A 144,179-nucleotide genomic window follows, 5' to 3' on the forward strand; every position below is an offset into this window, starting at 1 on the left:
TAAGAAATTTGAGAGTTTGGCATACCATTGTCTACCTGCTTGTTTTAGACCATAGAGTGACTTCCTTAGGCGGCAAACCAGGTTGGGGGAAGAAGTGTGAAAGCCTTGAGGCAATTGCATGTAAACTTCTTCATCTAAGTCCCCATGTAGGAAAGCATTGTTCACATCAAGCTGTTTGAGTGCCCAATTCTAGGCTGCAGCTAGAGCTAGAAGTAGACGTAGTGTAGTCAACTTTGCTACAAGAGCAAAGGTGTCTAAGAAGTCCAGTCCTTCAATTTGGTTGTAACCTTTTGCTACCAATCGGGCTTTATAACGCTAAATGGAACCATCTGCGTGATGCTTGATCTTGTAAACCCATATACACCCAATTGCTGATTTACCAATTGGGAGAGTAGTCAGGGACCATGTCCCATTATCTTGAAGTGCTTTTAGTTCTTCCTTCATAGCACGGATCCAAAGTGGATGTTGGACAACTTCCTCATAGTTGTGAGGTTCCTTAGCAAAAGATATTGACAGTATTGTATTTTTGGAGAACTTTGATAGAGAATTATAATTTAAAAAGGAATGGATTGAGTGTTTGGTACTTACAACACTGTTGTTGATGTTTGGTACATCAAAGTCTTGAAGATAAATGGGGGGTCTTCTACTGCGGGTAGATCTTCTAGGAGGTGCTGTTGCTGTCTCATTTTGCTCTATTTGCTCACTTTGCTCAAAATTAGTGTCAGTCTCAAAAACATCATCAGTAGTATTATCAATAACATTTTCAGTTTGCATATGAATATCATCATGAGTCTGGGCATAGTGTCGAGGAATTGGTAAAGAAAGACTATTTAAGTCATTATTTTGAATATGATTTGAATGATAAGGGAAAGAGTTCTCATAAAAAATAACATTTCTTGACAAATCTATCTTGTTATTTTTAAGGTTTAGAAACAAAAAACCTTTTGTGTTTGGTTTGAAACCAAGGAAAACGCCCGGAGCAGCGCGACTGTCCAGTTTTTTTTCTGTGAGCAATAATAGTTGAAGAATAACACAGACATCCAAAAACACGAAGGGAAGAAATATCACAAAGCTTTTTATGCAATCTCTCATAAGGCGTAGCATTATTAAGTAGCGGAGTAGGCATACAATTAATAAGAAAAGTAGCATGTTGTACAACAAAACACCAAAAAACAGCAGGAAGATTAGATTGAAAAAGCAAGGCACGTGTGACGTTTAAGAGGTGTTGATGTTTTCTTTCAACAATACCATTTTGCTCAGGTGTTTCAATACAAGTGGTTTGATGTATAATACCTTTTAATGCAAAAAAATCATGCATAGAGAATTCAACACCATTATCAGTTCGAATGATTTTGACCTTAGTAGAAAAATGATTTTCAGCTTAAGCAATAAAATTAACAACACTAGCCCTGACTTCAGATTTGTTGTGCATGGGAAAAACCCAAGTGTATCTAGTAAAATCATCAACTATGGTAAGAAAGAACTTATAACCAAGGATGGAAACAACAGAACAGGGTCCCCAGATATCAATATGCAGTAATTCAAAAGGTTGAATAGTTTTAGTATTGCTAGGAAAGAAAGAAAGTTTCTTTTGTTTGGCTTGGTGACAAGTATCACAAACATAGTTCTTATCAATATGCATATTAGGATAGTATGTTTGTAGAATTTTTAACCTTTCATCCGAGGGGTGACCCATTCTGAGGTGCCAAATGTTGCTTGGTTCTGTAGTGCAACTCATAATCCTGCCATCAATTTTATTGAAGACGTATAGTCCAGCTACAAGATCAACTGTACCAATCTTGTCTTTGGTTCTGAAATTCTGTATCAGACACTCAGTGGAAGAAAAAATAAGTTCACATTTAAGTGATGCAGTCAATTGACAAATGGATATTAAGTTGAAAGAGAAATCTAGTACATACAAAACATTTTCAAGAATAAGATTTTTATTAAAGAAAACTGTGCCAGAACAGGAAGCAATAACAAAATTTCCATTGGGAAGCCTAATGGTAATGGGTTTGATACTTTTATATGATGTAAAATTTGATAAAGAACACAAACGTGATCAGTCGCACCAGAATCCATAATCCAAGTATATTCATTAAAATTGGAATTTTTGAGCTTCTGGATATTACCTGTGACAGCCGAATTCTGACCTTGATGATCAGCAGAGAGGGAACCAACCTGGTTGACTTAAACTTGATTGTTGGAACTGTTAACATTTTTCAGAAGTTCCGAAAGAATCTGATATTGATGCTGAGTGATGCGAAAATCTCCTCCATTATTTTGCTTGTTTTGGTCTTGATTTCCAAAATTTTCTTCTTGAATGGTAGTGGAGACGTTGTTGGATTGAGAAGACTTACCATACTGAGACCTATACCCGGGAGGGTATCCATGTTTCTTGTAATAGACATCAACGGTATGACCAATTTTGTTGCAGTAAGTATAGACCTTTTTATTACTACCAAACTTTGAGCCTCTGTTATCTTGGTTAGGAAAACCATTTTTCTTAAAACAAACACTCTCACTGTAACCCAACTTTCCACAAAAAGTACAAGTAATGGTATTGGTACTGGTGTGGTTAACAGAGGTAATAGGGGTAACATTTTTGACATTAGCTACAAGAACACTATTATTAAACTGGCGTTCTTGTTGGATAACAAGAGAAAAAAATTTGGTAATAGCAGGGACAGGTTCCATGAGTAGAATATGTGCTTTTATATTATTGTATTGGTCATTAAGGCCACGTAAAAATTGCATTGCCTGATCCTCTCTTTTTCTTTGGATAATAACAGAAGGCTCATTACAAGAATATATAGGATCAGGCCTAAAATTATCTAATTCATCCCAAATAATCCTGAGTTTAGTGAAGTAATCGGTAACAGAAAGGTCACCTGGATTGAGTGAAGAAGCTTCCATTTGAAGATCAGAGATACGGGATAAATCGCCTTGTGAGAAGCGAGCCTTGAGGTCATTCCATACGTCTAGTGCCTTGTCCATCCATATGATGCTTTGACGTATATGAACAGAGACTGAGTGTACAAGCCAAGACGCCACCATGTTGTTGCATCTTGTCCAGGATGAGAAAGAAGAATCGGTTTCAGAAGGTCGGGGAGCAGTGCCATTGACAAACTCGACTTTATTCTTTGCGCTCAAAGCCGTGAGAACCGAGCGACTCCAAGAGTGGTAATTTGTGGAATCAAGAACGGGTGACACAAGGGGTGTAGCAGGATTTTCACTGGGATGCAGGTATAAGAAGCCATGAATAGAATTCTCGCCTTGTAAGGGATTCTTGTTTTGATTAGAAATAGGGCTTTCGCTCCCGTCACTATTCTCGTCAGTCATTTGCGTGCAAAAAAATACGAATTGTAAAAATAAGACAATCAAACAATCGTTAGAAAGAATCAAGAAGATGCAAAGTAGGGTGAATGCACAAAACGTGAAAAAAGGAAAAGAAGAGAATCTTGAGAGAACGAAGACAGAGTGCGCGCAACAGAGCTCTTCTCAAAGAAGAGCTCTGATACCATAACAGAGACAAATCAAAAGAGTGCTTTGATGTAATTGCAACATTTACAGAGATCAAAGAGAAAGAAAACAATGAGGTATGAAGAAACAGAGAAGAGATGAAGCACGGTGTGAGAGGAGAGAAAAGAGTATTTTATTAATCTGAAAAATTGAGAATCCTAAAAACCCTGAAACAGAGTTTATATACATGAGGTGTAAAAAGGAAAGGGGCGCACTATATAAAACAGAAAAACAGAAAAGGGAAAGCCCAACTGGCCTAAAGCCCAAAAATAAAAAAAGGCTAGGGTTTCTAAAGTTTTAACATATATATATTATAAAAAAAAATTATGATTCCTATTATGTTTAATTTTAATTTTCATTCATAAATAAATTATGTATATATATTATATAATAAAGTTGGAGAGTTTGAGGTGGTGCAACCTCCCCCAGTGCCTACCTGTCTGGAAGAAGGAGAAGCCCTTAATGTAGGAAGGTGGCAGCACCTTTCTGCTACAAACTTTCTTTTTAATTCTGTAATTATACTAATTATTCAATACATTTCCCTTTAGGAGATCGTGAATTTTTCTTTACTCTGTCTTTTGCTAGTATAGAAGTTAAATATTCTTCTGACCTAATATCACCTCTATCGTTTATTTTCCTTTTAAGAAAAACGAAATATGTATTTTTCTTTATTCTCAAAATAATTTTTTATACAATTGTAAACCCGATCATTTCATTTTTTTTATCAAGTTGAATTGCTTCAAATTGTGAAAAAGAAATTGAAAATTTTTAACCAATTCAAACTGGTGGAATTAATTGGATAGAAGTTTATTTTTCTTTAAACTTGGTATTTAATATAAAATGATACAAAATTAATTGATCCAAGAATAAAAAATTATGGTGGAAAATTCTTCTCTAAAATTTTAATAATTATCTTCTATTTCAGATTTAAAAAATATAATTTGAAAATTAAAATCTCATTCTAAACAATTTAAAATGTAAAAAATACATTTAAAAATTATCGAAACATAAAATTTGAAAATATATTTGAAAAAAAATTCAGAAATGTATAAATGTGTTCTGAAAATCTAGAGTCAGAAATGTATTATAGAAGAGAGGTTTAAAATATAAGATTTTCATTTACTAAGATTTTATAATATTTTTAATTTGAAAATTTATTTTAGTTTTAATTTATATTTTTAATAATGATTTTATATCTAGTTATTTTACAAAATTATAGATACAGATGAGTATCAAATAATGAACAACTAATTTAAAAATGAGTATTTAGATCTAATACAGATTAACTATTTAATGAATCTGAGGTAGATATTTAAATATGTCTTAACATTTAATTATATTTTATTTCTAATACAATAACATCTTAATCCTTTTTTGAATATATTAATTTATTGTTCTATCGTATAAATTAAATTATTCATTTATTTTTCTATACATTTTATTCTCTGTCTCATGATCAAAAAAAAAAAAATACTTTTCAATTTTTTTTCTCTTTTCCCATTTTCTACTCTCTAACCAAACAACGCTTATCCATTCATCATTTTTGAATCCTGCAAGATTTGTCCTTGTTTTTTTTATTCGATAGTGAAAAAAAGTGAAAAATAAAAAATAAAATAGAAAATGGAATAAAAGGTAAAATATTGTTTGATTAAAAAAGAAAATAAAATATCAATAAAAACAGGTGAAAATTTTATGAATGAGTTGAAGTGAATGCTAAGGTTTATAAAATAATTAAATTATCCTTATATTAAAGATAATAATACGTTTATTTTTCAAATGATATTAGGTCAAGCACATGAAAGAGGAAAAGATTCATATCAAATATTATATTAGTAAAATGTATATATTACATACTGCATAAGGGTATTTATAAGAATACTCAGGTATATATTACATACTGCATAAGGGTATCTATAAGAATACCCATGTAGTTACACAATTAGAGTTCATTATGTTATACGCTTAACACCCTCCTCCCGTAAACTCATGATTAAAGCAGGGGCAACCTTGAGTTTATTGCGAACTCGAAGAAAGGTGGCTCTTGACACAGGCTTGGTGAGCAGATCCGCAACTTGGCAGCGGGCTGGAATGTGGAAAAGCTGAACCTGCTGAGTTTGAACGTTGTCCCTAACAAAGTGGAGACCTAACCCAAAGTGTTTAGATTTACAATGCATTACAGGATTAACACTAAGAAGAACAACACCCAGATTGTCAGAATAAATTCTAGGAATGGATGTGGGTATGTGAAGTTCGTGAAGAAGCGACCGGAGCCAGAGAAGTTCAACCATGACAACAACGACGACACGATATTCAGCTTCAGTGCTGCTGCGGGAAACGCATTTCTGCTTGTGGGTGGACCAAGCGATAAGGTTGGAACCAAGATAAACACAGAACCCTGTGGTGGACTTGCGATCATCAAGGTCTGCAGCCCAGTCTGCATCAGCAAAAGCGAGGATGAACAGTGCCTGCAAGATAGCGTAGGATACGCTTAACAACTTGCCAGTGATGATTTTGGGGAGCATGCATGAACTGAGCAACTTTGTTGACCGAGTAGGAGAGTTCAGAACGAGTGACAAGAAGATACTGGAGAGTACCAACGACCGACTGATAGAGAGTGGGATCATGAAAGGCAATGGACGAGTTTTGTTGGAGACGAACAATGGAGATCATTGGTGTAGGTTGCAGGTTGGAGGAGATCATGGTGGTTTTATGAAGAAGCTCACGAATATACTGTGACTGAGACAGATGCATGTCTCCCGTTGTAGTACGTGTAACTTGGATCCCTAGAAAATGATGTAGATCACCAAGGTCTTTCAAGGCAAAGCAAGAATTGAGGCTGGAAATGAGCGTAGTGATGGCAAAGAGAGACGACCCAGTAATGAGAATGTCATCTACATAAACAAGAACAAGAAGAGTGTGTGAAGGAGTAAAACGAACAAATAAGGAGGTATCACTCTTAGTAGGTGAGAAGCCAAGGGTATGTAATGTATGACTTAGCTTGAGAAACCAGGAGCGAGGGGCTTGTTTCAACCTGTAGATAGCTTTGTGAAGCTGACATACAAGATGTGGATTTGCATAAATGAATCCAGGTGGTTGTTGCATGTAAACACATTCACTTAGATCACGGTTAAGGAATGCATTGTTAACATCAACTTGACGGACAAGCCATCTTGAAGTAACAACATGGGCGAGCACAAGGCGTACGGTAGTGTGACGAACCACAGGGCTAAAGGTCTCAGCATAGTCAAGTTCGTGCGTTTGATGAAAACCTTTGGCCGTTAGAGAAATGAGTCGTATGCATTTAGCTTAGTTTTAAAGACCCATTTGCACCCAACCAGCGATGCATTGGGAGTGATGAGAATAAAAAAGATGTTGTTAATAGGAAGAATGGACAAGGGCAAAATCATTTAAAGTTCTTCTTATTAGTCTTTTCAAAAGATGAGGTCCAAGCCCAAAGCCCAAGCCCAAGAAGGCCAAAGCCCAAGAAGCCCAAGTCCAAACCATGAGGGGCAAGGCCAAACATTAAATAAAAGAGCATCATTTGAATTAATTTTGTATAGTTGAAGGAGGTGTCAATATTAAATAAGAAGTGTGAATAGTTAGGGGGGGGGGGTGTAGACGCATTTTAGGAGGTGCTGAAAATAGGAAGTGGATCACACTTACTTCATGACTAGGTGGCACCAATTTGCATTTGAATTTGGAGGGAACTTTGAGTTTCATTTGTGTTTCATTTCAGCCCTCTTCTATTATAAATAGAGAGGTTGGGCTCTTGTAAATTGAGATTTGGATAATTGATATAGAGAAACTCTACTCATTTTGAGAGAGCCTTTTGTGAGATTTTGATCTCCTTAGCATAGTCTCATCTTGTGAGCTTTTGGAGAGCTTCAAGTGGCGGCTTCCTTCACTCATCTTGGGACTCCATCACCAAGTGGCGTGATCATTCTCTTAATCCATTCCAGCCGGTTCTTCAACCATCTAAGTTCCATTTCTTTCATCTCCTTGCTGTTTTCATTCGTAATCTAGAGTTCTTTAAGTGTTCTTCATCTTTTTCACCGATTATTTTGTGTCCTATGTGTTGCCTTAAGATTATGTTCGGTTCATCTTATTCATTTGTTATTTTCAATCGGTGCAACTTGTTCTAGATTCAATTCTGTCCAGTTTGATATATTACATGTAGCATTTGTGTTTCTATTTGTGTTCTTGATTAGTTCTTGCTTTCCTTTCAATTTCGCCAAGTGTTTGTGATAAGGACATGGCACTCATTGTTCAATGAGTTTGGCCTCTCTCTTGGATGGCATTATCCTCCATTGAGATGACCTTAAGCCTCCTTAATTGTTGTGTATCTTGTTAGTGTCAATCCAACTCATATCAGGGAGGGAGAGTAGTTAAGGTCCAAGTGTTATTAGAAAGCAAAGCATTGTATTCATCTTGCATAGCAGTGGACCAAAGCGGGGAAACAAGAGCAGTTTTAACAGAAGAAGGAATATGAGGAACGTCAGGGAGAGAAGTGAGATACACCTTTGGTTTGTGAGTACCAACTTTTGCACGAGTGACCATCAGAAGGACGTTGGTCGTGGTGGAGGCAGGGATCGGTGCAGTGGCAGCAGGAGGAGTAGCAGGAGGAGCATGAAACGACAAAACGGTGAGAGAAGGAATAGAAGGAACAGTAGGCAAGGTATCACCTGAAGAAACAACAAAGGGACGCGTTTGTGCATTATAGGGGAATTGGGTTTCATTGAAGATAACATTGCAAGAAATAATAGTTTTGTCATCTGCAGTTAGGAAAATATAACCAACATGGTGAAGACTATAGCCAAGGAACAAACAACACTGAGAACGAAAAGCAAATTTACGTGTGTTATAGGGGCGAAGGTTAGGATAACAAGCGCGACCAAAAACCTTAAAGTGAGCGTAATTAGGTGTGGTGTGAAAGAGTTTATGATAAGGCGTGTCCCCTTGTATAATAGGAGAGGGAAGAACATTAATGATATGAACAAAAGAAATAAAAGCCTCAACCCAAAATTTTAAGGGAAGGTTAGCGTGGGCAAGCAAAGCTAAACCCATATCCACAGTATATGTTGCTTTCTTTCCACAAAACCATTTTGTTGGTGCGTGTAAGGTCACGTTAGACGATGATGTATACCATGTTGTTAAAGAAAAGGAGTTAAGGAAAGAAATTCACGTGCATTATCAGTTTGCAAATTACAGATTTTATGGCCAGTTTGATTTTCAACCAGAACTTTAAACTTTTTGAAAGCATGCGAAACTTGAGACTTGGTATGCAGAACATAAATCCATGTAAATTTGGTAAAAGCATCAAGAAAAGACACATAATATCTGTCTCCATTAGAAGCAGGCACAAAAGCTGGTCCCCAAATACCAGTATATACAAGCTGTAAGGGAGCAGCATAAACAATTAAAGTAGTGGGATATGGAAACTGATGACACTTAGCACGCGCACAGGCAGCACAAAAATGAAGATCAGGTTTTACAGAGATATTACAAGACGAAAGAATTTGCTTTAAGGATTTAAAATGACAATGACCAAAGCGTTGATGCCAAAGGTTGATAGTAGCACTATTTCCAGTGAAAGAAAGAGAATTAGCAGAGTAGTGTGAGGAAGACTTTAAGCCAGGAAAAGTGTACAGGCCATCTTTAAGAGTTCCTTGAAGAAGGACTTGCTTCGTATCCTGATGTACCTTAAGGTATTTAAAGTATATTTGTTCACTCAATTTAATGTGTTTCACTCATTCATTTAATACATTTATTTTCGCATGCAGTCCAACATGCAATCGTAAAATTATGAGTGCGGTTATTATGTTATACAGTGGATGTTGACTATTTTGCAAACTGCAATTACTAAAGGTTGGGATCAGGTAATACCTCAATACAATAAACACTTTAAAATTTGGGGTTTATTATTCATGCACTAATTCAAAAAATTTCAAATGTCACAGTTGTTCAATGACCAACACCCGCTAGATTCGAAAGCATTGGAGTATGTGAGAACAACATGATCAAAGTATTTTGTAACCATAAATCATTAGAATGACATACTTTTTCATATATTAACAAATTTTTTTGTATAATGTTATAATTTGTTGTATGTATTTTTTTATATTTAAATTGTGATTTTAAATGTTTTGATTTTCTGGAATTGGTATGCAGATTTGAGATTTATTAAAAAACAATTATTTTTTAAAACCAACATATAACGACAGTTCCAAGGGAACTGTCTTTAAAACTACCTACATACAACGACGGTTCCCAGGAGAACTGTCTTTAAAAGACTCTTTTTTTTTAAATAGTAAGAGCCACTTATCACGACGGTTGACACAACCGTCGTTATAAACCTGACTTATAACGACGGTTGAAGAATGCATAATCGGGCGTTCGGCCGTTTAATTGCGATTGTGAAATCGAGCAAGTATAATTTGGGCGTTCGGCCGTTTAATTGCGATTGTGAAATCGAGCAAGTATAATTGGGCGTTCGGCTATTACTTGCGATGTTAATCGAGCAAGTGTGCTTGGCGGTCGGCCATTACTTGCGATGTTAATCGAGCAAGTGTGCTTGGCGGTCGGCCATTACTTGCGATGTTAATCGAGCAAGTGTGCTTGGCGGTCGGCCATTACTTGCGATGTTAATCGAGCAAGTGTGCTTGGCGTTCCGCCATTACTTGCGATGGTAATAGAGCAAGTGTGTTCGGCAGTCGGCCATTACTTGCGATGTTAATCGAGCAAGTGTGCTTGGCGGTCGGCCATTACTTGCGATGGTAATCGAGCAAGTGTGTTTGGCGGTCGGCAATTACTTCCGATGTTAATCGAGCAAGTGTGCTTGGCGGTCGGCCATTACTTGCGATGTTAATCGAGCAAGTGTGCTTGGCGTTCGACCATTACTTGCGATGGTAATCGAGCAAGTGTGTTCGGCAGTCGACCATTACTTGCGATGTTAATCGAGCAAGTGTGCTTGGCGGTCGGCCATTACTTGCGATGGTAATCGAGCAAGTGTGTTTGGCGGTCGGCCATTACTTGCGATGTTAATCGAGCAAGTGTGCTTGGCGGTCGGCCATTACTTGCGATGTTAATTGAGTAAGTTTGGGTAGTCGGTTTCGGCAGGATATGCCGAGGCGAGTGGTTGCAGAAGAACTTTGCCAGTATTTTGATGAAAACGCCTCGTTAAAACCTCCCTGGTTGGGTGAGGAAAGAGTGCGTGACTTTATTGATTTTAGCTGTAATAGAACTTGAGGTGCGTGGCATTCCACGTCCTCGGTACAATTTTGCCTGAAAGCCATTCTAAATGATATGCTGCCCCTTGTGCGACTTCTCGGACTCGGAAAGGCCCCTCCCAGTTGGATGAGAATTTCCCTTCATTTTTTCTCGCATCGCTACGCATTCTCTAGACGAGGTCGCCCTTCTAAAAACTCCTCGGTCGGACCTTTGTGTTGTACCGCTTGGACGCCCAGATTTTGCAAGCGGCCTCCCGAATCCTGCTTTTGTCACGAAACTCACTTACCAAGTCGAGGTTGACTGCTAGGATTTCCTCGTTTAGGGTGAGGTCGAACATTTGTCATCGTATGGTGGGCTGGGCCACCTCAACCGGGATCATGGCCTCGGTTCCGTATGTCAGGCTGTAGGGTGTTTCCTGTGTGGTAGTCTGGGGGGTGCATCTGTATGCCCAGAGTACTTCGATCAGCTCCTCGGTCCATCGGCCTTTGGCCTTGCCCAGCCTCTTTTTCACCTCGTTGAGTACGACTTTGTTGGCGGCCTTGGCCTGCCCATTAGTTTGCGGGTGTTCTACCGAGGCTGTTATAGACTTGATGCACAGGTCGTCATAGAAGGACTGTAGGCCTCGGTCAATGAACCGTCGGCCATTGTCAGTTATTATCGTGTGCGGGACGCCGAACCGGCAGACAATGCTCCTCCATACGAAGTTTTGCACATTCTTTGCCGAGATGGAGGCAAGGGGCTCGACCTCGATCCACTTGGTGAAGTAGTCGACTCCCACCAGGAGGAACTTGGTCTGCCCTTTCCCCGGGGAGAAAGGGCCGATGATGTCCATCCCCCAAATGGCGAACGGTCATGAGGAGATGATGTTGTGCAGCTCTTCCCGCCTGGTGTGGTGAAGGGGACCGAACTCTTGGCATTTGGCGCATTTCTTCACGTATTTGGCACAGTCGCCCTGTATGGTCGGCCAATAGTAGCCGGCCCTCAGAACCTTGGTGGCCATCGTCCTCGCCCCGGCGTGGTTTTCGCAGATCCTTTCATGGATCTCGGCCAGAATGTACTCGGCCCGTTTGTTGGTGATGCATTTCACAGGGGGGGGCGAGTAACCTCTCTGGTATAGATCTTCGTTGATCATGGTGTACCGGGCGCATTGTTGTTTCATCACCTTTTCTTGATCGGCCTTGCATGTGCCGTCCGTGAGGTACTGGATGATGGGTGTCATCCAGTTCTCTGTCTCGGCCTCGGCCTCTTCTATAGCCAGGCATTCGGCCTCGGCCTCAGTCACACTGAGGTGTCTCAACCATATTTGTATGACTGACCTCTGGTGGCTCTTCTTCTTGGTGACCGACAACTTGGACAGGATGTTGGCCCTTTTGTTGTCCTCCCTCGGTATGTGCTCTAAGGGTGCTTTGTTGAAGCGGGCGATGCTGTTTTTGGCCGCATGGTAGTATCGCTGCAGCAGGGGCTCTTTAACCTCGAACTCTCCATTGACCTGGCCGACCATCACCTGGGAGTCGCTTCTACATGTAACTTCGCGCGCTCCCATGTCGTAGGCTAGGTTCAGCCCAACGAGCAAGGCCTCGTACTCGGCCTGGTTGTTGGTCGCTCGGAATCCGAATTGGAGAACTTGCTCCAATAAGAGGTCGCCCTGCCCCTCCAGGACGACTCCCGCTCCACAAGCTGTCTTATTTGAGGAGCCATCCACAGAGAGCGTCCACCCGCCCGAGAGGGTGGGTAGTGGTGTCAGCTCGGCCGAGAAGTCGGCCAGGCATTAGGACTTGATGGCGCCTCTCGGTTCGTAGTGTATGTCGAACTCAGAGAGCTCGACTGACCATCCTATCATCCTCCCTGCAAGATCCGGCTTAGACAAAATTTTGAAAATAGGGTAGTCGGTTCTTACAATTATGGAATGATTTTGGAAGTAGGGGTGCATCTGTCTTGCTGTGAGGACCAGGGCGAGAGCCACCTTCTCTATCATCTGGTACCGGGTCTCGGCCGAGTGGAGGGTTCGGCTGACGAAGTACATCGGTCGCTCCTCGCCCTCGGTCTCCTGTACTAGGGCAACGCTGACTGCTTCCTCCGAGACTGCTAGATATACAAGGATTGGGTGGTCGGGTCTCGGCTTCTGGATGACGGTCGGGGATGTGAGGAATTCCTTGAATTGTTTGAAGATTTCCTCGCATTGGTCGTCCCAGGAAAATTTTTTGCCCTTTCGGAGCAGCTGGACCATCGGCCTCGTCCTCTCGGCCAGGTGGGGGACGAACCGGGAGAGGACGGTCAGCCGCCCTAGGAGCTGTTGTACCTCCTTCACGCTGTTCGGACTTCTCATGTTGAGTATGGCCTGACATTTGTCAGGGTAGGCCTCTATCCCCCGGTGGGTGAGCATGAAGCCTAGGAACATCCCTCCCTCAACCCCAAAGGTACATTTTTCGGGGTTGAGCTTTATGTTGACTCCCCTTAAGGCCCTGAAGACCTCGTCCAAGTCCTTCAGATGTTGATCGAATGAGTCGGACTTCACGACTATGTCGTCAACGTACACTTCTACCGCCGGCCGATTAGGCCTTTGAAGATTTTGTCCATGAGGCGCTGGTAGGTCGCCCCTGCGTTCTTGAGGCCGAATGGCATGACCTCGTAATAGTAGTTGGCGTCGGCCGTCATGAAGGCCGTTTTCTCCTTGTCCCTGGGGTGCATGCTTATCTGGTTATAACCAGAGTAAGTGTCCAAGAAGCTCATAATTTTGTGGCCGACCGTCCCGTCTACTAGTCGATCAATGTTTGGGAGAGGGTAGGTGTCCTTCGGACATGCGCTATTGATGTTTTTGTAGTCGACGCACATCCTCCAGTTACCGTTCGGTTTGGTGACCATGACGACGTTGGCCAGCCATGTCGTGTATCGGGCCTCCCTTATGAACCCGGCCGACAGGAGCTTGCCGGCCTCCTCCTTCGCCGCGAGTCGTTTTTCGTCGCCCAAGTCCCTCTTCTTTTGGGAGATCAGGCGGGCTTCCTTGAATATTGACAATTGATGGGTGATGACATCCGAGCTCACCCCCGGCATGTCGGCTGGCATCCATGCGAACATGTCGATATTCTTTTTCAACGTGGCCTGCATGATCTCGGCCTCGGCAGCTGCCAAGGCTGTTCCTACAGCCGTGCTGTGTTCTTCGTCGAGGAGGGGGACTCTCCTCAACTCTTCTCTCGCCTCCAGCCTGTCCTCGGTCGCTCGGGGATCGAGGTCCACCAACGCCACTGTTGGCTCGATCTTCCTCGGTCGGTCCTTCTTGGGGGAGCGGTCCTTTCGGGAGGACTTCCTCACTCTGAGGGGAGAGGTGTCAGCCCTTAAAGGTTCCACCCAGAGACTCTCGGCGTAGCACTCTCGTGCTTCTTTCTGGTCTACGTGGACCATGAGAATGTCCCCTGTCCTTGAAGGGAACTTCATTGCGAGGTGAGGGGTTGATACTATGGCCATCAGCCAGTTGATGGATGGTCGGCCAAGGAGGATGTTGTAGGAGGTGTTGGCGTTGATGACCAGGTATCGGATTTTGATGGTCCTGGTGTTTTTCCCCTCTCCGAAGGTGGTGTACAATTCGATGTAGCCCTTGGTACCCACCCTCTCGCCCGAGAATCCTACCACGTGGTCGTCGTATGGCATCATCTCCACCTCGGCTATCCTCATGACCTTGAAAGTTTTTCAGTAGAGGATATCTACCGAACTTCCCTGGTCCACGAGGGTCTTCCGTATGGTGAATCAGTCTTTGTCGACCGCTATCACCATCAGGTCGTCCTGCTGGCGATAGTCTACGCCTTTGAAGTCCTCGTCCGTGAAGATGATGGGTGGCATCCTCGGAATGCTACCGCGTTTACCTGATGTACCGCCCGGAGGTGCCTCTTCCGGGCGTTGTTCGTGCTTCGTCCCCTGGCGAAGGTGCCAGCTATAGTGTTGATAACCTCTCGGTTACCTCTCCTATCAGCCTCCCTGGAGGGGTCGTCCCTTCGGGGGGGGGGGGGGTCGTCCCTTGCGAGTTGTCGGTCGCCCCTGTTATCTTCGTCATTTCGGCCGCATTGGGGTGACCTCATTCGCCTGGGTGGATCAGCCCGGCGGGGTGGGTCTCGGCCATTCCTGACGAAACGGCGAAGATGCCCAGCCTGGATAAGTTCCTCGATCTTATCCTTTAGGGCCTGACACTCCTCGGTCGAGTGTCCAGCATTTTGGTGGTACTGGCACTGCTTTCTCCGGTCGACATTATTTGGGCTAGCTACCTTCCTTGGGGGAGGGATTAACTCGACGCTGAGTGCCTCGTCCAGAATCCTCCCTCTCTCGGTAGTCAGGGGTGTGTATCTTAAGAACCGGATTGGCCGGTCTCGGTTCTCCCGACGTCGGTCATTTCTTTGACTCGGCCGCCCCTGGCGGTCTTTTTCTTCCTTGTTTTTCTCTCCGCCGACCTCGGCGCGGGCTTGGTTACGGAATTCTCTTAGCTCTTCCAGCTGCATGTACTTAGCAGCTCTCTTTCTCAGCTCGTCCAGGCTGTCGGTCGGTTGCATGCACAGGTTGTCGGCAAAGGGCCCCGGACGAAGGGTCGTCAGCATGTGGTGCATGGCAACGTCCGGGATCAGATTCCGGATGCTCATTGCGACCTTACTGAACCTATCCACAAAGGTCCTCAACGACTCTCCATTCTCCTGGCGGATGCCTACCAGGGCGATGGAGGTCAGATGGTGCGGCCGGCTGGTCGCGAACTGAGTTTCAAACTTAGCGACGAGCGTGGCAAAGCTATCGATGGAGTTGGGTGGGAGTTTGGTGAACCAACTGAAGGTTGCACCCTTCAAGGAAGTGGGGAACACTCGGCACAATATGGCCTCGTCCGAGATGTAGAGACTCATATGGATGGTGTAGGCCTCCATATGCTCGTCTGGGTCGGTCGACCCGTCATACCGGTCTCGGTTGAAACCCTTCCACTTCTCAGGCAGTGGGACTTCAATGATGTTGTTGGTAAAGGGATGTCAGCGGTTCGGGTCGGCCGTCAGGGTCGTCCGGGTGGACCTCATTAGGCACGACTCGTCGCCCATCTCGGTTTCCCGGGGAGGGGGTCGGCCTCTCGTCCCCTCGGCCACATCCGGGTTGGGGGGAGAGGTGTAGGACTTGCCGACGATGTTCGTCGGTATGATAGAGGGTCCTCCCTCCCCCAGCTTCTTCTTCATTTCCTCGTTCTCCCTTCGGAGAACTTGCAGCTCTTGCTCGTTTTTCTGAGCAACCTCCTCGGCTTTTCTTCTCATCTCGGCCATCTCCCACTGTAGAGACAGCAACAACATTGTTTGGTCGACTTCAATCATTCTTTCCATGCTTCTTGTTGAGACCATCTACTTTTTTCCTTCAGCTAGTTTCCCTCGGCCCCACGGTGGGCGCCAATTGTTCCTGCTAGGGAGATGGGACCTAGAAAACTATTGAAGTCTTCTTCTTCTTCCTTCGGTCGGGCAGGTGACCGGGTGGTGAGCTGGGATTCTTCTCGTCCTTCTGCTTCTCCTTCGACGCTCGGTCTCGGGTGGACACCGGATGGTGGGGGTACCTGCGAAGGCACTCCAACGCTCAAGTCAGTAAAGCGGGTGGTCAGCTCTCAGGTAGGTGAACAGTAACAAATGACATACCTTACTCCTTGGGATGCGTGCTATTTATATTATTCTAATGGGCCTACCTTGTTGGGCCCGTTTATCGAGGTGGATACCGTTTAGGGTTGCATTACCTAATTCTTAATGATGAATTAGCTTTACTGATCTTGGTTTGAACGTTAACGGTGACAGGGGTCGGCCGTCGACCAAGTTAACCTGATGTCTGTCGGCCCTCAGCCAAGTTCTCATGGTCTTGGCCATCTCGGCTAGGCCTTCTAAGGTCTCGCTCGGGTAGGTTGTCGGCCTCGTCATCCCGGCCAAGTCTCTCAGGTCTCGGCCAACTTTCCTTTGATTTTGGTCAGGTTGATCTGGTCTCGGGCAGTCAGGAGGGTCTCGGGCAGGGAGACCAGGGACCGGCCTCGCCCATACCAATATAGTGTTAAAATATTTTCTTATTTTATATACTTTTTAAATTGTCAATGAAAGGTAGAATGTAAAAGTCTATCCAGTAAAAAGAAACTGTAAAAGTTTAAAATAATATTAATGAATAGATTATTTTTTTTTTCTTTTGGAAACTACGAAAGAATATAAAGCCACCTGGTTTTGGTCCAATTCCAACTTCCAAGAGACGACATATCATCATATCCAGAAACACCATCTACAAGAAGAAATTATTCATACTTATACGTCTTAATAAAATTCCCACAGATAAAAATATTTCCATCATCATAGATGAATTCAGTGATAAGTATATGGAAAAGCTCACAGAAACGAAAACAAACTTATCTAAGAAAATTAATAGTAACAAATTAGTAGGCAATATTTCTCTCTAATCCTAAGATAATTTCCCTTCTAAATACTTTAAGAAAAAAATATTAACACATAAAACTAGTAGCCATTTTCAATTTTATTTTACTAAAAATGTTCATTCTTGCTATCAACTTTGGGATGTCAAAAGTAAAAAGATTTTGATTAAAATTCTAAAACTAATAATACGAGTAGTAACAATTTGCAAATTTATCTGTTAAAATCTAAATTACAAGTATAACTAATTTATGTTATTTATTTTTTAAATTGAGACGGCGATCAAAACTTAAAATTTGATCGTAGAAATTTTTCAAGTTAGTAGCACAGTAAAATGTTGTTTTTAAGGGAAGATGGGGATCAAGAAACAAGTAATGGAAACATATTTACTTCAACAACTTTTTGTGGACAAAATAAAGTCGAAAGGGTTACATGACTTCCATCTTTAAAAGTAAACTGTATCTTTAAGTATTAAACTATAGTGACAAGTATGCCATAGCCATAGAACAAGCATAGCTACGAATTTGTGAGTATTATTATTTTTCCTTTGCCTGAAAGGATTATGTTTATTGTTGTACTACATAGACGCAGGCAACGTAGATCAGGGTTTGATTTTTGGCTTCTTCACGATCATCACAGTGCAATTAGCATGATGAGCACAAAAGTCACTTACACTACCTAAAACCACCCTGCAAAAGAAAAAGTTTTGAACTCAAGTTCACTTCTGGCAACAATTAATGCAAAACATTGAATAATCATACAAAGAGTCAGCTACCAGTACCAAATTTAGTATATTCAATAGCATACAGATAACAAAGAAAATTAATAGATAGTTTCAAACCATTACATGTCCATGATTTGAACCAATCTTGATATCATATATGATCAAGATTTTCAATTTACAAGAAAAAAGTTGACAGAACTAGTTAGAGTTACATTTGATTCGTTCTTGGCAAATAAACTTTTGTTGAAAACGCCAAAACTTGAGTCGTTTTATTCATTGCAGACCCTATTTTTTCAGAAAGAGTGTTCATTATACTACAATCACCCAAGGTTGTACCTTTTTAAAGCCCCACGACCATGACTACCGACAACCAATATTGCTGCATGGTATTTTTCCACAGCCATACAAAGAACATTTCTTGGATCACCTTCCACTACTTCCAGTGCGGCATCATGTACCTGAGAAATAATCCGATCATACCAATGATGGTAACTGATCAAGAACGAATTGAACAGAGTGATAGAAGAAGGTTAAAAATGAAATTACGGATTTTTCAATGCAAAGTTGTTTGGCGGAATCGATGACTTTTGTGGCAGTCTTTTGCAAATCTGAATCCAGAATAGAAAATATTTCACCGGCACCTACATTACATACAGTAAGGAACAGGTTCTGAATTCAATTAAGAAAGAAAGTGGGAGAAGCAAGAGAGAACCAACGTACTAGGCCCAGTGAAGCCCACAGCGGAGGAGGCGGCGGGCCTGGAATGGACGAGAACCAGCTTGAAGATTGGGCTCGGAAAGAAGTGATCAAGGGTCCACCTGATGGCGTACGTGCTCGCTTCTCTGTCGTCTATTCCTATCACCACCACTTTCTTCTCTGATTGCGACGCTGCCATTTCAAAAACCACCACAACTCAAACAAACACCACTCTCTTTCTTTCACTTCCTTTCGCTTCCTTTCACTTCCTTTCACAAACCCCATTATTTATATACCCGCTTGTCAATTATTGACTCGTTGCTTTGTCATGGAACCCCTGTCTGAAAACAACATCGCAGCCCCAACTTCTCACCCTTTGCGGATACTGCAGGATGAAAAAGTGGCCTTAACAAACTTTTATTTATTTATTTAGCTTTCATTTTTTTATAGATTTTTCATTTAAAATTTTGAATATAAATACATTTCGTAGCCATTAAACACTCCCTTCCTTGTTGTCAAAACTCAAATAATAACTATACTACATCCATTCATTGAATCTGAATCCTTCATGATATTCAGATTAAAATCGTTTGGATACGTAACATAGTTTTTCTTTTTTTCTATGTGGCGGAAAATATTAGCATTGTTTACTAATAACTAATTGTTTTTTCTTACAGGCTAATATCACTAATATCAAGAGATAGAGAGTGTATTATGAAGAAAATAAAATAAATAAAAAATGAAATGTTTGTATATGATGATGTCACGGGATGGTGGTGAGAGACCAAGAAAGGAAATCTGTGTGCAGCAACTTTTACATGGTTCTATATATAATTTTAACTTTTCATTTTTTTTATTAAATAACTACTTAAATTAAATATAGTTAGTTTTAATTTTAATTTTAATTTTTAATATTTTATGGTTTTATTTAGATTGATTTTTTATATTTTTATTACGAAATTGTCAAATATATATATATATATATTATAAAAAAATTATGATTCCTATTATGTTTATAATTTTAATTTTCATTCATAAATAAATTATGTATATATATTATATAATAAAGTTGGAGAGTTTGAGGTGGTGCAACCTCCCCCAGTGCCTACCTGTCTGGAAGAAGGAGAAGCCCTTAATGTAGGAAGTGGGCAGCACCTTTCTGCTACAAACTTTCTTTTTAATTCTGTAATTATACTAATTATTCAATACATTTCCCTTTAGGAGATCGTGAATTTTTCTTTACTCTGTCTTTTGCTAGTATAGAAGTTAAATATTCTTCTGACCTAATATCACCTCTATCGTTTATTTTCCTTTTAAGAAAAACGAAATATGTATTTTTCTTTATTCTCAAAATAATTTTTTATACAATTGTAAACCCGATCATTTCATTTTTTTATCAAGTTGAATTGCTTCAAATTGTGAAAAAGAAATTGAAAATTTTTAACCAATTCAAACTGGTGGAATTAATTGGATAGAAGTTTATTTTTCTTTAAACTTGGTATTTAATATAAAATGATACAAAATTAATTGATCCAAGAATAAAAAATTATGGTGGAAAATTCTTCTCTAAAATTTTCAAAATTATCTTCTATTTCAGATTTAAAAAATATAATTTGAAAATTAAAATCTCATTCTATAAACAATTTAAAATGTAAAAAATACATTTAAAAAAAAATCGAAATATAAAATTTGAAAATATATTTGAAAAAAAATTCAGAAATGTATAAATGTGTTCTGAAAATCTAGAGTCAGAAATGTATTATAGAAGAGAGGTTCAAAATATAAGATTTTCATTTACTAAGATTTTATAATATTTTTTAATTTGAAAATTTATTTTAGTTTTAATTTATATTTTTAATAATGATTTTTATATCTAGTTATTTTACAAAATTATAGATACAGATGAGTATCAAATAATGAACAACTAATTTAAAAATGAGTATTTAGATCTAATACAGATTAACTATTTAATGAATCTGAGGTAGATATTTAAATATGTCATAACATATAATTATATTTTATTTCTAATACAATAACATCTTAATCCTTTTTTGAATATATTAATTTATTGTTCTATCGTATAAATTAAATTATTCATTTATTTTTCTATACATTTTATTCTCTGTCTCATGATCCAAAAAAAAAAATACTTTTCAATTTTTTTTCTCTTTTCCCATTTTCTACTCTCTAACATCATTTGAGAATCCTGCAAGATTTTTCCTTGTTTTTTTTTATTCGTGAGTGAAAAATAGTGAAAATAAAAAATAAAATAGAAAATAGAATAAAAGGTAAAAAATTGTTTGATTAAAATAGAAAATAAAATATCAATAAAAACAGGAGAAAATTTTATGAATGAGTTGAAGTGATAAAAAAAATACATTAATGCTAAGGTTTACAAAATAATTAAATTATCCTTATATTAAAGATAATAATTCGTTTATTTTTCAAATGATATTAAGTCAAGCACATGAGAGAGGAAAAGATTCATATCAAATATTATATCAGTCAAATGTATATATTACATACTACATAATAGTATATATAAGAATACCCATGTAGTTACACAGTTAGAGTTCATTCTGTTATACGCTTAACACCCTCCGGTAAACTCATGGTTTAAAACAAGGGCAACCTTGAGTTTATTGCGAATCCGAAGAAAGGTGGCTCCTGACACAGGCTTGGTGAGCAGATCCACAACTTGGTAGCAGGCTGGAATGAGGAAAAGCTGAACTTGCTGAGTTTGATTGTTGTCCCTAACAAAGTGGAGATCTAACCCAAAGTGTTTAGATTTAGAATGCATTACAGGATTAGCACTAAGAAGAACAACACCCAGATTTTTAGAATAAATTCTAGGAATGGATGTGGGTATGTGAAGTTCGTGAAGAAGCAACCGGAGCCAAAGAAGTTCAGCTATGACAGCAACGACGACACGATATTCAGCTTCAGTGCTGCTGCGGGAAACACATTTCTACTTGTGGGTGGACCAAGCGATAAGGTTGGAACCAAGATAAACACAGAACCCTGTGGTGGACTTGCGATCATCAAAGTCTGCAGCCCAGTCTACATCAGCAAAAGCGAGGACTTCGAGATGGAGGTACGGTGAAGAAGAAGACCATGATGAACAGTGCCTGCAAGATTGCGTAGGATACGCTTAACAGCTTGCCAGTGATGATTTTGGGGAGCATGCATGAACTGAGCAACTTTGTTGACCGAGTAGGAGAGTTCAGGACGAGTGATAAGAAGATACTGGAGAGTACCAACGACTGACCGATAGAGAGTAGGATCATGAAAGGCAATGGACGAGTTTTGTTGGAGACGAACAGTGGAGATCATTGGTGTAGGTTGCAAATTGGAGGAGACCATGGTGGTTTTATGAAGAAGCTCACGAAAGTACGTGTAACTTGGATCCCCAGAAAATGATGTAGATCACCAAGGTCTTTCAAGGCAAAGCAGGAATTGAGGCTGGAAATGAGCGTAGTGTTGGCAGAGAGAGACAACCCAGTAATGAGAATGTCATTTACATAAACAAGAACAAGAAGAGTGTGTGAAGGAGTAAAACGAACAAATAAGGAGGTATCACTCTTAGTAGGTGTGAAGTATGTAATGTATGACTTAGCTTGAGAAACTAGGAGCGAGGGGCTTGTTTCAACTCAGAGATAGCTTTGTGAAGCTGACATACAAGATGTGGATTTGCATAAACGAATCCAGGTGGTTGTTACATGTAAACGCATTCACTTAGATCACCGTTAAGGAATGCATTGTTAACATCAACTTGACGAACAGGCCATCCTGAAGTAACAGCATGGGCGAGCACAAGGCGTATGGTAGTGTGACGAACCACAGGGCTAAAGGTCTCAGCATAGTCAAGTCCGTGCGTTTGATGAGAACCTTTGGCCACCAGACAAGCTTTACACCGATGAAACGAGCCGTCTGCATTTAGCTTAGTTTTAAAGACCCATTTGCACCCAACCAGCGATGCATTGGGAGGGAGAGTAGTTAAGGTCCAAGTGTTGTTAGAAAGCAAAGCATTATATTCATCTTGCATAGTAGTGGACCAAAGCGGGGAAACAAGAGCAGTTTTAACAGAAGAAGAAATATGAGGAACGTCAGGGAGAGAAGTGAGATACACCTTTGGTTTGTGAGTACCAACTTTTGCACGAGTGACCATCAGATGGACGTTGGCCGTGGTGGAGGCAGGGATCGGTGCAGTGGCAGCAGAAGGAGCATGAAACGGCACAACGGTGAGAGAAGGAGTAGAAGGAACAATAGGCAAGGTATCACCTGAAGAAACAGCAAAGGGATGCGTTTGTGCATTATAGGGAAAGTGGGTTATTGCGAGAAATAATAGTTTTGCCATCTGTAGTTAGGCAAATATAACCAGCATGGTGAATACTATAGCCAAGGAACAAACAACAATGAGAACGAAATGCAAATTTACGTGTGTTATAGGGGCGAAGGTTAGGATAACAAGTGCAACCAAAAACCTTAAAGTGAGCGAGGTGTGGTGTGAAAGAGTTTATGATGAGGTGTGTCCCCTTGTAAAATAGGAGAGGGAAGAACATTAATGATATGAACAGAAGAAATAAAAGCCTCAGCCCAAAATTTTAAGGGAAGGTTAGCGTGGGCAAGCAAAGCTAAACCCATATCCACAATATGACAGTACTTTCTTTCCACAAAACCATTTTGTTGGTGCGTGTAAGGGCACGTTAGACGGTGATGTATACCATGTTGTTGAAGAAAAGGAGTTAAGGCAAGAAATTCACGTGCATTATTAGTTTGCAAATTACAGATTTTATGGCCAGTTTGGTTTTCAACCAGAACTTTAAACTTTTTGAAAGCTTGCGAAACCTGAGACTTGGTATGCAGAACATAAATCCATGTAAATTTGGTAAAAGCATCAAGAAAAGACACATAATATCTTGCTCCATTAGAAGCATGCGCAGAAGCTGGTCCCCAAATATCAGTATATACAGGCTGTAAGGGACTAGTATAAGCAGTTAAAGTAGTGGGATATGGAAACTGATGACACTTAGCACGCGCACAGGCAGCACAAAAATGAAGATCTGGTTTTACAGAGATATTACAAGACGAAAGAATTTGCTTTAAGGATTTAAAATGACAAAGACCAAAGCGTTGATGCCAAAGGTTGATAGTAGCACTATTTCCAGTGAAAGAAAGAGAATTAGCAGAGTAGTGTGAGGAAGACTTTAAGCCAGGAAAAGTATACAGGCCATCTTTAAGAGTTCCTTGAAGAAGGACTTGCTTCGTAGTGAGGATAAAATATAAAGAAAACATTGTTATCACGAGAGAATTTTGAGACACTTAGAAGGTTTTTTGTGATGTCAGGCACGAGCAAAAGATCGTTCAAACAAAGAGATATACTATGAGTAGTAGAGGAAACAAAAGCATAACCAATATGAGAAATGCACAAACCTTTTCCATTACCCATCTTAACCGTTTCGGAACCTGCATAGTGTTGTTTATCTGAATAAACAAAAGAGGAGTTGGTGATGTGATGAGTAGCACCACTATCCGGATACCATAGAGGATCATCCATAGAGGAAGGGGCACCTAGTATGGACGCATCGTTGGGAACACAATCTTGAGAAGAGAAAGAGGAAAAATTGGCATTCATATTGGTAGACGAGGAAGGAGTATATCGTTGCCAGAAAACATCAGTAGAGTGACCATGCTTTTTGCAGATTTGACAGACGGGCCGAAGTGAGATCCAAGAGTCAGTATGCGGGGGTCTGTAGTTGGAATGGCGTCTTTGATTCAAAGAAGCATGCATGAAGCCACGAGAGACACCAGGCTTGCGTTGAGATTTGCCATTGATGGAATGCGTAGGGGTCCAAGTAGCAACATCAGCAGTGGGAGGAATAGTGAGATGATCAATCTGATGATGTTTAGCAAAACGTTCTTCTTGGGCTAATAACAGGGCTTCGATTTCATTGATAGTGTACGCCTATTTTCGGGACATTATGGATGCAATAAAAGGATCAAAATCAACAGAAAGACCATCTAATATTGTTTCAACATGATCTTCAACAGAAACCGGGACTCCTATGGCAACAAGTAGATCAACTGTGTTCTTGATATCCAAGAGATAGGTGGAAACAAAGCGCTCATTCTTGGGGTTTTTGAGACGCAATTTGAACTTCTTGATCTGTGCACGTGTGTTGCCAGCAGAATAGGTTTGAAGAACATCCCAAATCTCAGCAGAGGAGTGAAGACCCGCCATCTTGGTAGGAATGGTGTGGTCATGGAGGCTAACATCCAAGCCACGAGCAAACTATCTTGTTGTTTGTACCGAGTAAACTCAAGATTGACGCACGGGGAGGAACCCTCAGTGGCAGGTGGAAGAACAGAGGAAAGGACGCGAGATCCATCAAGAAAATGAGAAAGAAGTAACCCATCGGTGGTTGCAAGAACCTGTTGCTTCCACAACAGAAAATTTTCTTCAGACAATTTCAAAGAGATCGGTGTGGTAAAGAAGTGAGGGGAAGGGGAAGAAGAGAAAGAAGAAGAAGAAACTGTGGATGTAGCGGAAGACATGATGAAAAAGAAAAACAAAGAGCTCTTGATACCATATAAGGTCAAGCAAGCACATGAGAGAGAAAAAGATTCATATTAAATATTATATCAGTAAAATGTATATATTACATACTGCATATGGGTATATATAAGAATACTCATGTAGTTACCCAGTTAGAGTTCATTCTGTTATACACTTAACAAGTGATTTATATTAGAGCATTTCAAATTTTAAATTTAATTAAATATTTTTTTAAATACTTATCAGTCACGTAAGCTTAAAAAATCTATCCCGTTATCAATCACAAACCTCTTTCAAAAATAATTGTCCAGTACTTGTGAGTGTCTCTAATTATGTAAAACAAATTTCAAAATATAAATTAAAGTTGATTTTTGTTTTAAATAAAAAGTTTTTATAAAACTTTTGGAAAGTGGTACCTTTCAGAAATGAATAAAAAAAAAGAATCTAGCAAGTAATCTGCGTGCTTGAGCAAGAGACAAATTGTAAATCGTTTGATAATTATGTAAGCACGTGATGTGGTTGGACTCTGAGTACAAATACATAAAATTAAAAATTTAAGTTTTTTTTATCTTAAATTCTTAAGAGGTGAATATCGGCTTTATATTGGACTTAACTAATATTAATATCAAATGAATATGATATTTTGAACAAACTCTCATTAATATAAATTAATGTTATTTAATTTATTTAAAATTTTAAATTATTATCATTTTTATTAAAAAAAAAATTTTGCAAAGGAGTTTATTTACTGTGGTGGAGGTGTTTTGAGTGGAGGTGGTGATTGTATAGTCATTTGTTGTGGTGGTGATGTAGTGGCAATGGTGTAATGGTGTTTTTGGATATCGGTGTCAAAAAAGTGGCTTACGGATGTAGATATTTGGAAGCATTTAGTGTAGATTCCGGATATTCACATCCAGAAGATAAAATAAAGGTCTTCAAGTCTTGGCATCCAGAAGTCATTGTTGGGTGGCTCGATAAGACTATGGATGGTGATATTCAGAAGTCACGTATCAGTTCTGGACGAGCAGATCTATAAATGTATTATTTGTGTTACGGACATGGATATCCAGAATGTTAAGAACAAAATAGTTGTTCTTGCCAGTTGACTTGCTCACTGGTTGAGTCTGATGACAAGATCTAGCTCAATCTGTCTCTTCACGAATCTGTCCTATCTCTTGTTGCTCTTGAACGTAGCTTTGTTGAAACAGAGGGGGTCCTACCTGTTGATTGCACTCCGACGATCAAGTCAGTACATGGCTTATAAGAATTAAGAAGTAATAAGTTTCAATCTTAGAAACTGCGTACCTTTACCTAGGGTCTCAAGCCCTTTTTATAACTTACCTCTTGTAACAGTTTTCCATCACAAGAATCTAATCTCAACTGAAAGCATACTCAACAGGCAAATATTTTGTTTAGGGGCACACTCTCTCGGTGTTGTAGCAGAACATAATCTTTCCTCCAGGGAGTGCATAAAATAATAACAGAATAACCACTAGGACACCAACTCATGTACCAACATCAGGGGTCCATTATGCTTCCGTAGGCACCCTCTCCGTGGTGCTACGCTAATTTTCATTATACATGCAACCTAACCTCTACGTGTCCTAAAACATGGGCTTAGGTTTAAAAGAAAAGCACTTACTTGACCTAGACCCCATACACACTAAGCGCACCCCTAGGTCCACAATTACCCTTTATTAGTCACCTAGGTCTTACGTGCGAAGGGTTACCTTAATTATACAAAAATGGACTTACTCATACAACTGGGGCCCAATTACATGGCCTACTATTTTGGCCCAAGAGCCGAGCTGACCTGTCTGTGCCATGTGTCAAGGTCTGACCACCAAGTGCTGAGTTCTGAGCGCTTTGGTCTAGTACACAAGCCCCCCAGGCTCGAGCTCAGTTTGCTTAAGCAAAAAAACTACTCGCGTGCACCAGTGTCTTACGTGTCAATCTCACAATGGGAAAACATGGCACAACGCACGAAGCATTTCTGAGGTGACATTTCACCATACTTAACTGGGAGTGTACATGTGGTCTCTTCATCGACAATGGAAAGGCGCAGTCGCTTGCTTTTCCCTCATTTGCTTAAGTTACCGTTCGAAAACACTTGCCTCTTACTGTTTCATTTCTTTCACTTTCATGAAGCTTCCAACTCTCCCAAACTCTTTGCACCTCCTCCTCAATCTGGGAAACCTCCTCGCCTTCAATTGCTTTGTCAACCAAGGTATTTTCTTTTACCCGAACCATTACCCTGTTGTTCGTATGATAGCCTATTTGGAATATCTGTTGTGATCATACTGCCTGGACTGGGTCTGTTTGACTTGATCTTTTCTGCTTGTGCTCGTCTTGTTTTTGCTTTGAATCTGAAATGCAACTTTGCGTGTGGTTTTCTTTGCCTGAATGTGTGCTTGAATGTGTGTCTGCATTTGCTTGTTGTTTGCATTTGTAGATACTCTGTATGATGGATTACCAAGCTATGTACCCCTGGGCACCAGAGAACCTCTTAGAAGAAGTCTCGATATATACTTCACACGAACAAATGGTGACTTTTTGAAAAGCGAGCGCCCAAAAAAGTTTCTTTTTGGTAGGGAGCATGATAGAACCCTTAGGTTAGTTCCATGTAGATAGAACGAGCCAGTTTGTTGTGATGAGTCCTCGGACCCTAATGGTCCATTTTGTTGTTTTTATGCCACTATTTTTAAAAAGATTCTCCTTTTCTTACCCTTGTTTAACTTCGAAAAAGAGCTTCTCACCGAAATCAATGTCACCACAACCCAGCTACATCCAAATAGTTGGACATTCGTTTGGGGTTTCTCCATTCTTTCTTTACGCACAGTTTGGCCTTCTGCCATCTGTGGAAGTTTTCTTGTATTTCTTTGAGGCCAAGGGTTTAGGCCGCCAACTGTGGGTTTCATTCAACGGAGTGGCTGGGAGAGCATTGCTATCGCTCTTCCAGCAATCTTATAAAGGTTTCAAGGGTAAATTTATGAAGATACACTACAACAAGAGGGACCCAACTCTTCTAGATGGATTTCCCTTGTACTGGACCAAGAAACCGACCTTCCAGGGTGTTCGGTGCCTGGAAAGCATGTCGCATCGGGACCATGAAGTGTACCATTTTTTCTCCAGCTTAAAGGTAGTTTTTTACATGACCACCCTCATAAGCCAAGAGTTCTCCCAAGAGTACTAAAAGTGTACATTGGTATCTTTCGTTCTCTTGTTGTTGCTAGTTTTTTTTTCCATGTCTTTGTTACAGACAATATGTTGACCTGAATCAACAAGAAGGATCTGGCAGAAAGGGCCAAGAATATGAGAGCAGTTGCTCAAGCGCCCTCAGCTCAGGATCTCAAGCTCAAGGTCGTTGTCAACTCCACCCCAACCCCTACTGATGACGAGAAGACCTACTCTGGGCCGGTCTTCAAAAGGAGGCAAAAGACCACAACTGAACCTTCCGAGCAAACTGTCTCAAACGGGCATGCTCTTCTTAGCAGGCTCCTCTACCAAGCCCACCCGACCTTGTGACATGGTAGTGGTGCAAGAAGGTGAAGGCACAAGTGTCCAGGAAGAGGGGTTGTGGGACCCTAGCTTGGACGTTCTTTCCTTCCTCAAGAAGGTCCTTCTGCCTAACAAAGCCAAGGAAAAGTTGATCAACACCGAGGAGGATCGCTTGGTGGGGGAGGTCATGAGCCAGCTGGGGGCAAGCACATGCTACGAGTTGCTTAGCCCTTTCCAAACTAAGAGGGTGGAAGGGGTCGGCTGAGAAGAAGTCCCTCGAGGTTACTGAGCTCCTTCAAGAAGTTGGAAACTTCCAGCAAAAGACGACGAAGCTTCAAGAGGAACTCCAACAATCACAACAAGAAGCTAAGGTTCTCCTTACTGAAAAGTACAAGGAGGCCTTAGACTTATTTGATAAGAATGTGACGCTTCTGGATGAGGTGGATAAGCTTAAGAAGGAACTGGCTCAGAAGGACGAAGAGTTGGTTAAGGAAAGAGAAGCCCTCACCAACGATGCTGCCAACTCATACTTGGCGAACTTTGAAGACGCTGTCGCCGAGGCCTCAGAAATCTATCCTGGGATGGACTTTTCCCAACTTGGCCTAGTCAAGACAGTGGTGGATCGGCAACTCGTGGAAGAGTAGCGTCCCTTATGTAACATGCTGCGCTTTGTGGAACTCTAAACAATCTTAAACTTTTTTAAGGACACATATGTATTATGCTAGCATTTTTATTTGCTTATTTAACTCTTTTAGCTTTGAAAAACTTCGACTAGTATGTTAACAATGCATATCTCATTACTTGTCTTGATGAAACTTGACTAGTATAAACTTACCACCTAGCAATAATATAACCAACTGTCAGAATAACAATAAACGCAATGCACCAACTTAGTATGGGAAATCACGATGCTCTGGTAGAGCTAACCTATGGATGACTCATACCCCCTGGCCACAAAGAACGTTTTAGCTTGCTTAAGCGTTAACTGATCACTTGAGCAAGGATCAGGTCTCTTGATCTTGTTAAACAAAACCTGCATGCTTAGAAGGACCACCCTCTTTTTTGATAGCATGTGAATCATTTACATCTATATCAATCAAATCATTTTTATGCAGAACAGTTCTTAAATCATCACATTCCAAGTCATCTGAAACAGGTTTTGGCATGTAATTATCAGATTCATCAAACATTACATGCATAGACTCTTCCACAATTAGAAACCGTTTATTGAAAATCTGATAAGCATGTCCATTCAAAGCATAGCCAATATGAATTCTTTCATCAGATTTTCCATCAAACTTACCTAAATTATATTTTCCATTATTCAGAATAAAACACTTACATTCAAACACTCTAAGATGACCTACACAAGGTTTTCTTCCCTTATACATCTCATATGGTGTTTTCTTAAGGATAGGCCTAATTAATGTTCTATTTAGCACATAACCAGCAGTATAAACTGCATTTGTCCATAAATATTTAGGTAGCTTAGATTCATTCAACATAGTCCTAACAAGTTCTTCTAGTGATCTATTTTTCCTCTCAACAACACCATTCTGTTGGGGAGTCATAGGGGCTAAAAAAGTATGTGATATCCCATGTTTTTCACAAAACCTTTCAAACATGGCATTTTGAAACTCTCCCCCATGATCACTACGAATAGATTTTACACAACATCCATTTTCATTTTGTAGAACTTTTGCCAATTTCTTAAAAGCCTTATATGCATCATTTTTGTAAGCAAGAAAGGGAGTCCATGAATATCTAGAATAATCATCAACAATAACCAATGCATAGAAATTTCCTGCCAAACTAGCAATTCTAGACGGTCCAAACAGATCCATATGAAGCACATCCAAGGGTTTCTTAGTAGAAATCATGTCCTTTGATTTAAAAGATGTTCTTGTTTGTTTACCTTTTACACATGCATCACATAGTCTATTATCCTAAAATTTTATATTAGGCAAACCTGAAACAAGATCCTTGGATTTCAATTTATTCAAATGATTTGTATGAATGTGAGCTAACCTTCTATGCCACAACAAGACTCATCACTTTTTGACAAAAGGAATTCATTTTCATAATCATTTTCCAAGATATCCAAGAGATATATATTGTTTACTCTTTTACCTATGAATAGTACCTTACCAGAAGAGTCATGTGAGATTGTGCACCCATTTGCTTTGAAATTTACCTTGTACCCTTTGTCACATAATTGGCTGATACTTAGGATACTATGTCTTAGTCCTTCCACATACAAAACATTTTCAATTGTGGTTGAACTTCTAGTTCCAACATTTCCTCTCCCTAAGATTCTTCCACGGTTATTATCTCCATAAGTGACATGCCCCTCTGTCTTGAGTTTTAGACAAGTAAACCGAGTTAGGTCACTAGTCATATGCTTTGAGCATCCACTATCCAAATACCATTGGTTTTTCTTGTTTTTCTGCAAAACAAAACAAAATAATACTCATGGTACCCTTCTTAGTCTAGGGTCCAACAGTGATTAGTACCTTTCCTTTAGAAGCCATTTGGCCTATACCATTCTTTCAACCTTCTTGTTGGTTGGTTTTTCTTTTGTTTGACTGTTTGGACAATCAATCTTTATGTGACCTATTTTACCACAACCAAAACAAGTGTAGTTAGAGGAATTAGACTAATTTGGTTTAGGATACCTCTTCTTTTGTTGAGTCTCATCTCTGCCTTTCTTCTTTAGAAATCTGTTGAACTTTCTTGTGAGTAGACTCAATGTTTCATCATGTTCAGCATTCTCTGCTTCTTCACCGCTATCATTCTGTACACTTGTTTTTAAAACAAGTCCTTTAGTTTTCCTTTCCACTGTCTCTTGCTCTTTTTACCTTTTAAGCTCTAGCTCGTGCTCCATTAATTTTCCAAACAATGCAGTAGTGGATAGCTTAGACAAATCTTTACTTTCTGAAATTGCAGTAATTTTAGGTTGCCAGCTCCTATCAAGGCACTTCAGCATTTTTATATTGAGTTCTTCTTTGTCAAACACCTTTCCAAGTGCAGTAAGATGGTTTACAATGTGGGTAAACCGCTTATGTACATCAACAATGTTTTCTTCAGGTTGCATCCTGAAAAGCTCATATTCTTGGATGAGTGGGTGTTTAGGGTTTAGGGCGCTGAATTGAGCTTATAAAATTTTCAAACAGATTTGAGTTTTAACAATACAGGGCAAAAGAATTGATTTATCTTGAAAAGAACAGATTCAATTTTCTGCTTAGTTTATCAAGACAATGTTTCAATTATATGATTTCCATATATTAAGATAATTAAGCAGCAAACAATGTATCATATTAATATGCACAGATGAAAACAAAAAGTTGACAAACCCAGAAAGAACATATTCAATTTTAATTGAACAGGTTTATTTTCTGTCAAATCAACACAAGAAACTATAAATGAGTGCAGAGATTAAGAGAGATTGAACACCACACGTTTATACTGGTTCACTCAAATGAGCTACATCCAGTCTCACATTTCCCAAGGTGAAATCCACTAAAAACAGTACAAATCATATACATAACCTAAAGTTCTTGAACCCTACAAGAACAAGGCATACCTAGCTGAAAAAACATTATTTCAGCAGAACCAACACTTCAAGAAACACTATCAAGAAGTGTCTTACAACCACTATTACAAGGATAAGAATGATGGAATTGAAAACACCTGAAAAGAGAATGCAGGAAACTGAAAAGACCAATAGAACGGATTGCAGAACACTAGTGATAACACCTCCACCAAGCTTAGGACACACAAGAACAAGCACACCTTTATTTCTTTTGAAAACTCTTTCAAGAACATGTGCAAATCCTTTTCAAGTCACTGAAAACTTTTAATCTCTGTTTAAAACTTGATTGCTCAACATTCTTTTCAAGAAAGATATGTATCTCTTTATATAAGAAACAATTTATAACAAACTTTCAAAAAACAATTAAAGAGATGTTATAAAAAGAACAAAGTTTGTTTTCACAAAAGGCAAAGAGAGATTTTCAACTGTTGCAGCTCAATATTTTGATACCATAAGAGACTGAGTCAAGCTTCTTGGTGCAAAAACAAAGCTATGAAAAACCTTTTAAAAACAAGGCACCAGTTTAAAAAAAAAAATCTATTCTTTTAAGGAATAACAAATTCATTTTTTTTGCAGTAAAGCATATTTTGAGAAAAAGACATGAGAAAAACATTAAGATAACATTGTGCTTGATCTTATCACCTTGATTAGGGTTATAAGGTGGGTCACAATGAAAAAAGCTACCTTAAACGCACTCTAACCTATATACAAGACCATCCAAATACAATTTTACAAGCTTCAAAGCAAGACACACACTTTGCTACGTCAAACACATATATTGTCTTCAATGAGCATCATCCATTTTCAACAATCAAGTCTACTCTTTATTGAGTTTCTTTTTCTTAGAGTATCTGACTTAGGCGTTGGCTTACACACCAAATCAACTCTTAAACAATTGCCTTCGCGGTGCGTTACTACCCCATATGGTTAATCTCATCTTTCATTTGCAGAGCGCTCGAGCTCGGGTTGTTTCACCAACGCTGAGGTGGGTTGTATTACCTACCCATAGATGAACAATTCTCCCAGAGCGCCTACTCAGGTATTCTGACTGGGTGAGGTCGTTTTATCTGTCTTTAGCCAAACAGTCTTAGTTACAGCTAAACGTGGTTCAGGACACCTAAACTCAGAATCTTACAGAGAAAGAGTCGTCCCTTCTGAATCACCGTGAACTTCAGAACACCTAGACTTGGAATCTTACCAAGAAAAGGTCGTCATATCTGAAAACAATCTGCACATAACGCCTGCTTGAGTATTCCACCAAGACAGGTCACTTTACCTAGCCTTAAAAATCACAACTTCGGAGTGCCTGAACTCATAACCTTACCAAGTAAACTCTTTCACTTAGAGTATCTGAGTTGGGTGTTGGCTTACACACCAAGTCAACTCTTCGATGCTGAGGTAGGTCGACTTACCTGCCCTCAGCCGCCAAACAGTCTCAAGTCAATTCTGGGTGCTTAGACTCATAATCTTACCGAGAAGAGGTTGTCCCATCTAAATTATACAGGCTTCGAGACGCATAAACTTGGAATCTTACCAAGGAAGTAATTTCTTTCGCCTTAGAGTATCTGACTTGGGTATTGGCTTACACACCAAGTCAATTCTTCGATACCGAGGTAGGTCAGCTTATCTACCCTCAACCAAACAATCTTAAACCAATTCAGGGTACCCGAACTCAGAATCTTACTGAGAAGAGGTTGCCCCATCTGAATTGTACGAGCTTCGAGACACCTAAGCTTGGAATCTTACCAGGGAGATAAGTCACCTCATTTAATAATTTCCTAACCAATTTGATCCTGCCTGTTGACCGGAACGCTGGAAACTGCCTCGTCAAAGGATCGACGTGTGCACCGCTTCTCACCTCCGTTCCTCTTCGGGATCCACCTCAAGAACCTGCAAAGAAACAGAACGGCGCCGCTGCGGCCGATCGCACTCCAACGCTCAAGTCAGTGACGGTATCACCAAATACTAAGAGAACAAGAACCGTGCAAATCCTCTCTCACAGTCAGCTCTATCACTCGCAAGCGTAAAGAGTATGAACTGAACGTGCGTACCTCAGAAAGTTTGTTGAGAACTCTTATATACCTGGCTGTTTTCTCTCTCCTGGCAGTTACAGACCTGGACACGTGGCTCGCATCCAGTCGTACACGTGCCATCATCTGGAGCCTCCTTGACTTGGCGCTGCTTCTACTCTCATTTTGGCTAAGTTACTTATGCATGGTACTGCCCAGTGCATAGCTAACTTGGGAGTGCGATCTCTACTGGAACTGGCGAGTTAGGGTGTTCTCATGCACCTTCCCTGTGGTCTCGCCGGCCGCCTTCATAATCTGCTTCTCCTTCATCTTTGGCGATGCGCTTGCTCTGGCGATCTCCGACTGCTTGGTCGCCTGGGTCTACATCTGGCGACTTCATCTTTAACCTGGTGACCGCCGACTCTGGTAAGCTGGAAATCGGAACACGCCAATTTAACAACTGGCGACTACACGAGCCCCCCGACTTCCTTCCCTCTTGCCAACCTGGCGCCTTGCTAACACGCCCATACTGTAGCAGGATGCCACGTCATCACTCCCGACCACCAGGGCGGTACACAAGCCCCCCCAGTCTTAAGCGAAGACTTGTCTAGCGAAAAGACTGAAAGAGTCACATCAACACCGGTCTACGTGGCACTAACGCAGAATTCCAAGCGGTTGTACCTTCTGCTGCTCTGACGTTCCACCAAACCCCTCACTCATCGCTTGACGCGTGGCTTCATCAACGGCTCTCTTCAGTTACCGTTTGCGCTTCCTAAACCCATTTCGAAAAAACCCTTAAACCCATTTCCACTCAACACTGTTCCATCACTTTCCCTCGCATTCACGAACGCTCTAACTTCCTTCTGCGAAAAACTCTCAGCGCTCTCCAGCATTCTGAATCACCATCAACCTTCATCGTCTTTCTGATCATCAAAAGGTACCTACTTTCCTTCCTCTGCTGGTTTTCCTTGCATTTTAACCGATTCGCATCATCCTGTAACTGCTTGGTGCATACGCTGTGGGTTGTTTTTCCATTTATCCTTCTGCGTAACTTAGGGCTTCGTCAATCGTCGCAACGAACCTACATTCGTTCGTTTTTCACCTTCCTTCTATGATCGAGTCAGCCTCTGTAACCCCCTGATCATTTTTCCTTTCTTCTTCCTTTGCAGCTGCTACCATGACTCGCACAAAGATTACCCCGAACCCTCCTCCTTCAGCACGAAACCTTCCTTCACAAGCACACGACCCAACACAAGTTCGTGGCGCTTCATCTTCGCAGGCTGAGAGGCCTGCGTCTTCCCAACCTGTCCTGGCCCAGGCGACTCCACCTAACGCTGGAGGAGCCCCCGTTCCCCTGCCTGACTTCAAAACTTTGTATCCCTGGGCCAACTCGACCCTCCTGAGGGAGACATCCTCTGTGAACACTGCGGGAGCAGTTTTGCGGCTGACCAAGGGGGACGAGATCTATCAATCGTTTCACAAGGAGCACGACGAGAAGATGATGGTGCTGCCTTGCCCCCCCGATCTGCCTGTTTGTGCTGATGACAAAGTAAGCGCCGACGGGCCCTTCTGCTTTGTCTATACGACTTTATTCAAGAAGGTCAAGCTCAGGTTCCCTTTCACCCGATTCGAGAGGGAACTTCTTACCGAGCTCAACATTGCTGCCGTCCAGCTCCACCCCAACAGCTGGGCGTTTGTTCGAGCTTTTCAAGTGATGTGCGACCACCTGGGGTTGCCCGCGTCGGTGGACATGTTCTTATTCCTCTTCGAAGCCAAGCACCCAGGAGACCGCCTATGGGTCAGCTTGAACGCGATTGCTGGGAGGTTCATCTTTGCCATCTTCCAGCAATCCTACAAGGACTGGAAGGGGAAGTTCGTCCAAGTGCGTGCGAACGACAAGGACACCTCCCTTCTCGATGGCTTCCCCTTGTACTGGGTGGACAAGGGGAAGAAGGAGTTCAAGAGCTGCTTCAGGAGGCCCAGAAGTCCTGATAGCATGGGAGCATTGGACAGAGACCTCTGTCTCTTCTGGAAAAAGGTGGCGGACGCCAATATAACTTTCCTTACCACCACCTTGATATGCTTCGAATTCTATGAAGATCAGCTAGAAATTCGAATAGGTTAGGACATTAAACTATTGCTTTGATACTGCTTCTGTTTAGCTGTTTCTGGGTGTCTTGTGCGTTATGCGCAAGACTTTGGTTTTACCTTTCCTGCAAATACCATCTGCTTTGCTGTTTATTACCTTATGCACTTATTTGTTTTCCTTGATTTAACCCATGCATTTTCGTTCCATGCAGACAACATGTTGCCCAGAAACATGCTCGCTGAACTAAAGGCGCTCGCCCGAAACCATGGGTTGGCGACGGGTTCGCAAACGGTGCCCAACTCGGTGGTGGAGACAGCCATCGTCCAAGGGCGATCACCTCCCAAGGAACTCGCCCAACGCAAGAAACTGGTCCTCAGACCTAAAAGGAAAGCTCCTCAGGTGATCCATGAGGAAGAGGAAGAAGACGACGAGGCCACCGAGGACGGTTTGGTCTCAAAGAGGAAGAGGGTGGCACCTTCCTCACCGCCTGCACCACCCCCTCTTCCAACCTCAACACCTCCGTCGACGCCTGCTCCTCCTCCAGCATCGCCACCCCCACAGGCTCCTGCCTCTCCAGTCCAAGCGGTCCCACTGGCCACTGCGCCACCTGCGGCTGAGGCCCAAGAGCCAAACTTCCTGGAGGACCCCCCAAGCGCTTCAACACCATATGTGTCAGCTGGTGGGGGTCCCCCTTCAAACGCTTCAGCTGCAGAAAATGCTCCAATCGGGGATGAGGTTGCTCATACCTCTCCGATTCTGATCACCGAATCCCCGATTCCGTCGCCACGCCAAGAAGCAACTACTGAAGAACCTGCTAAGGAAGGTGGCGACGAGAACCCACAACAAGCCCACCTGGCGCCTCTCCAAGCAGCAAACCTCCCCTTGGAGGTCACAGGGATGTGGGAGCCTCTAACCGCCAAGCTGAAGACCATAGCAGAGGATATTCCGGCGATCATAACGAGGGCTGTGGAGGGCTCGACCAGGAGGCTCAAGACGACCTCTTCAACCTCAAAACCGAAAACAGCACCATGAGGGTCGAGGTGGAGAAGTTGTCTTTCAGCCTGACGCTCGCAGAAATCGAACACTCCCGAGTGGAGGATGCAATGAACACCGAGCTCAGGCTGGCGCGCAAGGAGGCCACTGACCTTCGCCACAAGGTTCACCAACTTGCCCAAGAGAAGGTCGAATTGGAGAGCAAGATCGTGCCTCTTCGCGCCAGGGCGGCTGACCTGGAGGCTCTCATGAAAGTTGACGCCGCTAAGGTGCAAAAGTTGGAGCAGAGGTCGATCGACCGAGAGAAACTACTTGGGCAAGTGGAAAAGGCGAGGGACGACGCCATGGCTGATCTCGTCGAGGCCAACAAAGAGAAGGGAAAGGTGGCTGCTGAGTTGGCCCAAGCACAATCGGAATCCAAGAAGGTTACTGAAGACCTTCTCCAGGCTCAAGAGACCAACGAACAACTTAAAAAACAGGTCGAAGAGCTGGAGCAACAGAATAAAGAGCTGAAAGAGCAAACTGAAGACCTCAAGAGGCGGATTGAGGAACTTCAGGGGCAAATTGAAGAACTCAAGCTAAACTCTGCTCAGATTCTGGCCGCTGGATTCGAAGCTGCTCGGGAACAATTCGCTTGCCTATTCCCCGACCTAGATCTCAGCATGGTGTCGCTGAACAATGAAGTGGTGGATGGAAAAGTCGTTCCTGTTGAAGACTAATCAATTCTTCTTCATCCGCCACCTCTTGTGCTTTCCCTTTTATATACCTTGTAATAAACTTTTATGTTCCCTCGTATATATGCTTTAAACTGTTTATTCACTGCTATCTGTTAATGACAAAGGTTTACGCTTTTCCCTTTATAACTTCTTCACTTGCTTCAACTTTCCTTGCTTGTTTAATTTCAAAGAAATGACTTAGGAAAACGGTAGGTACAACCTTTGACTTAACCGCTTCGGATCACTTCAGCCCTAAGCAACAAACATTTAACAATTCGTAACCCTAAGGCAATCAACCTTGTCGTAAAAATATCCTTCAAGCAACGAACTGTAACTCAGTTGCTGGCTTAAACACGCTCCGCTCGACCTGCTTCATCAAACAGGTCTTTTAACCTTCTCGCCGCTGTTTGAACTCTTCCCGATCGCCAAGGACTCTTAGTGACATCAGCTTCTTTCTAGCCTCATGCTTTGGCCATTGTTTCTTTGCATGGGGGCAGAGACGCCTCTTGGGATCTTTCTTTACCTTCCTGGACTTCAGAACAAAGACCGGTTGACTAGGCGTTCTCTTCGAACCTACCTTAGTCACCTTCCAAACTTCTTCCACCCTCTGCACCATACCTGAACTCGTTTGAGACGAGAAGGATTTTATCTTGCCTAAGCTCGCATGTAGGCGAGAAGGTCTTTAACTCGCCTGAACTCGCTCATCGGCGAGAAGGACTTTTTACTCGCCTGAACTCGCTCATCGGCGAGAAGGACTTTTTACTCGCCTGAACTCGCTCATCGGCGAGAAGGACTTTTTACTGGTGCCTCTACATTGCCCCAGGGGTTACATCTTCTCGCCCCCAGAAACACGGAGGACTTTTTACTGGTGCCTCTACATTGCCCCAGGGGTTACATCTTCTCGCCCCCAGAAACACGGAGGACTTTTTACTGGTGCCTCTACATTGCCCCAGGGGTTACATCTTCTCGCCCCCAAAAACACGGAGGACTTTTTCTCTTTCTCGCCTGCTCTCGCTCGACAGCGAGGAGGTCTTTAACTTGCCTCTACATTGCCCCAGGGGTTACATCTTCTCGCCCCCAGAAACACAGAGGACTTTTTCTCTTTCTCACCTGCACTCGCTCGACGGCGAGGAGGTCTTTATCTTGCCTCTACATTGCCCCAAGGGTTACATCTTCTCGCCCCCAGAAACACAGAGGACTTTTTCTCTTTCTCGCCTGCACTCGCTCGACGGCGAGGAGGTCTTTAACTTGCCTCTACATTGCCCCAGGGGTTACATCTTCTCGCCCCCAGAAACACGGAGGACTTTTTCTCTTTCTCGCCTGCACTCGCTCGACGGCGAGGAGGTCTTTAACTTGCCTCAGAACGCGCGAGGGCGTTGAGGTCTTTCATCTGGTGCCTCCGATCGCCGAAAGACGATGAGGACTTTAAATCTTTAACTGGTGCCTCCAATCGCCGAAAAACGATGAGGACTTAAAAACTTTAACTGGTGCCTCCAATCGCCGAAAAACGACGAGGACTTAAAAAACTTTAACTGGTGCCTCCAATCGCCGAAAAACGATGAGGACTTAAAAAACTTTTTAGAAAGCATGCGATATATCTTTTCTTGCCTTAAATCACGTACAAGCGACAAGGTCTTTCTTCAAAATTCTTGGAAAAAAGCAAACATGCAATCTGAAAACGCCTTATACTTCGAAAACTCTTCTTTTATTGGGTGGCCTCATTAAAAACCCTCCTTAGGGAAAAAAGAGTGCCCCCTTCAAACTGTTTCATCAGAGACATTGTAATATGACTTTGTGTTTGTCTTTACTTACAAAGCTTTTAACTATAGTACAACTTCAGGTGCGTGGCGTTCTAGGTGCGAGGAATCGCCCCTCCTTCCAGCGTCTCTAAGCGGTAGGCTCCGTTCCCGAGCGCCTCGGTTATTCTGAACGGTCCAGTCCACTTGGGTGACAGTTTATTCTCCATCTCGTACTGGTGGGCCTTCCTCATCACCAGATCGCCTTCTCTAAACTGCCTTGGCATCACCTTCGAGTTGTATCTTCGTTCGACCCTTCTCTTCACGGCCTCAGCCTTCAACCTCGCCTCTTCCCTGACTTCATCCAGTAGATCCAGGTTCAGCCTTCTCTCTTCATTCGAGTCTTCTTCTACGAAGTTCTGGAATCTCGGCGAGCTCTCCTGGATTTCCACCGGAATCATGGCATCACACCCATAGACCAAGCTGAACGGGGTCTCATGGGTTCCTGACTGCTCGGTGGTGTGGTACGCCCAGACTATACGGGGCACCTCCTCAGCCCAACTTCCCTTGGCTTTCTCAAGCCTTCTCTTCAAACCTCTCAACAACACCCGATTAGCTGACTCCACCTGGCCATTTGTCTGAGGGTGCTCAACGGATGCAAACACTTGTTGAATTCCCACCCCTTCGCAAAGCTTCTTCAACAGGTGACTTGCAAACTGCGTCCCATTATCCGACACCAGGCGTTTAGGCACTCCAAACCGGCACACGATGTTCTTCCACACAAAACCTTCGATCCTGTGTGCGGTGATCTGGGCCACTGGTTCTGCTTCAATCCACTTGGTGAAATATTCAATCGCCACCACCAAGTACTTCTTCTGCCTGATCGCCAGCGGGAAAGGTCCCAGGATGTCGATTCCCCAAGTGTGAAATGGCCAAGGGCTATAGATCGACTTCAACTCCTCGGGAGGTGCCTTGTGCCAATCGGCGTGCTGTTGGCATTGTTTGCAACACTGGGCATATTTCCTGCAATCTTCTCTCATCGATGGCCAGTAGTAGCCTGCCCGGAGAGTCCTCGCGGCCAGAGCTCGACCCCCAACGTGGCTTTCGCATATACCCTCGTGGAGCTCTGCCATGATCCTCGTGCACTTCTCGCCGTGTACGCATTCCAGGAGTGGGTGAGTGAACCCAAACCTGTACAGATCGCCATCAATCAATGTGTACTTGCTGGAATTTTTCTTTACCTTCCTAGCTTCTGTCGGATCCAGCGGGAGGAGGCCATCTGCCAGGCACCGCTTGTACTGTGTTATCCAAGTGTCTGGCTCATGGGTGGCGCAGACCTGCATCACATCCACCTTCTCTCCTCGACATGCTCTAATTCTCGGCGATCTCAGAGTTTCTTGCGTCAAGGACTTATGGCTTCTCGCTGCTTTCTCCGTCGACTTGCTTATCTGAAGGACCAGGTGATCTGCTACAAATGCCCTTGGCGTCTTCAGAGTTTCTTGAATCACCGTCCTCTGCCTACCCCCCTTGCCTGAGCTGGCGAGCTTAGCAAGCAAGTCAGCTCGGGCATTCTGCTCTCTGGGCACATGTACTACTTCAAAGGAGGCAAAGGAACTCTTCAATTCCTGCACGTACGCCAAGTAAGCCGCCATTTGTGGATCTTTAGCCTGGAACTCGCCTGTTACTTGCCCCGTGACTAGCAGCGAGTCACTCTTAGCCATCAGCACCCTAGCTCCCATCTCCTTGGCCAGCAGAATCCCGGCGATCAGCGCCTCATACTCTGCTTGATTGTTGCTGGCTTTGAAGGCGAACCTCAGAGATTGTTCGATCAGCACGCCGTTGGGTCCTTCCAATATGACTCCAGCACCGCTGCCCTGCTGGTTCGACGATCCATCCACCGAAAGTACCCAACGGAAATCGTCCCCTTCAACCCGCGTCGCCTCTGATGAGAGCTCAACCACGAAGTCTGCAAAGATTTGCCCCTTGATCGGGCCTCGAGGCTCATATTTAATATCAAACTCTGACAACTCTACTGCCCACTTCACCATCCTGCCCGCAACGTCGGGTTTCTTCAAGACCTTCTGGATGGGCAGGTCAGTCATCACCAGTACGGTGAAACTATGGAAGTAGTGGCGCAACCTCCTCGCCGAAAACACCACAGCCAGCACAGCCTTCTCCAGGGCCTGATATCTCGTTTCTAGGCCCTGCAACACCTTGCTCACAAAATAAATAGGCTTCTGAGCCTGATCTTGATCCTGGGCGAGCACCGCACTCACCGCTCTCTCAGTTACAGCATAATACAACCTGAGAGGGATTCCCACCAGCGGTTTGCACAGAACCGGCGGGCTCGCCAGATACTCCTTCAGTTTGACGAAAGCTTCCTCGCACTCTTTCGTCCAAACAAATTTATTATTGCGCCGCAGACATTGAAAATAGGGATGCCCCTTTTCTCCGCTAGCTGACACGAAGCGAGATAGGGCTGCCATCTGACCTGTTAGCTACTGGACTTCTTTCACCGTAGCTGGGCTCCTCATCGCCAAGATGGCGGCACACTTGTCTGGGTTGGCTTCTATTCCTCTTTCAGTCAAGAGGAACCCCAAAAACTTTCCAGCCTCCACGCCGAAAATGCATTTCTCCGGATTGAGCTTTAACTTGAACTTGGCGATCGTCGTGAACAATTCTTCCAAGTATGCAACGTGCTTGCTCTTTTCCTGCGAGGTCACGACCATGTCATCGACGTAAGCTTGCACGTTCCTTCCCAGCATTGGTGCAAGTACTCGATCCATCAGCCTCTGGTACGTGGCCCCCGCGTTCTTCAGCCCAAACGGCATCACCTTATAGCAATAGCACGATCTCTCCGTCATGAAGGCTGTCTTCTCTTCATCCATGGGATGCATCTTGATCTGATTATATCCTGAGAAGGCATCCAGGAAACTCAGCAACTTGCACCCTGCAGCACTATCGACCAGGGCATCAATGCTTGGTAAAGGATACGAATCCTTTGGGCAAGCTTTGTTCAGGTCGGTGAAATCGACGCACATGCGCCATTTCCCGTTACTCTTCTTCACCAGCACGACATTTGCCAACCATTCAGGGTACTGGACTTCCCTGATGTGGCCTGCAGCGAGGAGTTTCTGTGTTTCGTCCCTGATCGCCTGCCTCCTCTCCTCGTTGAACTTTCTTCTCCTTTGTCGCACCGGTCTCACCAAATTGTCCATCGCCAGATGATGGCACAAGAAGTCGGGATCAATCCCGGGCATGTCCGAAGCGGACCATGCAAACGCGTCCAGATGCCGCTCAATCACCTTGGCGATCTGGTCCTGGAGCTCGACCTCCAGAGATCTTCCCAGCTTGAAGATTTTTCCTCCGATCTCCATTTCGAGCCACTGATCGACAGGTTTAGGCCTGGATTCTCTGGCGATCACCGCCCTGGCGATTCCCTACTCCCTTGCTTCCTCGGGGCGATTCCGCGCCTCTTCCTCCTCCAGGCCAGCATTTCTCTCCCCTAGCTCAGCGTCTACCATCTCCACATCTCTCCCGGCGGCCTCCTCTGTTACCGTCGATCTGGGCTTCACACCGGGAGGTGGGGTGGTTGTTACATAACTCACTGATCTTTTGTTTTTCAGGCTGTTCTCATAGCACCTTTTCGCTTCTTTCTGATCAGACTTGATCGTGATCACCACCCCTTCCATGGACGGCAACTTTACCTTCATGTGCCGAGTCGACGGAATGGCGCCTATCCTGTTAAGCGTGGGCCTTCCCAACAGGATGTTATATGCTGAAGGGGCGTTTACGATGAGGTACTTGATTTTCTCCGTCCTCGACCCAGCCTCATCTGTAAACGTGGTTCTCAGCTCAATGTACCCCCTGACCTCCACCTGGTCACCAGCGAACCCATATAAGCACCCTCCATAGGGCCTTAGCTGGTCAAGGGGCAACTCCAGCTGCGTGAAAGTCGGCCAGAACATCACGTCTGCCGAGCTTCCTTGGTCCACCAGAACTCTGTGGACCTTCCTTCCCGCTGTAACCAACGAAATAACTATGGGATCGTTGTCATGAGGCACAACGTCCCGAAGATCCTGCTTGGTGAACGTAATGTCCACTTCCGGCGAGTGATCTTCAAACATATCCACTGTCATCACCGATCGCGCGTACTTCTTCCTCTGCGATGCGGTGCATCCACCACCTGAGAAGCCCCCTGCAATGGTGTGGATCTCCCCGTGGATAGGCATCTCGTGTTGCTGGGCTTCTCCACCTGCTGGCTGGGAAGTCGACGCTCCCCCCGTCCTTCTGTCCAGCAGATAGTCATTTAGGAAACCGCTCTTAACCAGATCGTCGAGCTGATATCCCAAGGACAGAGTCCAAAGTGTGGCCAAAACATTGGTGGAACTCACACCAGGCGTCCAGCTTTGACCCCAGCACCTTGTCGCCCACCTTCTCAGGCGCCTTCAACCTAGCAGATATGTTAGGAATTGCGATTAGATCCGCTAATCCCATGACAAACTTGTGCTTAGGCGGGCGATTGTATTCCCGGCGTGCTGGTTGCTGGCGCCCCTAGCTCCTTCCCTTGTTCCTCCTGTCGTAAGGATGGCGAGTCCTCTGGTCCTTTCTGGCCGCCGCCGCTGTTTCCAACACCCTCTGCGGTTGGATCCTGGTCTGGGCGCATGGCCTGGCGGGAGCCACGCTGCCTCTCTTCTCGGCGACTTCACTCTCGTCGGCGATGTGAGCCACCGCAAGTCGCCTGACCTCAGCAAACGTCGCTGGGTGAGCCCTGATCAAGGCCTCGCAGAATGGTCCTGGCTACACGCCCTTCTTGAAGGCATAGACCAGCATTTCTTCATCCTTGGCCGGCGATCTGACCATCTGCGCTCCAAAGCGATTGAGGTAGTCTCTGAGGGACTCCCCATGGTACTGCCTTATATCAAACAGATCATAAGACACCCTGGGCGGTGCCTTATTTACGATGTACTGCTCGACAAAGATCTTCGAGAACTGTTGAAAATTGGTTATGTGGCCGTTAGGCAGGCTCACAAACCACTCCATCGCCGTTCCCTGGAGCGTACTCACGAACATCTTGCAGTAGACGGCGTCTGACCCTCCCGACAGCATCATCTGCGTATGGAACGTGGTCAGGTGAGCCTCTGGATCTTCCACGCCGGTAAAGACAGCCTTAACCGGAACCACGCTCGTGGGAATAGGCGTGTCGGTAATCGCCTGAACAAAAGGCATTGGGAAAACACGAGGTGGCGTCGACGGCGCCACCTCTTCAGCAGAAGAACGTCCTTGCTGCTCCCGAAGAGCTTGACGCAGCTCCTCAGTCACCTTGCTAAGCTCCTCGTTCCTGGCGCGAGAGGCGACCAGGTCCTCATGTATCCTCGCCTGCTCTACGCGTGAGGCTTCCACAGTTGCCTGCAACGAGCGCATCATCTCTGCCATCTGCGCCATGGTCATGGCGGCGTCGCCTTCAGCAGCGACAGGCGCCACGGGGCTTGAACGATTGCTTCTCATTTTTCTCATGAACTTCAGCGAATCACAGGAATGCAGCGAACAACACTTCAACCACGATCGAATCAGCGATCAACCGGAGAAAACAGTGCGAAACTGCGCAAGAAAACTCAAGAACACCGTAAGCCTTCAAAGAAAACCACAACTTCACCAGAAACCACCGCTTCCCCGCGAACAACCAAACAAGCGAAAGAACTCGAACTTCCACCCAACAGATTACGTGCAAACAGCAGGAAACCTCACTCCACCGATCGAAAAGCCAAACGAACGGTACAAAACGCAAATTTACCGAACGAAACTCAAACAAACAGCGAACGATGGTTGCACCAGCACACAACCACGCAGAAAACTTTGAAAACTTCCAAGAACTCACGCCGTGGATGGGAGCAAGTTTTACACGGCCCCACGGTGGGCGCCTGATGATCCTGCCTGTTGACCAGAACGCTGGAAACTGCCTCGTCAAAGGATCGACGTGCGCACCGCTTCTCACCTCCGTTCCTCTTCGGGATCCACCTCAAGAACCTGCAAAGAAACAGAACGGCGCCGCTGCGGCCGATCGCACTCCAACGCTCAAGTCAGTGACGGTATCACCAAATACTAAGAGAACAAGAACCGTGCAAATCCTCTCTCACAGTCAGCTCTATCACTCGCAAGCGTAAAGAGTATGAACTGAACGTGCGTACCTCAGAAAGTTTGTTGAGAACTCTTATATACCTGGCTGTTTTCTCTCTCCTGGCAGTTACAGACCTGGACACGTGGCTCGCATCCAGTCGTACACGTGCCATCATCTGAAGCCTCCTTGACTTGGCGCTGCTTCTACTCTCATTTTGGCTAAGTTACTTATGCATGGTACTGCCCAGTGCATAGCTAACTTGGGAGTGCGATCTCTACTGGAACTGGCGAGTTAGGGTGTCCTCATGCACCTTCCCTGTGGTCTCGCCGGCCGCCTTCATAATCTGCTTCTCCTTCATCTTTGGCGATGCGCTTGCTCTGGCGATCTCCGACTGCTTGGTCGCCTGGGTCTACATCTGGCGACTTCATCTTTAACCTGGTGACCGCCGACTCTGGTAAGCTGGAAATCGGAACACGCCAATTTAACAACTGGCGACTACACGAGCCCCCCGACTTCCTTCCCTCTTGCCAACCTGGCGCCTTGCTAACACGCCCATACTGTAGCAGGATGCCACGTCATCACTCCCGACCACCAGGGCGGTACACAATTATACACACATGGCACTTACTCGGATAATTCACCAGCTAAGTTGCCTTATCGTGTGCCAACAAATAATTCTGATGACTCATCTTTCAAGAACAGTTTTTCATTGGGTGACCTCATTAAAAAATCCTCGCAAGGGAAAAAGGGTGTCCCCATAATTATTCGAATTGTTCATAAAACACTAACAAAATATTTCAACTAAAATAAAACTTAAGGTTCGCCCCATTTCACGTCCGAGGTATAGCTCTACCCTCCAAAGTTTCAAGCTTGTAGGCTCCGTTTTCGAGCACATCCACCACGCGAAATGGGCCAGTCCATTTGGGAGACAACTTATTCTCCAGCTGGTAAGGATGAGCCTTTCACATTACTAAGTCGGCAACCCGGAACTGCCAGGGTCCGAACTTGGACTTCTGCTTCAGTTCCACCATTCTCTTTACAACTTCGACCTTGGCATGAGCTTGTTCACGCACCTCGTCTAATAGGTCTAGGTTTACCTTCCTCCATTTGTTAGATTCTTCTACCACGAAGTTCTGGAACTGAGGTGAGTTTTCTTGGATCTCTACGGGTATCATGGCGTCTGACCCATATATCAAACTAAAGGGCGTTTCCATTGTGGTGGACAGAGGAGTGGTGTGGCAGCCCACAAGATTCGAGGCACCTCTTCTGACCAGGTCCCCTTAGCTTTCTCCAACCTCCTTTTCAAACCTCTAAGGAAGACTTTATTGACAGACTCGACCTGACCATTCGTTTGAGGATGGTCCACAAAGGCAAACACCTGTTTGATCCCGAGCTCCGTGCACAACTTGCAAAATTGTTGGCTTGCAAACTGGGTACCATTATCGGACACCAAATGCCTTAGGATCTCAAAACGTTAGACAATGTTTCTCCACACAAAGTGCTTAACCTTGTGGGCAGTTATCTGCACAACAGGTTCGGCTTCTATCCACTTGGTGAAGTACTCAGTAGCCACCACGAGATACTTCATCTAACGAATTGCCAAGGGGAAAAGACCTAAGATTTCTATTCCCCAAGTATGGAAAGGCCAGGGGCTATGTATTGATCGCAACTCCTCGGGGGGTGCGTGATGCCAATCAGCAATCAGCATTCTTTTGACACTACTTGATCCGTTGTGCATACCTCATGCAGTCATCTCTCATAGTTGGCCAATAATACCCAGCTCGAACGGCCTTCAAGAGAGAGCTCTCCCTCTGACGTGGCTTCCACAAATGCCTTCATGAAACTCTTTCATGATATGGGTACACTGATCCCCACTAACACTGGTGAGGATAGGATGGGGGTAGCCATGACGGAACAACTTTCTGTCCGCCAAGGTATACCTTCCTGCATTCCTCTTGACCGCCTTTGCCTCTGCGGGCTCTACCAGGAGCATACCATCACCAAGGTAGCGCTGATATGGCGTCATCCAGGTCTCCACTACGTCGACCTATAAGATCTCTAACGACTCCTCTCCAGATGGATATCAAATAGGGGAGGCTTTTATTAATGAAGGAAAAGGTCATTCACCCACACATTTAAAGTTCATCCTTCTAGTCTTCTCAAAATTAAAAGAAGACATAAAATAAAGAGAGGATCAAGCCTAAAGCCAAAGAAGTCTATAAGCTTTCAAGAATGGGCTTCAATTAAATATCTCTCTTTATAGTTTCTTTTGTATAAAATTGTAAATAATATAGAATAGTGTTTAGGAAAGGTGTTTAGAGGGAAACCTTAAGATACCTCTTTTGTAAAGCATCTTTAGGAATTAGTTTAGAATTTTCTAGAAGTTGACTCTTCATGTCTTCACTATAGGTGCTAGAGTAGGTAATAGGGAAGGTTCCTTTGGTTAGCTTCTTGTGTAAGCTTTGTGTACTCTTGGACCGGTCCTTCTCCTATATAAGGAGGGCTTGGGTTCTTCTAAAAACAGAATTGATATTTGAAGTAACAAAACTCTCCCAAATTGGTGATTGAGTGTAGTGAGAACTTGCCTTCTCATCTTCCTAGTCTCATCTTGAGAGCCTTGGTTCCCTCAAGTGGCGGCAATTCACACTAATCTTGGAGCTTTCACACTTCAAGTGGCGTGTTCATCAACCAAGAACTACAACCACATAAGTCTTCCTTCTTCTCCATCTATTTCTTCCATTTTCATGTCCATTAGAACTCCTTAAACATGTCTTAGGCCTTTTCTTGCAACTCTATTCAGTGCTTTGCCTTTATTTAACATTTTGTTTGGTTCATCTTCTTCCTTGCTGAGTTTGAACAGTTCATCTTCATTCTAGCTTACTTTGTTCGGTGCATTTCAATTGTCAAGCATTTTAATCGATTTATTTGCATTCTTGCATCCTTTAATCGATTCAATTGACAATAAATGGGACTTCCATGTGAGTTTTGGTGTTTGGCACAAGTTTTGGTGAGTTCTTGAAACATAGAACATTGATCCATTTCTATAAAAGTGCCTATTCAATCTCCAACTCAAGTTGATTCCATAAAATGTCAAAGAATCATCTATATCTTGCTATTGGAATCATATCATCTCCTGACAAGCCATAAATGCTTATCTTGGGCACCTTCAACTTTTCTTGTGTCAATGATCGGTACCTCCTTCCTTTTACCAAGTTGACCTCCAAGGTTTCTACATGACTGACCTTTGTTGTTCCATCCGCAGCGGTCCTGGGTGACTTTAGGGTCTCTTGAATAACTGACCTCTGTTGACCCCCTTTTCCTGACCTCGCCAGCTTGGACATCAGGTTTGCTCTGGCATTCTGCTCCCTTGGGACATGCACCAGCTTGAACGTGGGGAAAGTTTCCCTCAAAAGTGTAACATACCTCAAGTACGAGACCATTTGTGGATTTTTGGCCTGGTACTCACCTGTGACTTGCCCGGTCACCAGCAACGAGTCACTTTTTACCAACAAGCTTCGAACGCCCAGTTCTTTGGGCAACAACATTCCTGCTACTAAGGCTTTATACTCAGCCTGGTTATTGTTGGCCTTGAAGGCAAATCTCAGGGCATTCTCGATCAACAGTCTGTTGGATCCCTCTAGAATGATCCCAGCACCGCTACCTTGTTGATTAGAAGATTCGTCCACTGAGAGGACCCACTGAAAATCACCACCATCTACCTCGGTGGCTTTTGAGGATAGCTCTACCACGAAATCAGCATATACCTGACCCTTGATAAACCCCCTGGGTTCATATTGCACGTCAAACTCAGGCAGCTCGACTGCCCAGTGCACCATCCGACCTGCTATATCGGGCTTTTAGAAGACCTTACGGTTTGGGAGATCAGTCATTACTATCACACTGAAACTCTGAAAATAGTGGCGGAGCTGTCAAGCTATAAATACCACTGCCAAGGCTGCCTTTTCGATGGCTTGATATCGTACCTCTGACCCTTGTAGCACCTTGCTCACGCAGTAAACAGACATTTAAGCCTAATCCTGCTCTTACACGATGACCGAGCTGATTGCCCGATCTGTAACTGCGAAATATAGACGAAGGGGACTACCTGGTAGTATTTTACAAAGGACAGGTGGGTTGGTCAGGTACTCCTCAACTTGAGGAACGCATCTTCACACTCATGAGTCCATATGACTTGGTTGTTCTTCTTCAAGCACTAGAAGTAAGGGTACCCCTTATCTCCTCCTGCTGATAAGAACCTCGACAAGGCGGCCATAAGCCCAGTCAGTTGTTTTACATCCTTCACAGTGGCAGGGCTCCTCATCCCTATGATTGTTGCACACTTGTCTGGGTTCGCTTCTATCTCCCATTCAGTGAGCAGGAACCCCGGAACTTCACTGCTTCTCTGGGTTCAGTTTCAAATTATACTTAGCTATTGTGGTGAATAGCTCTTCCAAATTAGCAACGTGCTGATCTTTTTCTTCTGAGGTGACGACCATGTCGTCTACGTATGCTTGTACATTTTGCCCAATCATGGGGTCGAGAATCCTATCCATCAACCTCTAATAGGTGGTGCCGACATTCTTCAACCCAAAAGGCATGACCTTGTAACAGTAGCTTGAGAGCTTTATCATGAAGGCGATCTTGCACTCATCACGGGGGTGCATGCGGATCTGATTGTACCCCGAGAACGCGTCTAGAAAACTCAGTAGTCGGTAACCCGAAGTGTTGTTAACCAAGGAATCTATGTTGGGCAGTGGATATGAATCTTTAGGATGGGCCTTATTCAGGTTTGTAAAGTCAACGCACAACCTCCACTTTCCGTTTTCCTTCTTCACCAATACCACGTTTGCTAGCCACTCAGGGTACTGAATTTCCCTTATGTGGCCAGCTTTCAAGAGCTTTTGTGTTTCCTCTTTGAAGACCAAACGCCTTTCTTCATTGAACTTCCTTCTTCTTTGTATCACCAGCCGAACCTTTTCATCCATAGTGAGTCTATAAAACAAGAAGTCAGGATCTATTCCATACATGTTTGTAGAAGACCAGGAAAAAGCACTCATGTGCCTCGCTATTACGTCGGTGATCTTGTCCTGCAACTCTTGGCCTAGTGATTTGTCGAGCTTGAACTTCTTCCCCTCGATCAATTTCTCCTGAACCTCACCAGCAAGCTTAGGTCGCCTCTCGTTGGTGACCTCAGCTCAAGTGATCACCCCTGGCTCTCGCGCCTGGACGGTGACCGTACACACTCCCCTTTTGCTCTTTAGGTTATTCTCATAACACTTCCTCGCCGCCTTCTGGTCATACTTGATGATGATCACCCCTCCCTCGAGTGAGGGCAACTTTATCTTCATGTGTCTCGTCGAGGCCACCGTGCCTAACCTGTTCAAGGAGGGCCTTCCTAAAAGTAAGTTGTAGGCTGAAACAGCATTAACTACTAAATACCTGATACTGATCGTGCGAGATGAGGCGCCATTTGAGAAATTCATCCTCAACTCCACATGTCCCCATACCTCCACCTGATCTCCAGCAAAGCCAAACAAGCAACCATCATATGGTCTCAACTAGTCAGGTGACAACTGCAAGTTATTAAACGTTACCCAAAACATTACATCAGTTGAGCTCCCCTAGTCAATGAGAAATCGGTGTACTCTTCTTCTCACGGTGATGACGGAGATCACTACTGGATCATCCTCGTGTTGGACCACGTTCCCCAAATTTGCACTGGTTCAACTGGCTGGTCAGAACCCCGCGCCCCTACTATCATCACCTCTCTCGTGTACTTCTTACGCTTGGAGGCGGAACACCCCCCTCCTGAAAATCCTCCCGAGATGGTGTTCAGCTCACCGTGGACGGGTACCTCATGTCCTTGGTCTACTGAAATAATCTCCTCCTTCGACCCCTCCTGGCTCCCTTCCAAATACTCCTTCAAGAATCCATCCTTTATTAAGCCTGCTAACTGGTAGCCCAAGGCTATACAGAGTTCCACGTCATGCCCAAACCCCTTGTGGAACTCACTCCAAGCCTTCTTGCGCAGCCCCAAGTTCATGTCAGATTTTGGGGGGAACCTTAATTTTTCCGCCATTCCTATAATACCCTACAGCTCCTTGTACGTCAACCAAAACTTAGGCCAAAAAGGCAGGTCGTCTCTCGCCTTCGTCCTGGGTTGGTTCTTTCTGGTTGCGTAGGGTGCTCGTCGTGCGTCTGACCTCTTCTCGGTCACGGCTTCATGGACCCTAGAGGTTGAGCTCGGCTGCCTCTTTGGGATTGGCTTGCCCTGGGTGCGTCTTGTCGCGCTTCACATATACCCCCTCTTCTGCAGCAATGTGCGTGACACCTCGTCGCCGTATCTCCACAAATGTCCTTGCTGGATTTCTAATTAGTGAATCACTGAACGGTCTTGACGTGACCCCCATGTCCAAAGGCGTAAACCATCAAGGCCTCGTCCTAGGTTTGGAGCCTCACTGTAAATGTCCCAAACCTGTTCAGGAAGTCCTTCAAATGTTCTCCTTGACTTTCCTTTACACCGAAAAGGTCGAAAGGGACTGGCGGTCGAGCTTGCTTAATGATGAATTGTTCCCTGAACAATTCAAAGAACTGGTCAAAGGAGGTTATGTGGCCATCAGAAAGGCCAACAAATAATTGTAATGTCGTGCATGTGAGTGTACCTATGAACATCTTGCAATGTATGGTGTCGGTTCCTCCCGAGATGATCATTTGGGCGTTAAACGTTGTTAGGTGGCTCTCGGGATCTTCTATACCTGTGAAAGTAATCTTAGGCGTTATGTAGTTGGCTAGTATGACAACATCCATAATCGCCTGCCAGAATTGTTTGCGGCGAGCCCTTAGTTGGACAATCGGGCCACGCTCCCCTGAGGAGTGTTCGTCAAACTGTTGTAGACTCTTATGCAATTCCTCATTGGCCTTGCGTAGCTCGTCATTTCTTGCTCGAGACGCGTATATTTCCGCCATCAACTGGTCTTATCTGAGCAGCTGCTCAGCTCGGGCTTTCGCCATGAGTCTCTCCTGTTCAGCCCTAGATGTTGTCATTGCCTCCTAGAAAGCACTCACAGTTTCCATAAGCTTTTGTATGGTGGGGTTGTCATTCCCTTCAGATCCCAATGGATCTTGCCTTGTATTCCTCATCACGTCTAGGAACTCGAGCACAATAGTGGGTGGGATTTGGTTTTATCAAGCCCTAGGGTGGCCGTCAAATATTCTTGTCAGTTGACCTGCTTGCAAGTTGACTCTGATGACAAACTCTAGCTCCATCTGTCTCTTCACGAATCTGTCTTTTACTCTTGCTGATCTGGAACGTAAATCCATTGAAACAGAGGGGACCCTACCTGTTGATTTCACTCTGACGATCAAGTCAGTATAGGGCTTATAAGAATTTAAGAAGTAATAAGTTTCAGTCTTAGAAATTGTGTACCTTTACCTGGGGTCTCAAGCCCCTTCTATAGCTTACCTCTTGTAACGGTTTTCCATCACGAGAATCTAATCTCAACTGAAAGCATACTCAACAGGAAAATATTTTGTTCAAGGGCACACTCTCTCGGTGTTTTAGCAGAACGGAATCTTTCCTCTAGGGAGTGCATAAAATAATAACAAAATAACCACTAGGGCACCAACTCCTGTACCAACATCAGGGGTCCATTCTGCTTACGTAGGCACCCTCTCTGTGGTGTTGCGCTACTTTTCATTATACATGCAACCTAACCTTTACGTGCCCTAAAACACATGCGCTTAGGTTTAAAAGAAAAATACTTACTTGATCTAGACCCCATACGCATTAAGCGCACCCCTAGGCCCACAAATACCCTTCGCTAGCGGTTTAGGTCTAACGTGCGAAGGGTTACCTTAATTATACAAAAATGGACTTACTCATACAATTGGGGCCCAATTACATGGCCCGCTATTCTGGCCTAAGAGTCGAGTTGACCTGTATGTGCCATGTGTGGAGGTCCGACCACCGAGTGTTGTGTTCTGAGCGTTCTGGTCCAGTACAATAATCTTGGGCGTTAAGTAATTAGTTGGTATGACAACGTCCATAATCGCCTGCGAGAATGGTTTAGGGCAAGCCCTTAGTTGGAAAATTGGACTTCTCGCCCTTGTGGAGCATTCGTCAAACTACTGTAGAGTCCTACGCAATTCCTCATTGGCCTTGCGTAGCTCGTCATTGCTTGCTCGAGACGCGTCTATTTCCGCCACAAATTGGTTTTGTCTGAGCAGCTGCTCAGCTCAGGCTTCTGCCATGAGTCTCTCTTATTCAGTCCTAGATGTTGTCATTGCCTCCTAGAGAGCAGTCACAGTTTCCATAAGATGTTGTATGGTGGGGTTTTCATTCCCTTCAAATCCCAATGGACCTTGCCTTTTATTCCTCATCACGTCTAGGAACTCAAGCACAATTGTGGGTGGAATCCAGTTTTACCGGGCCCCACGGTAGGCGCCAAATGTTCTTGCCGGTTGACTTGCTCGCCGGTTGACTCTGATGACAAGCTCCAGCTTCGTCTATCTCTTCACGAATTCGTCTTATCTCTTGCTCCTCTTGAACGTAGCTCTGTTGAAACAGAGGGGACCCTACCTGTTGATTGCACTCTGACGATCAAGTTAGTACAGGGCTTATAAGAATTAAGAAGTAATAAGTTTCAGTTTTAGAAACTGCGTACCTTTATCTGGGGTCTTAAGCCCCTTCTATAGTTTACCTCTTGTAACAACTTTCCATCACGAAAATCTAATCTCAACTGAAGGCATACTTAACACGAAAATATTTTGTTCAGGGGTACACTTTCTCGGTGTTGTAACATAACAAAATCTTTCTTCCAAGAAGTGCATAAAATAATAACAAAATAACCACCAGGGCACCAAATCATGTACCAACATCAGGGGTCCATTATGCTTACGTAGGCACTCTCTCCGTGGTAGTACGCTAATTTTCATTATACATGGCTCGCCATTCTGACCCAAGAGCCGAGCTAACCTGTCTGCGCCATGTGTCGAGGTCCAACCACCGAATGCTGAGTTCTGAGCGCTCTGGTCCAGTACAATAGTCAATTTCTTGGCAGGTGGTGGGTGCAGTCAGAAGTGATACAGTGTCGGGAGCGTTAGACATACTATTTTAAAGAGTGAATTTGAAGTCTTACTTAACCTTATAAAACTGAGGACGATTTTTCATGTACCTCCATATCTTCATATTTGATACAAACCAAGTAGTTATGAAGATGACTAAGGAAGTAAAAGACAAAGCACATGGCGAGCAGTCATCTCAACAAACAATTCAAGACCCCACCAAGGATCTCATGGACCCGACCAGAGAAGATGGGCATAAAATATGTTGTAAATAATTTTGGGCTCACTTTAGGCGTCCAAATAGCAAAGATAGGCTAGAATAAGGTGCATTTAGCATAATAGAGGGTGTAGTTATCATTTTAGCTTGTTCCAAGCCCTTTAGGAATGAGTTTTGACCTAGTTTCTAGAAGGATAAGCCTAGGGTGCGGGTTTGACTTGACTTAGTCAAACCCTAAGGCTGCTCCTTTTTTCCCTTTTTCCATCCTACCCCTCTTGCTTGTTTTCCAAGGCTCCTTCACCTATAAATAGGAGGCCTACCCATTGTATTTTACAAGTTGAATTTGAATGAAGTAAAAAAAATCTACACAAATTATGTGAGCTCTTAGTGAGGCTTATGTCCTCTTAGGTTTGAGGTTTTGTCTTGAGTGATTGGGGAAGCTCTCAAGTGGCGGCCAACACACTCATCTTGGAGCACATCACCCTCCAAGTGGCGTGACATTCCTCACCCACCATCATAAGTTTTCTCATTCCATTTCTCCATTCCATTTTATGTGTTTGTCTCTTAGTTCTCTTCTTTGTTGCTCTTGGGTTTTACTCACAATCATGAGTATGGTGCATCATTTGGGAGGCCATGACCACCATTGATGTTACCTTGTGCCCATTTTCAATTCCGCAATTGCATCTTATTCTCACCTTATCTTGTTTTTTCATATTTGCCTCTGTGAAGTGCACCTTCACACTTACTTAACCACTTATCATGTCCAGTGAGAATCTTCCTTAGGTCCTCACCATTAATTGTTAAAAATCCCAATCTTAAGTAAAAGTGTCACGATAAGTGAAAACATATAAAAATCAACTCACATCTTGTGGTTATCAAAGCTTAGGTTCTTGAGCTTATTTTGTTTGGAGTTGATTGGCACTTTACTTTCTTGCACTTTTAATTCCTTGTCTTTACATTGAAGCACCTTTAAATTCTTGTCTTTACTTTCTAGCACTTATAATTTCAGCCCTTTACTTTCTTGCTTTTAATTTCGGCATTTACCTTTATTCAATAACATTGTTTCGCTTTTTGAATGTTCCTTTATGTCTTTTATTGTTCTTTCCTTTTTGCCTTGAGTCATATGTTCTTTAGTGTTCTAGGAGTCCTTAAAATTTTGCCTCTACTTGCTTTTAATTGTGAAAGTTTATAAGTAATTAGAAACTTGTTTTAGTAGAAGTAGATTTAAGTTCCAAACAAAAAGATTTCAAGTGATCAATTATTTTGAATCCCAAACTTTTTTTGAAAATTGAAGTTATATGAAAATATGCATGATTAAAACTATGTCATTTCATTCCCATAATCCAAGAACAAGTATAAAAAAAGGGAATTTGCGCAAACTATTTTATGTTCCAATATTTCAAAGAGCAACATTTTCAAAATTTTGGGTTCATCTTGATTGGCAAATTGATTTAAACCTTGTGGAATTTTTATCCTTTTGCATTGACAAATTTCTAAAGAAAGTTTTATTGTTAAAAGTTTAGTAGGTATCTTAGAGTCTTTTTGTGTGCCTTTTTCTTGTTTGTCTTCCTTTTCAAGTTTTGTCATAATCTCTTTTCCCAAAAATTCATTTGCCTTTCTTGTTTTGAGCTTTTCTTGTTTGTCTTTTCAAATTCCTTAAGTTTTGTTGTGGTTTTTTGAGATCAAGTGTGTTTGGCTTTGTCCTCTTTCACTTGAGAAATTTTTCAACACCAAGAAAGACCTTTTTGAAAGGATAAAATTCTTTTTGAGTGCTTTGAGTGTTCTCCTCTTGATTTCTTTTCACCAAAAGTGACGCAAACTTGAGAGAGTGTATTCTAACTTCTTTTTCACTAATTGTTTGATTCCTTTGTGCAAACATTATGGGTCATTTGTCTTTAGGTGAATCTTCAAAACCGCAATCACAACACAAAGCCCATCTTTTGGGAAAACTTGTGGAGGTCAAGAAGCGAATGGTCCACAAAGATGAGGAAATAAGTCAACTAGCGAAAAGATTGCAAAGACTAGAAAAAGCTTTAGCAAGGCAAACTCAAGAAAGGATATGGGAGCCGCCAAGAGCAACTAGACATTCCATGCACTATGGGAGTCAAGAACATGATTGGAAAGTACACAATTTTGCAAACTAGCATCTTCAACACCAACAACAACCATAACATTCTTTCAATTTTGTAAAGTTACCTAGTTTTAGTAGTTACAATGACTCTACTCTGTATTTAGAATGGGATGCTAAATTTGAAAAACTCTTTAAAGTGCATAAGGTCACCGAGGACCAAAAGGTTAGGTTAGTTTCCTAGTTTTTTAAGACTATGCCACACAATGGTGACAACAAACTGTATTGGGCATTGGACTAAACAAGAGGCCAGTCGTGGTCTCTTGGTATGATTTGAAAGAATGTATGTACGCCCGATTTGTTCCTCCTCATAGGAAGGAACACTTGTTGAAGCTCCAACGGCTTCATCAAAGGCCTAGGGCGGTAAAGGAATATTTTGAAGAGTTAGAAACAACTTTGACTAAATTTAATATGCCTAATAGTGATGAGTCAAAGATAATTCAGTTTGTGAGTGATTTGAGGAGAGAAATTTGAGATGTTGTAGAAATATATGAGTATTCTTCCTTAAAGAAGTTGGTTCACCTAGCCATCAAGGTGGAATCACAAATTTCATAGAAAACAATTTTCAAAAATACTTCTAATTATGGTTTCTACAAATCTTCTGAGAAGGGTGCAAACAACATTTCTACAAAAACTTCTCCTTCCCATTTTTCAAAAGGCATCACTTCTCACCAAAAGGTTTCTCAACACAACCCTTCTACCTTTATCCCTAAGTCACCCACTAAAACTTCAAGTACAAAATGTTTTAAATGTTTAGGTTTTGGGCACACAGCTGCCAATTGTCCAAGTAAAAGAACCATCATGTTACAAGAGATAAATCAAGCCCAAATTCAAATAAAAACAAAAAGAGAAAATGAAAAAGGTCGAGAAAAGTAAAAAGGGTAGACCTCACAAAAATAATTGCGTCTTCATGGTATACTTCTTCCTTCTCTTTTTCATTACCAAAGGTTTCTATCTACTTACCATTTTCTTAAAGAATTTTAGGGATGATTTTCAAACACCTCCCAAAGGTTTCCACCTTTTAAGAGGACTTTCATAAAAAATATTTGTCATTCCCAAACATTCTTTTCCAACTTGGTATGTATATAGAAACCCATCTTATGCACTCCCCACACTTCAGGAACATAAGTTGAGTTCACATCCCAATCCTTGCACTATCTTATATGTGAACAAACTAACTATGTTATCTACAGGAGTTCTAAATTCGAGGTCGAATTCTCTCGAACTTGGGGGGCATGATACAAACCAAGTAGCTATGAAGATGACCAAGGAAGCAAAAGACAAAGCACATGGCGATCAGTCATCTCAGCAAACAATTCAAGACCCCGCCAAGGATCTCATGGACCCGACCAGAGGAGATGGGCATAAACCAGAGCACCAACTATTCTTCCTTTTGGTCTTCTTAAGAGATAAAATATATTGTAAATAATTTTGGGCTTACTTTAGGGGTCCAAATAGCAAAGATAGACTAGAATAAGGTGTCTTTAGCATAATAGGGGGCGTAGTTATCATTTTAGTTGGTTCCTAGCCCTTTAGGAAGAAGTTTTGACCTAGTTTCTAGAAGGATAAGCCTAGGGTGCGGGTTTGACTTAGTCAAACCCTGAGGCTGCCCCCTTTTTTTCCTTTTCCCATCCTACCCCTCTTGCTTGTTTTCCAAGGCTCCTTCACCTATAAATAAGATGCCTACCCATTGTATTTTACAATTTGTATTTGAATGAAGTAAAGAAACTTTACACAAACTGTGTGAGCATTTAGTGAGGCTTATGTCCTCTTAGGTTTGAGGTCTTATCTTGAGTGATTGGGGAAGCTCTCAAGTGGCGGCCAACACACTCATCTTGGAGCACATCACCCTCCAAGTGGCATGACATTCCTCACCCACCATCATAAGTTTTCTCATTCCATTTCTCCATTCCATTTTAATTCCATTTTATGTGTTTGTCTCTTAGCTCTCTTCTTTCTTGCTCTTGGGTTTCACTCACAATCATGAGTATGGTGCATCATTTGGGAGGCCATGACCACCATTGATGTTACTTAACCACTTGGTTAAGTTCGTGTCCAGTGGGAATCTTTCTTAGGTCCTCACCATTAATTATTAAAAATCTCACTTTTAAGTAAAAGTGTAACCATAAATGAAAACATCTAAAAATCAACTTACATCAATATTGCACCTCCACATAAGAAGCAAAATGAAAAGTTTATCCTTATTTTTATCTTCTCCATTAAGCACCCCTTTTTTCCTTGATCGACATGGTCTCAGGTCGACTTGGATCGACATGGGCTTGGCCGACTTTAGTCAACATTGGTCGAGGTCGACCTGAATCGACATGGGTCCTAGCTGACTCAACCTGACATGGATATGACTGGACTCAGATCGACATGTCCTGAGCTAACTCGGTTCGACATGGACGCAGGTCTACTCGGATAGACATGGGTTTGGGTCGACTCAGCTCGACATGGACCCGAGTCGACTTGGCTCGACATGGGCTCGATGCGAACTCGACTTGGGCTTTGGACCACTCTGCTCGACTTTGGCCCAAATAGACTCAGCTCGACTTTAGCCTGGACCGACTCAGCTTGACTTTGGCTTGGACCGACTCAACTTGACGTGTATCTTGACCCACTCAGCTCGACATGGACTCGGACCGACTTTTCTCGACCTGGGCCTAGATTGACTCGGCTTAACCTGGGCCCGAACCAAGTCAAAATTCATCCAAAAATCTATTTTAGATAATCCAAAAATGTTCCAATTAAATAGATTGAACTTGAAATCCAAAAATATGATTTGGATTTGAGATAAATCCATTCAAATGGATTAAAAGTAATATAAATATGAATAATTATAAATTGGATTTCACAATTTGGATTTTTTTCCTACCTGGATAGTTTAATTGATATCATTCTATGTTTTTTCAATGTTAACATCATTTTTTTACTTTTATCTTTATAAGATGTTACCTTTATTATTTCTCTAAATATGTTATTTTTATTTTAAATTTTATAAATATTTTTTTTAATTGCCATAAAAGTATCACTGTTTATTTGAGTCCTTATAAATATATTATTTGAGTTTACATTTTTTATCATGTGTATGTAGTCACCATTACACTTAACCCAAAAAAAAAAAAACTAACACCATGGTTCAACACACAAAAACGACAAGAACCATAATAAAGAAAAGAGACCAAAATTAAAATATTCCTACTTTATGGAACAAAAGGTTATTTAAGAAAAATAAAATAAAGTTATAGGTTGTTTAGTGCAATCAATTTATGACACAATAAATTGATAAAATTAAAGATTGTATGAAGTATATGGAGGCGTAGGAGGTCCTCACCAAGAAATACTCCCTTTTCATCCCTCCCTTTCCCCTTAATAGGACCCTTTGAATTACCACCATATACTATTGGATACATCTTGAAAGCGTTCTACTGCAAAATATGTCAAAATCATTCAGACCAGTTACTATAACATTATTTCATTCCACATTCATTGTGACTCATCTCCAGTAAGCTTTTAGGGTCTCAAGGCCAACTTCTGAAGAGCAGCATTGATTCTATCATCAGAGAACATTCTATGGCTTTCATAAAAATCAAGTATCTCCATTGATATGTTTTTGACCTGCCAAACATAAACAATCACTTAAAAGATATATTTTTCTTTATCATTCAACTGACTAGAATTCTATTCTACTTCATGTTCAGAACACTTGCATGAAAGTGATTTTAAACTGGTAGGGCCACACAAATGGCTAATGCACTTTGGACCTCTGCCAAACACACGGCATCTTAAGAAGTTGCACTGATTTGGAAACACAATGAAATCTAACAATAATGCATATTTGTGAAATAAGCACTGCTGACAGTTATAACAGTATATCTTCAACAAGCATTCTGAGAAAGTGGACCTCTTGGGTCAGAGAGGTTTGAGCCATGTTACTAACAATTCCCTCCACAGTGGAAGCACCTTTTACTAATGGTGATAGGCAGAACAAATATCATCCCAATTTTCCTAGGTGGTGTCTTCAGGGGCAAGATCCAAGCCATTGAACAAGGACCAAGTAGTGCTTGTTGAGCTTGGAGGCTGATAAAGCTAAATTATTCAAGGCAGCAGCTGGCAGAGAAATAGATGAAAAGAGATGGGACCTTGATGTGGCTTAAGTAAGGAACAAGGGAAAACAGGATGTATCTTAAATGAGACACCTAGCTGTAGGCTATATGCCATGGTGCGAATGAGTCAGAATCTGAAAAGGTCCGAAGAAATGCCTGGAAAGCTTATGGTGTGACTGAGAGTTGGCAGTATAGACAGGAAGGAGTCAACAGCCTCCAATTGAGAGAACCCAGAATATAAAAAGGAAGCAGTTTGCCATATATAACCTCAATTGGGGAAAAAACAGTGTCAAAGTGGGCAGAGGTATTATAGGACCATTTAGCCAAAGGAATGAACTTGCCATCAGATTCAACATGGTAGGCTGTGCTCATTCGAAGATTGGTGCCACAGATACAAAACAATTCAACAAAGAGGGGGTCATGATCAGAAACACGGCTACATGGAAGGTCATGTAACTAGCAAGCCATATAAAAAATAAGGAGGCAACCTTGAAGGCAGTGTACTGGGAAACAGAAACCCGAGATGATCAACAACCAGAAAGTAGTAAATCTAAGAGATGGAGGCAAACCAAAACAAACTCAGGAGAAAGATCTTCCCACACAGATTAGAGTTGGAAGAGGTTTTCAATGAATAGCTAGGCGCTTGGTTTCATACTTCATTTGCTGGCAGGTGAGGCATTGAGTGATGTAAGTTTTGACATTATTAGGAAGTGGGTCTAAGTCTAACTCAATCTCACAAAACTGGTTTGTAAGGTGAGGTTTGTGCCCACTTATATACCGTAATTTGATCTTATCTCTAGTCGGTGGGGATCTCCATCAGACATTAAGACACATAATGGTCCAATAAAAAATGGCCTAGAGATGATGCAACATCTTAGTAATTTCCATTTGGTCATCCAAAGGTGTTTTGTGGAATTCTTCAAGTAACAACAGAAGGGGTTGTTGGCATTGAGCCATATTTTACCATTGTAGAAAATGAGATCATGATGAATTTGATAATCCAATTTGGAATTAGGATCCTGTTGCAGCTAAGTGAGCAAGGAACAAAGTTCTGAACTAGTAGCAAAGGATTGTCGCAATTGCTCCAGGGATGTGAAATTAGGCACGGAAAGGATGACACATGATCCAAAAGAAACCTAAAAAACGTAAGAGAGAGCATTTGCAATGGTATTAAATGCACCGAACTTATACTAGATGGTGTAATTGTATCCTAAAAACTTCAAGAGTTACATCTATTACTTTGGGGCCTAAATAACTTATGATATCAAATCATAAAGACTCTTGTGGTGAATAAGAATAATAAAAGGGTGGCCTGAGAGATATTGGCACCATTTCTAGATAGCAATGGTGATGGCATGCAATTTGCGAACATAAGTAAAAGCATGCTACAAATGCAAGCAAGATGGTTTTCTAAAGAAAGAAATAGATTGACATCTTAGATGAGAACGACATCCGTAGCTAAGCTGAAAGCTTTTTGTTTTCAAAGTGAAGAGCAAAGAGAAATTGGATAAGGTCAATAGAAATTGGGCGGAGACCATAAAAAGAGTGCTTTTAGGGAAGGGAAGTAAGCCCTTCATGAACATTTGATAAAAATCAATGAACCCTACGAAGCCTTGAAGTGAGGCAGTGGAAGAGGGAATGGGCCAATCAACCATGGTTTGAATCTTAGAAGCTTCAGGAGCGACACCATGGGAAGAGACAATGTGTCCTAGATACTCCAGTTGTCATTGCACAAACAAGCATTTTGAATGGTGCAAGAACTGTCCCTACAACAAAGTGGAGAATATTGGATCTAAGAAAGATAGGAATCAAAAGTGTCACTGTGTACCAAACTATCATGGTAAGACAGTCAAAAATCGATGCAAGAACAACTTATGAAGTTCATTCATTCATGGTGGCATGAAATGTGGAGGGTGAATTACAAAGCCTAAAGGCACCAAATAAGGACACGCGAAGAAAAATGGCTATAGCTTAGATGAAGCATACTAGTGTTAAGCATTTGATTGACCGGTTTCACCAGTTCAATTTTCTAAAATTGTGGATATATGTGAAGGGGTTACCCAATCTTCTAAAAATGATGGGTTTGGAGTTAGGTGCCAAGCCAAGTGAAAGTGGTGGATAATGGTAAAGTTAGGTGGGATATGGGTAGGGTTTGGGAAGATAGGTGCATATTGGGGTAAGATAGTGACGATCTCGGGAATAGGGTGAGAGGTCGGTTGAACAATAAGAGGTAGGGAAGAAGAGGAAGGAGAGAGTGATAATGTTAAGTGAAGAAGAGCAATAGCAACATGGGTTTGAATGTTGGGCCATGGCCACGTCACACCCAAAAGGAATGTATACGCATAGTAATATGAGTTGGCCCAAAAGAGAAAAAACACACTAAAAGACCTGTAATCAGTGGTAAATTGATTGAAACCCATAAGCCACTATACTTCGAGCACAATGTCAGCACAACTAATAGGAAGAATAAGAAGGTTGACAAGAGATGTGTAACCCGAAATGGCAAGTGATGCTTGTGAACAAATGTGGTGACAATGCAAAATGGAACCATTTCCAACCAGCCCTTGCAGGGGAGGAGTGGAAATCATAGGGAGCATGAGGAACTAGGCAACCTACGACTAGATGATGTTAGATATTATTAGATATTATGAGATATTATAGATATTGTTAGATATCTCATATTTATGTAATGGGCTTAGCCCATATGTTTCTTTTTCCTATATAAACATAACCCTATGTGTTCAATATACACAAGGGATTTACCCTATTCTTTCTTTTCCTTTAATATGGTATCTAGAGCATAAGGTTAGGGTTTAGGGTTTAGGGTTCAATTTTTATTGGTGAACCCACTATTCACTGGAATTTTCCAGCCACCACCCCACTGTCTCGCCGGACCCGCGCTCCGGACCTTCGTCGGACCTTCGCCGGAGCCACCGCCGGAATCGCTGTCGGAGCCTTCATCTTTGTTGCTCCCGCCAATTAACCGGTGACTGGATTTGTCCTTATCTTTTATGGCTTCTTCCGCTTCCGCTGCCACTATGGCTTCTTCTGCAGTCATTATGCCGGATTCATCTATTTATACTAATTACGTCAATGTTCATCTTTCCATTGACAAATTGGATGGAACCAATTATGACACTTGGGCATCAGATATTAAATTATGGCTTAAGAGTCAAGGTTATGTTGATCATCTTACTCATCCTACTCTTGCTGAAAATGAGGTTGTTCGTTGGTCGAAAATTGATGCTCAATTATGCATTGTTATCAAATCGACCATTCACTCATCTTTAAAACAAATTTTTCGTACCTATGAAACATGTTCAGAAGTTTGGGAACAATCAAAATTATTATACACCAATGATACTCAACGTCTTTATGGTGTGTGTCAAAATCTTCTCACAATTGTTGCTCCCAAACGTCTTGATGGTACAATGGCAGAATATCTAGGTAAACTTCATGCTCTTCTTCATGATTTTAATGAGTTATTACCTCCTGCCTCTACTCCTTCTCAAGAACTAGAACAAAGATCCAAGTTCTTCATGTTATTGGGTTTACATGGTCTTCCTGATGATTATTCTCACGTTCGTGATCAAATTTTGGGATCTCCTATTGTGCCCAATTTTACTTCCACTTGTTCTACCCTTTTGCGTGTGCCAGGTAAACACACCGGTGATATAACGTCTCATGTTGATGACTCTTCTGCTTTAGTCTCTCAGCATAATGATCGTACTCGCCCTCACAAGCCGGGCAAAGGGCGTCACAAGTGTGACCATTGTGGCAAACTTGGCCACAAAATTGACAGATGTTATGCCTTACATGGTCGTCCTCCTAGATCTGTTACGGTTGCTCAAATTGCCCCTGTGCAACCTTCTACCATGGACCATACTTCAATTGATACCCCAAGCCAGCATGCTATTTTCAATGAATTTCTTAAATGGTATGAGGATCGTCAGAACCCTAGTTCCACGGCTTCTGTTGCACATTCAGGTACATCTTTTGTTGGCCTCACTCACTCCACTTCCCATGGCCCTTCGGTTCTAGATTCAGGTGCCACTGATCACATTACTGGTAATAAATCTTTTTTCTCTTCCCTATCAACTGCGGGTTATTTACCTTCAGTTACCATGGCCAATGGATATAGGGTACCATCACATGGTGTTGGTACTATTAATCTTTTTTCATCTTTATCTATTGATAATGTTCTTTATGTCCTTGGGTCTCCATTTAACTTATTATCCATTAGTCGTCTCACTCGTTCCCTTGACTGTGTTATTTCTTTTACCAAAGATTCTGTTACTTTACAGGACCGGAGTTCGGGACGAATGATTGGCACCAGATGTGAGTCTCATGGACTTTATCAACTACAGATCTCTGCACATGTTGGCGCAATTATGGATTCTCCATCTCTCATTCATGCTCGGTTGGGTCATCCTAGTCTTGCCAAGATGCAACAGCTTGTTCCAAGTTTGTCTAATGTGTCTACTTTATCGTGTGAGTCGTGTCAGTTAGGGAAACACATTCGTAGTTCTTTTCCTCGTAGTGTCTCACAACGTGCTTCATCTCCTTTTGCCTTAGTTCACTCTGACATTTGGGGACCAAGTCGTATTAAGTCTAATTTAGGATTTCAGTATTTTGTTACTTTTATTGATGATTATTCAAGATGTACTTGGGTATTTTTAATGAAAAACCGTTCTGAGTTGTTTTCTATATTTCAAATATTTTACAATGAAATTAAAAATCAATTTAGAATTTCCATCCGAATTTTGCGCAGTGATAATGGACGTGAGTATCTTTCTCATTCTTTTAAAAATTTTATGGCTTCTCATGGTATTCTTCATCAAACTTCATGTGCTTATACACCTCAACAAAACGGGGTAGCTGAGCGCAAGAATAGACATCTTGTTGAAACAACTCGTACTATTTTAATCCATGGTGATGTTCCTCAGCGTTTTTGGGGTGATGATGTTCTTAGTGCATGTTATCTCATTAATCGCATGCCATCTTCAGTTTTAGATAACAAAATTCCTCATTCTATTTTATTTCCACATGACCCTCTCCACTCTTTACCTCCCAAAGTTTTTGGGTCCACATGTTTTGTTCATAATTTTAGTCCTGGTCTTCATAAATTATCTCCTAAGTCACACAAATGTGTCTTTTTAGGGTTCACTAGATCACAAAAAGGATATAAATGTTTCTCACCGTCTTTAAACCGTTATTTTATTTCAGCAGATGTCACCTTCAGTGAATCTTCCCTTTACTTTTAAGTCTTGTCCTTCTCCTTCAATTTCTTCATCTAATCAAGTTAATATTCCTCTTGTTGTGCCTAGTGCACCTAACAATTCACCACCGCCGCCAACTCTTCAGGTGTATAGTCGTCGTCAACCGTCTCATCGTCCATCAGCAGACTCTATTCTGGTGCCAACACCTCATCCCCCTCCGGCTCCTATAGTTGAACCTCCGACTGTTGAACCTGATCTTCCTATTGCTATCCGTAAAGGTATACGTTCTACTCGTAATCCCTCTCCACATTATACTACTTTGAGTTACCATAGACTATCTCAACCCTTTTATACCTGCCTTTCGTCTATTTCTTCTGTATCCATTCCAAAATCTGTAGGTGATGCCTTAGCTCATCCTGGTTGGCGTCAGGCCATGCTTGATGAAATGAATGCGCTTCAGAATAATGGAACTTGGGAACTTGTTCCTTTACCATCTAGGAAATCTGTTGTTGGTTGCAGGTGGATTTTTGCTATCAAAGTTGGTCCTGATGGTACTATTGATCGTCTCAAAGCTCGTCTTGTGGCTAAGGGTTATACCCAAATTTTTGGTTTAGACTATGGTGATACTTTTTCTCCAGTAGCAAGGATGGCCTCTGTTCGCTTATTCATAGCTATGGCTGTTCTTCAACAATGGCCTCTTTATCAACTGGATGTTAAAAATGCTTTTCTTAATGGGGATTTGCAGGAAGAAATTTATATGGAGCAACCTCCCGGTTTTGTTGCTCAGGGGGAGTCTTCTAGATTGGTATGTCGTCTTCGCAAATCCTTATATGGCCTCAAGCAGTCTCCTAGGGCTTGGTTTGGAAAATTTAGCAATGTTGTTCAACAATTTGGTATGACTCGAAGTGAAGGCGATCATTCAGTTTTTTATCGTCACTCGAGTGTTGGGTGTATCTATCTTGTAGTATATGTTGATGACATTGTTCTTACAGGCAGTGATCATCATGGCATCTCACAAGTAAAACAACACCTTAGTCAACACTTTCAGACCAAAGATCTTGGCAAACTCAGATATTTCTTGGGGATTGAGGTAGCATAATCCAATACTGGTATTGTTATCTCTCAAAGAAAATACGCATTAGATATTTTGGAGGAAATTGGGTTGATGAATTCAAAATCTGTTGATACTCCCATGGATCCCAACGTCAAGCTTCTACCCAATCAGGGGGAGCCTCTTTCAGATCCTGAGAAGTACAGGAGATTAGTTGGAAGATTGAACTATCTCACTGTTACTCGTCCTGATATTTCCTTTGCAGTCAGTGTGGTGAGTCAATTTCTTAATTCTCCATGTGAAGATCATTGGAATGCAGTCATTCGTATAGTGAAGTACATTAAAGGCTCTCCTGGAAAAGGTTTGTTATATGGTCATAATAACCATACTAAAGTCGTTTGTTATTCAGATGTTGATTGGGCAGGATCTCCATCTGATAGAAGGTCAACTTCTGGTTATTGTGTCTCCATTGGTGATAACTTGATCTCTTGGAAGAGCAAGAAACAAAGTGTTGTGGCAAGATCTAGTGCAGAAGCAGAATATAGAGCTATGGCCTCGGCTACTTGTGAGCTTATTTGGCTTAAACAGTTACTTAAAGAATTGCAATTTGGAGAGGTTACTCAAATGACACTGATATGTGATAATCAGGCTGCTCTTCATATTAGCTAAAATCCAGTTTTTCATGAAAGGACAAAACATATTGAGATTGATTGTCATTTCATTCGAGAAAAGATTATATCAGGAGATATCAAGACTGAGTTTGTTAATTCAAATAATCAATTAGCAGATATTTTTACTAAACCCTTACGATGACCTAGGATTGATTACATTTGTAACAAGCTGGGTACATATGATCTATATGCACCAGCTTGAGGGGGAGTGTTAGATATTATTAGATATAATTAGATATTATTTGATATTATGAGATATTATAGATATTGTTAGATATCTCATATTTATGTAATGGGCTTAGCCCATATGTTTCTTTTTCCTATATAAACATAACCCTATGTGTTCAATATACACAAGGGATTTACCCTATTCTTTCTTTTCCTTTAATAGATGATATTGAATATTATCATTGTCCACCAGGATAGTGACCTGAGTCCCCAAAATTTGTTCGTATAAAAAAAAGTCTATGATGCCAACATGTTTGTTTTAAGCTTATCTAGGGATAAGTCCATGCCACTAAGTGGAGGCAATACAATATCTAATATGTCAAATTCATCGTCTTCGTTAGCAAGAAGTAGGAGAATTTGTCCTTTGTGATGATGGCCTCTAACCCATTTTTCGACGTAGTGGTAACACAATCCTTGCTCTCAATGAGAGGATAACTCCTCAAGAGATAAATGCTTAAAAAGAACATTAGGAGTAGAAGGAAGAGGGAGGGTAGATGGGGTAGGTGAAGGAAAGGTTAATATGTGTGTGGTATTGTGAAAGGGAAAATGATGATCATTAATCTTATCCTCCTAGAGTTTGGCCAAAAAAGCCATCGCCTACAAAAGGGATATTGACACGAGGGCCTGGACTTCACAGCAAATTTCTAGTGAGAATCCAAAATTGAAAAAACTAGGGAGAAATATCAAAGCCAACCAGACAATATGATTTGCTAAATGCTCAAGGTCAATGAGATAGTCATTATCAGAGCTGCATTGTGTTAGTTTGAATAGGACTCCTTTTGGGTCATCATAAAAGGGAGCAAAATGGGATTCAAGTGTTTGCAACATCCACTAAAACCAACTCAACACCGGATCATCCATGTTGAATCATTGCCTGACACTGGTACAATCCTACTTTCCTAATATTGCATGATACAGCAATAACTTGCTCTTTTATGTGGATGAGATTTTATGTAGAAATGCCAGAATTACAATGTGTTTTGTACTGTTGAATAGGCAGCCAAATTATTCGCTGCATGAAAGGTCAGGTTTCAAAAGTTAATCTCTTCACTATTGTGTAAGACAAATAATACGAGACTATTTGGCTTTAAGACAAGCCAATGGTTTCAACAAGGGACAGTAAGCACAAAGGCTTTTCATGTAACTTTGCAAGACACCATCCAGGCATCAGGTCTCATTTAATGTTGGTCTTTAGAGAATGAGATGTATTACACACTAGAGCTTCTACCAGTGAGGTAGGTGCCGAAATTATCGAGATACCATACCACTATTATTATGTACAAGGTATTTTGGGCATATTTCACATTGTGGAATTAAGCAACTCCTTTCCTTTTTCCTTTTTGGATATAAAATGGAATTAAACCTCGTTTGTATTCTCTGTGTTGAATCAGCAAACACATTTGCCATATTCAACTAAAGCCAAACCATGTAAATTTGTAGCAACTATTTTTCTCATTTTAAGATTGTCCAATTTGTCCTATACAGGGTGCCAGCCTTCCACAGCAGTCATAGCAGGCCATCACCATTCAAATTTTAATTTGCAAGATTTATGAATATTATTATTGTCAAATTTAACAAGAATTTAGAAGAAAAAAAAAGTAAACAAAAAATAGAAAAGGAGAAAGAAAGAGATGGTTAAGACACTTCCGTAAGGATGCAACAAATAAGTGCTTAGAAGTTAGAAATACAGTGGAACACTCGCCACGTTCATGTCAACACGAAGTTCTTCAAACCAAGCAGTGGTGTCTTTGTCCCTGAGTACACTAGCAATGTATATGCAAGCTAAAGCAATCAAATGCGGAGGATGTACAAGAATTAAGTCCATCTTGTATGTGTCATTTACAAGCCCCCTGCCAGTATGAACTTTCATTACTTTTTTTCTTTAGAAATTTAATCCAACAAAAAAACTACCTATAAATAATAGATAGAAGTTGCAATTCCAACAGCATTAGCAAGGTAGCTGCTAGCTCAATAGAAAGCAGGCTTCATAGTGATATCAAAATAAATTATGTTTCTGGATAAACAGATTCAGTTATACAGCACTGAAACAACTTTCTTGAAGGATGTACTTAACATTCAAAAACAAATGAGAGAAGACTCTAACAACGCTACAACAGTAAAGTTGGAACAATTCCCACAAAACAATTTATGACTATGATATTGAACTGTCTTGAAATGAAAAACAGTTGTCTTACATAATTAGACATGTCAGAAACAATGAACCGTCCTCTATTATCATTATTATAGTGACCATGAGCATTAAATGGAAAACAAGTAATTAATCTAAGCTTTGAAGCTCTTGATAAAAAAAAGAGAATAAATCTAGTGCCCATTGGCAAGGAATACTGAATCATCTTCCATTTCAAGTAGCATAAATAAAAGGTTGTTTTAGCAAAATAATGTGCAGTGGTTTCTGTTGTTTGCATATGATTTTGCATTGCAAACTAAAATTCATTTATACTATACAGAGCCAATGCACTTAGTGGTACCATGAAAAATAACTAACAAAAATAAAGAATAACATATACACTCCACAACAACCGTTTCATCTCCAGACATTGGTATCTCAAGGACAAATCTTTATCCTAAAACATACAGAACTGAGGTTGATATTTAATAATCCAAAAGCCTCTCAATGCTCTCGCTAATATCTTAACATATATAAGATATATATTTATCAGAGTCGCTCCAATTAAATTTCATTAGAATGTACAGGATTTGAGAATATTTTGGCAAAAAGGAATGATGCTGGCGAGAAGTTTTCAGCCTTATTTAAGAAAATGTCATGATTATATGCAAAGATATGACAATTCTTATAATATGATAGATAAATCAACATGAAGCACTTAGTTAAGTAACATGTCAGTGAATAGGGTAATGCTTGAGTATAAAGGAGATGTGCATCCGGGATAATCAGATGTTCTAAAACGTACGAGTTTCACCTCCCTCTGCTTACAAACTTACAAAGCCAAACAACACAATAATCTATGCTGTTTTTGCCCTCTTTTTCCTTTAAAGAAAACAAATCGTTGAGAGATGAAATGAAGAGATGGTGTTAGTTCCTGGTCCTCCAACTAAGCCAATTTCATCATTTTTTTTTCCTTCAAATGAGGGAAATTCTAATGCAAGGGTCCAATTTTTTTTCATTTAAAATTATGTTATAGGTCAAACAGTAAAACAGAGCCAATAAAGGGGGGACAGGGGGATAAAATGGGAAATGTAAAAAAAGAACAGAAGAAAGGGAAACTTATAAAGAAACTGATCTCAGCTGTTCAACAGGAAGGACTCTTACCAAGTTAGCTGAGTCATGTTTAGATCATTCAAACCTGCATCCTGAAGCAACCTGGAGAATTATCAATATAATGACAATGAGAAATCATAAATGAATATAATCTAAATGACACAAATGTTGGACCAGTTCTTCTGTCACCAATTTTTAACTTGACAGGACTCAATTTGCCAAAATGTTCATCATTGGTATTTGTTTGACTTTCTTAGGGAAATGTGAAGACTGAGAACAGAAGGAACAATGAATGCACGTAAATTGATTTAAACAATTTTGTTTCCTAAACTAGGTGATTCAGTTTTTATACTGTCTTTAGTTTCTCTTTTCTGTGATTAGATTAGTGAAAGCTGTGTGGACAACACCCTTAAAATTGCAAGCTTTCTGGCCAGAAAAGTATGAACAAAATAATTGTTTTTCATAATTTCCACATTCCTGTGTACAAAAACTGAAAAAATTGAACAAAGAGATCATTATCAAACACTCACGGAGATAGTGAACGGTATGGGTGGTATACAACCAGGTAATAATTAAGAGCTTCTAAAATCTTCATTTCCATTTCAAGTATGTCCTTGATTTCATATCTATACTTCTCATCAGCATCTGCATTAAAAATCTGTGGTTTCAGCATAGAAAGGAAATCTAGTATCAAGAGAACTTTGAAAACAAATTATCACTTTACATTCAGAAGTCAACATGAAGAAAAATAAAATTATAGGTTAACATCTTACATAATTTTTTTATGTAAAATACAAGAAGCCGAGCTTGCACTGTGCTTTCTTCTGCTTTTGATGCCAGGTACAAGCATGTTGGAGCTACCAAGCGTGGATCATATTCTGCCATACTCTTCCTTAAAATGACAAAAAGTGAAGATTGTCAACAGTTGACACTTAGTGAGGGCATTAAGCACATACTACTACTTTCAGGGTCAGAAGAAGATAGCGTTATGAATAAGAAAACAGTCTGGACATTAAAACAATGCAAGCACACAAATTCGAAATTTATTAAGAGAAAATAAAAAATATTAGAATCAGCAATGGCGACAAGTTAACTACTGCAAAAAACATAGTTTTTTCAGTACAATGCGTGCAATTCAAGTTAGCAGCAACCAAGAAACAAAACAAATTTGATCAAAATAAACAAAAAATGTGCAGAAGATGGGATCACTTACTCTTTTATTTTTCTCTTCTGTTTATTCCCCTTGTTGTATATAAATGAATTGGATATTAGAGATGAATTTTCTACTTCTTTATTAAAGGTCAACTTGTTACTTGTCCAATTTCAAAACTGACATACATAGCAGTCGTCTGATTATAGTTACATTTGGAAAAAAAATTAAGTGCACGGTTGCTATGTATGGAAAATCCAAAAGTTAGTTGCCTATCTTGGAAACTTCACCATAAATTTTACCATAAACTTCGAATTAGTGACTCCAAATACTACACAACGTACAAGCTATCCCCAATCTAAAAGAAAGACAGGAAGTTCCAACCATTTCAGGACAAACTTTTCCATACACTAATACTAGAAGTTTACAAGTTCACAACACATACTTGGTATAAACACGCCTCATGTATGTAACTGCTGTGGCCACAACCCTGAAAGATCGACCAACACATTAGAAATGGTCATGGAATTTAACACAAAATAAATGGCAAAAGATGTTAAAGTTTTGAACTTAACACAAAATAAACGACAAAATAAGTTGATTTGCGTTCCCATTGTGATTCTAAAGTGGTATCACTATTGGTTGAGTAGACTCCTAAATTCTAATAGAGCTCTTCTACAAGTTCATATACACTTATGAATGGCGAAAGGCAAGGAAGCATCATTACTTATGGGAATATGGGTGTTATACTTCCTTTTCAAATGTAAATGATCATCACTTAAAGTCTAGTCTGTTCCATCAAAAATTGATCAAACAAAGTCAAAGAGACTTATGAAACTACAAATGTATTCCATGGATCAATATCGTATATATACCAATTTTGCATAAAAAAGTAACTTTCAATAAACATAAATAAATGATACGAAACTAACACGTTAGAAAAGAAATCCACCAAGGACATAGTACATTAACTATAGATATGCATCATGGCATTGGAAGTGGTTACGGATTTCTATTTCCTAAGCCATGGTTCTGCAGAATCTATAGAAAGTGGATGTATAAAATACATGAATAAACCTACATCACAAACAAGCCAGACATCTATGGATATATCACCTTGATGAGAAAGAGACGTTGGGAGGTTTAGTAATGACATAATGGCTGACTTATCCTAATTTTCAGTTTATTTTAAAACTTCTTATGTTAATTGTGCATTCAAAACTGTTGTACATCCCATCACATACAATCTTGAAGGTCCTGTCTTGCTTATTGGAGAGTCAAAATGCAGGCAAACTAAACAAGGCTAGGAAAAGAATCAACACGATACATATACTTCATATTCTGCTTCTCCGTGGGGCTTTTAGCCTCAAGAAGTATAGCAATTCCTTTCTCTCCCCTTCATGCATTGCAGACTAAGCTCAGACGCTTAAGCCAGAAAGATCAAACCAATATACAAATCTTTCTCTGGTAATGCAATATACTTTTCACATACTTCTCATAAACATGAAAGAGATGACTTGTTCATATTCAAGAAATACAGTTCACACCTCTGCCTCACTTTTACTTGTTGTGCCAATTTCAAAATATCTGCTCAAGCAAGAAAGGAAAAAGAAGAAATTCAGCAAAGATAAATAACAAAAATCAAACACCTTTATAGCCAACGAAGGATATCAATAACAATAACCCTAATTTTTTACTTTTTACAAGCATCTTTCAGAATATTTTATATACAAGAACATGCCAAAAGATATCCATAAAAGCATCATAAGAAATTCCGTCTGAAACGAATCCCTGGCACACAAAACTAAAGATGACAGCAGCAACTACAAATTCTTCTGAACCGGATACTACATCAAGTAAAAGAATGATAATCATAAACAATAGCTAGAAGCAAAAAGGTTAGAGAACAAAACAGTGCTGTGGCATAAGGGGAATAAATACATGTATGATAGAGATTGAAGAAAAACATAAAAAAAGAAATCATACAATTGGTCAAGTGCATCTTAATGAGCTTAAAATCCTCCAGTGTGATACCCTTTTCCTTGTCTAGTGCATTCACCATATCCACATCCTCCTGGTCCAGAAGATGCTTGCTGCAAGGTTCATAACCCCAAGAATCCCAAATTACACACAGATGCACAGAGAAAGAAGGAATCTTGGGGAGGAGATGAAACATACTAATGAGATGATGTCCAGAAATTGGCAGCCATGTTTCTTCAGAGACGATATTCAGCCAAAGAGAAACCAGAAAAGGGTGGAGAATCACAGTGCAACTGCAGAGTGAAGCAAACCCATTTAGAAGAGGAACCCATTAAAAATTGATCCAAAATTAAATGTTCTACCTTTCAACCAAGGATGAAAGAATTGCACAAAACAAAAAGGGTGGAAATTAAATGTGCGAGCAGAAAAATACTAAAAGTGTGCAACTTCAGCTCGAAGGATTGAGTATCAAACTTCATAATAAAGAGTATAATTAAGAAAGAAGCTAAAAGAAACACTAAATTTGACAAGGGAACAAATTGGGTACAACAAATCCAAACTTAAATCTTTATTAACCATGAAAAGACTACCATATTTTTATTATATTAGTAAACATAAAAAGACAACAAGAGGGTTATGAAAAAAGCAGTGTGGGATTTCACTTCGATGTTGGGTGTGGAGATAGAGAGAGAGTAGCATTTACATTATGAACGAAACATAAGAACAGGTGTAACAAAAAAAAACACAAGAACAAGGTAAATGGAAAAACCGCGACTTTGTTTTCTTAATTGATTCTGCAACCCCGTGTTTTCAAATGCCCACTAACATAATGTGGTGAAATATCAAAATTGTCCCTAAAAATCATTCTAAATAGGGTATTGTACAAATGAATTTTTCATATGAGAAAATATCTTTTAGAATTGAGAATCCGAAATACATTTTCTGAATCTACTTTTAAAGTATATATTTGAAATATATTTTTATTTTATATTCTGAAAAATACATTTTAAAAGTATTCTGGGTAGTAATTTTTATGGAACCTTCAAGAAATAATTTATTTGGAGCGGAAAAAATATTGCAGTAGGACTAATAGTTCTGAAAAAATATCATTTAAATGCAAGAAATATTTTAGAAGTATATATTTTTTATAGTTATTTTAGAAAAAAAAAATATTTACTTTCCCAGTGTATTTTTAAGGATTTTTACACGCAAAAACAATGTCATATTTTCTTTTCTGATAAAATTTTCCAATTTCTTAATTCACTTTATTTAACGATAATTATGTATTTTATATTATTATTTCCACTCTAATAATAAATATATAATATATAAATTAATTAAAAGTTAAGAGAAAAAAATATATAAAAATCTGATTTAATGAATTAGAAAATAAAAAAAATCAATGAACTCAGTTATAAAAAAGTTGAAGTAATTATGTCACGATATATTAATAATAAATTATTTTTTATAGTACATACATAACAAATAATGTGAACAGATAAGAATGTGTCATTAACTAATCAATATTTAAACTTTTAAAAATGTTTAGAATCTGGAAGAAGATAGGCTGATTTTCTCTACAGCATATTAATTCACATTTGCACCCAAGATAGTAACAACATACAGTGAAATGTTTGTTTTATTCTTAATAATTTAAAAAAAAATTATCTTCAAAATATTCATATCCATGAGTCAAATTACAAAGTTCTGGATATACAAATTCGGAACTAATATGTCATTTTCGGAGTTTACCATCCAGAAACTTACCTGAAAAGCATAAATGATCTTCCGAATGTCAAGATCCTTAAGAAAACATAAATGAGTTTTGGATCTCAATCTTTAGCACCATTTACAGCACACCATTATGAATATGAAAATTCAAAACTCATAACTCACTTTTGGATGTAACCATCCATACAAAAATAACCTTCCAAATTTCGAAATCAGGAATGTATAAAACCCACTTCCAAATTTTTACATCCATAAACAAAAATAAAATTAAGAACAATATTAAGTTTTAAATTTCACATGTCATAATATATAAACATATAAATAAGATACGTTCGATTACAAAGATGTAATCCTTTTTTAAATTTGTAAAAAATTATATATATATATATGGATAAATAAACAGAATATGTTTTTGATTTATAGAGATGTATTTTATATTTAAACTTTTAAAGATTTAGAATATGTAGATATTATTATATTTTTTATTAAAAACAATTTTGAATGAAAAATAAGAAAATTTACAGCCATCTTTTAAAATCTTTTAAAAAGGATTTTGATTTTAATATGTATGATAAAATGTTTATTTTATATTAAAAATTAAATATATTACTTTAGGAAATGAAATGATCGTATTTTGATTAATTTTATTGTTATTTAAATAATACTCTTATACATTTCAATAATTATTTTCATATTTATATCCCTAATCAGTCCACAATCTTTATTAGATTAATTTTTTTATCTTTGTTTATATAGTTTTCAATAGATTGTTACTTTTAATTATATCTTATTGTGTTTTGTCATTTTTAAACTAAAATTTGATAACATTTATTATAAAACTATTTTACTAACTAAATATTTTTGAATCATAACAAAAAATATAATAAATAATAATAAAAGATAATACAGTTGTTCCTGCTAGGGAGATAGAACCTAGAGAACTATTGAGAAGCTCGTTTTCCTCCTTCCAACTGGGCAGTCGATCTACACTTCAGCTTCCTTTCTCAGACTTCTGCTACTCCTTTGAGCCTCGGTCACTCGGTCTTTTGGAGTATACCTAATGGGGGGTACCTGCAAAAGGCATTATGACGATCATTGACTTTAATTGAGCGTATTTGGACCGAGGGTATCGGTCGGCCCATACGGGCGTGTGTCGTTCATTCGCCCGGCTATGGGAGCCGAGCCATGGTATTGGGTGTTCGGCCTATACTAGTACACTTGCCCCCTAGGCTCAAGGATGAATTGATTCGAAAAGTCTTGAAAGAGGGTTGTGTCGGTCGAGTCTAGAGTTTTGGTGTGACGGTTAGGGTTATCGATGATTGATGTGACGTCGACGGCGGTTGACATGACCCGCATTGATGAGGAGTTTTTTAGGCGGGAGCTGACGAGGACCGTTGGATTGAAAAGATCTAACGGTTGAGATGGTTGCGACACTTCGCCTTCCGAGACCCTTGGGGGCTATTAATAATGGTCTCCACAGGGTCGAGACACTTCACTATTACTCAGACATTTGCTCCGAGACCCGAACGGTTACCATCATCTTGGGCTGTTGTGCTCCTGCTTTTGTAAGGTTAGTCATGTCTTCTCTATCTTGGCCTACCTCTTATTCTTCTTCGGCTTCTCGTTCCCCTCGTCCTACGCGTCCTTCATCCTCTTCTTCTTTCTTGTCTACTTCTTCTTCCTCCGAGTCCTCCACGACCAAACCTCTATCGGTCGGGGGCGATCCAGGTGTTGCCTCTTGTGGAAGTGGTTAGGGATGACAACCTGGGCGGTGTTGTTGACCGTTTAGACGTCGTTGAACAAGTCGTCTCCCCACCGAAGATTGACTAGGTGGATCCTTGGGTAACTAGGATCACCTCCACCTATACGACCGAAACCTCTATCGTTGAGTTTTTGGACAAGTTTCCAGTTCTAAAGGCGGACGCCAACCGTGCTTTCTTTTAGGTTGAGCCATGCTCGTCGACCGAGACCATCTGTATTAGTCCATCTTCCTCTAAGCCGCCCTTCTTTTATATGTATGTTTGTCTTTTCTCGGACTTGCATGTGTCATTACCTTTTAACGACATCACGATGGGTATCCTTAAGATGCTCAACGTGGCGCCTACTCAGCTTCACCCCAATACTTGGGTGTCCATTCAAGCCTTTCGCCTTGATATGTGATGTTTTGCATTATCATCTCACTCTTTCTTGCTTTCTAAGTTATTACACGTCCCCCCGTCCGAGCATGTTTTGTGGCACTCACTGATCAGCCGGTCGAGTAATATACTCTTTAGCCCGGGAGCCATGTCGCACTTCTTTGATGCAACCGATCGGTCGAGGTTTTCGATGTCTTGGACTAGGAAGCCTTTAAAGTTTTTGGAGTGGCATCGACCGTCCGAGAGCACCGAGGAGCTAGAGATCCTTTCTCTCTTTGACGAGGTCTTGAGGAAGCTTCCTACGCAGAGGCTGATGATCGTGTATTCTAAACCGGCTCGTTGGGCGGCCTTTTATGGTAGGCTGATTTTTTGCTTATATCTTCGGTAGGTAATTATCTTATGGAAATAACTGTTTTCTTTCTTTTTTTCAAAAATCATGGTCCAAGACGCTCCTCGTTCGAAGGGATTGTTAGACTCCTTTAAGGAGAGGGTTGTTCAGCGCAAGGGGCGGCTGAGCATTGAGTCTCTTGTTGCCGATAAGGGATCAGCTGGTGCTGGCTTCTTGGGCAAAAGTAAGAAAAGGCAATAGCCAGGACGACCCCGGTCTCCTAGAGAGATGTCAGTGCCGCCACTTCCTCGTCAGTCGTCGATTAACATCGACTCGCCGTCGATTGACGACTTCAATCGACCCATCCCCCTCCCGCTCTCGAGCGTACTATGGAGGTCCGCATGTCACCCCTATCAGTATTGGGGGTGACTTGCAATTTTTAGGAGGAGTCAAGATATGTCTCCTGGACCCGATGAAGGACCTGCTGTAGGGTGGCATCGAGATTATGTGTTGGGCTCTTGCCTTGAACCACCTAGGTTATGAAGACCAGAGTCATCATGTTGAGGAGATCTCTCGGCTGGAGCACGAGTTGTCCGAGGCTTCGGGCAACCTTAAGAAATCTCTCGCGGCTAATACTGTGTACGCGGAGAGACTCGCTCGGGCAGAGGCTGAGCGGGAGATTGTTGAGGGTAGGATGGCCGAGGTCGAGAGGCAGGCCGCTAATATGGCATCTGGGGTGGCGCGCTTGAAGAAGGGGATGGAGGAGGCTGCTAACAAGAACTCGGTATTGGGTACTGAGATTTCTGAGTTGAAGGCCAAGAAGGGAGCGATCGAGGCGGAGTTGGATAGGAACTTCGAAGAGACTTTGGAGCTGCTCAACCAGAGTATCTTCTAGTTCGTCCGACAAGCCCACGTCCTTTACAATGGTCCACGTCGTCTAGTGAATTTGACCCTGAATGTGAAGTGTTCAAGGGTCGAATTCTTCTGAGGGGCCGAGGTGAGGGTTTTGGAGAGTGTGATGCAGCCTGCGACGACCGAAGGTGCTGAAGGTGAAGATCTGTAGGTCTTTATTTTTACTTTTTGTTTCCTTCGGCCGGGATGTGGCCTTTTACTGTTTTTCCTTTGAGGTTGGGATGTGGTCTCCTCCTTGCTCTTTTATGAATAAAACAGTTGTTACTTTTCATATTATGGCTTTAAACAAGTAAAGGACGTGATCGACAACTTAATTGGACATTGCAACTGAACAACTAAGGCGAGCGGTCGATCACTTAATTGAACAATGAAAATTGAACAACTAATATGAGCGGTCGATCGTTTAATTGAACAATGAAAATTGAACAAGTAAGACATCGTCTAGACCAAGCTAAGTAGTTTGTGGTGTCAGTCGGGTATGCCTCTTAGGACTTTATCTAGACCGAATCAAGCATGTGAGGTGTCGACAGGGTATGCCTGTTAAGGCTCCATCCATACTGAACCTAGTTGTTTGTGGTTTCGGCAGGGTATGGTTGTTAAGACTCCATCCAGACTGAACCAAGGGTGTGAGGTGCCAGCAGGGTATGCCTGTTAAGGCTTCATCCAGACCAAACCAAGTAGTGCGGTATCGGCAGGGTATGCCGATTAAGGCTTCATCCAGACCGAACCGAGTAGTGCGATATCAGCGTGGTATGACGATTAAGGCTTCATCCAGACCGAATCGAGCGTGTAAGGTATTGACAAGGTATGCCGATTAAGGCTTCATCCAAACCGAATCGAGCGTGTAAGGTATTGGCAGGGTATGCCGATTAAGGCTTTGTCCAAACCGAACTGGTGCTTGAGATGGGCAATCAGATTATCATTGGAGAAAACTGCCTCATTAAAACCTTCCCGACCAAAAACTCTCCTTAGGGAAAAAATGGTCGGGTGAGGAAAGAGTGCGTAAATTTTATTTCTTTAGTTGTATTAAAACTTGAGGTGCGTGGCATTCCACGTCCTCGATACAATTTTTCCCGAAAGCCGCTCTAAGTTGTATGCCCCCCTAGCTGCAACTTCTTGGATTCGAAAGGGTCATTCCCAGTTGGATGAGAACTTGCCTTCATTTCTTCTCGTGTCGCTTCTCATTCTCCAGACGATGTCTCCTTTCTGGAAGCTCCTCGATCGTCTTGTTGTTCGAAACTTGCATGCTGCCTCTCAGATCTTGCTCTTGTCGCGAAGTTCATTTACCAAATCGAGCTTGACCGAGAGGCTTTCCTCATTGAGGGTTAGGTCGAACATCTTTCTTCGAAAGGTAGGCTCACCTACCTCGACCGGGATCATTGCCTCAGTCCCATACATCAGGTTGTATGGTGTTTCTTGTGTGGTTGTTTGGGGGGTGCATCTATATGCCCATATGAAGAATGATATCTTTTTGAGATACAAGTATGAGAAAGTAGTATATGTTTATATGTTAATTAGATATTGCTTGTTTTTCTTTTATTTTATTATATATGGATATAATTACGGGTGTTACAGTTCACAACACAACCCTCCCAATTATTGTTTTCACTAGAACATGTCATTGGAATAGGGACATTGATTAACATTATGCTTTTAAACAATCATTAATTGATGTTGCAATCATTTTTTATTTTATAAAATGATATTAATTTAATTAGGTTTTCAATTATTTAGTACCATGTCCTTCACTCTTATCTGCATGATGATGGTGAAAATAGTTTGTTTTTGTTTGCATTATTTTCATTTTAGGATGTGATGATGTTGGGTTAATAACTTGAATATTTCATTGTGTAGGCATATGTTGACAAGAAAGCATGTTCAATTAATATTTCGGAGAAGACATTTGGTCCAACCACATGTGGAAGTGTTAGGAAAAGGGTTGTGGAGGAAGTCTGTTAGGATTAGATTTCTTTAGACTTGTGTTATGAATAAACTATTTTGTGCTTTTTGTAAATTTTAATACGATTTTATTTTGCAATGTCTTCTTGATATATTAGCTGGTAATGTTAAGTATTTATTATTTAAAAATTTAATAAATTTAATCCACGTTAGTATTGGAACTTTAAATGTAATTGTAGGAAGTAATTTAGAAATCACTGGAAGTAATGGGGATTTGGAAATCGTTGGAAGTAATAGGAGTTTGGATATCATTGAAAATATCATGGATTGAAAACTACTAGAAATATCAGGGGTTTGGAAATCACCGAAAATACCAGGAGTTTGAAAACCGCCAGAAATACCAGGGGTTTGGAAATTGACGTAAATACCAGGGGTTTGAAAACCGCCAAAAATACTAGAGGTTTGACAATTGCCGGATTACCAGGATTTGAAAATCGTTGGGAAATAACGGGGGTTCCAAGAACCGCCAAAAAAGTAACTGTCTTACCAAGAGTTAGTAAAAATTGTCGGTAATCCGTTAACTACGTTAGATATACTAGAGGAAAAATAAATCGCGGGTAATGCACTTAGTGGGGTTAAAACCTGGGGAATGCTAAATATAACCCCTCTTAAATTTTTATTTTTATTTTGTAGTGTAAGCTTTTAGGATAATAAATATTTTACATAATAATTATTAAATATTGTAATTAAAAATTTATAAATACAAAAATATTTTAAAAAATATTGTTATTCTTTTTATTAGAGCATACATATTATAAGATATTAGAATATAAGATAATGACTTGATCAAATTCTATTTTGTTGTTGTTACATGCATATAGTTTTTGAGTTTGAATGTAGAACCAAGAGAATGATTCGAGCTGCTTTTCGGTAGGTCTGCACCTCACTTCTTCTCGGCTGAACTCTCACACTCGCTCTCCCACTCCTCCTCGCTAGCTCCGGACTCAGATGGTACTTGTAAAGGCCACTCCGACGCTCAAGTCAGACTTCAGTACTCGACACTCAGTATTTAGGATTAGATGATTGCATATGATCTTTTGGAATCTGTGCTAATTTATATGATTAGTATGGGCCTATCGTCGTTAATGAGCCTAATAAAAGGAGATTAATAAATGTGGGGTTATCAATCAGCCTCATTGTTGATCATGTCGGTCGGTACAGACCGGAGTCTAAATCGGGTGCCGAGTCAATATCTCGGTCGTGTTGACCGATACGATACAATAAATAATTTAGTTAGTGTTGTATGTTAGTAGTTAGTTAGTTAGAGGATTATTAGCTAAGTGTTTATAATAATTAAAATTCATTGTATGTATTCCTTGTTTTTTTTCCTTTTTCTTGTAAGTGTGTTTAGTGTCTTCTAACAAAGTTAAAACTATAATAATATATTTGTTGTGAATTAGATCTCTAAAGAATAAATTATGACTTTGCTAATTTTTAAATTTTGGAGAAAATTCTTAAATAATGCAAAAATCAAGGTGAGAGGAGTAATAACGTAAATTACTTCTTTGACTAGATAAAATTCCAAGATATAGACACACAAACTATTTGTTGTTGAATTGATTTGATTGAATGATTATTTTGTACTATTATATAATTACGATGATTAAATGATAAATATTATCGATGGAGAATATATGTTAAGAAATTAATTGTTGTTGATGATTGTATGTGAATTATAATTTATTTAGTTTATGTAAGTTTTTTAGTTTAGTGACATCTATTAGTTTTAATTGAGTATTTTTTTATGGTTGTGTTTTGATGCTTTTATATGTGGGTGATAAGTATTCTTTATCTTTGAAGTATTAAGCATAATATTCACTTATTTAATTTTTTTTGAATATTTATTTAGATGATTTTCATAATTTTTTTAGTTTTTACAATTATTGGAAAAGAAAGCTTAAATATACTTTTTGATTGATAAGTCTAATATTTTAAAACACTTTTAGTATGGTTTAATGATGAAGAAAAGTTAGGACAAAAAAGGAACATGGAAGAAGTAAAATGAGTCATGCCAACATGATTCTTTACTGCTAAAATGACTCTCGCTTAGCCAACCTCTTCCTTTCTTAGCAAAAACATGGAGTAGAGAGTAACTTATTTTCATAATCAAGCTTCATACAACAAGAGTTAAGTCTTCCAACTAGCTTTATAGTGAGTATGAATACAATGCTCAGAGACTTTGCCCGACAAGCCTAAGTTTTGGCTTAACGAGTCACTTATACAATATTATCTCATTGCCTAAACAACTCATATGAAGTGAGGAAGTCACGAAGAAAGAGGGAAAAAAGTGGGTTAGGGCACCCATCCATTGAAGGCTCCCTCCATTTCATCTTCATCTTTTTGTTTAGATTCAACATCATGAGTAGTTAAATCCTCTTTTTTTTTGGATTAGATGTATTCACCAAAGGTTGAAAATTCTTTTTAATTTTGACCTAAGATAAGACATTCAATATTGTCTGGGAATATTGAATGACATATTGCTGATCTTAAATACTTGAACTAATGTAAGTTTATTTTATTGAGTTGACAAGAAAGTGTAATTCAATATGATATATTCTTAGAATTTGTTTAAAGAAAATGGAGTATAACTTCATGATAATAATTGATGACAATGAAGAGGAAACCAATTAAATTAATAAGCTTAACGGAACAAGATAATGAGGTAATACTATAATCTAATAATATCCATTTTATATATTTGTCTTCGGCTAGTTTTCTGATTTCAAAAATATTAAAAACAATGTAGTGTTTTTATTTTAATTTTTCTTTTCTTTTAAGTTCTTGTTATATCATTTCATGCTTTATCTTTTATTTTAAAATTAATAGTGTTAAAGTTAATGTAATTCTTAGTATTACCCCAAGTCCTAATGGATTCATCACTATTTCTAAAATGATGTGCTTGCTAGAAAGTTAATAGTGAAATAGTGAAATATCTGAAGTTGATATTTGAATGTTGTGTTTACTAGGTCAAGTACTTTTGAATCTGACTGAATTAAAATGTTTATAACTTTGAGTAGTACATGAAAGGTAGATGCCCAGAGTGATGATGTTAATTAAAAGAGAGAATTTGTTGAAAGTTTATTTTGCAGCTTAAAGGAGATAGATCAAATACCTGATTATTTTGTCCCAACTCATCTAAAATTGATTTCCCTAAATATAAATAACATGAAAATAAAAAAAGAAAAATTTCAGTATTAAGGATTCTGTCCCATTTGTAGGTGAAACATCTCCCAAAACCATTGGAGAGCCAAGCACCAACTTCTTGCCAACAACCATACTACCGATTCATTGGATAGGGAGACTCATTTTTCAAACTACGTAAACACTCATTTTCTTTTAAACACATTCTTACCTAACTATCAGAGAAAGCAAGAGATATTTCATATATTTTATTTTTGTTTCCATAAAGTATTTCTTTTGTCAATTCTTTTTATCTTTTCGAATTCAAATATTTTAAAGGTTGGTAATTACAGTCCATATAGACATATCAAAGGTGCAGTCAATTTTTTTTCTCTGCACAATTAGACTGTTATATTCAAACTCAATTTTAATTTTCAGTTTTTAAAAAGTAACCTTTTTTATAAAATGATAGTTACTCCTTATTTAATTCTATTCTTTTTCCATAAATCTCAATTGCCTCTTCATTCAAGGCCGTTTGGACCACCTTCTGACAGATACAAGGTGCCTAGAAAATTCATGAGTCCAATTCAAGACATGAGTTGGTCACATTTTTTATTGAAATGAAATCCTTGTTGCCTCGGTATTAGCAGGTGTCCTCTATACACCATGACCCTCTTTTGTGGCAGGTTTGGTCATGGCTTTGGTGATGACATGAGTAAGAATCCCAATGGGGCAAAAGAACAAGCAAAAAGAAACCGAATGCCGAGTTTCAATCTGATTCTTCAGTCCATCTTGAAAAACATGTCTGAATTCATAACCAGAAATAGCATTAGACAAATAAGTAAAGAATGAGAAACCAAGAGAAAGATAAAATGCACGACCTTGCAGCAAAAAGATCAACAACCAACAGGTGAATCCAGGCAGAGGCCAAAGTCATCTCACTGGAGAACATTCTTGCTATACCAGGCAGCTGCATCAAGTATTTACAGTTATCAGTTGGATAGAAGAACTCTTTTGGGAAGAAAAACTTCATTGCTGAATGCATTCACACACACCTCTGGTAGCAAGTATTTACTTGCAAAAATCAATCGACCTGTCTCAGGGGTCCAAGAAAGGTACAATAAATATGCATAAAGAATCCCAAGCACTACATATGGTAGACTACTCTCCATAGACTTCTTGGTCTGCATTTTTGCACTTAAGATGAATAAGGAAAGACATGAAGTATGAAATCAGAAACCCAATAAAAGTTTACCAGAAAGAAGAATATCCAAATTCCCCACAAAGATTATTTACTACTACAGAAAAAGGGTACAAGTTTTTTTTTGGTGGGGAGAGGGACATAATTATATATATGTATATATATGTAAATGATTTTTGCATGTTTAACTAAACAGACATGTAATAAAGCAAACATGTTGCCAATGAATCGGGTCATAAATTTTTTCTAATGCAGTTAGAAACATACTAGAACAGAATTTGGAGCTAGAACCATAAGTGTATAAAATGGGAGCACAGCTACAGTTCCAGCTGTAAATGCAGTGCTTGCAAGTTGAGATCCTATGAAGCCTGAAAAATAAAGGTAGAAAAGTGAGTATCAGGAAAAAAATATACTGACGAAAGAATTACTCATTGCGATTGCTTTTACAGTAAAATAGCAAAATATTAACCTTTAAAAGCAAAACTTTAAAACCAACCAGAATGAATGTAATGATCGTAGGAAATTTAGACTACATTTGTTAGTCAATTTCCCCCTTCCCGGGGTAACAAAGAGAAAAGTAAATAAAGCAACTCCTTTCTTGTGGAATCAAGGCACAAACTACACAAAAGAAACTTACAAGATTGGAGCAGGTATAGCTCAATAGCTTCAGTGAAACCTGATGCTTGCATACCTTTCCAAGAATTTGAAAATCTGCTTCAAGAGCAGGACTAATAGCAAGATTTAAATTTTAATCAAAGAGCATAATCAAGTGCCAAGCATGTTACAACAAGCTGTTCAGATTCGATATTAATGAGCTATCTGTCCAAACAAAATAACTTTCTTCAATGCTATCAAATTCAAAGTTAGATTATGCTACAAAATAACAAAAAACTTGGAACCACAACAGCACAATAGCTGAAATCGACAGCCACATGAATGTGTGGAAGACTAAAGCAAAAGGAACAACTTAAAATCAATAACTGGTTCCTAAAAATTTTCAAAAAATAAAGCCGAGCAACTTAGTTAAGGTTAAACTAAGAACAAAAACAACACAGGGTGAAGTCATGCAGACAATGTATAGATATTTATAGATCTCAGTAGTTTCAAAGTGCGTGTATATCATACAGTAATTTAAGTTATAGATATACTGACACAAGAGGTAAGCTAACCATGTAAATGCATTCTGTGAATCAAATCCTTAAGTTGTGCTCTTTTTTGAGATAAACAATATTAATTCAGAGGTAAGACAGATCCAACAGTTTTTTAATAAGAACCAAAATATATGAATGAAAAAACAGCTTGCACCAATGATATTTATATAAATCAGAATGCAGTGAAATTTTCCAGGGTCAAAATGAGCAACTTTAGAGCAAAGAGGCCTAATTACAAAACCTCCAATTTCACCTGTAAGTTGCTTAGAGACACGGAAAAGTGTCACCACGTGCAAATGCAAAACACCAGAGACTTCAATTGGTTCTTAAATGAATTTGGTCCAACACAAGACACACGTTATTTTCAAAATGAGTTTGAATAGAGAAGAAGTAGTGTGAGAGGATTACATGAAGCTTGCATTCGACTCCTTTTTGGATAAGGAAGCAATCCTGTAGCATTTGGTTTCACAACAATTTTGGATCCTCCTATGAAACTCCTATCTCCACTTAAGTTGACCCTTGGTAAATTTCCCTGCAATCTTCCACTCCCTACAATGTGTCTGTTACAAAGCTCAGACTCATTACTTCTGAAAGAGAAGCAAAAATTTTGCCCCTTCCCAACAGAACCACAAGGTTTGATAGCCTGCCGAAATGAAAGAATTAGAATACCAATTATAAGCATAGTTAATTATTAAGCCCAGAAAATACACCTTATGCTATCCATATATACGAATAAATTATATTGAACTTTTTTTAGAGTGGAAATAACCGGGTTGTGCAGATTATTTTTTGAATGACAGTTCAACACGCAAGCACTCTTTGAACAAACCCATAGAACTGAATGAATTTAGGGTTTTGAAGACAAAAAAAAAACAGTTTTTGAAAATCAAACTGTTTTTTTTTAACTCTACTATACCAACAAGCTCCTAGTATAGATCCATGCAAAGCAAAACAAACAAACCACCTTGTTATATCTATAAAAAAAATCACAAATGCCCGATTCGTTAGTAATGCTTAGGTGGTTCAAATACACGCAAAATGATCACTTTCAGTCTAATAACCATTCAAAGTTTAAAACTTTGGAGTTCAAACGTAGGGAATAAAACTCCAATCTAAAGGGTAGGGGCGAATGAGCAGAAGCCCAGAAAAAATAGCTGATAAACAAAAGGTATGGAATGAGCAAAAAGGTGACAGAGAAAGTGTATATAAAATTATAAAGCAATAACAACAATAGGAAATGAAAGAGAAAGTGTACCTTGAGTGTCAATGGGGAATGGGAAAGGCAAGAAGAGAAAGACATGATTGAAGGAAAAGCAAAAGAGGCAATAAGTGATTCTGTAACAGTGGCCACTTCTTCATATACAATAGTAGTGTGAATGAAGAGTGACCGGATTTGGTAGAAAGAAGAGAAAAAACTCAGTGGGGCATTGGAGAAAAGTGAGGAACTCAAATAGTTGGAATTGTATGGAAGAGAAGAAGTAAAACTGGAAGTTAACAAAAAATAGCACTGCAATGCTTTTTTTTTTTCTTATTTCTTTTACAAAGAAACAAATTTTATCTTAAACACTGTAACTCAAAAAGTATTTTCTTAAAATGGTCCACTGGCGAAATTATTTAGGAAATCAACAATAACATGCTTGATTGATAAAAATCAGTTTTTTTTTTTAAATTGAGGTATAATATATTTATTTTATCAGTTTAAGTTATTTATTACATTAAACCCATGATTAAATGTATATAAAGTAAAATCATTTATGGATGGACAAATTATAATTCATTAATATTATTATGTGTTTCATATTCTCCCTCTTCATTACAATTATTTACATTATCTTTAATACGAGTATGATGAACTTTAATTATGATATGATGTCGTATATGGAAAAATAATTACTTTAAACTAGTTTAGTGTAATATATAACTTTAATTGATATAATATGTTTTATTAGTAATAAAAAATAAATTAAGTATAGAAGTACAATCCTTATACATAAACATAATCTTTGTTTTCTTTCAAACATTCTCTCATATATACTTATACATTATATTTTTAACTTGATCCAGAAAAAAAAAACACTTTAAGTCACACTTTAATTGATATACATAACTCAATACTAAGTTAATATTTGCCTAAATTTTGAAATTTGTTTATCTAAAATCATACTAATTGATATTTTAACATAATTAAAAAAGAGTATAAAATGAATCAATAAAAGTGTTGTTTGTCTTTGCTTTGTTATGATAAGGAGTAATGTGGATTGAAAATTTGGAGTGACAGTGACGTTCTTCATTCTCACACACACAACAAACAGGGACTGATTTACTTTCAATCCAAACTTGATTCTCTTTTCTTCTAAATTTGAATAATTTATTAGGTTCTAAATATATATATATATATATATTAATGATTTTAAGACAGTTTTTAAATTTAAATAAATTAAGGCAATGTTCTCAGTAAGATAAGTTTATTTGTAATTACTAGTATATTTAAAAGATATTTTGAATTTCTTTTAATAGTTAATTTTTTCTTAGTTGTCAGATCATATTTTCAGTATCAACATAACTGTTAATTAATCGGAATTCAAATTTATAATAGCGATTGAATTGCTTAATAATGGTGAACATTGATGAATAATTAATTTGTAATCAATACTATTTATTCTCAACTTTCAATCATACCTAAAATTAAATTATTTTATAAACCAATAAAACGACTCTTAATAGTTTAAATAAATAAAACTAAACAAAAAAAATTCTATATCATAATAACGGTTGATTCATAATAACGTCGAAGTTTATTTTTTTATGATAGTATTTTTAACAAGTGTAATATATTTTAAATGTTTAATATATTTATTTAAAATATATATAGGTATAAAAGAATCAACTTTACTTTCGTATGTAAAAGAGACTTAATTATTTAAAATTTGAAAAAATGTTACAACTTTCTCAATAATTAATTATTATTATTAAAGATAACAGGTATAATAGGACATCATATGTGTTTTTAAACAAAATCATATCTATATACGAAGGAGATTTCAATAATTTGATTTATTTGATCAAAATTATTTTCAATAGAGTTAAATTAATCAATAATATTTATTGTAGCAATTTATAATTAATATATTACACCACAAAATGGAATATATATACATAATCATTCCTACTGATTTTTTAATCATAATAAACCACTAATAAAAAAACTTTTACAGTTTTAAAGTATAATTACTAAGTATATAAGTTAATTTCAAAGATTTAAAAAAAAATATTTCTTTGGAGAAAAAATATTTTATATATCTACAAGTAAAATGATAATAGTTTTAATTTTAATAGACATGATTTGGTTTAAAACCTTTAATATATTGATTCCAAATTTATTTTCAAAAAATAGACTGCATTATAATAATTTTTTATTTTATTAATATACTAATTATATAATATAGTTGTGAATATAATTTTTAAATAATTATTATATTGATTACAATAACGCATAAAATATAGATTTAAATTTCAACTTTAAAATAGTCGTTGGATCTATCTATCTAATATTTAACTTATCAATTAATTATTTAAATTTTTTAACAATAACAATTACACTATAATATTTTTAAATTAATGTTATTTTTAAATTTATTTTCTGTATTTTTTATTTTCTATTCCTATCATATAATGATATATTTCGTGAAATACCTCAAATTATATGATACAGCAAGAAAACACACGACTCATTTATCTTATATATTACAAATTTAAAAAAAAAACTAAAAACGGGAAATATTTCTAAACTCTAAGAAATTTCTTCTATATATTTAAAACAAATAATCATCATAACATAATAATATAGTTATATATATATCTGTAATACTTAGTTCTCCCTCACGTACAAAACTAAACTTAAAAGTAGTAAATATCATTTACCTGCAAATTTCTAAACTCTAAGAAATTTGTTCTATATATTTAAAACAAATAATCATCATAACATAATAATATAGTTATATATATATATAATACTTAATTCTCCCTCACGTACAAAACTAAACTTAAAAGTAGTAAATATCATTTACCTGCAAATTTCTTTTCACAAATATTATGTATATTGAGATACAGTTTCTCAATAATGAACAAAGTGACAGAGCACATGCTTCATCATTTTTATATCCTTCTGAGAAGGTCGGAATAAAAGTGATAGCACTTGCCTCGTTCCCAAATTCGTCATGCATTAACATATAAACAAAGTGAAGCAATATCTCATATATCACCGCACTTTCTTTCTTCTTTATGCAAAATCCCGGTGTGTCCACACCTTCTTCATAACATCACATTTTCTTTAGATAAAAATTGAAGTGGATTAGGTTTCAAGACTTATTACTTCGTTTTCTATCGATTTTACAAATAATATTTATACATTAACAACTCTCTACCAAAGGATGTTGTACTGGTATGGAATGAGACCAAGATGACCGAGACTCGGCCTCTCTGACCGAGGTGACTAAGACCCCACGGACGGCCTGGTCGACCGATACACTTAACCATTAACACTCAAACTAAGGTCACTGAAACTAAATTGTCAATAAGAATTACGTAATGCAACCATAAGTGTGATTCATTCCACTAATCAGGCCCAATAAGGTGAGCCCATTAAAATAATATAAATAGCTCACATTCCAAGAAGAAATGTACGTCATTATTACTATACACACCCGAGTGTCGAACATCCTCTTTAGTGACGTGAGCGTCAGAGTGCCTTCTGCAGGTACCTGCCCATTTGGCATTCACCCGAGACTGAGAGCTGAAGGAGTAGCGCGAAGACCAGAAGGATCATAGTAAAACCCTAGCAACCTGCCCGAAGGAAGGAAGAAGACGAAGATTTCAATAGTTCTCTAGGTCCCATCTCCCTAGAAGGAACAATTGGCACCCACCGTGGGGCCGAGAGAAACTAGCTGAAGAAAGAAAGTAGATAGTCTCAACCAGAAGTATGGAAAGGATGACCGAAGCTGACCAGACAATACTGTTGTTGTCTCTGCAGAGAGACATGACCGAGATGAAGAGGAGGACAAAAGAAGTTGTCCAAAAGAACGAACAAGAGATGCAGGCTTTCCGAAGGGAGAATGAAGAGATGAAGAAGAAGCTGATGGAGGGAGGATCGTCCATTGGACTGACCAATGTTGTCGGCAGGCCCTTCACCTCCCTTCCCAACCCGAGACCGACGGAGGACACCAGGGACAAGATTCCCACCCACGAGATGGATGGAGAATCCTTTCTTAACAAGTCGGCCAGGACGACCATCACAATGGACTCGCCCTGCCGACATCCTTTCACCAACACTATCGTTGAAGTTCCACTACCGGACAAGTGGAAGGGTTTCAATCGAGACCGATATATGGGTCTACCGACCCGGATGAGCATATGGATGCCTACACCACCCATATGAGTCTTTACACCTCAGACAATGCAATGTTGTGCTGAGTGTTTCCTACATCACTGAAGGGAGCGATCCTTAACTGGTTTACCAAGCTCCCACCCAATTCCATTGATAGCTTTGCCACACTCGTGGCGAAGTTCGAGACTCAGTTTGCCACCAGCAGACCGCATCACCTGACCTCCATCGCCCTGGTAGGTATCCGCCAGGAGAAGGGAGAGTCGCTGAGAACCTTTGTGGATAGGTTTAGCAAAGTGGAAATGAGCATCCAGAACCTCAGTCCGGACGTTGCCATGCACCATATGCTGACAGCCCTGTGCCCAGGGCCCTTTGCTGATAATTTGTGCATGCAACCAGCCGCCAGCCTGGACGAGCTGAGGAAAAGAGCTGCTAAGTATATGCAGCTGGAAGAGCTCAGGGAGTTCCACAACCAAGCCCGTGCCGAGACCAGTGGAGAGAAGAGCAAAGAAGAGAAGGATCGCCAAGGCCGATCAGGTCAGCGGGGTGACAGGCGCAGAGATAATAGGGATCGAGGAATTCGATTCTCGAGATACACACCCCTGACGGCCGAGACGTGGAGAATTCTGGAGGAGGCACTCAACGCCGAGGTTGTTCCCTCCTCTCAGAAAGATGGTCAGCTCAAACAATGCCGACTGAAGGAAGCAGTGTCGGTATCATCAGAACAATGGGCACTCCACTAAGGAATGTCAGGCTTTGAAAGACAAGATTGAGGAACTCATTCAGGCCGGGCACCTATACCGGTTCGTCAAAAACGACCGAGACGCTAGGCGCTTACCTTGTAGAGAGGAGCCCTCTAAGAGAAGAAGATCACCTCCACGAGGTCGAGACGATCGAGACCGCAAAGATGACCGCTAGTCTTAGAGAGACGACCCTCCTCGCAGGGATAACCCTCCTCGGGAGGCTGAAGGAAGAGGGAACCGAGATATCAATACAATAGCCGGTGGAGGCAGTACAAACAGCGCCCGAAAGAAACACCTTCGGGCAGTACACCAGGTGAACGCGGTAGTATTGCGACCGAGGTTGCCACCCATCACCTTCACAGATGATGACTTCAAGGGGGTAGACTATCGATAGGACGACCCCATAGTCATATCGGTCGATATAGACCGATTTACCATCAGGAAGACCCTTGTGGACCAAAGAAGTTCAGTAGACATCCTCTACTGGAAAACGTTTAGAGCTGTGAGGATACTCGAGGCCAAGATGGTGCCTTACGACCATGTAGTCAGTTTCTCGGGCGAGAATGTGGGTACTAAGGGCTACATTGAGCTCTACACCACCTTTAGGCAAGAGAAAAACATCATTGACCGGATCATCCCCCCTAACTACCTCTACCTGAAGTGGCACCTCGGCCACCCTGACTGACAAGGAATCGGTGGTAGAAGAAGAAGAAGAGGAGGAGGAGGAAGAGAGATGGGTGAGAGGAGGAGAAGGGTGATCAGAAGAAGATGTGGGGCGAGACAAGGTTGACATAACTAACCTTATGCAAAGCTGAATACGAGAATAAAGCAGGAGGACGAGAGATCACTCGGTTATCAGAACTAGAGCGAGAGATTGCTCGGTTATCAGATCACTCACAAAGAAAAAACACAGTACCTCGGTACTGTTGAGACCACTATTTATAGGGCCCAAGGACCTCGAAATATGAAATGTCAAAATGATCTCAAATCCAACGGTCCATAACGCCCTGCGCCCAAAAAACCCCTCATTAATGCGGGTCATGTCACGCTGTCTAAGGTCACATCACACCTAGGGAAGCTCAACAGTCACACATCCAAGGGAACCGACTGACACCCATCACCGAACACTCAGCGAATACATCTATCCTCGAGCCTGGGGGCAAATGTACTGGTATGGGATGAGATCGAGATGGATGAGACTCGTCCTCCCTCACTGAGACCCCCACGAACGGCCCGACCGACCGACATAGTTAACCATTAACGCTCAAACCAAGGTCAATGAAGCTAAATTACCATTAAAAATTAGGTAATGCAACCATAAGTGTTATCCATTCCTCTAATCAAACCCAATAAGGTAAGCCCATTAAAATAATATAAATAACGCACATTTCAAGAAGAAAGGTATGTCATTATTACTATGCACACCCGAGTGTTGAACACCCTCTTTACTGACTTGAGTGTCGGAGTGCCTTCTGTAGGTACCTCCCCCATTTGGCATTCACCCGAGACTGAGAGCTGAAGGAGTAGCGCGAAGACCAAAAGGATCACAGTGAAACCCTAGCAACCTGCCCGAAGGAAGGAAGAAGAAGAAGACTTCAATAGTTCTCTAGGTCTCATCTTGATGTGAGTTGATTTTAGATTCATTAATTTTGTGACACTTCTTAAGAATTAAGATCAAGATTCTTAGCAATTTTAGGTGAGTCACCTAAGGAAAATCCCCACTAAACATTAACTTAACAAGTGTTAAGTATATCTGAAGGTTCATTTCCAAAGGTCCAAGGTAAAAACACAATTAGAGGTGAAGAATGATGACAATTAGGAGCTGCAAACAAAGACAAACAATTCAGTACAAGTGGAGGAACTTAAGGAAATATCAATGGAGTTCAATGCCTTCCAAAAGATGAACCAAACTCAAGATTGAGTGTCATTCTACAAAGAACCGATTCACAAACTTATTACAAATTGGAACCGAAATAAACACAAAGAATGAAACACAATTACCGAATAGAATCAAGCTACAAGTGCAAAATTTAAAAGGAAAACACTAGATGAACAAGAACAATTGATTGAAATGAAAGAACAAGACATAGGAACAAAAACTACCGATTGGAATTACTAAACATGCTTTGAAAATGGAAAATGGAAATGGAATAAAAAAGACTTATGTGGTTGTAGCCATGGAAGGGAAGAACACGCCATTTGGATTGTGATTGATCCAAGAGAAGTGCAAGATGCCGCCACTTGAGAGCTTCCCAAACACTCACAAGATGAGACTAGTTAGGAGAAAACAATTCTCACAACTCACACAAAATTGTGCATAGTAGCTTTACTCTAATTCATTCATCCTTTTTCAAGAGCCAAGCACCTCTATTTATAGTGTTTAAAGGGATGCAGAAGAAGAGGAAAATCTGAAATACAAAGCATTCAAATCCGGCACCTAAACAAGTCACATGGGAGGTGTGACTTGTTTTCTTACTTTAGGACTTCCTAAAACTATATATACACCTACTCTTTATGTCACATGGAAGGTGTGACTTTTTTTTGTACATTAGCACCCCTTATTTAATCTCTACACCTTCTTTTAATGTTCTCCTAAAAACTACACAAAGTAATTACAAAAAAGAGACATCCAATGATGCTCCTCTCCTAAAGCCTTGGCCTTGCTCCTAGTAATCCTTTGAGGCATGAAGAATCTTGAGCTCATGGGTTGGGTTTGGGCCCTCACTTGGGCTTGGGCCTCAGGCGCCTCCTCTACTTGATCTTCATCATACTCCCTGGGTTGGAGAGAATTTGACCACGAATTTTGAAGACCTGCAGAAAAAGGAGTTAGATCACTAATATATTAAAAGAATTACTACCAAGATAGGTATCAGATATATATAACTCATAGGAATTATCATTAATCCTCTTGATGATCTGAAAAGGACCATCACCGTGAGGCATAAGTTTGGACTTCCTTTGAGTAGGAAATCTATCCTTTCTCGAGTGAAGCCAAACCCAATCGTCGGGTGCAAAGAGTAATGCCTTGCACCTCTTGTTGGCAATTTCAACATACTTTCCAACCTTCTTCTCAATTTGCAACTTAATGTGGATATGCAAGTCTTTAATAAAAGAAGCATTTTCAAAATCATCCTTGCATAAAACCTCATCAAGTACAGGAATTGGAAGAAGATCTAGAGGTGTAAGGGGATTAAACCCATAAACAACCTCAAAAGGAGAATGGCTAGTGGTAGAATTTACTACTCTATTATATGCAAACTCAATATGAGGTAGTAAATTCTCCCAAACCCTTGGGTTCTTGGAAATAACGCATCTTAACATTTGACCCAAAGTTCTATTAACCACCTCATTTTGACCATTAGTTTGAGGGTGACAAGTAGTAGAAAACAAAAGTTTTGTGCCAAGTTTGCCCCATAAGGTCCTCCAAAAGAGGCTTAAGAACTTGGAATCCCTGTCGAATACTATACTTCTAGGAAGCTCATGCAAAAGAACAACTTCCTTAAAGAAGAGATTTGCAATATAACAAGCATCATCAACTTTGTGGCATGGAATAAAATGAGCCATTTTAGAAAAACAGTCCACTACTACAAAGATGGAATCCTTACCCTTCGATGTCTTGGGTAGTCCTAAGATAAAATCCATAGAAATATCAACCCAAGGCATTGTTGGGATAGGAAGAGGGGTATATAAACCATGGGGATGGACTTTAGATTTAGCCTTCCTACATGTTATACATTTATCACAGAAGCTATGTACGGGTTTGTGCATGTGAGGCCAAAAGAAATGTTCGTGCAATGTTTCTAAAGTCTTAGATATCCCAAAATGTCCCATAAGCCCGCCCTCATGAGCCTCTCTAACAAGAGATTGTCTTATAGATCCTTGGGGAACAAAAAGTCTTTTTCCTTTAAAAATAAAACCATTATGTAAGAAAAAGTCTTTATGTCCTCCTTTTGAACACTCTTGATAGATTAGAGAGAAATCAAGGTCATCACTATAGAGTTCCTTTATGTGATCAATACCCAAGTATTGAACATCCAAAACATTTAACAAGGTATATCTTCATGAAAGAGCATCAACAACCACATTAATTTTACCTTGTTTATGTTTGATCACATAAGGAAACTGCTCAATAAATTCCACCCACTTAGCATGTCTCTTATTAAGCTTGCTTTGGCTTTTCAAATATTTAAGGGACTCATGATCACTATGGATCACAAAGTCCTTTGGAAAAACATAATGTTGCCAATTTTGCAAAGCTTGAACAAGAGCATAAAATTCTTTATAATAAGTGGAGTAATTGATATGACTCCCTTTGAGTTTCTCACTAAAATAAGCTATGGGGTGGCCCTCTTGAAGGAGGACAACCCCAATGCCTATATTGGAGGCATCACACTCTATCTCAAATGTCTTAGCAAAATTAGGAAGGGCTAAAATGGGGGCTTTAGTCAATTTGTCTTTTAAAGTCATAAAAGCATTTTCTTGCTCTTGTCCCCATTTAAAAACCACATCCTTCTTTACTATGGCATTTAAAGGTGCGACAATTGTACTAAAGTCTTTCACAAACCGCCTATAAAAACTAGCAAGTCCATGAAAGCTTCGTACCTCATAAACATTGGTGGTGGCCAATGTTGAATTGCTGCAACTTTTGTTTGATCAACATGCACCCCTTTATAACTTATAACAAACCCTAGGAAGTCTGTATGATCTAATGCAAAGAAACATTTAGCATGGTTAGCATACAACTTCTCCTTCCTAAGGGTTTCTAAAACTTCCCTAACATGCTGCTCATGTTGTTCTAAAGACAAGCTATATATGAGAATATCATCAAAGTAAACTACAATAAACTTGCTAATGAATGCTCTTAAGACATGATGCATGAGTCGTATGAAGGTACTAGGAGCATTAGTCAAGCCAAAAGGCATGACTAACCACTCATATAAACCAAATTTGGTGTTAAAAGAAGTTTTCCATTCATCCCCTTGTTTAATACGAATTTGATTGTAACCACTCTTAAGATCAATTTTGGAAAATATTTTAGACCCATGTAATTCATTTAACAAGTCATCTAACCTTGGAATGCGATGTCTATGCTTGATGGTAATGTTATTTATAGCACGACAATTCGTACACATCCTCCATGTCCCATCCTTTTTAGGGACAAGTATGACAAACATAGCACATGGGCTCATGTTATCTTGTACCCACCCCTTAGCTATTAAGTCCTCAACTTGTTGTTGAATTTCTTTGGCCTCCATGGGATTGGTCCTATATGCTGGGCGATTTGGTAAAGAAACCCCGGACATGAAGTCTACTTGGTGTTCAATCCCTCTTAGAGGTGGTAAACCTTTAGGAGGATCTTGAAACACATCTTCATATTCCTTTACCAAATTGTCCAAGCATGTGGGACTATCTTTAGCCGACTCACTATCAAGAATCCTAGGAATAGCTAAAAATATAGGCTTTTGAGCAACTATTACCTTTTTGACTTGTTGTGTGGACATAAAAAGGCTTATCTTGGAACTTTTTTTTATCAATTTCTTTCTCTCTCTTTTCCTTCATTTTAATTTGGTCCTCAAGGACTTCCTTTGGAGAGAGAGACTTAAGTATGACCTTGTGCCCATGGAAGTTAAAAAAAAATTTGTTGGTAAAGCCATCATGAAATTTTTTTCTATCAAATTGACATGGTCTACCCAAAAGAACAGGAGATGCTTCCATTGGGAAAACATCACATAAGACCTCATCTTTATATTTACCAATAAAAAAAGCAATGAGGACTTGTTTGTTAAATATGATTTCCCCAACCTCACTTAACAATTGAAGTTTGTAGGGCTTTGCATGAGAGATAGTAGACAATCCAAGCTTATCTACCACTTTTGTGCTAGCCACATTAGCGCAACTTCCCCTATCCACTATTAAAGAACATAACCTATCATTAATGAGACATCTTGTATGAAAAATATTTTCTCTTTGACTTTCATCAAAGGGTTTCAAAACTTGACCAAGCATTCATCTCACTACTAATAGGTCACCTTCATGTGGACTTTCACTCTCTTGCTCACTTGGAGATCTATGAGGTGTGGAAGATCTAGCGGAATCCGAACTATGCTCACTCACCACTACCCCATCTTGTATCATCATATTTCGCTTTGAAGAACAAGTAGCCGCTATATGGCCATAACCTAAGCATTTAAAACATTTCTTACTTGAAGATTTAGATGGTGATCTAGGATTAGAAGTGGAAGGCTTAGAATCTCTAGGTTTGAAAGTAGAGTCTTTAGAAGGAAACTTTGAAAAAGATTTATTTTTGTTTTTCCAAGAAGAGTGGTAGTGGCCATCATTATGAGAATTTTTGAAAGAATTTTTCTTTGTAATTTGAGATTCTACCTTGATGGAAAGGTGAACCAAAGTTTCTAAAGAAGAATACTCATAAAGTTCAACCACATCTTGGATATCCCTTCTAAGACCACTAACAAATCTAGCCATTTTAGCTTCATCACTTTCATGCATATCAACTTTGATTAAAAGTGTTTCAAGTTCTTTAAAATAACCATCCACACTAAGTGTGCCTTTTTGAAGCCTTTGGAGTTTCAACAAAAGATCTTTCCTAAAGTGTGGAAGGACAAATCTAGCGCGCATACATGCTTTTAAATCATCCCAATAGACCACAAACGACCTCTTGTTTAGCCCAATGCCCATAAGAGTTTTGTGCCACCATTGCATGGTATAGTCCATGAACTCTAAAGAAGCTAGCCTAACCCTTTTGTCTTCTAGGACCTCATGTACATGAAAGATTTGCTCAACTTTTGCCTTCCATCCCAAATACACATTAGGATCCCCTCACCACTAAAACTAGGTAATTTTACATAAGGCAAATAAGGCTTAGCCACATTTTTTGGCGCCTATCTTCATAATGTTGGTGCCTCCTCCATTCGGTTTCTTCATGATGTCCATAAGAACTTGTTGAACAAGATGCTTTGATGTCTCCAAATCCAAGAGGAAAGCATGAAGACCTTGTTGCTGGGTGTGTGTGTGTGTTGTCTAGTTGTTTGAAACTTGTTAATTCACTCCTTAAGATGATCCAAGTTCATTTGAATCTGTAACCTTTTGAAAATATGTGTTTTCTAAAAAGCTGTCAAAATTTCAACAGGTTCTTTTTCGAAACAACAGGTTGTTTTACCTTAGTAGTTTTTTTAAAAAGGTTGAAAGATGTTTGACTTGGTTGACTTTACTGTCAAACCAAAACAATCGATTGTTTCAACAAAACAATCGATTGTTTCAACAAAACAATCGATTGTTTCAACAAAACAATCGATTGTTTTCCTGAAAACCTTAACAAAATTCTATTAATTGGTTTTAATATGTTTTAAATGATCCTAACTAACTTGGCTCCTTTATTAAATGTTTTTTACCACTTGGTTGGTCTATATAAAGGTGGTTTTACGCTCATAATCTTGGAGTAAGAGAAAAAGTTTATCAAAATATTTTTTCCAAGATTTGAAAGAGCTTTGGATCATTCTTAAGTGTGTGGAATAGGATTGGGTTGTAATTCTGAACTTTTAGCTTTGTAATACCCATGTGTATTCTATTCCCTTCTTCCTTGATTACTGTATTTCTGTAGTTGTGTTGCGAAGGAATGTTGTGTGTTCTTGAGGTGTTCAAGATCAACATTCTCGGTGTGGTTTGCCAAAGATAGCGTGTTTCTTGAGGGGTTCAAGGTCACTACTTTGGTGTGTGATGTGTGTAATCTGGTTTTGATTGCATAGTGGATTACCCAATGGTTTCTGGGAACTGGATGTAGCTCTTGGTGTAAGAGTGAACCAGTATAAATCTGTTTGTGTGATTCTCTCTTTCCCTGATCTCACATATATCTGTTTTAAGTTGTTTTTATTAATTGCTGATAAAAACAACCGATTGTTTCGACAAAACAACCGATTGTTTTTCTGATAACATCTTAAAATAGTTTTGGGTATTTGTTTCCTTGATTCTTTTCTCTGTAATTCAGCATTGATTTTCATTATACCTTCAAAGTTTGCAAAAATCTCTCTTAAACAATTCACCCCCCTCTCGTTTAAGGCCATATATTCTAACAATTGGCATCAAGAGCTAAGTTCTTGAAAGTTATTCAAGTTTTCGATCCTAAATCTTTTTTCTATGGCTGAAAAACTACCTTTTGGGGAGGGTGCGTCATTTAACAGACCACCTCTGTTTTGTGGACTGAATTATCAATTATGGAAGGTTAGAATGAAATTCTTTGTTGAATCTATAGATAGAAAAATTTGGAATGTTATTACAAATAACTATCTCATGCCTATATATGGAAATGTTTCTTCTGAAATAGAACATCTTGATTGTGTAGCTATGAACATCATTGTATTTGCACTTGATTCTAATGAATTGCTCAAGGTTTCAAAATGTAGTTCTGCAAAAGAAATGTGGAATACCCTTGAAGAGTATCACAAGAATCCAAGGAGTGTCTTGATGGACAAAGAAGAATCTTCTATTGAATCTTTCTCTTCAGAATCCAGAAAGGAGGTTTGTCTTATGACAAAAGAAGAATCTGAATCAAGTCAAGCAAGAAGGAAAAGAAAGTAAAATAAAAAAGAAGCCAATATGTGTTTGATGGCCAAAGAAGAAGATGATGCAAGTAGTGTAAGTTCTTGTACTTCTTTAAATGCTGAAAATTATAGTCAACTTCTTCAAGCCTTTAATGAAACTAATAAGGAAGCTAATAGGTTGGCCCTTTTAAATAAACGGTTGAAAGGTTTAAACAACTCGTTGGAAAATAGAGTCAAGACTTTGGAAGAAGAGTTGAACCATTCAAAAACAGATTTTGAAAGTTTGGAAATGATTTAAAAAACTCTTCTTGCAAGTGTGATTCTAGCTTTTTTGAAAATTGTGAATCACTTGAAAAGAAAGTCCATTACCTTTTAAAAACCATGGACAAGTTTTCCAAAGGCCAATCCAATCTTGAAACTGTTCTTGCTTCTCAAAAATGTGTTTTTGGCAAGGCTGGGTTGGGGTTTAATCCAAACAGCAAGAACAAATCTATTTCAAAACCCTTTTCAAGTTTCTTTGAAAAACAACTTGTTGTTTTATCGAAACAACTGGTTGAAATCTGTCAGTACTGCATGAAATGGGGCCACACTATTAGATTCTACAGAGTAAGAAGGTTTTTTGTTCCCAAAGGTATTTTGAAATGGGTTCCTAAGGTTTCTAAGGTTCCTAAGGCTCCTACTAACATCATTGGACCCAAATTCATAAGGGGACCAAATCTTGCTTCTTAATCTTTTCTTGTAGGTATTTTTGGCAGCCAAGAATCATCTTTGGACTTGAAGAATGACTGTTAAAGGGAAAAGATTCTTTCTGGACTTCCAATTACTGTTGTGTACAAAGCCTAGTTTTCTTGAAGGCCAAGCGAAGTTACTTGATTATGGACAATGACTCATTGAAAGAACTACATTGTCAAAAGGATAAGACTTTCCTTTTTTTATTTTCTTCTCTTGAATTTTTCTTTAATTTTGTAGTATGAAAAATATTGATTAATGTCTTTATCTTTCATCTATGTGATGTGAATATGAAGCCTATCCTTCTGAATCATCTTTACCTGTCAATTCTGAATCTGTGAAATGCTTAAATTGCTGTCACAGAAAAATAACTGATTGTTTTCACGAAACAACCGATTGTTTCCTTCTGACAACACTACATTAAATTGAATTAATTTTCTTTTGCATTCGGTCTGTTGCAAATTCTTTCCCCAAGCAGTTATGGGTCAAAGTGCATTTATCATGGGTTTGATTTCGTTTAGAAGAGGGTTACTTTTGTCATAAATGGAATATATTCCATGATATCTTGGAAAATAAGAATCTTCATGACTAGTCAAAGTCTTCATGTGAAATCTACCACTGAGTGACGTGCCACTATGTAGTCTTGGACCAGACTCTCTTTCTTGAAGACTGAAAGCCATTAAATGCCAAGGATTGGAACTGTTTTCTGTGAATATATAAACTCATATGCAGTTGTTTCTCTTCAAAAAAACAACTCATTGCGACATGTCTTGGTTTTCAAATATGCCACAAGTCTCATTCTGTTTTCTGGTTTTTCTTTTTTCCTTCATGGATCCCACAACATCAAAGAGGATCAAAACAAGGACTTGAAGAATGTCTGCTAAAAGGAAGGACATCAAGAGCATAGTAAATCTTTGTATCTACACTTTTCATTTGCATATGTCTTGTAAAGGTCTTTGAAAGTCAAGAGTCATCCTAGGCACATGCACAATGGTTGCTGAAAAAGAGAATCTTCAATAATAAAGAGAGTGAATCTTTTGGGGTTCTCTTTGCTAAAGTATGAACAAATTGCATACTGCACTTTTCATCGCTTTAAAAGGTGATTACTTGGTTCTGGAAAATATTCTCTTTGCTGTCGCATAAAACAACCAGTTGAAAGTACAAAACAACTAGTTGTTTTCCTTTGACACCTCTGAATGAAGCTGCTATAATTGCTTATGAATGGTTAAATCTGTTTATGCTTTTGAAAGTCAGCTGTTAATCAAATATGCAATATGTATGCCTCAGAATCTGGTCATAAGGGTATATGTTTGTTGTTTTCTTGGAAGTTTAGTGCTTTGTATGAATGGCATCTTCATTGGCTATTCTTTAACTAGCCATGCATATAGAGTCTACAACAAGAGACTCATGACTGTGGAAGAGTCTGTTCATATGGTGTTCGATGAAATCAATCATACAGATCAAGGTTCTACAAAGAATTATGCAGAAGAAGATGAGTAGAACATCATTTTGTAAAAAGTTGGATTCTTATCCAGAAAAACAACCGATTGTTTCTACGAAACAACCGATTGAAATTCTGCAACAGGGTAGAATATTCATGGATTAATGATAAGCACTAAATTTGAATTCATAAACTCTGTGAGATGGTTTTACTACAGCTCAGAATGCTCAAGTTTTGGTCCTTACTGCTACTAATTGTCTTTCAAAACTTGGTGAAAGCAATACTTTGATGTCTCCCTCAAACATTTGAAATGTATGTTTCGGATCAAAGAGAAAGGGCTGAGATATTAAATGCTATCTTGAAGGGTGAAAGGATTGAAGAAAACATTGACTTTGAATGTATAGCTTTCTTATGTGAAAATTACACTAGTTCGGATCTCTTTGTCTTGTGCAAGAAAGTGACATTTTTCTTTCATTTGGAAAAATGTTGGGTGAAGAAAAGAAAGGGGGAGAAATTGTGGTTTCTTGGACTCTATGGTGCTTTAAATTTTGGTGTAAATTCAGTTGCTGTCATAAGCTCTGATACCCTTAGATTTCTGCTGCAATTTCTAATATGGTATCAAAGATTTGTTGCTGCAATGATGCTGCTACACACACTGGTTTTCTAGTTTATTATGTTGCTGCTATATGCTGGTTTTCAATGCTGGAAATTTTGTTGTTTGTATCCCTTCTTTCATTCTATTTGAGAAGACAAATAGGGGGAGAATGGTGTGGTTTTATGTGTTGTAATGTTGTTGCTACACTATGGTGTTATCTGGTTTTATCATGGTTTAAATTCTGTTGCTGCCATGCTCTTGCTCACCAAAAGTTCTGTTGCACATAAGTCTCATTTTGGCACTTGTTTTTATGGTTATTTGACTAGTTTTTCTGCTTAAAGGCTTATGCATAAAACTGGTTTTGTGTGCCTTGGTATCCTGCTGGTATACTTGCTTTGTATATACACAAATTCTGTTTTGCAGGACCTTTCAAGTTAAAAAACAACAACACAAAAAAACCAGGGATTTGTCTTCATCAAATAGGGGGAGATTGTTAAACAAGATGCTTTGATGTCTCCAAATCCAAGAGGAAAGCTTGAAGACCATGTTGCTGGGTGTGTGTGTGTTGTCTAGTTGTTTGAAACTTGTTAATTCACTCCTTAAGATAATCCAAGTTCATTTGAATCTTTAACCTTTTGAAAAGATGTGTTTTCTAAAAAGCTGTCAAAATTTCAATAGGTTGTTTTTCGAAACAACAGGTTGTTTTGCCTTAGTAGTTTTTTAAAAAGGTTGAAAGATGTTTGACTTGGTTGACTTTGCTGTCAAACCAAATCAATCGATTGTTTCAACAAAACAATCGATTGTTTTCCTGAAAACCTTAACAAAATTCTGTTAAGTGGTTTTAATATGTTTTAAATGATCCTAACTAACTTGGCTCCTTTATTAAATGCTTTTGACCACTTGGTTGGTCTATATAAAGGTGGTTTTACGCTCCTAATCTTGGAGTAAGAAAAAGAGTTTATCAAAATAGTTTTTTCAAGATTTGAAAGAGCTTTGGATCATTCTTAATTGTGTGGAATAGGATTGGATTGTAATTTTGAACTTTAAGCTTTGTAATACCCAGGTGTATTCTATTCCCTTCTTCCTTGATTACTGTATTTCTGTAGTTGTGTTGCAAAGGAATGTTGTGTGTTCTTGAGGTGTTCAAGATCAACATTCTTGGTGTGGTTTGCCAAAGGTAGTGTGTTTCTTGAGGGGTTCAAGGTCACTACTTTGGTGTGTGATGTGTGTAATCTGGTTTTGATTGCATAGTGGATTACCCAATGGTTTTTGGGCACTGGATGTAGTTTTTGGTGTAAGAGTGAACCAGTATAAATCTGTTTGTGTGATTCTCTCTTTCCCTAATCTCACATATATCTTTTTAAAGTTATTAACTGCTGATAAAAACAACCGATTGTTTTTATAATAACATCTTAAAACAGTTTTGGGTATTTGTTTCCTTGATTCTTTTCTCTGTAATTCAGCATTGATTTTCATTATACCTTCAAAGTTTGCGAAAATCCCTCTTAAACAATTCACCCCCCTCTCGTTTAAGACCATATATTCTAACAGAACTTTGAAAAGTCCGTGAAGAATGCCTATGATGATAATGAAGTCTTCTCTCTCGGTTTTGATGAATTTCTTCATGATCCATCTCCAATCTTTGGAGCGTTGCCTCCATTTGTCTTATCATCTCATCTTTTTGTGCAATTGATATTTGGCATCCTTTAATTCACCAATTAGGTATGCTTTTTGAGGTGAATGAGGCTTAGAGGATTCTCCACTAGAAAGATTAGCCATGATGTCAAAGAAACATAAAACACAAAGAGAAAACAATTAAAGAAAACTTGTTATTAAATAAAACAAAAGAAAGCTTGCGACAATAGGCAAAGAAATACACTCAAACCACTCCAAGAAAATATTTTTTTTTCCTTAACTAAGCCTATCTTGTGGATTGGATGATCCTCAAGTGAAATATACCAAAGCAAAATACACTTACTCAAAGAACTATACACCAGAAAACTTGAGGAAGAAGGAAAAGACAAGCAAGAAAAGGTATAAGAAAAAAGTTAAACCAAAGTGTGAAAAGAGATGTTGACAAAACTTTGAGAAAAGAAGACAAGCAAGTAAAAAGGCACAAAAGAGAACTCAAAGAAACCAATTATTAAAATAAAGAAATGAAATGCTTTAGAAGATGTCAAATTAAAAGGATCAAATTTCCATAATAGATAACAATTTGCCAATCAATATGAATCCAACCTTGAAATAAAATGGATGGGCAAATGTAATGTCTAGATGCAAATCCCAAACTGTTTTGAAGAATTCGGTACTGTTTTGGTACTGTTTTTTTTTTAAAACTACATGAACATTATGGAAGAAACACACCATAGTTTGCATCATAACAATTTTTAACATTCAATTTGCACACAAAAAATTGTAATGGATTCAAGATATTTGAACACTTGAAATCAAATATTTGGAACTCTAAATCAACTTCTACTAAACAAATATCTAAAGACAAAGCAAACTTTCAAAATAAAAAGCAAGTAAGTAGAAACAAAACAAGAACACCTAGAACACTATCGAACGTAAAACTCAAAGTAAAAAGCAAGATCAAAGAAAGGCATATACTAAAGACATATTCAAAACGAAATAAGCATTGAATATAGGGTGCTGGAAATTTTTTTTGGCAAGAAATAGGTGCTGGAAAATTAAAGAACAACCATTAAAGACAAGAAGTGAAAGGAACTTGAATGTAAAGGTGCTAGAATTTAAATTGCTTCAAAGTAAAATGTCACTTCAACTCAACAACACAAAAACATCACCATAGCTCTAAATTCCACATGATGTGAGTTGATTTTAGATTCATTAATTTTGTGACACTTCTTAAGAATTAGGATCAAGATTCTTAGCAATTTTAGGTGAGTCACCTAAGGAAAATCTCCACTGGACATTAACTTAACAAGTTTTAAGTAGATGTGAAGGTTCATTTCCGAAGGTCCAAGGTAAAAGTACAATTAAAGGTGAAGAATGATGATAATTAGTAGTTCCAAACAAAGACAAAAAATTTGGTACAAGTGGAGGAACTTAAGGAAACATCAATGGAGTTCAATGTCTTCCAAAAAGATGAACCAAACTCAAGATTGAGTGTCATTCTACAAAGAACCTATTCACAAACTTATTACAAATTGGAACCGAAAACAAACACAAAGAATGAAACACAATTACCGAATGGAATCAAGCTACAAGTGCATAATTGAAAAGGAAAACACAAGATGAACAAGAACAACCGATTGGAATGAAAGAACAAGACATAGGAACATAAACTACCGATTGGAATTACTAATCATGCTTCGGAAATGGAAAATGGAATAAGAAAGACTTATGTGGTTGTAGCCATGGAAGGGAAGAACATGCCACTTGGATGGTGATTGATCAAAGATAAGTGCAAGATGCCGCCACTTGAGAGCTTCCCAAACACTCATAAGATGAGACTAGTTAGGATAAAGCAATTCTCACAACTCACACAAAATTGTTCATAGTAACTTTACTCTAATTCATTCATCCTTTTTCAAGAGCCAAGCACCTCTATTTATAGTGTTTAGAGGGCTGCAGAAGAAGAGGAAAATCTGAAATACAAAGCATTCAAATCTGACACCTAAACAAGTCACATGGGAGGTGTGACTTGTTTTCTTACTTTAGCACTTCCTAAAACTATATCTACACCTACTCTTTATGTCACATGGAAGATGTGACTTGTTTTTGTACATTAGCACCCCTTATTTAATCTCTACACCTTCTTTTAATGTTCTCCTAAAAACTACACAAAGTAATTACAAAAAGAGACATTCAATGATGCTCCTCTCCCAAAGCCTTGGCCTTGCTCCTAGTAATCCTTTGAGGCATGAAGAATCTTGAGCTCATGGTTTGGGCTTGGGCCCCCACTTGGCCTTGGGCTTCTTGGGCTTGGGCCTCAGGCGCCTCCTCTACTTGATCTTCATCACATCTCCCTAGTAGGAACAAATCCAAAAACCTTTCTAGCAACATGTTGCATCTAAAATTTGGTTCATTTGTTGAACCAGAATGCACACAACAATATCAGCTAGTAAGGTTAACATGATTTAGAAAAATAAGGAAAGAACATGGTGCCAAATGGCAATGATCTGTTTACTTAAATTTGGTGCATTTTTTGTGGGGCTTAAAGCTCAATTTTTTATTTGGCCTACTCAGATTCTCAACCTGATTTGAGATAGAGTAGTGCTCATAACCAATTTATGGTTGTATAAAGGAAGTATGGTTGATCATCTCCCAAGCCTCTTTCTACAATAGCTATTCCTCCAAGGTCCATTAATCTTTTGTCTAGCTTCCTTCACAACAAATTGTACCAGTTCACAGGTAAGGTTTTATCCAAATCATCAAACTAAAGAAAATAAACATATCTGGTAAGACAATAAAAAATGTTTTGATCAAAATTGTAGTGTAACTAAGTCATTTTCAATATTTTCCAGTGCCTACTTTGCCTACATTCTCACAATGTTTCAGCATCAGGAGGTACATAGTCAATAATCAATTCAACATTATAAGTGTCACACTTAATCCAAAAAATAAACATAACACCAACATTGTACTTCTGATAAATAGAATCTCCCAAGTCGAAAACTGCATAAGGAACACCTTTAAGCCAATGTCGACCTAGGTTTCTCTGAAGAAGATATCTACAAAATACCTGCAAAGGAAAAAGAATAATAAAACAAAAAACACTTACAATAAGAGTTTAATTTTCATACACTGAAGTGTATAGACTTTTACATAATCAACTAATAGGAAGCCAATTTAGATAAAAGGCAACAATACAATTCTACCCTACACAACACTCTGATTGAATGATTATGCAAAAAAACCTTTAAATTATCAACATATTTGAATTGAATTATGAAAGCAGTTTCAAATCACATCAGGAAAAGTTTTAAAAAACAAAAGTAAGTAAATAGTAAATAAAGACCCTTTTAAGCTAGTCACCTTCATAGAATCAGGTGTATCACCCTGGCCTGTTGTGGAAACAAAAAAAAGACAGCCTGCTCCTGCGGTAACAAAACAAAAAAATAGATTTAGATGTAGTCATTTAACCAAGGGGACCTAGATACCCTTCTAATGGGTCTTTAGTTGTGAGTCCAGTATCACAAACCCAACAACATTGAATAAAAAAACTTCAATTTTGATCTCAAAACAACATTTTTGGCACACCCAACAGTAGAAAAAGTTTCATTTAATTGCAGCACATACAGGGTCATATTGATCAAGGGAGAGAAGGTTGACGGAACAACCTATGCGTTAAGCTCGCTAGAGAGACGTTTGGCTACGTCCAATGCATTTCCCGTTTGAGTGGCATAGGAGTTTATGCATCACTCTCACTTTCAATAACTTCAAAGTTAAGAGCTTTTTAGTGAATCATAAAAGGGGTTTTGGTAAAGTCTTGGTGCTTCCCCGGCTACTATCTCAAACTAGCGGGGGCAAAGGGTGAAAGAAATGTATTCGAGGTAAACTTATTCTAATTTTGATATCCTAAAACTAGACTATATACTTGGATATTTTTGTTTCTTAAATTATATTGAAATCGAAAATGTTTTTTGACAACCCTAAGTCCCTTGTGCTAGAATATAATGCGCTGACGTGGCTGGGTTGATTACGTGGCATGAGCATTTTTTAAAACGAAAATGTTTTTTGACAACCCTAAGACTCTTGCGCTAGAATATAACGCACTGACATGGTTGGGTCGATTACGTAACAGGGGCATTTTTGTAAAATGAGGAAGGCAAAGGGGAATTTTAATTTCCAAAAGCGCTATTCAAATCCCATGTTCGTGGTAGAATCTTTCCTATTGTTTGGAAGAGAGGAACAACGAGAAAGAGTGGTTGGAGTGAACATTGCGAAAGGCGATGGGGGGTGGAGTGCGAAGAGGTTGCAGCTGTTTAGGGTTTAGGTTGCGGTGGTGTGCGAAGGGCTTACGACCAGAGTGTGAAAGGTTGCGGTAGTGTGCGAGAAACTTGTAGTTATATCATTGTAGAACATGGTAGAAATTTACATATCGTTGTGTTTGTCGTATCTAGTTATATTATTTACTTATTTATGTTGAATGTGGTTGTAAATTATGTTATTTGTAACCGGGTTGTTAAGTCTGAATGAAATTGAAATTTTTTGGAGTGGTGAAATAGTTTTCATTCAATCCCTTTTTTGCAGTTAGTGTGCATTTAAATTTATTGTTATTTGTTTGAAGTTTTTGGTAATAGTAATAATAGACTTGGTTGTTGCAGACTCGTGTAATTGAAGAGATGAACGTGAAAGGAGGACAAATATCCTGGACCAGTTCTGATTGGTGTTGTTTAGAATGTTGGTGTTGTTTAGAATGTTGATGTTCACTGTCAATTTAAAATTTGGCACTATTTTGTAGGTTTTTGTGCCAACAGTGTTCAATGACCACTGATGGGTGTACACATTATATTGTGGGACGAGGCAATTGCATGTGTTGGACTCCATTGGTCATAGAATTGAAGGTCATAAGAAAATTGATAAAACAATGGTAATTTTTTTTATCAGCAAAAACAATGGTAAATAGTTGCATGTTCTTGAATAGTGAATGAATTAATTTAATTTGGATTTTTTTATCATTCTTGTTAAATTGCATCTTGTAGGTTGATCGACTCCAACACCTTTATGAAATTCTTGACGAATTTTATGAAAAGAGTGGTCCTCAAATTACATTGATAAAAGAAAAGGTTCCCCTACAACCAAACATGGTAGTATTGCAAGTAATAGTTATTTATTCTGATTTTATATGAATTTTTTAATTGGTGTTTACTTAATATTTTGAATTGTTGTTTAGTTAATAATTGATTTGTTATATGCAGTTTTGACTGTGGCATTTTAATTGTCAAATATATGGAGTTGTGGGATGGTTCACATAAATTGGATGGGAACAACTTTCCTGATTACACCATAGTAATAGTTATTTTCATCAATTTACATCTTTAATTTGGAGTTTGGTAATTGGAAACTGATTCCATCATATATAATTTAGAATGACCTCCAACGCTTTCGTTAGGAAATGTTTTGCTCTTGGGTGTTGGATGATCGTAATGTTCAACGAGAAGCTATGTTGAAAGATCTAAAACTTAATTATCGTTGATCATGATGATGTTTTTTTTGTTGTAATTTTACAGTTTGGTTTTTATTTACAAAATTGTGTGACTTATTATGAGGACATGTGAACAATATATACATTTGTTGGATGAATGAAAGTAATTTGAGTTTGATATAAGTTATTTAATTCGTGGGTCATTTGAATGGAATGCAAGAAATTTCAATTTTCCTTTTTGTGTAAGTAGGTTTGCATTGTGCATAATGTAGTATTGTTATATATCATATTTTAGGCAGAAATGTGTCATTGGACCACATGATTGTGAAGTTGTATGTTAATATATTCACTGATATTGAGTGTTGTTTTTTTTAGTGAAAACATTTATTGGTAGTGTTGGACATAGAGGTAAGTGGTGACCCATGACAAGGTTTCTACAAGGTCATGTGTTTCATTTTGGTTATTGGATTTTAGAGTTGGCAGTGCATGATGTGTGTCAAGGAACCTAGGTGGAGCATATAAATGTGAATTGGGTGAGTGAAATAATGTAGTGGTGGTCATCCGAGACCTTGTAGTGTAAGTAGTGACCTAAGTCTCTATAAGTGGTGACCCATGACAAGGTTTCTCATGGTCATGTGTTTCATCTTGGTTAATGGGAACCAAGTGTTGGCAGTGCATGATGTGTCTTAAGGCACCTAGGTGGAGCATATGAATGTGAATTGGGTGAGTGAAACCATGCAGTGGTGGTCATCAGAGACCTTGTAGTGTAAGTGGTGACCCATTACAAGGTTTCTGCATGATCATGTGTTTCATCTTGGTTATTGGGAATCAAGCATTGACACAGCATGATGTGTGTTAAGTCACCTAGGTGAAGCATATGAATGTGAATTGGGTGAGTGAAACAATGTAATGGTGGTCATCGTAGACCTTGTAGTGTAAGTGGTGACCTTAGTGTGTATAAGTGGTGACAATCTAGACTTCGTGGGGCTCATATCATGTGAGTGTTCGTTGTGCATGGAGATAATATATCACTTGTCTTCTTTTATGCGAACAGTTATACGAGTTGGACATTCAACGGACTGAGTTGGTTTCATGTTCATTTCGGATGGAATCGCCGACATGTATTTTCCTACTCTTGCACATACCAACATAAAGTACTTCAATTCCTTCTCATGTGCTTTCTTTGAACTTCGTGTTCTAATGACAAAACCCTTTTTAATGGTATATTGTCGGTAAAAACTTTTACGCCATTTGTAGTGTCAAAACACATTTCAACTGTAGAAACAGATTCATCGACTGTATTTGGAACTAAGTCATCAACATTTAAAAGGGAATCTGATTCATCAACTGTATTTGGAATGGAGTCATCAACATTTAAACGGTTCGAATGCTGAGATTCTTCAAACAAGGGAATGTCATCAAGTGAAAAAATTTCCATCATCTTAGACCTATGTACTATAAAAGGTTGTGCATGCTATGGTTAGGTTAAATTACATTAAGGAATGACAATAATGCAGAGAAAAAAGTATTTCTTCATATAAGTTTACATGACATTCAAGAAGGATAATAATGCTGGCAAAACTAAATTTCTTCAAATAACATTAAATGACATTAAGGAAGGGCAATAATCCACATAACACTACATTTCTTCATTTTTATGTGTATATGTGCATGAACAGAATCAGAAAATCCTTGTTGTCCAACCTAATACGGTTAAATGCGTGAGAGTGACACCATTACCACAATTAAATATGGATGAGAATGGAAGAAAAAAATTAAATGCAGCATCTAGTGAAGATGTAAGTGAATGGAATGGAAGAAGAAAAATTAAATGCCCTTTCACCCAACAATGAAATCGTAATCAATGCAACAATACCTTTAACGGTAGAATGGGTGTGCAACCTTTAATGTGTAGTAAATAGGGTGAAGAAGGAGGATGGAAATCAATGAAAGATGGAGGTGTCAATGTGTTATACTTTCAAAAGTATTACAATGCAAAACGAACGAAGGTGTCATTTTGATGAAGCCTAACAATTTTTTATGTTTTATATGGGGACAAAGGTGTCCTTTTGATGAAGTCCAACAAGGGGAAGGAGAAGCATTTGTGGAGCCCACCTACCACTTGCAGATTTGTATTTGCTGCTACTTCTTACTTCCACCTTTATAGGTTAAAAAGGTTATTTTTTATGTACCTTTTTAGGTACACTTATTACATTAAGTGCACCTCACCTCACGTTAAATGCCCTTAACTCATATTCACTCCTCAATGAACCATTACTTGTGTGCACCAGTGATCCATAAATTTCATAACATTGTAAACCATTTCCATGTAAACATCCTTTGTAAATACCTAAAAACATATCAATTAACTAACTACTTAAGCATCAGATTTTTTGCTTTTGCACTTCTTCCTTGAATATGTTGTCCAAGGTGTTCTCATAACAACAATCTTGAAACATTTTATAGGTTTATGTTTCATTTTAGAAAACATGTTGGGTTCTTCATTTCCACGATCTTCATCTCCATGTAAGTCTTTGTCTTCAGGTACATCTTTATCTTCAACTACATCTTCATCACTACTTTCTCGCTTTTTGAAGTCTGTGTGATCCACTGAAAGAGGTTGAACTTCAAGTATTTGGGAAGGAGTATTGTCCGGAACTTAATTTCTCCTTGCAATTAAGTCAAGTATGTCCTTCACCTCTTTCTCCAAAATCATGATTAATGTCGCCTGCTCCTTACATATGCACATGAGTTCAACAACTTTCACTGTGATTGTATGAACTTCATCCTTTCTTGCTTCCCCTTCTGAATTCCACAACCAAATTCATGAAACGCTTCTTGAACCAATTCACTGGAAAGTTCTTCATTTGAAACACATAACTCAACAACAACATGTTTGTTGATATAAATAATTCGAAACTTAATTATCAATATTCACAACAACATTAATGTAATACAATTCCAATAAACATGACATACCATATTCTTACGCATACCACGTCAAAGTTTATGGTCACCAACTCTAACATCCATCCAATGAATGATACGGGGATATTTATTTCCACTCCTAGATGTGTGGCGCTTGTAAGAAAACAAATGCTTCATCGCCCATATATGAAAAATGAATTAAAAAAAATCATTTATTATGAACTCAAACACATGCAAAATTATTACAAATAGCTACCAATAACATAAATATTTCATATTACCTGCAACAGGTAAACACAACCATCCACATGGATAGACGACATACTTTCCTCGGTCATCCAATTTGAAACCGAACACAAACTATCAACCAAAATCTCATACACTAAACCCCTCAATTATACGTACCCAGTTTCTCTAAATCATCAACAATGGTAAACAACCCATGATGAACTAAACCCATTCTAGTAGGCAATAAAAACTCTGACAATCCTAACAGGATGTACAACTTACAAAAGTCCTCTAAGCAAATATCATTGTCACGCTTCAAAATTTCAGAATAAATCATTTCCACAGTTACATCAGCTTCTTCAAAAGAACTCCTAATGCGAGATATAGTTCTTGTTTTCCTCAAATAAATTTTTGTACCCACAACTCTTAGACCTAGACCCAAACACACATCGAACAAAATGAACGACACAAATTCATACTAAATTGCACTACATAAGTTACTTAAAAGTCCACAACTCAATTTTATCTCCTCACGCAAAAACATAAGCCATCCAAATAAGGTGGAGTGGATATAAGACTTTTGTTCCAAACTTAAGTGTCTGTTCACAAGACCCAAACACTTTGCCCTCCAATTATGCCTAAAGACCTGCATATCAAATACAAATACACTTTAATATATAAAATTACGAAAAAACAAATATATCATCATGTCTACTTTCATAAAAAATCATGATTTCAATCAAAGCTTAGACTTAGGCTCAAGGTCAGGATCAATCATAACAACGTCCTCATCTGAACGTCCGCTACTTGACATTATGTCTTGAACAAGTAATTAATTAATCAATTCAAAACCATGAATACCACAATTCAATTCTACAAAAATCAAAATAAATAGTGCCCCATCAAAATACAATAAAAAAGTTAATAAAGACCATACAAAATTTAACCATCATGTCCTTTATTGGTTTCACTTTACAACACCACATGCACTGCATCACCCCACCCAACAAAAAGACAACTCAATTTTTAAAATTACTTAACTGTGAATAAAGTTCATACCAGGTTACCACTTACTCCTAACACATGTCGCCAATTACTGTGACTGACCACATTCACACTCCTATTAACTAAATGTACATTGTTGTTGTCCATTGTGATGACTTCACACACATCACACACATCACATGCAACACCAAACACACAACACCACATATTACAATTTTCTAAAATTAATTAACTATGCAAAAACCTGATGGCAAGTCATCACCTATTCCCACATAGGTCACCACTTAATGTCAGTGTGACTAATTGACTACATTAACATTCACATTACAGAACTTGACCTTTACACACACCTCATACACTACACCACCCCACACATGAACGAAACAAAACTAAAAAATGATGCAACACCAAAAAATTGAAATTGCCGACTTGAAATCCACGACAACAATTCTCAATAAGATACTCAAATTAACAACAACATTTCTCTTCAATGGGGAATTATGGAACAAAAAGTTCAAAATGGTGAGGAATGCAAATGATAATAAGATAAGACCTTTTCAACAAATTGATGGAAAATAAGAACCAAGAGCACATGAATTTCTTTGGATTAAGCTTCAATTGTGGTGACTCCTTAACTACTTTAGGATTCAAAAATACTGCAAGATGAAGGACTGAATTTGAACATATGTACAAGCAACCAAAGCCCACTATTTATATTTTCCACTTACAATTTAAAGTTTTCAATTTCCATAAGCCATTGAACATGCATCACATTATATACAGAGTTTATACAAAAAAAAGGATTGTTAAAGTGTTATTATAAGAAATATTGGAAGGAAAAAAGACGTTAGTTACACAAAACCAGCATGCAATAATAGTGAACACGGATATGGATTGGCTCTTTATATGGAATTAACTATCTTATGGTATACATAAGAGATAAATACAAGAATTTGAATGCAAACTAATATTGAATGCAATTACAATTGAATTTACAACAATCTAAAATGAAAATAGAAGCAACAAATGTAATCAAATATTCAAACACTGATTTCAAATTCATAATTGAAAAGCAGTACAGAATGGTTAGAGCATAAAAGAATTTGAATGCATATATGAAAGGGAATGTGATGTTAATAACACAATTCTAGAATGGCAAAAAAATCCTAAATAACCCCTAAAATCAAAACCCAAAACGGAACCTACATAATTCCTAAAATCAAAACCCAAAACGGAACCTAAATAACTCCTAAAATCAAAACCCAAAATGAAATCATACTTAACCCCTAAATCAAAACCCAAAAGGAACCCTAAATAACCCCTAAAATCGAAATCCAAAACGGAAATTAACATAACCCCTAAAATCAATTCCCAAAATGAAACATTAAATAACCCCTAAAATCAAAATCCAATTAGAACCCTAAATAACTCTTAAACTCAAAACCCAAAACGGAAATAAAAAACCAAAAACCTTGATATCCAAAAATAAATGCAATGAAACAAAATTAACCTCAAAATCGAAGCGAAAAATTGATTCACACTCACACTCCAATTCGAACTCCTAATCAAAATTGAAAATTGCAGTCGTCACTGAAATCTCACTACAACTCTAAATCCTTTCAAAATCGCACTTTGACGCACCTCTCTTTCATTATCATTTCGCAAAACCTATGTTTCAACCTTAAATTTTTAAAATTTGCCACCTTAACAACTAAACCCACAATGTATTTTGGCGCAACCATTTAGTAGTTGTCAAATAATCGTTGCCCTTTGAAATTTTACACCCTGTTTGCTTCTAGGTGTGACAACGGAGGAGGAAGGGGTAAGAGGGAAGAACTTTTGTTTGGATCAGAGTATGTGAGGGTGTGGGTGCGGATGAGCGAGCGAGCTTAGTAGTTTTTACTTCTTGCAAAATTGAGAAGATTTGCGTTGATTGTAAAGGCACAAATAGACATATACGTTGCTACCCTTTCATCAATTCTAATATTAAACAATGTGGGCATCAATGAGTTTTCAGTTTCCTTCTTCTTTATTATAGTGTCTGGTGCAACAGTTCTGTGAGTTTTCTTTTCTTCTTTACAATGGTGGGTGCAGAAGAATCTTGACCAAAAAATTTATACCCGTGAACCCTGAACTTTTTCTATAAATAAAATTAGCTTGTGATACCCTGTGGCTTGCTCCGCTCCTCTGCCCAAAACAAAACGAACGAGAGAGTTTATGCTTTGAGGAACCAGAAAGGTGGTTTGCGGAACGAACTAAGTGGTTTGTTTTCATTTTTTTTAACAACAATATAGATTCAAAATTATTTAAAATGATTGTGGTGGTTGTTTTGAAGAAGCATAATTGATTTTCCGAATTTTGGAAGTGCAGAATCGATTTTCAATTTTTCCAAATGGTGTAGAATCGATTTTTTCAAATGGCGCATAATCGATTTTCGGTTTTTCCAAATGGTGAAGAATCAATTATGTGACTTTTAAAGGTAGGAGAGAATCGATTTTGTGGCTTTTAAAGGTAGGAGGAGAATCGATTTCGTTGTTTTTAAAGGTAAAATGAGAATCAATTCTACGCCTTTTAAAGGTAGAAGGAGAATCAATTCTCCCTGTGTGAGAAAAGTGTTGGAATTGATTCTGTTTTTTTTTTTCAAATTGGATCTTGGAGCAGTGGTTTGGTTTTGTTCATCACATGCTTTCTTCTTCTTGTTCTCCAGTTTATTCTTCTTGTTTTCCAGTTTGTTCTTCTTCTTCTCCAGTACCTTCATCCTTCACGTAAGTTTTTAATTTTTTTTTCTATTTAGAATTTTTTTTATTAAGTGCAGTTACTATTTTTTTTATTATGTTTACTGTTTTTTATATTTAATAAATGTAATTATATTCTTTTATATATGTTTATTGTTTACAGCTTTTATTTTTCTAAATGTATTTACTTTTCTTCATTATTTCATTATGTGTTGTGTACCGCCCTGGTAGTCGGGAGTGATGACGTGGCATCAAGCTACGGTATAGGCATGTTGACGAGACGCCAGGTTGGCAGAAGGGAAGGAAGTCGGGGGCTCTTGAAGTTGCCAGTTATTAAGTTGGCGTACTCCGATCTCCAGCGCACCAGAACCGGCGGTCACCGGGTTAAAGATGAAGTCGCCAGATGTAAACCAGGCGACCAAGTGATCGCACATCGCCAAAGATGAAGGTGGTGCAGATTATGAAGGCGGTCGGCGAGACCAGAGGGAAGGTGTGTACGAAGGCACCCTAGCTCGCCATTCCAGTAGAGATCGCACTCCAGAACAGCTATGCACTGAGTAGTATCATGCATAAGTAACTTAGCCAAAGGAGAGTCAGAAGCAGCGCCCAAGTCAAGGAGGCTCCAGATGATGGCACGTGTACGGCTGGATGCGAGCCACGTGTCCAGGTGTGTAACTGCCAGGAGAGAGAAAGTGCCCAGGTATATAAGGGTTTCCCAACAAACTTCTGAGGTACGCACGTTCAGATTGTCTTCTTTACGCTTGCGAGTTTCTTGAGTATACTGAGAGAGAACTGGTTCACGGTTCCTTGAGAGTTCTTGAGTGTTACTCTTAGTATTTGGTGGTTCGGTCACTGACTTGGGCGTTGGAGTGCGATCGGCCGCAGCGGCGCCGCTCTGTTCTTTTGCAGGTTCTTGAGGTGGATCGTGACGAAGGACGGAGGTTGACGCGGCGCACACGCCAATCCAAGTTTGACGAGGCAAGCTTCAACGTTCTGGTCAACAGGCAGGATCATGTTGGTTTTACAGTTTTTATTATTATGCTTTTTCTGTTTAGTTTTTATTTTATAACTTTAATATTTGTATTTGTTTTTATTTTTTACATTATTATGTGTCTAATGTTTTTACATTTTTTGTTAATACGTTTTATGTGTTTTTTATGTATTTATTATTTTTAATTTTAGTCATACTATTTTAAATTGTTATAAATACATTTACATTTGTTGATGTGTTTATTTTTATTATTTTTTATAAATTTATTTATATTTATTTATTATAAATTTTTACTGTTTTTATATTTTTTATTATTTTGTGTTTGTTGTTTAGTTTTTCATTCTATGTTTTATTGTTTTTAATTTGTATATATATATATATTATGTTTTTATATCTTTTTCATTTATAAGATACTGTTTAATTTTTTTATATGTTTACTTTTTTAATCTTAATAATTGTATTTTTATGTTGTTCAATTTGTAATTTAATTGCATGTACTTTTAATTCAAGACAAACATTGTACTTCTTATTTGACTTCTAATATTATTATTGTTAAACGGTTTTTCATTTGAAATTTATGTGTGTGGACATTTTCTAATATACAATTATTTTGTCATTGTTTTGTAACATTTTCATCATAGGTTTTAATTTCTCTATCGATGGCATCTTCATCCACGAAGAGGCAAAAAATGCCTCAGGGTAAGGGTAAAAACGGATGAAATGATGATGAAGTTCCTATGATCCCACTACAAAGGAGGGAGGGTGTTTTAGATTATTCCCGGTATTTCCAAACGAAACGTCAGATGGTTGTATTTGAGGAAAATTTTAATGGAAGAGCAGTCATACCTCCAAAAGTCTTAGATTTCCCATTTTTTGTCACATTTGATTTTTCAGTTTCAAGAATATTTGAACTTCCAAGGATTGCAACACTTTCTTAGTATAAGACTATAATATTATTATTGTTAAACGGTTTTTCATTTGAAATTTATGTGTGAGGACATTTTCTAATATACAATTATTTTGTCATTGTTTTGTAACATTTTCATCATAGGTTTTAATTTCTCTATCGATGGCATCTTCATCCACGAAGAGGCAAAAAATGTCTCAGGGTAAGGGTAAAACCGGATGAAATGATGATGAAGTTCCTATGATCCCACTACAAAGGAGGGAGGGTGTTTTAGATTATTCTCGGTATTTCCAAACGAAACGTCAGATGGTTGCATTTGAGGAAAATTTTCATGGAAGATCAGTCATACCTCCAAAAGTCTTAGATTTCCCATTTTTTGCCACATCTGATTTTCAGTTTCAAGAATATTTGAACTTCCAAGGATTGCAACACTTTCTTAGTATAACACTACAATATTATGAGGATATGTTAGGGTTTTTTTTATTCAAATCTCCATATAATGTCACAGGGTTACCTTGCTACTCAGATCGACACCCACAAGATAATAATTAGACATAGGGATTGGATGAACGTGGCGAATCTGAAATATGATGGTCTCTTGTTAACCCCAGGTACCATCCCTGAGAGCATACATTTTGATCGTCAACAAGCCCTATTAACCATGACAAGAGAAAAGGTGCACGATCAAAATATAAGAAACGTAGGTAGTTTGACCATGAATGACAGACTACTTCATTACATATGGGTGCACATGTTGTGTCCTCGAGGGAGCAACTTCTCGCAGTTGGTTCATGAAGATGTTTTCATGTTATGGTGCCTAAAAAATAATGTAATGATTAATTGACTTCATTATATCATGCAACATATGATAAAATGTCGTGACAATGATATGTTTCTTCCATATAGTTGTTTAATCACACACCTCATGTTACTATATGACATAAACTTGATGGGAGAGTCATCAATCACGTTAGGATGGAATAACTTCTTCGGGGAAAAAACCATGAAGAAAATGAATATCTTTGAGGTAAATGGTGTGTGGCAACTTGGAAGGCCTAATGACGAACATGAACAAGAACACGAAGACATTCCATTGCCTAAAGAACATGTTGCAGTAGGTCATCCTCAACCCGAAATCCCCCATGATTCGACGATGTTAACACAAATTTGGGGGGGGGGGGGGGATTCAAAATATACATGAAAATATCAACACTATCCACACACGTTTGGACCAAATCGAAGATACACTTCACTAGCTTCAACTCAATGAAGAACATTAATTGTACTTTTATTGTGTTATTATTATTTTTTATGTTGAACTTATTTTGATTGTTAGTTAAATTTAATGCATGATTGAACATTATTATGTTTATAGTTTTTTAAAATTCCCTTGACACAACATCATTTAGGATTCTAATTTATTGACTTCATTTATTGTAATCACCAACTATTTCATATTCATCTAATGTTTATTAATGATAAGCGAAAGTTGTTATTTTATTTTCTTTATTTTATTAGATACAAATTGAAATAAAAAATTATACTTAAAAAATAAAATATAGTTTTTTTCATGTTGTTAGTCAATATTTCATAATATTTATGAAAATATGTGAATTTTATAATGCTAGTATGTTTAAATTGTACATTATTTTTAAAATATATAATTACTCAAAATATTAATAATATTATTTATTTTATTACTATTATAATTATTAATATAGTTATATACATACAATATACAATATACAAATTTAAATATTAGATAAATTTATTTAATAATTTCAAATATATTTAATTATACTATTAATAACAACATATAATTATAAATAATAAAAGTAATAAAATAAAATGATAATATCAACAAAACATATATAATTATATAAAATAACAAATATATAATAATAAATATTATTTTCATAAATTTTAATATATTTAATAAATTTATTTGAATTTAACAAAAAATTATTTTTTATTACAAAATAAGAGTAATTATGAATATTATATATTATAAAAAAATAATTAACTCAAACTTACAAAAAATATACCATAACTCATTATTAAAATATTTGTTATTGACAAGGATAAATTTGTAAATTTACATTTTACATTTTAAAAATAATTTCTAAATTATTTCCTAACTATCACATCACTCACAAATTTCAATAAACAATCGTCACAAATTCACTCTACCATCTCTCAATCCAAACAACCTCAAACATTCTCACACATCCCTTCTAATCCTCTTTAATCCACTCCCTCCCCTCCCCACAAAATCTCCACCCCAATTCAACCAGGGCATTAAACTGCAAAATAAACTTTTAATTCAATCACATTCAAAAGTACTTGACCTAGTAAACACATAACATTCAAATATCAACTTGAGATATTTCACTATTAACTTTCTAGCGAGCACACCATTGTCATTAGTAGTTTTATAAATATGAGTTTTGAATCCATCACGACTTGGGGTAATAACTTTACACTATTAATCTTAAAATAAAAGATAAAGCATAAAATGATATAACAAGCACTTAAAAGAAAAATTAAAATTAAAACACTACATTATTTTTAATATTTTTGAAATCAGTAAACTAGTCGAAGACAAATATATAAAATGGATATTATTACCTCATTATCTTGTTCCGTTAAGCTCATTAATTTAGTTTGTTATGATGAAAAACTATACTCTAATTTCTTTAAACAAATTCTAAGAATATATACTGAATTACACTTTTTTGTCAACTCAATAAAATAAACTTACATTAAGATCAAGTATTTAAGTATTTAAGACAATAAGTATGTTATTCTATATTTCCAGACAATATTGAATGTCTTATCTTAGGTCAAAATTCAAAAGAATTTTCAACCTCTTAATGATGAAGAGAAATATAGAATTGTATAGAAATGTAACCAAATTACACCAGAGTTTGGTGAATACATCTAATCCCCAAAAAAAAAAAGAGGATTTTACTACTCATGATGTTGAATCTAAACAAAAAGATGAAGATGAAATGGAGGGAGCCTTCAATGGATGGGTGCCCTAGCCCACTTATTTTCCTCTTTCTTCGTGCCTTCCTCACTTCATATGAGTTTTTTAGCCAATGAGATAATATTGTATAAGTGACCCGTTAAACTTAGGCTTGTTGGGCAAAGTCTCTAAGCATTGTTTTCATACTCACTACAAAGATCGTTGGAAGACTTAACTCTCATTGTATGAAGCTTGATGATGAAAATATGTTACTCTCTACTCCATATTCTTTCTAAGAAAAGAAGAGGTTAGCTAAGCTAGAGTCATTTTTGCCAAGCAAAGAATCATGGTGGCTTGACTAGTTTTACTTCTTCCATGTTCCTTTTTTGTCCTAACTTTTCTTCATCATTAAATCATACTAAAAGTGTTTTAAAATGTTAAACGTATCAATAAAAAAAGAGAGTATATTTAAGCTTTCTTTTCCTATAATTGTAAAAACTAATTTTTTTTATGAAAATCATCTAAATAAATATTCTAAAGAAATTAAATAAGTGAATATTATGCTTAATAAGATAAAGAATACTTATCACCCACAGATCAAAGCATCGAAACACCATAAAAAAATGCTCAATTAAAACTAGCGTGAGTGCGGTAAAGCAAAACCCCGAAACCTAACGATACAAGTCGAAAACCCCTATTCTTTTTTGAAAGCGGAAGACGCTCCGCACTCCAATCGGACAAAGCAGAGAGAGCGCGCAACAATGTCGGGTTTCTCCTTCGGATCTTCTTCCTCTTCTTCATCAACTCAATCTCTGTCTTCATTTTCTTTCACAAACCCTTCTTCTTCTTCTTCTTCCGCTTCCCCATTTTCATTTGGCTCATCCTCCACCCCCGCTTTCTCTTTCGCATCCTCCTCTCTCTTCACCACCGCAACAAACCCTACCTCCGCCGCCTCTTCTTCACCATCCCCTCCATCTTTCTCCTTCGCTCCTTCTTCCTCGGCTACTGGCAACGCTTCTTCAATTTTCGGTGCTGGTAGCTCTGCCTCACCCTTGTTCTCCTCTTCCTCCTCCGCAACGACGCCGTTCGGGACTTCTTCCTCTTCTACAATGACGTCGTCGTTTGGGGCACCTTCCTCTTCCAATACCACGCTGTTTGGGGCTGCTTCCTCTGCTGCGTCGCCTTTTGGAGGAACTTTCGCTGCGACGACGCCGTTTGGAGCAGCTTCCTCAGCTTCAACAAATCTGTTTGGCGCAGCCTCCCCTGCTCCAGCGACTCCGTTTGGTGGAACGACCTCAGCATCAACGGCAGCGTTTGGTGGAATGCCCTCAGCTTCGACTTCGGCGTTTGGTGGAACGCCATCAGCTTCGACGACGCGGTTCGGAGGAGCGTCATCTGCATCAACGACATTGTTTGGTGCATCCTCCTCAGTTTCAACGAGTCCATTTGGTGTAGGGTCCTCAGCTTCGACAACTCCATTTAGTGTAGCGTCCTCAGCTTCGACAACGCTATTTGGTGTAGGGTCCTCTGCTTCAACGACGCCGTTAGGTGCGGCGTCCTCAACATCTACGACGCAGGTTGGTGCAGCGTCCCCAGCTTCCACGACGTCGTTTGGAGCGTCATCTGCTTCGTCGTTTGGTGGAGCGTCCTCTGCATCACTGTTCGGAGCAACAGCTTCATTTGGCGCAACAATTTCTGCTACGACGCCGTTTGGTGGTAGTACTTCCTCTGTCCCAACGACAGCTCTTGGAGCATCTTCTTCTGCCTCACCGCTGTTCGGAGGATCATCCTCAGCTGCAACGACGCCATTTGGAGCATTGTCAGCTTCTTCAGCTTCCTCAACTACTGCAAGTAGCTCTCCTTTGTTCGCAGGTGCGTTTGGCACTGGGTCTTCGACCTCGACATCAACAACGTTCCCAGTGCCGTCTAGCTCATCGGGACTCTCCTTACCCTCTTTTGGGTTCCCCAATGCTGCTTCAGTTTCTTTGGCGGCTTCTAGCGCATCGGCATCAAAACCATCGGGTTCTTTTTCGTTTACCACATCTTCAGCGCCACTGTTCTCCACTGTGACAACCACCACTGCATCTACCGTGGCTACTAGTGGCACAACCCTTTCATCTTCTGTGCCTGCCTTTGGTGCTATTACTGCATGTTCTGCCACCACAAGTGCTTTGGCGGTTTCTGCTGCTTCTACTGGTGCAGCATCCTCTGCCAGTGGAGGATCATCTTTTACAGGATTTGGTGTAGGAAGCACCGCATCCAATGTTTCTCTAGGGACTGGGTTTTCCTTTGCAAATAAGTCATCAACGGCGGCAGTTTCTACCGCTACTACTCCTGTATTTGGTGAGCCCCGCAGTTTGACTCCTTTTAGAAATATCTGTGTAAATCATGTTTGCTGCTATTTGTGAGGTGAATGAACTGTTTTGTTGTTAAAATGGATATTCACTGGTGATTTACATCTATGATGATATTTTCTTTTCAATCAATTCGATCTATGAATGAAATGTAGATGTTATTTTTTTTCAGCATAACAAAATGCGTAGGTAGAAGATTTTTGTCCTGAAATAAGTTTGAAATAATTTTCAGTTTTCTTCTACTTTCTTTGTAGTAGAGTTTCTGTTGATTTTTGCATCAATTTCCTCTGATTTACGACTGTCTGGCGTTATGAACTCTGTGAAAGGGATAGTTCTCACTGATTATGCACATATGGTAATAGCTTTGTTATTCGCATTGTGAGAGCTTTATTGGCCAATCTAAATATCAATATAAGAAGATTTGAAACTAGTTAGCATCAACAACACACATTGCCACGTTTTATCGACAATTACCAAGTATACTGTGAGATGTTTATTACCACAGTCCTTTCTTGATTTCTCTTCTAATAGAGATTTAATGATAGTATTTTCTGTTGCGTCATATATCCAACTCATAAAACCCTATATTTCATGTTTTTTTTGTTCCCTTTGGTTAATTTTTCATTACTTAAGGGTAAGTTGTTTTGCACTGCCTAGGTGGCTTGACTCTACTGTGGGCCAAGGTTAAAGGCTAAGTTCAATTTTTCACCTTACAATACTGAAGAGCAGTTTTAGTCTGAAAACAGAAATTGTGATCTAGGTTGGTTAGTTGAAGGAGTAGTAATATCATAGAATATATTATTTCGTTTGTGGACAGCACTATAGTCATTAAGTTGCTGCAAACTGTACGTGAAGGAAACTGATCCAGAATGTACTTTGATTTAAGAAAATTCAAGGAAGAATTGGTAATTATTTCGGGAGATATCAAGATTGAGTTTGTTAATTCAAATGATCAATTTGTAGATATTTTTATTAAACCTTTACGTAGGCCTAGGATTGATTACATTTGTAACAAGCTGGGTACATATGGTTTATATGCACCAGCCAGATATTATAAGATATAATTAGATATTATAGATATTTCTATTTATGTAATGGGCTTAACCCATATGTTTCTTTTTTATATAAACATAACCCAATGTGTTCAATATACACAAGGAATTTACCCTATTTTTTTTTTCTTTTAATATTATCATTGGCATCATTGTCATAACAATGACCACCACTTTCATTGTTGTTGCTACCACTCTCACCATCATCCTCATTGTCACCGCCATATTGTTATTACCATCGTCATGATCACCACTTGTATAGTACCATGGTCACCGTTAGTTGCTACAATCTCATTATTGTTGTTGTTGTCAATGCTACCACCATCATCGTCATTATTGTCATCACCATCATTACCTTCATCACCACCACCATCACAAAATATTGTTATCTGGTCTTTATCAGGTGCACATTAAACATTGGATATTGTTAATGTTTATCTTGCTCTTATCTTTGTATTCTATTTTATCCTATCATATTTTGACGACCAAACAAGCCCTAAATTTCATTGAGATTTAAGCAAGGAGAGGATATATGCTCTGATCAACTTACATGTAACTCAACTGTTTTGTATTAGATATGTTTTTTAAGGAATAGAAAGGACATTGATCAAACTTCAAATTGTGTAGTACTAGTCATGCTTCCTTACCAAGTCTAAGAAATATTTTACCTTAAAGCTTAATCCTTTTAAGCTGAAGCTGAATAACTTCTAATGCTTTTAACATGTTAGATACGTAGTGTAAAATTTGGAGGCTCTCCTGATGATCTTTTCTATGAAATAGGGACTCATTTTTGTATTTTATTTTTCATCTTTTTCTATTTCACTATAAAATTATCATTCCTCATTCTTGTAAACTTGAAGCTCTTCTCTCTAGTAAATTGTTTCTAAATCTATTTCAATCTGTAGGGTTGAACACTACAACCTCTACTGCTTCAGCAATTTTGGGTTCCAGCACCAGTGCAACTCAGACATCATCTGCTGTTGTTGTGGCTTCTACTGCTGGGTATGCATACATTTTGTAGGCTTGTAGCTGAAGTATTTCCTTTTTCTTTAACTTTAGTAAATGTTGTTAAAAGTATGCATTTTATTTCTGTAGTTCACCCTCCTTTCTATCTCTCATTTTTCTTTTTTAAGATTTTGCATCTTCAACATGTTATATTGATATTTCATTGTTGCTAATTTCATTCCAAAACTTACTTTTATATAGAAGATGAACACTTGTTTAAAAAGCACTTTAGAGGGTTAAATGAGAAAGGTGTTTATAAATTACTTTTGACCTATATTCTTAAGTGTGGATTAATTAGAAATATTAGGATTTTAAAAAGTAAATTAACGATGTGTGTATAAATTAGGAGTGTTATATCATATCCAGATTTGTAGGATTAAGTTAAGGGGAATGCATTTCAATCAGATCAGATTTATTTTTTAGAGATATCTCTATTATTTTGTTTCCTTATTTGTGGGAGATTTTTTCCCATTATATCTGCATAAATATAAGTTGTATCCTTTGTTATTGGTATCAATTCAAGAAGAGAATATTTTTCTACACTAAGTGATGTGAGACTTTATGACACTGGAACAAGTCCTTCAGTCGAGATTAAGGGGGTAAGAGTGTCTTAGACCTTCCTTCTATTGCCAATGTTTTGACCATGAGTCCGTTGACATCATTAGGATCACCACATTTGAGATATTATTTGTTTTGGTGCTTGGCGGTCTATCACAGTTAGATATCTTGGTAGATTAAAGTAGGAAGGTATTTATAAAATACCCTTGACCTCAACTTTTAAGTAATGTGGAAATTTATGGCGTATCAGCACAATTTGTGTTTTGAATGTTCCTGTTTCTTCTCCCACAGTTTTCAGTAGTAGGATTGTGGGAGTACTTCATTATCATGTATTATTTGATGCCCCCTAGGTGCTCCTTATAACTATTCGCTATTATGCTATCTGTAGGACTGATCAGACTCATTTCACTTTGCATTGTATATAGTTTCCTGCTGTATGTATGTTAAATCACTGGTTTCTGCAATTTATATCTATTCCTATGTTTGAAGTTATGGATGTATAACGAGTTATTAATCATAGGAAGGTGGTTTTGATATTTCCTTCTCTTGTCCTATAGAACTACTTCAACTGTCAGCACTTCAGTTACTGCTACACCAAAATTGCCATCCGAAATCACAGGGAAGACTGTTGAGGAGGTACGTGATGTGCTCACTTTTATTTTATCAATTCCCTACATCATATTTTGTAAGTTAATTATGATTATTATTGATAAGTGCAGTTGACTTAGTAAGTTAAGACTTAAGCTGCCCTTTTGTTGAACTATACTAAAGAAATGAGTATTTTAACAAATGAATACATGGGAAACTTTAATATATGGAATAGACTTGGGAATATTGCAAAGATGATAGACTTACTTAGAATTGGGTTTAATTTCCCTTTTTTTTGTATAAAATATTGTTTGTTCAAATCCGTAGCTCATATAAATACCACACCAAATTGATTTATTTATAACAATAATGATTAAAAAAATAATGAATTCAACTGCTTGTTTCAAGAGAACAACTAAAACATCATGATTTCCAAATTTACATTAAACCATGCTCTCTCCCTCAAGTTGGATTTCCAACTTGCATATTATTCTTTCAAAATTTGGTTTTCACAATCCTCTAGTGAGAATATATGCAAGGTGACCTTGTGTAGGTACAAATCAAACCACTATCTAGTTTCTCTGCGATAAAATGACTTTCCATTTTAATGTGTTTTGTTCAATCATAGTAAACAAGATTACGGGTGTTGTAAATAGGGGATTATGAGGATAAAAATATCCTAATATCTGCGTAGTAATTAAACTAAAATATCCTTAGAATCTTCACATTTATTCTAGTAGATTTTATTTCCTTTTCAAGAGAATGTGATTGTTACAAATAGAGGAGTTGAGACTGTAATTAACATGATTGAAATTAATAATATAATTCTTTATTCTCTCATTATTCAAGTTGGTAGCAAAGCTCTCAATCTTGATGACTTTGTTTTTGCTGTTGACTTCATCGTCTATTGGCCGCTGCTGACGTCCTTGAAGACAGTGGTAGGATAGAAAGTTTATGTTTTTTCTCAATGGCTGTGATGGAATTTACTTCTATGGGTCCTAATATCTTTCCACGAGGAAGATGATTTCAATTGCTAAGGAGGAGAGTGGGTTGTTGTGTTAGAGTTTAAGGACTCAAACAAATCAAGAGAGGTCCTAAGCCAACTAGAAACAATAAAAACATGGGCAAATTATATGAAAGAAAATTTTCATATCTCTTGAATCCCAAGATTGTAGAGGGTAATCTTTTAATAAGATATGTTTTGAGGACTTCTCCCAAAATGTTTTTTGGAAAAACAGTGACCTAGTTTGATCAAGAGGTATAAATAAAGCATCCATGCTGACCAAGAAACACACAATTTCATTTCATTGTCTTTATCTTTTCTATAGTTTGAGAAATCAAGGTGGATTGTCATTTCATAAGAGAAAAATTAGAGTATGGAGACATCACTACTAGATTTGTCAACTCTAGTGAGCATTTGGTTGACATATTCACCAAGTCTCTTAAGAGAATCAATGATCGATTATATTTGCAGGAAGTTGGGCACATGTGACTTATATGCTCTAGTTTGAGGGAGAGTTTAACAAGAATGATTACAAATATACTTGTTATAATTGTATAAATACAGAGCATATTCTGTATTATATCTTTATTATTAGGAGATATCAAATCTCCTTTATTTAATGTATTGATTCCATTTTCTCAATATAAATAGAGTCTGTACTATCTCATCAACACAGTTTGAGCTTAATGTCTCTCTTTCCTATAGTTTAACAATACTTACTAAATATAAACTACTAGTCTCAAGAGAACAATTAAAACACCACAACTTCCTTAGGTACTTTGAACTATGCAAATCCTCAACTGAACCACTTGGAAAGATAATAAAGATTAAATGCTCTTATTTCCAACAAAAACTTTAGAAAATAAACAAATTTTCTCTAAAAATAAGCTAAATCACATGATAAACGCTATTTCTAGCAAGCAGAAATTCACTTTTTAAATAGGGTTTAACTTGGAGGATAAGATATTCAGTATTTCTGACACTACATTATTTACAGTATTTGGAATTAGATGTTATGTTATTTCTCTCTAACAGTCTAACCCCTTCCTAATCATATCCTCCTGTAGATTATCAAGGAATGGAATGCTGAGCTGCAAGAGCGAACTGGAAAATTTAGAAAACAAGCAAATGCAATAGCTGAATGGGATCGCAGGATTTTAAACAACCGCGATGTTCTATTGAGGCTTGAGGTTTCTACATGCAAGCAGATACTAATAAACATTTTTAATTATTTTTTACCTGGTTAAATTTTGGCAATTACCACTCTAGCTTATTTTTAATGTTATAAATTTAGATTGAAGTGGCAAAAGTAGTTGAGACACAGTCAAATTTGGAGCGGCAATTGGAGTTGATAGAGACTCATCAACATGAGGTATTTTTAAAACCAGTTTATTTCTATCTTACTTATTTTGTGGATGTTTAAGGAGTTAATTATTTTGTTATAGTTGGATGTTCATAAAATATTGTGCTTGTATTCTATCTATAGCGATCTTTGTCTTGTTACCTAACTAATTCTACTTTGTTCTAATGGTAAAATTCTATTCCATTATTAGTGTTAGAATGTTGCTTCCGTAGCAACTTCACAGCATTCTTGGTCTTCTTTGCTTATTGGTGTTCAAAACAACTATCAATCAGAATCTTATTGAGTTCTTTTGAAAATGATTTTTCCCTAGATTCAGTCTAAATTAAACACATCCAGCATATTTAAAACTATTCCATTATTTGTACAATCAATGTAGAATCTTAAAACTATTAAAGGTTGTCAAAGTTGTAGATCCTACCTTGGGAAAGACTAAGGAGAAAGAAACATACAATGTGAGTTCGTAGCACTAAGATGGAAGAACCTACGGGTTATGTAAAATTATATTTTTTAGAACATATACAAGTGTAACATAACACAAATACAACATGAAAACTATAAAATCTGGATCTCATCAAACACACACACACCTATATATACATACAAACTCACACATGCTCATTATAACCACTATCTTCACAATGATATACACATTCAACAGTTCACAAAACATTTTCCCATGTGTTTTATATTGTGATAAAAGCTTTTTATGTCATCCCTGTATTAGGTTGACAAGGCTTTACAAAGTATGGAGGAAGAAGCTGAACGTATTTACAAGGATGAGCGTGGTTTGCTTCTTGACGATGAAGCTGCATCTACCAGAGATGCAATGTGAGTTTTGGATCATCATTATTTGTTGACTGATTATTATCTAGATGGATCCACAGATGGTTTGATTTTATATATTCTATATTTTATGCTTTTAATCCTATCTTTTCCGTATTGAATCCAACGTCTATTTCAATTTTCTCGTGTGAAGTGATTTTTGCTTCACCTCAAACATTGGATTGAATATTGAAGTTCTTATTGGTAAATCATCTGTAATTTCATTGCACATGCTCTGTGCGTGGTGGTTTGGAACGGACAGAGATTTGCATAACCGTAAACTCCATAATAAATAAAAATTTACCTATGAAATTAACTTTTCCACTTTATACGTTTTCATCTGATTTAGAGTTATATTTCAACTCATTTCCCACCTTATCTTCATTGCTGATGCTTTCTGTCATTTTTTGTTTTTAATACCTTCGTTTGCAGGTATGAGCAATCTGAATTGATTGAAAGGGAACTTGAGCAGATGACTGAACAAATCAAATCAGTTATCCAATCCCTTAATTCAAACCAGGTACTGGTTGTTAGTTGCTCTTTCATTCCAATAAAAGAGCAAGAAACTTTGCTTACAAAGGTGTTTTGTTCAGGGTGGAGAACTTGATACCCTTGATGGAATGACTCCATTAGATGCAGTAGTTCGAATATTAAATAATCAATTAACTTCTCTGATGTGGATTGATGAAAAGGTTTGTACTTTCCTTTGTGCTGTTTATTTGGTATACTGAAAAGATTAATTTTCTCCGAGGTCTAGATTTTTTACTTTCTATCTGGTCTAGGTGTATTTTCTCTATTTTATTATTTCTAATTATTATGCAAGTAGCCAAATAAATGTTTTTGCTTTCTCTGAACCCGTTCTGTAATGCTAGTTGTTAGAAATATGGAACCATCAATTATCAAGGGACCTTGAAGTTGGTTTAGGATGCACTAGATTTGTTGAATTTGCCTCATTTGAATTGAAAAAGGGGATTTTCGAAGTTATTGTGGTTCTCTGGAAAAATTGTGTTTTTTCTTTCTGCAGGAGGTTTTTCCCATGAGATGGGAGGGATAGTACATAGTGCATACTTCATTCATTTTGTTTTTTGCTTCCTTTTTCAAGTTCTGACTTTGATCAATCCACTTCAGGCTGAAGAGTTTTCTTCCCGCATCCAGAAGCTATCTAACCAAGGTTCTGCTTCTGATCATGAACCGATGGGTCCAGGAATCTGGATGTCTTGATATTTCAAATTGTACAGTATATCAACTTTTTAAAAATGACACACCTTTAAGATTTCATTAGTATGAATGCATTATTTTTCTTCCCAAAAAATTCGGGATGAACTGTTTCAGAATAGTCTGTACTTGTTTGTAAAAGCGCTGTTATAAAATATTGAGAAGCCTCGGTAAAGAATGAGATACTAATTTTAAAGCAGCAACCGAAAATACTTTAGATTTGTTACAAATTCTTATGCACTATTATTCTTATGCACTATTGCTATGTCTCCTCGTAAAGTTCTAGAAAAATACCTACCAACAGTTCCAGTGGAAAAAAAACTGATCATTCTTACTTCCCTATTAAAAGTGTAATCAAGATTAAGATAAAATGAAAAAAAAATCTGATTTATTTTTGTTGTTTGGATGTATAAAAAATCAGATAAATGGGTAATGTTCGAATGAGTTTAAAATATATGTAATTCTTTTTGTAATAATTAAGAAAGTTAGTTTATGTGTAAGTTAAATTAGTTTTGATTTTTTAGAAATTGTTTCAGCCTTTTGAAATTTAGGTTTTATTAGTTGGAGGCCGATTATTTTTTGCTTGAGTTTTGGTACAGTTTTTTCATGTATTCTTTATATTCTTTTGGCTGATTCTTCCTGCATCCAACCCAACCCAATTGCATATAGAAAAAGACTAAACTATTCTTAATGAATTTGAAAATACCTTAAGTGTGATATGCACCCAACCCTATTCTTCTTTTTCTCCGTTTGTGCGTGAACCAGCAGCCGCAGGTGTAGCCATCATGGTCAGTCACCGTCACCCACCTTCGTCTCCGTTCGTTTGCTTCATCGTCAGTGACCATCATTGCAGGCATAGCAACAGTCGTCACGGTCAGCTTCGAAAGTCGGAGAAGGAACCATCGTTGAAGAAGTCAAGGTACACTGACATGACTTCTGGATATTTTTATCCGTAGTTCATTATTGCCTTCTGGATATTTTTATCCATAATGGACTTTTGACTTGTGGATATTTTTATCCGGAATTTGTTGTTCTGCAGATATTAATATCCATATTAGTGTTAGGTAGTTATGACACTTGGCTTCTATGAAATTTTTCATTTGTTATTTTGCACCTAAAAGCAAAGCTTCACCACAACAATGAACTTCCTCTACCTCACCATACACTATTTTTCAAAGTGAAGAAGAGAAGGGCACAATGAGAGTTTTAAAAATTCGTCGCCAGTCAATTGCCTATTCTTTTTTACAGAGTTTTTATATAGTGGTATGTGATTAATGCAACTTAAAACTATTAATTTATTTGGGATATTAAAGTTTTATAGTAATAATTACATGATTATACTAAAAATTAGTTTATGAATAGGTTAATTTAGAAGAGTTTTCAATTTCTTTTGTTTTTAACTGTTAAGAAAGTAAGTTTGTTTTATTTTGTAGAAAAAATGTTTTATTTTCTATTTCTTTTACTGATTTGAATAGTTTATTGGATTGAAATGTAATCAACTTGATTGATAACTCGATTTCTCTACCAATATTGAAAAATAAGAGAATGCAATGAACTAAATTAAAAGTGTTACAGATTAGATATTTTATAATGAAATGAAGTATAAAAGAAATTAGATATTTTTTTAATTCTTATGTTATTATCTTTATATTAAAATTATTATATTACTTTTAAACATATTCTTAAGTTTTTAGTAAATGTTTCTTTTATTATATATGTGTAATTACCCCAGTTGTTTGCTTCTTCCAATTATAAGTAACACCTCACTAAAAAACAACGATTATATATATATATATATATATATATATATATTATAATATTGCTACGAACTAGTTTATTAGAATAAACACAAATTTTGTTTACAAAGCTTTTAGGGCTCAAGAAAATTTTAGTCTTTCAACACTTGCAAATTTTGGCTTCTTCTTGTTCTTATCTTCTAAGTATGACTTTATATAGGTTTGGGAAAAATTAATCGTTTCATCTCATTTTTGACCATTAAGTAGCTTTAAACTCTATTCATTCTCTTCTTCTATTTTGTATCGTTTGATGAGATTTGAACATTAAGAATTATTTAATGCATTGCATGCAACATTAATTTTTCTTCTCTCCTTCACTCAATCTCTTTGATAATTTGCTTAATCTGATCCTTTTAATGCTTTAACAAATGAATTTTTGGTATGTTCTTCTCTCACTAAGTTTATTAATCTGCAAATTTGCAAGATCACTTTTAAGATCTAATGGTCTCCTACTTGTATGTGAAAAGTTGTTAAATTAAATATTTACTATTTCCTCTACAATGAAGGTACGAGAGTTATACACTCTATATTCCTATGATATTTCAGAGTAACCAAGGAATGTACCTTTGGCAACCTTAGAGTCAAATTTTTTAATTTGATCCTTTGTTGTTAAGGATAAAACACTCAAAGCCAAGGACATGAAATATCCTTTGTTGCGTTTTCTATTTCTTCACATAGGGAGTCCTTTCAAGCATGGGACTTATCAATATTTTGCTTTGTACATAACAAGCAGTGTTGACTACCTATGCCCAAAAATGTTTTGGTAGGAGTTTTCATAGAGCATGGTCCTAGCCATCTCTTGGAGGGTTTTCTTCTTTCTTTCCACAATCCCGTTTTGTTGAGGTTTTCTAGGTGAAGAGAAACTGTATGTATACCATTTGATTCACAGGACATTTGAAACTCTACAATGTCAAACTTAGTGATATGATCACTTCTAATGCTAGAAATATAGTAATCTTGTTGAATATATACTCCATTGCCGAATATCTCAAACACATGAAAAGACTCAATCTCGAGAGTAAGAAATAAAACTCATGTGTATCTTGAATAATTATCAACGATGACCAAACCATATCATTTACCTCCTAGACTTAAAGTTCTTGTTGGACCAAATAAATTCATCAATCTATAATACAAATAGAAGGCACTTCCAGGGTAAGTTCTAAAAATATTCAAAAAGAAAAAAAATTGAAATTTTAACTAAAAATAGCAAACTGAAACTCATTCTGGAGTGACAAGTGGCACGCTGTAGAACTTACAAGTGGCACGCTATAGAACTTACACGTGTCACAAACTCTCATTTTATTATCATCCACATTTCCTCTCTCCTCTCATTTACGCCTTTCTCTTTCTTTTATTTTGGTTTCTCTCATTTACTCTCTCACTTATATTTCGTTGCCTTTTCGTTTCTCTCAAGCATTCTCATTTGTTGGGTTTATTCTTCTCTGGACACATTTCGCTGGATTTCCAATGTATGTTCAAGCACCAAGGTGAAATCTTTCCTTTACGGTTGTTTTCATTGTTCAAGTTTTTTTCTAATTTAATCGTTAGTGGAGTTTTTTTTTTGGGCTACTTAGGGTTTGGACTTCCTCTCAAAGATATCTCCTTTTTGTTGTTAAACTTTCGTTTTAAACTTTTTTACACCTTTTTTCCATCTATATTTCATTTTCTGCAGCAACCGGTAGTGGAATGGATTTTCGTTCATATCCATCGTATGTTCAAGCAACAAGGTGAAATCTTTTCCTTCCTTTGTCCTCATGGTTGTTCTCATTGTTCATTTTTTTGTTGATTTAATCATTAATGGAGTTTTTTTTTGGGCTACTTAGGGTTTGGACTTCTACTCAAAGAGATCTCCTTTTTGTTGTTAAACTTTCTTTGTGAAATTTTTTACACCTTTTTTCCATCTATATTTAAGTTTGTGCAGCAACCTGTAATGGAAGTGGAATGAATTTTCGTTTATATCCATCGTATGTTCAAGCATCAAGGTGAAATCTTTTCCTTCCCCTGTTCTCATGGTTGTTTTCATTGTTTATTTTTTTTGCTGATAAAATCGTTAATAGAGTTTTTTTTTGGGCTACTTAGGGTTTGGACTTCCTCTCAAAGATGTGCAGCAACCGGTAGTGGAATGACTACTTATTACGTCTCTTATTTGATAACTCTTTTAAGTTTACTTTGTTTAAGGCAAAATCAAATTCTTTTGTTACTTCATATTACTTCATTACTGTATTTATACATGTGTTTATTTGCTTTTAGGATCTTCCTTTTGCTTTTGCAAATTATATTCGGGAAAACATGTTAAAGTATGTTGTCCTTCATTGACAATAGTGAAGTAAATTGCAAAATTCTGATAAGGCCACCTCCCAAAGCTTATGTTAAATTTGGTTGTGGATGAAGGGATTTTTGTCAAATACATGTACTTTGTGAAGACCATAAATTGATCTTTGATAGTGGAGTAACCCCAATTCATATGATGGTGTTGTTAGTGTTGTGAAAATTCAAGATTGTATTCTTCTGAATTTAATTTTCCAAGGACAATGTTCTGATTATAGAGATTCAATTACTATTATAGAGTTATGTAATTTGCAAATTGTTGAAATGTCCACTAGAGAAAATTAATTATATTTACTTTATTTTAGTTATCAAGTTTTGTTTAAATACGGTCAAATTATGTAATTTCATATTAAATATTATTATAGAATGTTATATTGTATTTTTTATTTCAATATGTTACTTTATAGTTTACTTTGAAAAGAGACATGAAATGTGTGTTATTTTTTTTAATAATGTATTGGCATAAATAAGTTAAACTTCATAAAAATTTATTCTTCAATTTAATGTATTTAATTATATTTAATGTATTTAATTTTATTATTCGCATTAATGTATTCTTTAGAAAAACTTTCACATTAATATTATTCGCATTGTATTATTCTTCAAAATTCAAATTCAATTTTGTGTTTAATATTTGTGAATGGTTATTATGATTCTATATTATTAATATTAATATTTCATAATGTATCCATATTAATATTAATATTCAAAATTTACAATTTCAATATCATTAATTACCTTTCTGATTCATATATTCTTTTTCTGACTTCTTTTGCTGTACACTTATTTCCAATTTCAAGATTATTATTATTATTATTAATCTTCAAATATTTAATTTTTCAGATTTTCAAATTTTAAAATTTCAACCATTAATTACCTTTATGATTCTTATAAAATGTCCAATATTACTATTATTTAGCATTTGATTCAAATTCCTAAATAAATAAAAAATTTAAATGATTTAATGTTTTACACAAATAAAAATTATTTTAATTTATAAAAGTTAATTGAAAATTTATAAATATCAAATACCATTAAATAAATGAAATTTTTTAGTCATTTAGATTTTTTAACTCATGAATAGTTTACTCATTGTGATTTCCTTGTACTTCATTTATTGTGCTTTTTTCAGCTCCATGTAAAGTTCATTCATTCTATTTTTTATATCCTCAAAACAGTCCATTGAATGAAAGTGATTCTTTTTGTTGGATAAAGAACCTGTTTTTATGTTCATCCTCTACACCATAAGACCTTTATATTTTGTTTTGGTTTGTTTTCTTAATAGTCAAGGTAGGACCACAGGTGTGTGGTTAACAATGAGGTTGAAAGGGGATAAAAGTTTAATCTTTTGTGTTTTTCCAGAGAAAGTGTTAAGAAAGTTTGTATTTTTAATGTATTCAAGTCAAATATATGTTTGTTTCTTCATTTTCATGTTTGCACCGGATGTGTTGTTAAAGTTTTCATTTTTACACATATATCCCATTTGGTTCAAAACACTTTCTCTAAAATTTTAAGATCTGACATTCCTATTTTCTACTTTCAGTAAACTTAGATCTGATTTTAAACCTTTACCTGCATGCGTTACATTGGTTTTTTTGTTTCTATTACCTTCTTGGCTTAAGTCATTAATGTTGTTCTGTGCTCTTTGTATCAAAGTTTTTCTCTTATTTGATTTCTTTGCCTTTTTCATGAATCTGTCAACCCTACCGCTACTTTCAGAGGTTTGTATCTTCATTTTCCTGTTTTGCAAAGGAAGTATTAAAAAGTTATCAGTTTTTCAAAAATAATTTTATACAGATCTGATTTTATACTTCTACCGACTTTCTTTCATTTGGTTCTTTTTGTTTTTATTACCTGATTATGTTAAGTCATTATCTCACTTTTTCTCCTCTTTGATTTCTTTACGGTTTCAGTAATCTGTGAACGTCACTACTACTTTTATAGCTTTGTTTCTTGATTTTCATGTTTTCAAACTGATTCCCAGTATATCAAGCACCAAGGAAAGATTTTTTCCTTCTTTCGTCCTCATGGAAAAGCAAGAGTGTATGATTATATGAAATTGGTAAGATTTCTCTATTAGGGTTTCCACATTTTTCTGTCTATGTTCTGCATCTGTGTATTCTGGAAATCTGTGTATTATTTCAGAAATTCCAAAGCAAGGGTTCTTTTTTGTGCTAAACAAGAATCCTCTTTTGCAAATGTCCTAAGCAAACCTACCTAAAATTCCATTTATTTGCATAGTAGGGTTTTCAGATCATGCTAGGAATTTAAAAAATGTTGTACTTTCTTTTCAAATGTTTTCTTTATGCAACCTGACTTTTAAAAGTCAAACAACAAGTTCATTAATCGCAATGCTGAAAGTAAAAACATGTTTTTTTCAATCTAAAAGCAAAATTGTTTGCACGTTTTAAAGTTTCGATTTTTCATATGCTTAATCTCTTATGTATGAAACCTGACATGCTTAACTTCGTTTTTGTCATTCATTGAACATTTTTAAACTTAAGTTTTTTGTCATTACCTGTATATTTATTTAATGTTATTTATGATTATTTTTGTCTTATGACATATTTGAACTATATTCATCTTTATTCTTAGCTAAAACTATATGTCATATGAAATTGAAATGTTTGTTTTTTTCTCACAATACTCTTATACTTTATTATGTTTTCTTACTATTCCCAGCTATTTCAATTTGAAATTGTAATTTTTTTTTTTTGATATTTTTGGAAATAATTTCGTACCACTTCCTGAGTATATATATACGTATATAGGTATGTTTTGTGTTTCACATTGACCATTGCATTCTACATTTTCCTTTTACTCAAAGGTCATCCTTACAATGTTTGTGTTAAGACAAAATACAAATTGTGTCAAAGATGTTAATCCACAAAGTGAAAATTGGATCCTGATAGCAAGGGTTATACGTCTATGGTTTGTTTCTGATTTCAAGAAAACAAAGTTTCCATTCTCCATGGAAATGGTGATACAAGACAAATATGTAAAATAATTTATCATTTTCTTTCATATTTTTTTGTACTACAGTTGAATGTAATTTTATTAATCATGCTTAATGTTTGTTGCTATCTTTCAGGGTGATAGAATTCATGTTTCCGTTAGAAGAACTCTAATTTATAAATTTCAAAATGATATTTTTGAGGATAAATTTTATTCCTTCAATTTCTTTAGTGTGTCTACTAATTTTCAGTTTGGAACCAAAGTAACTTGTGTTGGTAATGATCTGGTTTCATGTGCAATACCTCATTACACACCAATTTCTGTGTTAAAGGCGCCTGGTTTTGATACAGACTACTTAGTCGGTTAGTAATATTCTTTTACTTGAACAGATTTCTTTCGACATGTGTTTAAATGAATATGTTTTAACATATGTTATTGGAATATTAACTGGTATGGGAATTGAAAGAGAGATGAATAGATCAGGGTCAACAACTAAGTTAAATGCGATTTCTATTGAAGCTGATGGGTAAGCTAATATTTTGTACCACAACGAATCCAAAATATTTTCTTACAATTGTAATTTTAACTTACAACAGGTACCGCATTGAGTGTACTTTATTTGGTAACTATGTTGATGAGCTGAATGCATTTCTGTCATTTGGAGAGGTGGAAAATATTGTCATCAGTGTGCACTTTGCTAAAGTAAAGATTTTCCAGGGTATGTGAAGTGATGAATTTCTAATTTATTTAAATTTTTTATTTGATTATTGTATTTACATGATATTTGTTATAAAACAATGCATTATATTTTAATGTAGACAAGGTTTTTCTACAAAATTCCTTGGACTGTACGAAAATAATATATAATATACAATCCAAAGATGCAACCGAACTCAAGAAAAAGGTTAGTTTAATACATTCTTATTCGATACTTAAAATGTATGAACCTTTCTAACCACAACTTTTACATGTGTAGGATGATTAAAAGTACAGATTCTCCTACAGAGGGACTCAGTCAATTGTGTGATTATGGAAAACAAAATGTTGAGGATGAATTCACCAGCTTCATTCATGGAAATACTATTCAAGGCCTAAAAGATTGCAAAGAGGTATTACTAATGTTTTTTAACAGTTTATTGAAATGGATTATTAATATTTTAAGATCATTTTTTTTTCTTTTTACAGGAGAGCACTTTTGTTATCTTAGCTACAATAAAACATATTGTAGCTGATGACGATCGGTGGTACACAACTTGCTTATGCGGTAAAGCTTTTTACCCTGATTCCAAAATGTTTTTTTGTGAGAAATGTAACAAACATGTTATCAAAGTCCAACAAAGGTAGTATTTGTACTTGCCTGAATTTATTTTTAATTACATATTACATATTTCTTAATACTTATTACTTATTGTATTATTATATTAATTATTTATTATTAATTTTAATTATTATTTTGTTAATAATTAACTATTAGTTAATTATTAATTATATTCATTAAATTATAGATAAAATTTGTAAACCTTTATGTATTTTATATTTCAGGTATGAGCTGAAGTTGCGAGTGATTGATGAAACGAATTCCACTACTTTCGTTCTATTTGATAGGGATGCCACTACACTGATCAATAAATCTTGCGCCGAATTATTTGAAAGTCATGATAAGGTAAATTTTCGAACCATGCATATGTCTATTTATGCATATAAGAAAAGGTTATTATATTAATTGATATTTTTTTTAATATTTAGAACGGTGATTTTGGTGTACTACCAAAAGACTTTGATCTTTCGATTGACAAAGCTGTGTTGTTTAAAGTTGGTTGTGTTAAAGATCAATCTCTTAGGTTTGACCAATCATTCTGTGTCAAAAAAGTGTGTATTGATGATAGTACTATACAAAGGTTTTGTGAAGGTCGTGTTGAAAATGTGGTATGTTTCCTAATTTCAGTGTATTCTTACATACATTTAACCCTTAAATTTCTTATTTATACTATTTTTACTTAATTTAATTTAATTCTCATTTTTTGAAGGAACTTCATTCTCAGAAGAAAAAGACTGTGTACTGTTAAAGATGTCGAACATGATTACTCTTTTGTACCACTTTCTCAGGTAATTATAATTTAAAGTATTAACTTAAAAAAGTGAATAATTTACTCTTACTAATATGTTTTGTTATCATCGCAGGATTTATTTAATAAATTTTCCAATGAAGCTGCTGATTTGCAATCTAAAACTGTTGATTTAGGCAGTGATAATGTCTTAGGTACTGCTACTGAAGTGGTTACTCCACGAGTTACAAGAGATTTTGCTTCACCTGCTCACACACCCGATGATGATATCTCACTGAAGATATTAAGGAAAAATATCAAGATCGAAAAGGGAGTAGTATAATTTCATACTGTTTCTCTAATATTTTGTAACTTGAATGATCTATTTTCATGTATTGTAGACTTTCTTTAATTTCTATGTAGAACATATTATGACGTATTAGTACAATTATATTTTTAAATCTCTTTATGTAATATTGTTGGACATTATGTTTGAGGTACGTAATGACTTTATAGTTCATTTTGACGTTGTTATATTTTGTTTTTTTTTTTTCAATCTTATGTGTACATTTTAATTTATTTAATGAGTTTGTTTTTGTGTAATTCATTAATGACATACTTTTTGTAACTTTATTTTGTAACAATGGTTCTTTCATGAAAGCTCAGAATTGTAATGGTAAGTGCCTCAACTTTTACTTTTTCTTTAATTCATGAATTTATATAAAATAATATAATATTTTATTAATTATAATTTGTGTTTTTTTTGAAGGTTATTGAAATATTGTTTTCCTTTCCTAGGTTCTTTATTACATGTATTGTTTTTTCGTCTATTCAATTTTTATAGATAATACCTTACTATGTGATAAAAAAAAAAAAATCTTTATGTCATGATATGTTTGTCCTTACGAAAAATATTTTTTTTTTAAAAATAAATTCCCATTACACTCAACCTCTAAGGATTCATACACATATATATAAGATAACATTAAATACGTGTCAGAGCAATTAAGGCATTACTTCATTTTTTAGTTTTTATTTTTGCATAAACTCTGTTCCTTCGGTATCCTTTACACTTTTCTCAAAGTATTCATTTCATCTTCCAAGATTAATTAATTACAAATTATGGATAGAATTAAAAATTACATATGTTAAAAGTATTATATTTTAAATTCAATATGAAATTATATTTTAAATTTTAAATTTTAATTACTGGTAGGTTATTTAATGTTAGAGGTTAGGGTTTAAATATGTAATGTTAATATATGTATATATATATATAATATAATATATATAATATTAATAATATAT

General features: G+C 37.9%; 5 protein-coding genes and 2 pseudogenes across 14 annotated transcripts; 3 read left to right on the plus strand and 4 right to left on the minus strand.

Annotated features, from left to right (window-relative positions):
- Positions 1-2,190: 2,190 nt before the first annotated feature.
- LOC137829278 (uncharacterized) lies at positions 2,191-3,636 on the minus strand. Its single transcript, XM_068636081.1, has one exon. The coding sequence runs from the start codon at positions 3,340-3,342 to the stop codon at positions 2,191-2,193; it is 1,152 nt and encodes a 383-aa protein (XP_068492182.1). The 5' UTR covers positions 3,343-3,636.
- A 13,886-nt stretch (positions 3,637-17,522) lies between these two features.
- LOC137828891 (universal stress protein PHOS32-like) lies at positions 17,523-18,954 on the minus strand. The gene is made up of 4 exons (XM_068635635.1): positions 18,595-18,954; positions 18,421-18,515; positions 18,211-18,332; positions 17,523-17,839 (listed from the first exon to the last, which is right to left on the minus strand). The coding sequence occupies exons 1-4, from the start codon at positions 18,767-18,769 to the stop codon at positions 17,752-17,754; spliced, it is 480 nt and encodes a 159-aa protein (XP_068491736.1). The 5' UTR covers positions 18,770-18,954; the 3' UTR covers positions 17,523-17,751.
- A 41,597-nt stretch (positions 18,955-60,551) lies between these two features.
- On the minus strand, positions 60,552-75,751 carry LOC137828665 (cyclin-C1-2-like). Of its 10 annotated transcripts, none has more exons than XM_068635334.1 (10): positions 75,635-75,751; positions 75,130-75,224; positions 74,938-75,044; positions 74,499-74,538; positions 73,397-73,441; positions 72,575-72,693; positions 72,332-72,446; positions 71,853-71,903; positions 70,263-70,410; positions 60,552-60,903 (listed from the first exon to the last, which is right to left on the minus strand). In XM_068635334.1, the coding sequence occupies exons 2-10, from the start codon at positions 75,159-75,161 to the stop codon at positions 60,799-60,801; spliced, it is 762 nt and encodes a 253-aa protein (XP_068491435.1). In that variant the 5' UTR covers positions 75,162-75,224; positions 75,635-75,751; the 3' UTR covers positions 60,552-60,798. The 10 variants fall into 10 exon arrangements, with proteins under 10 accessions (XP_068491435.1, XP_068491431.1, XP_068491434.1 ...); XM_068635330.1 differs by having other exon boundaries at positions 70,249-70,410; XM_068635333.1 differs by having other exon boundaries at positions 75,294-75,729.
- Positions 67,737-68,399, plus strand: LOC137828666 (secreted RxLR effector protein 161-like; annotated as a pseudogene).
- A 9,844-nt stretch (positions 75,752-85,595) lies between the features above and the next one.
- On the minus strand, positions 85,596-88,973 carry LOC137828760 (protein ABA DEFICIENT 4, chloroplastic-like). The gene is made up of 6 exons (XM_068635444.1): positions 88,724-88,973; positions 87,877-88,111; positions 86,585-86,685; positions 86,172-86,300; positions 85,998-86,086; positions 85,596-85,921 (listed from the first exon to the last, which is right to left on the minus strand). The coding sequence occupies exons 1-6, from the start codon at positions 88,766-88,768 to the stop codon at positions 85,774-85,776; spliced, it is 747 nt and encodes a 248-aa protein (XP_068491545.1). The 5' UTR covers positions 88,769-88,973; the 3' UTR covers positions 85,596-85,773.
- Positions 88,974-124,378: 35,405 nt separating this feature from the next.
- On the plus strand, positions 124,379-133,974 carry LOC137828670 (nuclear pore complex protein NUP62). Its single transcript, XM_068635342.1, has 9 exons — positions 124,379-126,127; positions 128,096-128,192; positions 129,311-129,389; positions 131,412-131,534; positions 131,639-131,716; positions 132,432-132,535; positions 132,962-133,049; positions 133,123-133,221; positions 133,658-133,974. Exons 1-9 carry the CDS (start codon positions 124,546-124,548, stop codon positions 133,748-133,750), a joined length of 2,343 nt encoding a protein of 780 aa, XP_068491443.1. The 5' UTR covers positions 124,379-124,545; the 3' UTR covers positions 133,751-133,974.
- Positions 133,975-140,710: 6,736 nt separating this feature from the next.
- Positions 140,711-144,179, plus strand: part of LOC137829279 (uncharacterized) — a 16,450-nt pseudogene continuing 12,981 nt past the window's right edge.

The sequence above is a fragment of the Phaseolus vulgaris genome, chromosome 7 (genome assembly GCF_000499845.2).
Source record: "Phaseolus vulgaris cultivar G19833 chromosome 7, P. vulgaris v2.0, whole genome shotgun sequence".
Classification (NCBI taxonomy): Eukaryota; Viridiplantae; Streptophyta; class Magnoliopsida; order Fabales; family Fabaceae; genus Phaseolus; species Phaseolus vulgaris.

Excerpts from the sequence above, each read along its gene's own strand:
- LOC137829278 (XM_068636081.1), bottom strand. The coding sequence starts at position 3,342 with ATGACTGACGAGAATAGTGACGGGAGCGAAAGCCCTATTTCTAATCAA.
- LOC137828891 (XM_068635635.1), bottom strand. The coding sequence starts at position 18,769 with ATGGCAGCGTCGCAATCAGAGAAGAAAGTGGTGGTGATAGGAATAGAC. Across the intron at positions 18,516-18,594 it reads TGTGGGCTTCACTGGGCCTA|GTGCCGGTGAAATATTTTCT; the intron begins GTACGTTGGTTC and ends TATGTAATGTAG. Across the intron at positions 18,333-18,420 it reads AACTTTGCATTGAAAAATCC|GTACATGATGCCGCACTGGA; the intron begins GTAATTTCATTT and ends ATTATTTCTCAG.
- LOC137828670 (XM_068635342.1), top strand. The coding sequence starts at position 124,546 with ATGTCGGGTTTCTCCTTCGGATCTTCTTCCTCTTCTTCATCAACTCAA. Across the intron at positions 131,535-131,638 it reads ATGTTCTATTGAGGCTTGAG|ATTGAAGTGGCAAAAGTAGT; the intron begins GTTTCTACATGC and ends TTATAAATTTAG. Across the intron at positions 131,717-132,431 it reads TAGAGACTCATCAACATGAG|GTTGACAAGGCTTTACAAAG; the intron begins GTATTTTTAAAA and ends TCCCTGTATTAG.
- LOC137828665 (XM_068635330.1), bottom strand. The coding sequence starts at position 75,161 with ATGGCTGCCAATTTCTGGACATCATCTCATTA. Across the intron at positions 73,442-74,498 it reads CAAGTAAAAGTGAGGCAGAG|GGTTGTGGCCACAGCAGTTA; the intron begins GTGTGAACTGTA and ends TCGATCTTTCAG. Across the intron at positions 60,904-70,248 it reads AACGTGGCGAGTGTTCCACT|GTCAAAAACATATCAATGGA; the intron begins GTATTTCTAACT and ends TATGTTTGGCAG.
- LOC137828760 (XM_068635444.1), bottom strand. The coding sequence starts at position 88,768 with ATGTCTTTCTCTTCTTGCCTTTCCCATTCCCCATTGACACTCAAG. Across the intron at positions 88,112-88,723 it reads ATTCCCCATTGACACTCAAG|GCTATCAAACCTTGTGGTTC; the intron begins GTACACTTTCTC and ends TCATTTCGGCAG. Across the intron at positions 85,922-85,997 it reads GTTGATCTTTTTGCTGCAAG|ACATGTTTTTCAAGATGGAC; the intron begins GTCGTGCATTTT and ends TTATGAATTCAG.